A 143864-nucleotide genomic window follows, 5' to 3' on the forward strand; every position below is an offset into this window, starting at 1 on the left:
ATTTATGTGTACTAGTTCGGTAAAACTTTTTGCTATCAAGTAGATCTAGGCAATTTTTCCTAAAAATAAATACCCTTCAATATCAGGATTTAAACTAACAATGAAATAAAAATGAATAAATAAATAAATAAACACCTCCTTAATGGTATTAATAATGGAGTCAATGAGACCTTCTCGGCATAATTTTTTGATATTCTAGAGGCTCTAAAGGTTCTAGGGACTTCCAGGTTTTCTAGGGTTTCCAGACTTTCTGAGGTTTCCAAGGGCGTATAGGATTTTATTTTATTTTTTAGAATTCTTTGGGATTTTTGGGGTTGTAGGGTTTCCAAAGCTTTATGGTATTTTTAGGGCTTTCTCAGGGTTGGAGAAAGGGGTAAAATGAGAGGATTGACCCGTATTCTTAGGAAAGGTAGGATTTTTCTAATAGTTTTCATGCATGGGAGCTTTTTCTTTGAAGAACTGTGGTGGAATCACAAACTCAATGTCTTCAAATTCATGATCAACATTAAACATGAATGATACGTCCATGAAATCTTCCACCATTGTATCTTTCAACTTCATTTGTAGTCTCAACTCTCAACCTCTATTGCAGTACCAAGCTCCTTGGTTTCTTCATCATTATCCTCCTAATCACTTTCAACCAATGAAATCGAGCATATAACATTAATCTCCTTGGCTTCTTTGCTGTCCTCATTACTAGCATAGTCAGGTTGCTCAATTACTTGGATGGGGTGTGGGGTTGCATGCCCAAGCACTGTGGGCCATTGGATGTGCGCTACACTCCCTGTCGCATTACAAAGGAGCCCAATGCCAATTACCTACTCATGTGGGTGGGGATCATAAAACTTTGTCTCCTCATTGGCTTTAATTGCTACTATAATGGCATTTGTACTCTTTGACTATTGAGGCCAGAATTTGGCAAAGTGCTTATATTTGTTGAAGTATAGCACTTTGTTTCACCATTACTATCCATTGGAGCTTTGCCCTAGTCTCTGGTTGTAGGTGCGGTAATCGATCTACTCGTTAACCCCATAGGTCTAGTAGGTGTTAGTGGCCTTCTATTCTCCTCAACTTGAAAACCAACTCACCTCACAAGGGGCTTCAATAATTCCTAAACTCATAACGCCGTCTAGAAGTAATCTTGTAGGTCAAAGATATCGATCGCACCAATCTCCCTCTGAATCTCTTGTCATAATCCCCCCAACTTTAATCAAAATAGAAGTTGGAGATCATTCCTTTCGATTCTCATCCATGAAACTAAGAGAGTAAAACTGCTCCATGTACTCAATTATAGAAAGTGTGCCTTGCAGTAGTGGTGAATTTAGTTAGTCAAGTAACCGTGCTTGAAATGTCTAAGGAATATGCTCTTTAATTCCTCTTTCATTTCGTCCCAAGTAGTGGGTGTTGTACCATGTATCTACAACCTTCATTCTTGGTTGTTCCATACTCCCTTGCTGGGCCGATCAACTTGGCTTGAGCTAACTTTAGTTTTCGCCTCCACTCTGTCAGATCAAACTAATCAAAATAATCATCCTTGTGTGTCGACTTTCCTATGTATTCTTTCAACTTTAGCTTAACCTTTTGAAAATCATTAGTATGCCAATTAGGTACACAATTATTACCTTCAAAATATGCTTGCAAGCAATCCTTAAAAGGAAGTTGAGGGGTATGAACCCTTTGTGACACTCTACCCATAAATCTCATAGTATTAGTGGTAGAATGGGCTGGTAGTCTTTCATTAAGTCTGGGATGCTCAAAATTATCATATGCAAGGGAAGGATATGACTCAAATCTTTGTTCCATAATAGTCATGTGATCCGACAACTACTTGAACATATCAATGATTTGGTTGAGTGATTCTTGAAGATTTATTGAGTCAAAGTTTCTTAAGCTAGATTCAACCATAGCTCTGATACTAAATAATGGCTAACTAATTATCCAAAAGGTGGGGTTCGAAAACCAAATAACATACATAGAACCGTAAGGAATTAGGGACAAAATTGGAGTAAGAACAATACAACAAAGTCGGAGTGAGAGCACCATGGATGGGAACATATGAATTGTTGGTTGGTTTATTATGATCACACCTTATGTTGGATTGCTAATTTATAGACAATATTGTTTAGTGTTCTCTAATCTTGTACTTTTTTTTTTTTTTTTCTTTCTTGCTTATTTTTAGTGGTTGAGTTTGGGTCCTTCCGACGAAGTAAACAAAAGGGACCTATACAAGTTTGGTTTTTTCAAACAAAGGCAACTTGATCACCTTGTTTTTTCAATGGAAAAAGGCTCATTAAATGACGACAACTTTTCCATATTGCAAGTTTACAGAAAACGCAACAAAGTGGTAGTGCTCCGAATGGTATATTCAAAATATGTGATGGAAGTTTGCCATCAAAATGGATTCAATCTTTCTAGTCATCTATGTCTAGAATTCAGACCTAGACCGCATTGCTCATATTAAACTCTTTTCTCCTTCATTTTTTTTTATGTAAAAAATAAGAGGTTCCATTTGAATGTAAAGGGATAATAACAAGGCTGAACAGAATTAGCAAGTAATTCTGAATTTAGAAACTAGTAGAATGTAGAAAGTAATGGTAGGAGTAATGTTGCAACAACATCAAGGGATAGTCAGTAAACTGCCAATACAACTTGCTATTTATAGGAGAGGAAGGTGGCAATATCATCACTAGATCCTATTTAGAAAGCTGAGAAGAAGTCTAAGAGAAGTAGTTAACAACAAAGCAAGTAAGGTAGTAAATAGTTATAGGAAAATAGTATGTGTAGGAATGGAGAAAAAACAAAGAACTAACCTTGATTGAATGAAGGAGAAGATACAAGAAGAATACGAACTAGGCCTCCCACCTAGAACTTGACCAACATCTCACCAGTCTACTTGGTTTCCCATCTAGGTTGCTATTGCATCCTTCTCACAGAAAAATACATACATAATGTTGAATGTTTGTCAAAATCGTGGGTGGGCTTTAGACCCTTACTCCTTTATTTATAGTTTTAAGAAAATAAACACAAGAGTTAAGAAATCTAATGCTTGGGCTAGGGTATTCTTCACAACCTAAAATTCTTCCATAATAGAAAATCTCTAGCAACTTTAAGAAAATAGAAACAAACCGGCCCCCTAATCCCGTATAGGTCTTAAATCCCTCATATTGGACTTATAAAATTAGACAATTGCAATAGAAGGTTTTGGACTGTTGTATTATTATTTTATAGAAGCACTTTTTGAGTCAAAGCACTTGTTTCAAAAAGCACTTTTTCAATTGTGTCAAAGTTTCAAAATTGTGTTTTGTTTCATTCCCTCCTCTTTTGTTTCCCTCCTCTATTTTATTTGAAATTGGTTGTACTCTCTTGTGTGCAAGAGGCTAGAATTGAGCTCAAGAATAGTCCCACATTGGTTGTGGGAGAGTTATTTGAGGGGTATATATATAGGATTGTTTCCTTAAGGTGTGAGCCCTTTGGAGAGGAAGTCACCCTACTCTCTAATGTGTGGGGGGTCCTTGGGGTGCTTTTGAATTATGCGCGCGTGTGCCGAGCCGAGCCGGGTCGGGCCGGGGTCGGGGTGTGGGTGTGGGTGTGGGTGTGGATGTGGATGTGGGCAAAACCTTATAGGAGTGTTGCACTTTTGAGTTTTAATGTTTTATTTAAAAACTCGATTTGGTTCACCCATGGTTCATCTATACGGTTGAACCATACTTGTCTATTCGTACATATATATGAATAGTTACACCCTCTCCCTGTACTTGGAGGTATACATACGGTCACACCTCCCTTGTAAGAGTTACACCCCTGAACGTATATCACATGTATTCATATGGATGTATCCCTTCATGAAAGGGTACTCCAGCATTATATATACACCATGTCATGCCTGCATTTGATATACACAACAGAAACGTATTGTCTCTGCAACAGTCCGTTCCAGAGACAGATACTTACTGTATTTTTGTTTAAGTAATAAGAGGGTTGTATAGCCGTTTGGTATCCTTGATACTCGTATTAGGTTCTGCAACCTATACGTTTAGGAGTTGTATTTATCTTGGAGGGTAAGGTGCAAGGTCAACCCCGTTGCAGAAGAGGGGGCATCTAAATCCTTAAGGAAAGTATCTTTCAGATACGACTCAACTCGGTCGTCCGTGCTTCTTCCTTTCTGGTTCGTTTCACTCTGCAACTGTTGTGCGATAACAGGTATTTCTCTATTTTTGTATACCTGATTTGTCTTACAGTATATGCCTAGTATAACAATCTTAAGGATTTAGATCTTATTTGGCTTATTTTTTGTGTAAGACTATGGCTGGGAATAATACTGTGGATACTGCTGCTACTGTGGACCTTCCACCTACTGCTGCCGCTGCCCAAAGTACTGCTGCTACCATACAACCGGGTATGGAGAAACTGAGAATAGTCTCAGAGTTTGATAAGATAACACAGTTCACCGGACAGAATTTTAAACGGTGGAAGCAGATGATGCTATTTGCATTAATGCAAATAGGGGTAGCATTTGCATTGACTGATCCCAAGCCTCCGAACAATGAGGATATTGATCTCGATATGAAGAGGGTTGCTTGGATCGAAGCAAACTTTCAATGCAAAAACAGGATTCTGAATGCTCTATCGAATGAATTGTATAATGTTTACAATTCCTTTGATCATGCCTACATGATTTGGAATGCTTTGGTCAACAAATATACTCTGGAAGATGCTGGCTTAAAGAAGTATGTGGTGTCAAATTTTCTGAACTTCCAGATGACTGAAGGTGAAACCATCTCTTCTCAAGTAGACAGATTCCAGGTTATGGTTGGGAATTTGGCTAAAGAGAACATGATTTTACTGGATCTGTTTGTCACAAGTTCTTTAATTGATAAACTACCTGACTCTTGGAAGGATTTCAAAACTACTATGAAACACAAGAGGAAGGACTAGTCTTTTGATCAAGTGGTAGTTCGCATCAAAATAGAGGAACGGAACCGCATTAAAGACAAAGGTGAAAAGCCCATTGGATACATTCGATCCAATGCCAATCTGGTGAAAACAGAGAAGAAACCAAATCTCAAGAGGAAAGGTAATCCTGTTCAGAAAAATTCAAACTCAAAGAGGAAGAAAGGAAATTACTTCATATGCGGCAAGCCGGGTCACTTCAAGAAAGACTACAGGAACAAGAAGAAGGTTTTGCTAGATAAGGCAAAAGTCAATCTTGCTGAAGAGGAAGTCTTTGCAGCGATGATAACCGAAGTATTTTTAGTTGAAAAACCAAATGACTGGATAATAGACACATGTGCTACGAGGCACATCTGTGGGGACCGAAACTCTTTTTTGAGTTATTTTATTTTAGATGATAAGGTCTATATGGGCAACTCTCAGTCAACCAAGGTTATCGGCAAAGGAAAAATTACTTTGAAGCTCTCTTCAGGAAAGACACTTGTTTTGGACAATGTGCTGCATGTGCCAAAAATAAGACGCAATCTTATTTCAGGGCCGCTTCTCAATAAGGCAGGAATGAAGTTACTTTTTGAGTCTGACAAGCTTGTAGTTCTGAAAAATGATGTATTTGTGGGCAAGGGATATCTTAGCGATGGTTTATTTGTACTAAGTGTTTCTGAGATAATAAAAGAAAAGCTTAGTGCGTCTTCTGCTTACTTTATTGATTATTATGATTTATGGCATGGTAGATTAAGTCACTACAATGCATCTTATATTTCTTATATGCATAAGAAAGGCTTAATAGACAATCATATTAAGCAACCATTGACAAAGTGCCCCACATGTGTGGAGGCAAAATTCACTAAAAGACCACATAGGTCAATGGAACGACAAAGTGGCCTTCTTGATTTGGTGCATAGTGATCTTTGTGACTATAAGTCACTTAAATCTAGAGGAGGTAAAAAATATGCTATTACATTCATAGATGACCACTCTAGATTTACCATGGTTTATCTTCTTAAGTCCAAGGATGAAGTAAGTAATGCTTTTATATCCTATAAGGCAGAGGTGGAAAATCAATTAAGGAGGAAAGTGAAAAGGCTTAGAACTGATAGAGGTACTGAATACTCTAATCTTTCTCAATTTTGTGAGGATCATGGTATTATTCATGAGACCACCGCCCCTTATCAACCTGAGTCTAATGGGGTGGCATAAAGGAAAAATCGAACATTGAAGGAAATGATGAATTCAATGCTCATAAGCTCAGGGTTACCCTTAGACATGTGGGGGGATGCCATGTTATCGGCATGTTACATTTTAAATAGAGTTCCGCACAAGAAAACCGGATTGTTACCCTTTAAATTATGGTATGAAAGAAAACCTATCATAAAGCATTTAAGGGTATGGGGTTGTCTAGCCAAAGTGGCTATACCAGAACCAAAGAAAAGGAAACTAAGACCAAAGACATGTGATTGTATTTTTGTTGGATATGCAGCTCACAGTACTGCATATCGATTTATGGTTATTAAAACCATAGATGATGTGTTTGAAGAAAATGACATCGTTGAGTCAAGGGATGCAAAATTCTTTGAGAATGTATTTCCTCTTAAGTCTAACCTATTAGAAAGTAAGGTTGATAGTAGTGTATCATCTTTTGGACAAGAAGTGTCAAAGAATATTGAACCCATATCTAGTGATTCAAGTCAATTACGAAAAAGTAAAAGGCAAAAGAAAGCTACTTTTTCGGATGGTGATTGGGTTGTCTATCTTTTAGACAATGATCCTTTATCGTATAAAGAAGCGGTGACATCTTTAGATGCCATGTTTTGGAAAGATGCCATCAAAAGTGAACTAGATTCCATTCTAGCCAATCACACATGGATATTAGTTGACTTACCTAAAGGTTCCAAAGTGTTGGACACTAAGTGGATATTTCGAAAGAAATTGAAACCAAATAGATCACTAGATAAGTTTAAAGCCCGGTTAGTAGTAAAAGGCTTTAGACAAAAGAAGAATATAGATTACTTTGACACATTTGCTCCAGTAGCAAGAATAACTACTATACGAGTAATGATGGTTGTTGCGTCTATGTATAATTTGGTTATACACCAAATGGACGTGAAAACAATGTTTCTAAATGGCGACTTAGTAGAAGAAATATACATTAAGCAACCTGAAGGTTATGTTGTGCCTGGACAAGAACACAAGGTGTGTAAGTTGGTTAGATCACTTTATGGACTCAAACAAGCTCCAAAACAGTGGCATGAAAAACTTGATTCGGTACTTGTATCAAATGGTTTTCTCATAAATAATGCTGATAGGTGCTTGTATAGTAAGTTCTATAAAGGCAAAGGTGTGTTCATCGTACTTTATGTAGATGACATGTTGATAATGGGAACAAGTTTAGACATTGTAAAGCAAACTAAAGGCTTCTTAATGTCTAAGTTTGATACAAAGGACATGGGGGAGGCTGATGTAATTCTTGGAATTAAGATCATCAGAAAAGAAAAAGAGATTATATTATCCCAATCCCATTATGTTGAACTTATCATGATTTATCATCGGTTAAAACACCTTTGAACATTAATTGTTTTTTACAAAAGAATTTGGGGGAACCTGTCTCCCAAAAGAAATACTCACAAATCATAGGTTCAGTTACAAATCTAATGAACTGCATCAGACCAGATATCGCTTTAGCAGTTGGGAAATTGAGTCAATACACTCAAAATCCAAGTATAGATCATTGGCATGCCATGACAAGATTATTGCGATATTTAAAGGGAACGATAGCCTATGGCCTTCACTACAGTGGAAAACCAGCCGTGTTAGAGGGCTATTATGATGCTAACTGGATTTCAGATACCAAGAAAACATTAGCAACTAGTGGATATGTTTTCACACTAGGAGGTGGAGCGATTTCGTGGAAATTGATAAAGCAATCCTGTGGTACAGGATCCACCATGGAAGCTGAGTTTATAGCTTTGGAAAAGGCGAGAACTGAAGTAGAGTGGCTCAGAACTTTGATGGCAGATATTTCATTGTGGCCAAAACTATTGCCTTCGATATCACTTCATTGTGATAATCAAGCGACAATAGCTAAAGCTAAGAATAAAATGTACAATGGAAAGAAGCGCCACATCCGCCTAAGACATAATTTTGTACGGCAGAATATTAATGAAGGAACAATAGCTATTGATTTTGTGAAATCTGAAAGCAACTTAGCTGATGTTTTCACAAAACCATTGCCTACAAAAATAATTCATGATTCATCTAAGGGAATAAGCTTAAGGCCTGTGACATAGGCCATGTGATGGACACCCAACCTATGTGAAGAGGTACATTCCTGAATTAGGTTCAAAGGGTACAAACGAAGTCACTAGATGATCTGTCTAGTACTACTACATTTTTTGCTCATTCTAGGTAGATAGGAAAAGTAGTACCACCACAAAGGAAGGAGGATGAGTCTTATAGACTCTTAATCTAGTCGGATCTCATGTAAAGTGGGGGTGTGTTAACTGTGGTGCACACTATGGACTGACCTAAATAGATGTAGGAGGTGAGGCCGCCTACCGATGAGAATTTTAGAGGCGAATTCTCTAAACATCTATGAGACCAGGATAAGGGACAAGGCCAGTTAAAAAATGTCCATCTTTATAAAAGGGATATCACAAACGATCGACTAGTAGGATGTGGCTGGTGAACTAGTCGGCTACACCGATGAGGAAAGGTTCAAGAAGTTTGACTTCACCTATACTCTGTGGCGTAGTTCATCAGACCTAGTGTAGGTTCAAGTCCTGAAGACACCTGCAACGATGTGTCCTACTATATCTAATATACTTATCACTCGATATGTATCATTATTTTGAAACTTGTGGGGGAATTGTTGTATTATTATTTTATAGAAGCACTTTTTGAGTCAAAGCACTTGTTTCAAAAATCACTTTTTCAAGTGTGTCAAAGTTTCAAAATTGTGTTTTGTTTCATTCCCTCCTCTTTTGTTTCCCTCCTATATTTTGTTTGAAATTGGTTGTACTCTCTTGTGTGCAAGAGGCTAGAATTGAGCTCAAGAATAGTCCCACATTGGTTGTGGGAGAGTTACTTGAGGGGTATATATATAGGATTGTTTCCTTAAGGTGTGAGCCCTTTGGAGAGGAAGTCACCCTACTTTTTAGTGTGTGGGGGGTCCTTGGGGTGCTTTTGAATTGCACGCACGCCCTCCAAGCCGAACCGGGCTGGGCCATGGCCATGGCCAAGGCCGAGGCCGGGGTCGGGGTCGGGGTCGGGGTGTGGGTGTGGGTGTGGGTGTGGGCAAAACCTTATAGGAGTTTTGCACTTTTGAGTTTTAATGTTTTATTTAAAAACTCGGTTTGGTTCACCCGTGGTTCATCTATACGGTTGAACCATACTTATCTATTTGTACATATATATGAATAGTTACACCCCCTCCCTGTACGTGGAGGTATACATACGGTCACACCTCCCTTGTAAGAGTTACACCCCTGAACGTATATCACCTGTATTCATACAGATGTATCCCTTCATGAAAGGGTACTCCAGCATTATATATACACCATGTCCTGCCTGCATTTGATATACACAACAGAAACGTATTGTCTCTGCAACAGTTCATACCAGAGACAGATACTTACTGTATTTTCGTTTAAGTAATAAGAGGGTTGTATAGCCGTTTGGTATCCTTGGTACTTGTATTAGGTTCTGCAACCTATACGTTTAGGAGTTGTATTTATCTTGGAGGGTAAGGTACAAGGTCAACCCCGTTGCGTAAGAGGGGGCATCTAAATCCTTAAGGAAAGTATCTTTCAGAGATACGACTCAACTCGATCATCCGTGCTTTGTCTTTCGATTCGTTTCACTCTGCAATCAAGAGCGATAACATGTATTTCTCTATTTCTCGTATACCTGATTTGTCTTACAAGATATGCCTAGTATAACATGGACCCCATGGTGGAAATTGAAAAGGGGTCCTCTACCTCCAACCGCCTCCCCCCACCCTCCCCCCCAAAAAAAGGTGAAAAAGGACATACACTTTGGAATCTAGACTCTTGGAGAGCAGGGTTTTTAGTAATCGATATTGGGATTAGTCTTGGTTGATATTGATCAAGATCGACCTGTATTAGTTTGGATCAGACATATTTAATCCTATTTTTTTTAACATTTTTACCCTTGATGGGTACCAATCCATTGATATGGGATTGGCTAGGAATTAGCTGATCTGATACTGATTCCTCAAACCATGTTGGAGAGAGAATCGCTGAGGATCATAGTTACTCTACACGACCTAGTCTCGAGAGGAGACGAAGAGTAGCGATGGCGATCCACTCACCGTGGGAAGTTGGGGAAAACTATCCTCTCAGATTCCCTGACCGGTACAGTTCCCTAGTGCCTCTAATAAGAGGGGGCTGGACCCCATCCTGGCAGTGTGTTTGGGCAGGGGATAAGTTGGTCATTTTTGCCCCCTATGAGAGGAACCGTACAAACTGTACAGGGCAGGGAACCTAAGTGGATAAAGATCCGTGAAGTTAGTCAAATTAACGACACCCCATTTTCTCTTTCTCTTTTCAGTCTCTTCCAATCGACTTGTTAGCTAAGGGTGTCAATTTTGGACCATAATCAAGAATCAGACCGCTTGGAACCGGAACCGATCCACCCGATAGCTTATTGATCATGTTCTGGATCTACAAATTACATTATTGGTCTGGTTCTGGATCTACTGATTAAGTTATTGCTCTCCCAACAATTCTAGGATTGATTAGACCAACTAGGAACTGTTGGAACCGGCACAAATCCACATCCTAATCCTATATATTATATAATTTTTAAGTCTTAAGGTTATGATAGCTAAGGTCAAGCCCTTTATGTTTTTAGTCTTTCAATTTTGACTGGTACCTTGTGTCTCATATATTATTTTACTAAAGATTCGACATTTAAATTAAAGATCCATTGGGGAATGCAAACTTAAGAATAACATACTTTAAAATTATCTTAGTTTATGAGAGTGGGGGTGTTCCTACTTATTAATTGAATATAAAACAATAGGTAATATGTACTAGTTTTGTAATTTGAAAAAAAATTGATGGTGAGCTGCATATTTCATTTGATGGAAATTAGTCTTATAATAGTAGTATTGATGTAGTATGTGTTAGGAATTTTTTTTTTAAAATTTATTTTAGACTGTTTTGAAACCGATTAGGAACTAGAACCGGTCCATTCATTAGTTAATGGCCTTGGATCTGAGGCTTGGAACCGGTTAGCTTATTGGTTCGATTTAGGTCCCGATCTCTTAGGGTTGGAACCGTGAAAGAACCGGACCGATAGCCCAGAACTGGACCAATTGCACCTTTATTGTTAGCTTCTAGCCTTCTACTCCCCAAAAAAATAAGGGAAAAGGAACACCACCTGGTCGTGCGCCTGGGCATGTATCAGCGTCCAGACACAGCCGGCGCGTGAAATGACCGCCCCACCCCCATGGAAAGGCAGAGTGTGCTTGTCATTTTGAGCTCAATTGTGTCTGGGCACAACTGCGCAAGTACACACGCAGACGCATGACCGAGTAGCGTTCTTTGTCCCAAAAAAGAAAATAAAATAAGAGAGAAAGAATGCCACCCGGTCGCACCAGACACACCGCCCTTGTGGCCTGACATAGGGGTGTATGAAATGACCGCAGCACACCTGGTCATTTTTGCTTCTAGGGGGGTGCAACAGTCATTTCACGTGCCCCTATGTCAGGCGCAGGGGCAGCGTGCGCTACACAGGTGTCGTTCTCTTTCCCATAAAATACAATAAAAATGAAGGGAAATAGTTTTTTGTACGGAAGTGTGGGTTACACCAGCACTCCCATGTGTCTATTTCTCTCCTCCTCAAAACAAAGGGCAGAGATGTCTTTTCATATGGAGAGGAGAGAGATAGACTCATGGGAGTGCTGGCGTAGGCCACACTCCCGTACAGAGAACTTTCTCCCAAAAATGAATGTTAGCGCGGCGGCGCAATCTCGAAGATTTCTTTAAAGGCGTGATTTTTCTTGAAGCCGTCTGAAGACTCTGAACTCCACGACGAACCTAGCTTTGTGATTTCAATCTCGTTCCTCTATCTAGGGCTTTCCTCTTAATCTTTTATTGAACCTTTATCTGTTAATTTTTCTCTGATGGCGAGTTCGCAGAGAGGTGCGCTGTTTGGCGCTGCTCCTTACAGATCGAGGTAGGTATTCCAATCGTTCGAGGAGACAGGAATCTGGCGCATTGTCTGTTTGATCCGTTTCTCTGAAAATTTTATTTTGAATTGTTGCAGAGAAGGTCTTAACACAAGACCCGTGTCAAATTCAAATGAAGTGCAAGTGCAGATCGATCCTATGCACGCGGACTTGGACGAAGAGATCGTTGGTCTCCATAGAAAGGTTAAACAATTGAGAAATGTAAGTTATTTTTCTTCCCCTTTTCTGAAATCCTGCTGTTGTTGTTGTTGTTTTGCTGTAAGAAATTAAAGAATTTATGCAATCTCTAGAATGGAAATTTCCTTCAAATTACAGCCTTTCATTGATTTCTGCCTATTACCAATCCCTTAATCCAGTACTGGTTATTGGATGATTCTGATGAGTTTTAGAGTGCACTTCGCTGTGTTGTTCAATAAGTTGATTTATTATAACCACTGTCAGACGAGTAATGCTGGAATTGTAGGATATAACTGTTAAGACATTATCGCCAAGCCATGCACCCTTTTTTGGGGGTTGTTGGTTGGGGTGGGAGTTTGGTTCAAAACACAAGCATTAGTGTAGCTAAAAAAATTGTTCAAATTACTGGCCTTTTAAAGTAGTCATAGATAGGTAGGAGACCTACTAGGAGCCAGTTCAACCAGGATCTAATCGCAAAAGGGGTTGCTGGTTCGAATGGACAGCACTAGGATTTAGGTTAATTCTAGGGTTTAGGATGGGAATTTGGGAATGAGTCTTATATGGCTTTAATATGCAGGTCTAGGGGGTTATTATGGGATAAAAATAATTGGATTTGGGAAGGTTTTAAAATTCTGCAATTCTAGACAGAATTGAGTTGCAGGTTTTGGGTTTTAATGGAGTGGAGGAATGGAGGGGATAGAGTGGGAGTTATGAGCTGGGTTTAGGATCGAGTGTAGGTAGAAGTGCAGGGGTTGTATGCTGGAAGTTTGGTTTGAAACTGATGGACAGATTCGAAGTTATGTAGGTTTCCTTGTAGAAGTAGGAGAGAGGGGTAACACTGTAATTTCACACAATCGGCTGGGTGGATGGTGCTGAAATTTGAATTGAGTCTCTCTTAGGGTTTGAGGAAGACTCGATCAAATTTTTAGCAGATTCTAATGGTTAGATTTGGCTGGGCAGAATTCTCACGAAAATCACCTTGTATGTGACCTTCTAGAAGGAAGAAGAATAGTTGTAGAATTTCTTACTTGTTGCAGGTCTTCAATGGCAGCAGCTTTGAAGATGAATAATGGGGTCTCCCGATCTTCACGATGCAAGGAGATAAGTAGCAGCCCTCCCGATCTTCACGATGCAAGGAGTCAATTGGAGATCCACCAATCCCTTCCATCTTGAGATCCACAAGGATATACACTCAGAACGAGCAGCAGCAAGCATAAAGCTAATTTTTATTAATCAAATTCGTATCTAATGTTGGCCTCCCTTACAAACTTATATAGAAGACTCAAAAATAGACTTAGACACTAAAAAGAAATGGCCTAACCCTATCCCTAACCTATTAGCTAACTTAAACTGACTAGGAAACTAGAATACTAAAGGAAATATACTCAAAACATGGTTGGACTTATAGAGTCCTAATCCAGCCCAACTTACATCACATGACTACTTAAGTTGTCACATGACCACTTAACCAAGTCACATGATCCCTTAAATTGAACCAATTGGATGCAACCAATTTGAACCGTTCAATTAAAAAACATAAAAATAAACTAAGTATTGGGCTAATCCCGTATGCAACCTATGTATCCATATTTTAGGCCCATGAAAGTGGCCTATTACATTAGAAACCCATGGGGTCAAAGGCCCAACATGTATGTAACCCAACTCTAGACTTATTCCTAATAAAAGAAGCCCAGTTTGGTGATAAATCTGCATCACCTTGAAGGTAGCTACTCCCGCACAGTACAATAGGAAGAGTCAGGGAGGATCAGGGTTCAAGTAATAGTATTCGAGGATGGCCGATTTTAATTCGAATCAGCAATAATCGGTCCACAGATCCACTTTTTGGGATGGGACCTGGAGTAGGAATAATACATAAAAGAAAAAAGAAAAAAAAATCAATGATACTCTCTCTCTCTCTCTCTCTTCAGCTTTGGCACTCCCTTCCCCTCCCCCTCCCCCTCCCCTCTCCCCTCTGGCAAGCAGAACTCCACGCCCGCTGCAACTCTCTGCCCCACCCCACCTCTGCCCTCAGCCACGTCCCCAATCCTCCACCCTCTGCACTGCAAGTGGAGTCTGTATTGACACTGCCAAGGCTCCCAAGCAGCTGGTACGCACACGAACTCTTCCTTACTCTCCAAGATTTTTCAACTCTAAAAACTTTCTATAAACAGGGACAAAACATGGGAACGAAAAGGAGAAAAAGGCAAAGCCCTAGCTCATCCTCCACTAGAAAAAAGAAACTTCTCAAGTTCCAAGTTTCAACCATGCCCACCACCACCTCAACCCATGAACTGATAAATTTAAAAATCTTTCAAGACTAAAAGAGCCAAAGCTCAAAGTGGAAGGAAGGGAGGTGAATCAGTGATTTCAAATTCTTTTCTTTTAAAATGCTGGCCCCATTATACTGCTCAATATACACTGACAATGATTAGACACAGTTGTGTGCACATCCACACTGCAACCACTAGGTGGCCAGGCATACCAGATAGTGCACACCCATCCTGCAAGCAAGGCACTTCAATACATATATAGACATCTACAATAGCACCCACCACACAAGACATACGTGGTTCAGCAAGTTGCCTACATTCATAGAGCAATGCTTCTAAGGGCTTCATATTTGCTCAGCATTGAATTTTAGTTAGCTACAACTGACAAGGGCAACTTCCCTAGTTTACCCAGCATATAACCAGGAGGGTGCTACAATGCCAAAATATGGTAGTTACAACTACTGGGGAGCTACAACTCCCCTGTCTAGTACCCACTGAACACCCCAAGTACAATTACAAATTGGGCTTATAATTTTGCACTACTGTCCATGCACATATAGTCTAGGTATTCATCAATACACAACCTAGCTATTCAAATGGATACAAGAATATAAATAGTAGGGTAAGTGGTAGAGACCCTTACAACCCTTGTCTTCAAGTAGAATCTTGATATCCGGTGGACCCCTAGTCACTCAACAAAGCTCCCATGCTCACTGGAATCTTCAACAACCCCTCAATGATGGAGAACTTGAATCTTCAAGTATTCCTAGCATGTGGGACCAGCGAATGCCCTAACAACCCATTGGGGTGGGAAAATTTGTACACCAATTCCACCCCAATAATTCCACCCCATCAAACCCCATCAATCAAATGGGCCCTAATGGAAAATTCCAGATTGCTAATGGCGTGGGGTTTGAAGGGGGAAAAACTAGATGTATGACCCATCAAATTGATCATCAGATTCATGGTATTTGATGTATATTGGTAAGGTTACGGGTTAACATTTTTTGCATGTTAGGAAAACAAATGGATAGTAGAGTTTGAATATGAAAATCTAAGGTTGAAGGTGGTATTGACCTCTCAGCACCAATATAATATGAGAATGGGCTAAACCAAGGGCAGGGCTGGGTTGAATTGGGATTTCATGAAGGACTTGCAGGTTAGATATGCTTTCTTGTGGATGTGGGCTGAGAGAACATGCTCAGGTTTCCAATGTTTGCTTTAAGGCTAGATTTTAAAAGGAAGGTTATGGAATTTAAAATAGAAGGAAATAAAGAGAAGGAACAAATGTTTTTATTGGATATTAATGAACGAAAGAGTGTGAGAAAAGCAGAAACTTAGAATCAGGAAAGAAAATTATGCTGAGATGTGATCAATCTACTAAAATATATTTTGGATCCCGCTTGAATTCTACAAGTTCTAATGATTAATCCATCTATATGCATGCAGCCATGTTTCAGCAGAAAAAAACTATTTCTAATCTTCTTATAAAAAATGAATACTAATAGTAATGAGGTTATAATGGATTAATCCATCTATACACATCCAGCCATGTTTCAGCTGTAAAAAGTATTGTCTTCTTAAAAGAAATTATCTACGCGAGGAGAGTCCATCTTAATATCCTAGGATTTTGGAAGAAGTTTTTCTTGTGAGGGTCTTTGAACCAAGTTAATGTAGACAAGTATTTCAGCAAGGTCAAAAGAACCAGGCCCATACTTAGGCCCATGGTTCTTCAACTGGTCTTTTGGGCCATGCCACACCAAGCCATGGTCTGGGTGTTAGCTGGCTCACTAAAAAACAGAATTGTGGGGGTTATTGTAGTTTCTAATTTGAGTTGTTATTAATACTACTTAGGATCTTAAGTATCTTTCCCTTTTATTAAGACTTCTTACTGTACAAGGTTCCTATTATGCGTGGGCCCATACCCTACGATTTTAGTTGAATGAAGAAAGCATTTTAGCATGAATGCTGTGAGATGCAGTGAGAGGTGAGATGTCTATTAGGTTAGTGAGAGACTGACCAAGGCGTAGGTGAAAGGCCTTGGTCATATACCCCTTCTTGTTCCCTTTTCTCTTCTATCCTTCTGCATCATAGTTTGTTTCTTTGGTTAACCTGCAACAAGGATTCAACAGTAAGGCTCAAGTTATCCATCTGCCCTACTGTTGTTTCTCTTTCGATCACTAGTAGGCTGTTCCATAAATCCACCAACAGAAATGGATATTGGAGTCTCAATCCAACCCTGGGGCACCATCTGTTAGTCTTCTTCTTCAGCAAATTTCAGGCCATGATAACTCCTGTTTTGGCCACCAACTACATCCCAATTCCCAAGCTTTGGGAGTGTAATACCCTTCCTGGTCTTCCCCTTCAATTGTGGTTTCAGCCAAATCCTTTGGCTGGCAGCTGTAAGTTATTATTTTTCTCCTACAGTTTCTAATTTGTTTCATAAGCTACTGCACCACATCCAGCCGTTAGTCTTAGCTTATTTTCTGAGGTCATATAGAGCATGTCAGCCCTTCCCCTCGATAAGAAACTTTGGCACCAACTGAAGCTTCCATCGGCTGGTACTACAGAGTTCTGTTTTAGTGACTAGTTTCTAATTTTGGGTTTGAGTTTGTAACTAGTGATCTGTTCATCAGGTGGCTGAGATAATTTAAGGGTATCATATTGTGACTCAGAGCCTATTGTTGATATCAGTTTTGGTGTATTCTATCCTAGAGGTTGAAAGTTATACCTAGTTACTAAATATGACAGCAAGCTGCCACATACTGTAGGCCTGGTGTAGTTGTTAATCAAACCATTGGATTGTGTTCATTGTTTGGGGGTATAATACTGTTGTCATGCCCATGCTGTTGACCTAATTTTGGGTCTGATCTAACTACTAATATTGCTGCTATTGAGGTCCTTATGCTGCCGTATATCAGTACCTAGTAGTCCTACTTGTGGGTTCAGTGATTGTTTACTATTTAGTGAGCTTAGCCCTATGTAGCAAGTTCAAAATTTCAGTGGTATACTTGATTATCTAACTAGCTGCTGATGAAAATGTTACCTCATAATTTCCATCCTGACCAGATGAAATTATAAAACTCATCCGGTAGACCAAAAAAAAAAAAGAAAAATTTAAATAGAACTCTTGCAAGGTGCTACTTTAGTTAGACCAGGAGAATCGTTATATCTGTGTGCTTAAGATTTGCGAATAGAAATGTGCTAGTTGAATGTTTGTGAGGAAGGAGAAGCTCTATTTGAAGCCCAGGGAGAGAGCTGGTTACTAAAATTCTTCCAGGGCAAGCTTCAGAAGCTCTTCTCCAGATGTGTTTGGTGGTGCTCAAGAGTTATTGTCCTTTTAGGCGAGGACCCTCTTGTTTTTTAACCACCATTCAAGGACCATTAACTCTCGAGCCCGCTTAAGGGGATGAAATTGATGCCACTGATATTATCACATCAGGTGTTATTTCGATGTATTTTCCAAAAGGGCTTCCAACTCCAGTCGTTACTGGTGCAAACAGAGTTCCTTACCTGGGGAAATTGGGGGAAAAAATGGTAACTGCCAGTTCCATTCACGTGATGAAATGGTTAAAAACTTAAAATACCTTTTTTAGTTGCTGACCTTTGAGATTCTACATTTCTACACACTGCCTTAGTGAATCATCATCGTGAGGGGAAATAGAAACAAGGTGGTCAGCTTATCACTCAGGTGGACCCATAGCAACCCATATTCAGGGTTATTGAACCCGGGATCGCATCTGTTCTTTTTTCTGTGTTCGGCTTCCCCACACCACCCTACTAGGAGCTTTGCTCCTTCTTGTATATCCTCATGAATAACTTTGCTTGCTATTAAATTTGGTTGCTTGCACAGTGAAGGGGGAGGTGCAGGGGGGAGATTGAGTTGTCCCAATTATTGGTTCAAAGAATGTATTGAACCAGATCCAGATTAAGTATAGAATAGTTCCTATTGCAAAGTAGGAAAAACAAATAAAACCCAGACTAAACCAACTAGAGCAGCTGCACCCTATGATTGAGGCTGCTCTTTGATTTGAGAGGGTCCTGTAGCCCCACAGATGATCGTCTGTGAGACCAACAAGCATATGATTGTCTCATGTCTGGTCATGCTCATCAATCCCTCCTGCTTAAAAAACTCAACCTCAATGAGTGAAACTGGAGGAGCTGAACATGCAACATGAGATTAAAGTTCAGTGTAGAACTGTAGATTATTCCATGTTTATGCATGAGGTCATACATTAGTTGCCGGTTGAAAAAAAAGGTACAAATATGCATTCTCAGAGGGTATGAACTTTTCAAATGCTTCTGAGCGGAAGACTTGACTGCAAAAGATTGTGAAGTACCTTGTATCCAAGAAATTCTTACCTTTCCAGGCCAGTTTCACTAGCACATGAAGATTGTCTATTTGCCGAGTCTTATGATTTTTTTTCATTACTTTCATTGCTTCATCTTATTTTTTTGGTTGTTTCCTTATGCTGTTATGCATTCTGTTACCTGAGTTCTTATTCAACTATGGCTCTGCAGGTAGCTCAAGAGATTGAGTCAGAAGCAAAATATCAGAATGACTTTATTGCTCAGTTGGTATGCTTCAAACTTCAGATATATGTTGTTTTCTTTGTAGTAGTTGTTGTTCTATCCTTGATGGCTGGTCAGGACATCCATTGATTATGTCTTCTTATACCTGTTGTAGCTGAGTATAATTACACTTACTGTTGAGATATCAAAACTCTGGTTCAAAACAGTTACTAATTTGTGTCGCCATCAGTATTTGAATCACTATAATAGTCTGAACAAATTTTTTTCCAAGTTTGTAGTAAGTGTATTAAGGTATGAGGGGAGGCACATGTACCTTCAAAAGGATGGATTAGATGTTTTAAAGCATATTGCTTAGGTGAAGACCAGTTAGTTGACTTGACTAACCAGGACATCATTGACTTGTTAACATAATTTATTTTTTTTTATAGATAGATACCGATTCTATGGGAGAGGGTCGCTTGAACCCAAGACCTCCTGGTTGGGTGGGCTTTTACACTCCACACGTCTACCAACTGCATTAGGCGGTTGTTCTCAACATAAATCTGTTTACTGTACAATTGATGGTGAATTTGCCATTGCTTAGTTATAGTTGATAAGTATAGCATATTGGTATTTAACATAAACTACCTGGAAAATGTTGTGGTAGTATCTGTTTATAAGCAACTTCAGCCTCCCCAATTCTTAAAATTTTGAACAATCCCTTTATCCTGTGCTACTCACTGGAGATTTTTATACCTTTTTTTTTTGGTTGATTAGGGAACACCTAGTTCTCGTCCTAGATTTGATTAGCAGCACCAAAAAAGCTTCATTAATTGAAAAAAAGCATAAGGATTTACAAGATATACACTTGTTTGTATCGGTAGCTGTGCAAAATATACTAAAGAACTAACAAAGATGATAGAAATACATGTGAACAGAAAAATGTCAAAGATCCAAAACAGAACTCCATTCCAAGTCAAGATCTTGAGGTGAAAGGCCACAGAATTTCTCTGTATCCCATTACTACTCTGCTAGTCTCTGGATGGCTTCAAGCCTTCAAGTGACAATAGAAAATAATGAATTACAATTTTTTTATTTTTTTATTTTTTGGGGCAGGGGAGGGTGGGCGTTGAAGAGATAAAGAAGAAAAAATTTCAGGAGAGTCGATGCAGAGAGTCAATAAATATGAACAGCTGATGTTGATATGGTTATTCCTGTTGGGAAGAAAACCCAGGGTATATTTTCAATTTTCTTCTTCTATGACCTACTGCTTAGGATATATTTGGGTTGAGCATACCGCCTTCTACTTCTAGGATTCCAGAAGCTCAGCTTCCAAAGGAGTAGAAGGTGGAGGATCCAACAGGATGAGCCAGTTCGGAATCTTTACCGCCCAAAGCAAAAGAAGCCCATACACCTCCCCCACCCCCCAAATGTCCTGGTTTTTCATGCGGGTGACGTTAAATATTCCAAAATGACATTTGCCCTTGCACCAATTGTGCAATCGCGGGTTCGAAAACCCCATTTGGGGTTGCTATGGACCCACACTAGGAGTAGAAAACTCAAATCAACAGATTAGTGGCAAAACAGTAAATGCTTCTAATTTTATTAGATAGTGGCAACTTGGTAAATAAATGGAATCCTAAATGACTACCTAGGTAAAAATAAAGAAGAGGATAGAGTAGGGATTACAATTAAAGAGTTGGGTAGACTTGGAATAAACTCAAGGTAAGGGACAAGAAAGAATAAAGACAGAGGGGAGGTGTAATAAGGGAAATAAGGATAAGGGAGTTAATTAAATTGAAGAATGGGGTGGGGGAGAATAGGTTGTCTTTAACCTCTCTACTAAGAACAGAGGGCAGAAGTCCATGATGCAGCTCCAAGAAGGAAGAAGAAGAAGAAGCCCTAAACTTAGGGTTTGAATAGGGAGCCATAGATTAGGATTATTATTTTCCATACTTAGTTTATTTTCCTGTTTTTAGATTGAACCGGTTTAGAATTTTTTTTTGGGTGAATAAAGAATATAATTACTAAAGAAAAAGGAAAGGCCCCCAAAGGGGGAATACAAGAGCCCAAGGCTAGGAGAGCATTAGCTAACAGGAGCTAGAAGAGAAACATTAGAGAGACCCCAGGAGACAACAATAAGCCTGTTCCTAGGGGTGTCCTTACAAAAAGAGGGAGGGGCAGACAGCAGCTTTGAGGAGATTTCAAAGGAAATGGAATCCCTTATTTGCTGAAAGGTACGCGATTTGGAGGTCCATTTTCTAATATTCCTCTCCATCCAAATGTGACTAATAGCAGCACAAAAAGCCATCTTTCCCACTAAATCACACACAGAAGTTCCTCCATAGGTCATGTCAACCCAAATCCATTCTCTAGAGAAACTGAGAATCCTTCTTTGGGCAGGCCAGCATTTGGAGAGGATGCCTTTCCATATGGCCTTGGAGACTGGGCAATCAAAGAACAGATGAGCCGAGTCTTCCGAGTTGCTCCAACAAAGGCAGCAAGAACTGGACACCTGGATGTGCCTCCTGCGAAGGAAGGCTTGCGTAGGAAGACATTCAGTGAAGACCCTCCAAGCAGTGAAGCAGTGCCTAGGGATGTGATGCCTGAACCATAGAAGCTTCCTCCAAATAGCCATCGGACCTTTCTGCCGGATAAGGTTCCAAGCTCCTTTAGAGGAGAATGCAGGAGAGCTATTAGCATTCCAAGAGACACTATCTCCCCTAGTAGGCAACCTTCTGCTAATAGACTGAAGCTCACTCCAGATAAGAGATAACTGCGGAGAGGAGGTTGGGGGGGGGGAGCCCAGTCATCAAGATGGATAATATCAGCCACCCGAGCCTTCCTATGAAGACCCGATGCATAGATAACCCTAGGGGTGACAAGATGGAGTAATATTCCTTTAGGGTGCCAGTTGTCCAGCCACAGAGAGGTGGAGAGCCCATCTCCAATGTGATTGTGGATATGACTTTGAACAAGATGACGAGCTTCTAGGAACTTGCGCCAAACCCAAGAAGCCTCAGAGGAGACAGTAACAGTCCAAATAGAGTCTTGCCGGAGGAGTCTCGAGTAAACCCAGTCAACCCAAATGCTCTTTTTCTTAGAGGCTATCTTCCAAATGAGCTTGATAATACCAGCCCGGTTAGCTTCTTTGATCCTTCTGATACCCAGACCACCCTCCTTTTTTGGGAGGCAGACTGAAGCCCATTTGAGAGGGTGGAGAAACCTAGGCGTGTCAGAGCCTTTCCAGAGGTAAGCAGCTAACAAGGATTCCAGGGACTTGATGGATGCTTGCGGCAACCCATAGATGACGGACCAGTAGATGTAGGAAGCTTCTAGGACAGATCTGATGAGGACCAGTCTACGAGCATAGGAGAGGAGCTTGGCTTTCCATAACTGAAGCCTTTTCCTGATGAGATCCAACATGGGAGTGCAGTGATGAGCAGAGAGCCTGGCTGGGATCAAAGGGAGACCCAGATACTTGACTGGAAGATGGCCTTCAAGGAAACCAGAGCTGTCAAGAAACTCCCTTTTGTCCAATTCTGGAATACCAGCAAAGAAGATGAGGGATTTGTTAGGATTGATGCGGAGCCCTGAAGTGGCATGGAATTGACGAAGACAAAGCAATATACACTCGAGCGAGGCTATGGAGGCTTTGGAGAAAATCATCAAGTCATCTGCAAAAGCAAGGTGGGTAAGCTTTAAAGCTTTGCACTTGGGCATAGGAGTAATGAGCTGCTGATCAGTACAGGACTGCAAATGTCTAGAGAGGACTTCCAGAGCCAAGGTGAACAAGTAAGGAGATAAAGGGCACCCCTGCCGGATGCCTACAGTAGCACCAAAGTAACCTGCCGGGCTGCCATTGAGGAGAACAGAGAACTTGGGAAAGGAGATGCAGTGAGTAATCCAGTTGACAAAAGGCATAGGGAACCCCATCTTGAGCATAACTTGAGAAATGAAATCCCAACTGAGAGAGTCAAAAGCCTTGTGAATGTCAATCTTCAAGAGAATAGAGGGCGAATGATTTTTCCTGTCAAACCCTCTCACTAAGTCATTGCAAAGGAGGATGTTGTCAGAGATGTTCCTGCCTGGGATGAAAGCTGATTGGTTTGCACTGACCAGCAGATCAACAACACTCTTGAGTCTTCTGGCTAAGATCTTTGCAATAAACTTGTAGATGATATTGCAGAGAGCAATGGGCCTATAGTCATTCATCAAGGATGCACCCTCCTTCGGGATAAGACAAAGGAAAGTGTGATTGACCCCTTTAATTTGACTGGGGTTAAAGAAGAAGCTGACAATGGCTGCTATTAGATCTTCCTTTATGATATCCCAAGCAGCAAGAAAGAAGCCCATGCTGAACCCATCCGGCCCTGGAGCCCCCGAGACCTTGAGAGAGTGAATTGCATCTAAAATCTCCTGTTCTTTGGGGATAGAACTCAAAGCTTCCAAGTGGATGGCAGGAATAAACTTGTTTAGCGATTGACTTTGCGAGAGGAACATGATCCGGGAGAGGAGCATTGAAAATGTCATGAAGTGTTTAACGACCAGCTCCTTTATATCCTTGACGGTGGTAGCTATAGAGCCATCATGGGAAGTGAAATTTGGATGATGGAGTTAACATTGACATTTGCCTTGACAGACCGATGGAAGTAAGCATTGTTTGAGTCGCCTAAGTCAAGCCATTTGATTCTTGATTTCTGCTTTAAGAAGCTCTCTTCCCTAGAGAGCAAAGTATTGAGCTCCACAGTGAGATCTTTTTCAGATTTAGCCAGAGAAATATTCAGCATATCGGTTTGACTGCACTGACGATAGGAGCCTCTCCTTGCAATCAGCAACTTGAATTGAAATATCACCAAAAGTAGTCTTGTTCCAGCTCTTAAGGGACTCCTTTACAATGCGAAGCTTTCTAGCAAAAGCCACAAGAGGGGAGGAGAAGGCTGGAACAGGTTTTGCCCAGGCCTCAGTAACAGTGGGCAAGAAGGAAGGATGAGAGGACCACATATCAAAATACTTGAAGGGTTTTGGGCCGAAAGAAGTGTAAGGCTGAATGGTAAGAATTATAGGAGAGTGATCAGAGATGTCGGGGTTCTCAAAGGTAGCCAGAGAGGAAGGGAAAGAGGAGAGCCAAGCTTCATTGACCAAAATTCTGTCCAGCTTACAAGAGGTGCGGTGACTTCCTGCTCTCTTGTTGCACCAAGTTAGAGGGAAACCAGTCCACCGAAGGTCATTTGCCCCTATATCATCGAGACACTCATTGAAACTTTCCATAGCCTCCACATCAAGGTGCGAACCTCCTTGTTTCTCAGAGGACTACCTGATAATATTGAAATCTCCCCCCAAACCCCAAGGGAGAGTCCCTATACTGTTGGCGATGGAACGCAGATCAGTCCAAAGGAGAGACCTTTGAAAAGGGCAATTGTGAGCATAGATGACTGAAAAGAAATAGGTAGACTGGCCTAGGCAATCCGAAAAGTTGAGATGGATAAACTGATCGGAAGAGGAAAGCAGAGCAATGGATAGTTTTCGGGGGTCCCAGATGAACCAGATTCGGCCATTTGGGTGGGAGGAGTAGTTGGATAAAAAGGACCAGCCAGGTGCTAAGGACATGAGAATTTTTCCAGCATTAGGCTCCTTGATGTGAGTTTCAAGAAGACAACAAAAAGCAGCATGAGAGGCACGAATTTTGGATCTGACAGTAGGTTGCTTCGAGGCAGAATTGAGGCCTCGAGAATTCCACAGAAGGCCGCGAATCATTGAGGAAGGGGGAGGAGGGGCAACGAAGACTCCAAAAGGCGAGTCAAGACTGCTGGAGACCTGGTTTCACTTCGATGCCTTCGGTGGTAGGAACTGTGGCGAGAAGAGCTGAGGTTTGCATAGCAAAGGGGTCTCAGACGAGAGGCAGAGGGATCGGGCGGAGAAGAAGGCCCAACTTGAATATGGGTTTGGGTAAGCACCAGATGGGAACCCGACCCGGATGGAGATGGGTGAACCGCCTTAAGCGAAGGGCAAGGAGAACCAGCAATAAGTGAACCGGCAAATGGTTCATCTTGGCCTAAGCCAGTCGAAGAAGTGGAGTTTTCGACAGTATTGGAGTTATCTACAGAAGTGGGCCCCAGGCCTTTCTGCTTTAAGAACCCTGAGTTAGCGTTGATTTCCAGCAGACCTTGAAGGGAGGAGGCTCGAGACAAAGGCGTAGTAGCACCCGAAGGTGACATTGAGTAGCTTTCCAATGTTGCAGCGGCAACAGAGCTAGGAATAGAAACTTCCATCGCAGTATCCTCCGACATACGAGACCTGCTGCGAGGCATAACATCGAAGTGTAATTTCTCGGGGCAAGTGTCCAAAAGCTGGTTTTCTTCAGCATCACCTGCCGTGAAAGGACCTGCAGCGTCCCCATCAAGGTCTTCCAGAGGCGAGAAATTGTTCTGACACAAGGGTACAGGTCTCGCAGCCCACAGAGGGTTCCGGTTGCCTGCCACCGGAGGCTTAGAAGCCGGAGGAAGATTGCGGTAGCGAGATCTTTGTCTTCTCCGACCCCTGGAGCGTTGACGCCAGCCAGAAGAGTCACTCTGCACAGTACCTGAAGAGCTCTTGTTGCCTGCATTTGGAGGGAGGACCTCAGCCACTTCATCACCACAAGCAGGGGGGCGGTGGTCATCTGAGACATCCTTCGAAGTAGCGCAAAGACTGGAGTCATGGCCAAAGATGTTGCAGATAGTACATTGGGGAGGCTTCCAGTCGTAATGAATTTCCTGTTCGAAGGAGTAATCGTTATCTTCCACAACCTTGATGAAGGTAGGAAGGACCTCGTGCGCAGAAACTTCCACACAGATCCTTGCAAAGGCAAGTCGATCTTTGCGTCCGGTCCTTATGTCGGAGAGAGAGGTTTTCCCGGGACGAGCCCAGAGAACTAAGCCCATCCGTGCACCAGTAGTGTAGCGGAGCCCCGGCGGTAACCAGAGGGATCGAAGAGAGATCATTACGCCTGAGCTGCAGATGTCGATGCCACTGCCGGAGGAAAATAGGCTTTTTCCCAACAAGCCACGGACCTCCTTCTAAGACTCGGGTCTTGTCAGTGGCAGAGGAGAACTTGAAAAGGAAGAACCCATTATCCAGAAGGGAGACATCCAGTGAGGCCTGAGTTCTCCATTGCTTTGAAAGAGACGCTTTTACCACCGGGAAAGGAGGGCGAGAGCCCAGAAAATTGCCTACCAAGGAGTTCTCCCAGAGCTTTGCTTCAAATTCAAGCACTTCCGGAGGGCAGAGGGCCACCTTGGAGCTGCAATCCAAAGTCGGAGCGACAAAGTGAAGGGGCAAACCCTCAGACGAAGGAGAATTTGCAGAGTTTAAAAGAGATGCCCAGGTAGAAGCAGATGGGGGGGGGTGAGGCACGGTACCAGCAGAAGCAGGGGTGGAGGAAGGGACAAGCAAAGGAGGGGAGGGAGAAGGGGTAGGAGAAGTATCTGACATTTTCAAACCCCCAACCGGTTTAGAATTGGTTGCATCCAATTGGTTCAATTGGTCTAATTTAAGTGAAGTGTTCCTATTGGTTAATAGGTCCTTATATCCTATTGGCTAGTATGGAATCTTCTTTTAAATTAGTTATTGTAAGTTAGATTCTTTTATTTTTAGTAGGGGTATCTTAGTCAATTTACTGTTTTAAATTAGTTAAGTTAGATTAAATCTCTCCCTTCCACGATTTTAGAAGGAGGAGACTTTAATTTGTACTAGGATTTGGTCATTGGCCCTTTATTATAAAAGTAGAAATCGTGGGAGGCTCCCCCACATTGAAATTTGAATTAAAAGACTGTTTTCTGCTGCTGGCCGACTGCTGCTGCTGTTCTGCTCCTTTGAGTGTGCATCTTTGTGGATTTCAAGGTGGAAAGGGTGGGTAGATTCCTACAACTCCTTATGCCTTGACGGCTGGGAGGATCTCTCTCTAAAGGTGGTTTCATCCTTCATCCTTCAAGCTGCTGCTGGTGGATTTCTGTGGTAAGTTTGAGTTTTAATTCTGTTTTTCTTATTCCTTCTCCTTCCCCATTCGATCCCCCTTTATTTATTTGTTTTACTTTCATAAATCCTAGCCTGCTGAGTTCTGTCCAGATCTGTTTCTCCATCAGAAATCAATCAAACTTAGGCCATAGCCTCCCTACACCATTATCTACACTCGACCCTAACTGCTGCCCATAATCAACAGTCAAAACCCTAAATCCCTCTTCTCCATTAAAACCCAAAAAAACCCCTAATTTCTGTCTAGACTTATTCAGCCGACAGAATTCCTTCAAATCACAGCCGAACTTCCATTCCCTTGTCCCTCACACTCGACCTCAGGCCCTGGTCATAAATCCCACTTTAAACCCTAGTTTTGGTAGTTTCCCCAAGTTCTAAAACCCAAAACCCTAACCCTAAAATTCTGGAATCTGAATTTTGATTTAAATCTGTATCAATTCTGTTTTAAAAGCCTTCCCAAAACCTGCATATTAAAATCAGATATACAGTATCCTATTCCCCCATACCTAACCCTAGAATTTAGTTTAAAACCCTAATTCTGCCCAGCCAAATCAGCAGTCTTGTTTGGTGATCCTATTACCTTGGTTCCTAGTGGGAATACTCCTACCTAGGACTACATTAGTCCAGCAATCTGCATGAAGGAAAACTCGCTCCAAGATCCTTCAATGACCCTGAAATTTCAGGAGAGAGTCACAAACCACGGCTCCATCGACTCCAGATGGTATCTACCAGGAACAAAAAGTTAGAAGGCTAATTGGAGGACCTGCAACATAGCTTGGCGGTGGACTGCAGAACCAGCAACTACCTCTTGTTCGATCTGACAACAGAGAAGAGGTTTGGGTCTGAACTTGCAAGGGTCGAATCTCCCTAAAGTGAAGACTCTCAGCCCAGAACAGCAAGCATAAAACAAGTAGGTGAGAAGAAAAAACAGCCCTCGATATGAACCCTCAGTACTGCAACCACCGAAATAAAAATAAAAATAAAAATCAGCAAGCTTAACAATAATTAGGAAGAAGAAAGGGGAGAAGATGAAACAGAATAACAGCAAGAAAGAAAGTGAACTATGAAAGAAGATGGGGAAGGAGAAGAAAGAGCTGGTGCAATCAGACCATGCAACACTAAGCATACTCATAAAATTCAATATCATACTTTCTATCAATTCACCCCCTCAATCGTATTACATAGTAGTATACTAGTATTTATGAAAAAGAGATCCAGCCAATTAAAGAAACCTACTAAACTAGGAAATAACTCACATAAGAAAAGCTACCAAATGACTCCTACATAATCTTCCCTCCATGTTAAAATAAAATAAAAGATTTCAATTAAATATTGCTCCTATGTAAACTACCATCCCCCTTTGACCAAAAAACCGTGTTGGGCCAGTTGTGTCTCAGCTTGGGTCTCTATAGTGGGTCGTTCTGGTCCAACCATGCTAATGTAACAGCATCAACCGACCTTTTCCCACCCTTCACAAGCTGGATTCTCAAAGCCCTTCCAGAAGTTCACTTAGACATGTATTTAGTATACTCTGAATTCTTAGAAATATATTCTTTTTTAAATGCCACAGCCACCTCAACATTTTAAGATAAATTCTCTTGAGTTAGTTCCATATCTTACCCTGTTAAACCTAGTAAACATTGACTGGACCCTTCTTAAATTCTAGTTGTAATTGGCCCCAATCAATTTATGGGTCCCGGCCTTATTCACTTCTTTGTTGGAGAATTCCGATTCTATTGGCTCAATGGCTTTCACTTCTCGGTCTTACTTGTTCCCTTGATAATCCTGTAGTTTTGTTATTCTAAACTTTTGGATTCTTAGTGCCTAGTAACCCTAAATGGCTAAATCACATAAGCCTCTCACTGTAGCTTAAAAAAAATCTTGTAGTTTGAAGGACAATAAAGAATGTCAGATTTTCACATGTTTGTCAGGGTCTAACCGTCTAGTGCACTTGTTAATGCCATGCTTTTAGCTTGTAAGCTTGGCATGTCTAAATTGAACTTACAATTCAGAATTGGTTACCTACTCCATCTTAATATGAAGTTTGAATTCTGGGCAATTTTTACTTGCTCACAAATAGAAAACTCGATTGTTTGGATATCTGGATTCTGGAGACTATCTTTGTCAGTTTATTAGTACTTTTCCCTGTTAGTAGGATAATGATGTACTTCTTTCTGACCATTTTACTGCTGGTTCTTAACACAGCAAATGACATTAATAAAAGCTCAAGCAGGGGTAAAGAATAACGTGAGGAGGTTGAACATGAGCATTATCCAGCAGGGCTCAAACAATGTCTTACATGTGGTTTTGTTTTCTCTACTTCTTTTCTTCATATTGTACCTGTTGTCGAAATTTTTCAGAAGATGAGAACCAGCTGACTAGTCAGCGATGGCTATGTAGGACAGAGAATGTACAGATTTAAGTGAAATGATTTCAGAAACTAAAAGCTGTTCTAGTACATGTTCTGTTGTAAAGCCTTCTAACTTTTCCAGCTTTGATGCTGATCTTTGGATGGATTGCTCGTTAGTTTGTTCCATATACCAGATATACAGCTACTTTCTAAAAGATTGTAACCTAGAGATGCACATGTCTTACATGTAAATTGATCTTTAAACACGGAATGGAGTAAATATGTGTATTATTTATATCACACTCTTGTGCACGCTAACCTTAGTGAACAGGAGACAAACGGTTCAGTGTCTATGTAATGGCTGTTTGAACCGTATAACTAAAACACATGAATCAAATGATTGATAGGCTTCCATCCAAAGACCACCAAATGTTCAGTTTTATAGTGCCAATTATAATCTTTGACAAATTTGCAATTGGTTTTTTTTAGGCTGTGTTTGGTATGCATTCTTGGAATGCATTATAGATCAAGAATTGCGTTCTAGCTGGATTGTAAAAATCGCTGTTTGATAAGGCATTCCATTCTCAAATCCTTGTAATGTGGTCAAGAATGCAGTTCATATTGGAGTGCAACTTTTTCCCATTCTGTGTTTTCATTCTCCAGCTCGAGTCTTGAGTTACCCCTCCCGAGCCTTGACATCAAGCATCCTTTTCTTTTTCCTGAAAAAAATGGATGGGAATCACTGGGATTATCCGGTCACTGGGATTGAAGGATCAGTGATCACTGGATCGAGGGTTCATGAGAGAGAGAGAGAGAGAGAGAGAGAGGAACAGAGACAGATCACCGGGGAGAGAGGCAGAGAGAGCAAAAGAAGCAGAGACCCGAGCGGGGGAGAAGGGGGGTAACAGACGGGGAAGAGGAGATAGAGAGGAAACCTCTGGAAAGAGAAGAAAGGGCTGTGCCCTTCAATCTCAAGCCTCTACTTTGCCTGCTTCACGTGAACAACAACATCAGCAGAGAGTATCTTTTGTTTTGTTCCTCTCTTGGAAATTAGAAATCAAAAGAGTAAAAGGAAGGGGAGGATGAGTGGCAGAACTGAAAAATAAATGTGGGCTTTCAAATGTTGTTTAGAGGTTAAAAGGGAGAGTGAGAGATCCGTATGTAATATCGGTTTGGTGCTTTAGTGGGTGTATCAACAATCAACATCAACGATAGGTTGGATCTCCATCATCACAGGACGACCCCGATGCTTTGTTTATGCCATCGCATGGTTATAGTATCCTTGCTTGTCACGATGGAAATGGAGATTGAACTGGTCCATATGACTAGGAGACAGACGGAACATTGCATATAAGAATTTTAATTTTAAAAATTAAATGAGTGGTGTGGCTTACATCTCTGATTTTGGGTTGTCGCTGTTTCTATTTCTGAACTCAATGCATTCCGCATCAAGATTGGATGGGTACAGGGCTTCAGAGTTGACGGAGACAAAGAAGCTCTCGCTGCCCCTACCGTGAGCCTTCCAACACCCGGCTACTCCCGCATCTCCTCTACTCCTCCTGCTTTATCGGTGTTATGTATTTATGCAAGAGATGTTGCTCACTTGTTTGAAGAAAAACATGAGACTTCTAAAACCAAGAATGCTATTTTGTCAAACATATATCCAAACAATGTTTTCATTCTCAGTAAAAAAAAAAAAAAATGTATTTCTATCTTAGTATTTTTTTCATCATCGTAGAGGGTTTTGACATTGGTAACATGTACAGCTGGTTATAAAGATAAAGATTTCCCCTTGTGGCGGTGACTATTGCAAAGGGTGAAAATGTTGGACCGTGGCTGTCATTTGATGAGCAACACATTCACACAATGATGTGAGTAGAACTGAAAAAACTGATAGTATGGTCAGTATCAGCTAGTTGAGTCAGTACAGTTATACCAATAAGGTTTACAATGGTAGTACAAATATGATATTGCAAAAACTGTGATAGCAGTGGTCATGGTATGGGTGAAGCCAATGACAGCTTGTGAGCAGTTATATGAAAGCAGTGTCGGTGAGTGTACTGATAGCAGTGGCAGTGTCACTGATATGTACAGTTTGATATATGTACAATATAGTCTGTATGTATAAATGGCAATCGTGCATTCATGTATATAGTTAAGAGTATGCATGAGGTGGATAGTGCGCTCCGAGTCAAGTCGGGTTGGTGTGGGACGTGACAAAACGAGGCGTGGTGTGGTGGCCCACCCCATATTATCTTTTTGGTTCATTGTTTGACTAGTTTTGGGTTTGATCACATTAATTATTTTTTAAATTTAAATGGACTCGGACCAATAAGGCAAGAAATATAAAATACATCATACCTATATGTATAGATAGACATATATCTATACATATAGATATGTTCCTAGCATTCGGATTGAAATCTTCTAATTCAATTTGTAGGAACCAAGAGTCACACATATTCTATGGGGTACCTTCAAAGGACACTGATTTCCTAACTCTTGCATTAGAATCTTTTAATTCAATCGGTACAAATCAAGGGACACACCCCTTCCATGGGGTGCCGAGAAGCATCCACCTCTATAAATAAAGAAAGTGGGTGCCTTCAAAAGGTAATGCACAAAATCTCTCTCTCTCTCTCTCTCTCTCTCTCTTTTTGTTATGCTGCCAATTTACTTAAAAATCACTACATTGTTTTCGTGATTGCATTGCATACTTGTGTGGCCTGAGTACTACTCTAAAATTCTCAAAGGGGTTTGTAGTAGCGGAGTGCACTGTTATCGCCAGAAACCAACAAGGCTGTTGTATCTTGGAGGCCTACATGCATACACCCGGTTGAACCTATAGGGGCGATTAAGTTCTTAAGGAGAAAGCCCATTGATACACCTCAGCCTACTACACTTGAAGTTCTCTCCCGATCTTCTAAAAGATAAGTACATCTCTTTTGGTTGCCACTGTTACATCATTTGTTGATAAATACATCTCTCTTGATTGCCATTGTTACATCATTTGGTGCTGCAATAGAACTTCAATAGCATCTTTGGGTATTTATTTTGTATGGATATATATTCCATTATATGATGGTGTTGTTAGATTCCGGCAACCTTTGGTCGAGGAAATTAATGTTGCAGTTTACAAGTAATAACTACAGAGAATGAAGCATTCAAGTCCACAAATCAATCAGGAATATTAGAATTACTTTTGAAAGAAATATGCCTACTGCGGTAACAGCTTTGATTTAATTAATTAACTAATTAATCACAGGCACAGCCGGTGGTTCTCAAACGCTGTTTGCTCTGTAAATTTGAAACTTCTTCCATCTTGCTCTGCGTCACGTCCTGTAGAACCTCCCTCACCCACTCTCCAAAGAAGGTAGCATTATAGCCGATCTTGCCACCCTTGTAGATGGACATGCATCGGCGATCGTCTTCTGGGTAAGGACATTTGTCCCCGTTCGGGTCCCTCCATGCACCTCTATGTCTCATCCCTGACCAGCTCGCAATCCAATGGTACACAAACTGCCCCACTCCAGCTAGTTTCAGCCATCCTTTGGGGAAGAACTCCATTACACTGCTGTTCCTATCCATGAAGAACATGTTCGTTAATTGGGCCCCATGTGGAGACACCAATATGTCCGTAGAGCTCATCAATCTCACCTGAAAACAATATGAAATCAAATAGTATGTGTTATGACCCTAATGGGGTTAGATCTAGTGTATCTGTCAGAGCAGAGTGAAAATCGTGTGTTGCTTAGGGTGAGAGCAAAGACGATGGTTGCAGAAGTGTGGTGGTCTATTATGTGTCTAATGAAACTCGATCTAATGTATGAACGCTAAATTGGGCGGGCCGGACAAAAATTTATTATTGCCTGGGGAGTTTGGATCCTCTACTCCCACCTACCCAGTACTGACGTGCGACCTACACACAAGAAGGCGGTAAAGACCGCCTTACCTCCGCTCGGGCAAGGCACTCGAGCAGGGGTAAGGCGGTCTTTTCACCGCCCTGCTGTGTCTGGGGCGCACACGACAGTACCGGGCAGGTGGAAGTAAAGGATCCCAATTCTTGCCTGGGTTGCAGCTATATTCCTACTGGCTCAATTGTAGCTCCTATTTGGAATCCAACAGGATATTTTGGAAAATACCAAAACATAAGAGGGTATTTGTGAATCCAAAGGGGAGAGGGATTATTCCAAGTTTGCGCCTATGAATTGGGGTGATAGGAACGAGTTGGGCTCACGTTCACGTACGTGAGTGTACAAGAACGGCCCTCAGCTGTTCAGATGGAATCCATCCATGTGGGTCCCACAAAGTGGATTCCATCTGAATAGTTGGAAGCCGTTCTCGTACGCTCACGTGCGTCAACGTGAGCTGGACTTCAATAGGAACATGGGTTGCAACCAATTTTTTTCGGGACCAGCCTAGTATGGGTTAAGTTAAAGAGCTTGATTTACTCTGGAACTTTTGACTCATGGGTCAAGTACTCAACAGTATTGGTGTGGTTTGTGTGATTACACTTTCATCAAAAAAAAAAATACTCAACAGTTGGTAAATAAACAACAAACATTGAAGATCCGAACCTGATCACAGAAGCTGAGATTATTAGAGTAAGCAACACTGACCCTGCAACCTTCCACCTTGAGACATTCTCCCTGGAAGATCTCAATCACAGCAGAGTCATTCTTGAATGATCTCGCTCCGGTCCTCATGAACAGTGTCAGCCCAATAACCGGCACTCCCTTCTCGTTAACCTCCGCAATCCTACCCTCAAGACTCACATTACAAGACACCCGTGCCTTACACCTCAACAGATCATAAACCTCCATCCTCCTCTCCCTTGACATCCCACCCTCATTGTGCCTCATCACAACAGCCTCTTCAAAGCAAGCAGGCCCTTCAATCCCATCAAACCCTTCCATATTAAGGGCACCACCATAGGTGGCCTCCATGAGGTACCTCAACCAAGAACCCATCTTAGTCCTGAGCTCACCCCAATGGTACAGAATCCAACGGTTAGGGACTCTACAAGAACCAATCGTCCTGTGCCACGCCACGAACGGAACCATTGCTGATAAGCCATGCCATATGTTGTCATAATTGTAATGGTTATAGGAGACAAAGGTGAGACCCTTTAAGAGAGTGGCCTTGTGGGGTAGTGCTTCTGGCCATGCCAAGGCATAGGAATTCCATGAGCCATCGTGTGTGTCGTGACCCAATATGCAAAGTAATCTACCTTTTGAGGCCTCAGAAGGGAATTGCTGGTATTGTACCTCACCTTCCTCGTGAGTGTCATACATGGAACTCATGAACCATGTGTGGCCTTGTAAGGCTGTGTTTGTGTACCTTAAGTCCTTTAGAGGGAGGAATGTGACTGATTCGCGTAATTTGGTGGCCATGGCTTTGATCTCGATCGAGCAGTTGTTGAAGTTAATTGTGGTGTTGACGAAGTTCTCCCATTTGGGTAGGAAAGCCCATGATGCAGGGGAGGATGGGGAAGAGTGTATGGATTGTAATAAAGTATGGGTTTGGAGGAAAATAAAGATAATTACACAGGTGATAAGAATGAATAGAGAGAGTTTAGGTGAGTAGAGAGAAATTGAAGAGGAATTTCGTTGTTTGAAGGGCTTTCTGGGACTGTTCTCTGTTTCTGCAACTAAGTTCTTGGTCATGGCGGAAGACGAAGAAGAAGAAGACATGGGAAGGAAGACTGGTTTTGAGTGCGTGTGCATTACTGCCTAAAAAGAAATAAAGGAAAAAAGATAATAAGCCAAGTGAAGTAATTACGGAACCCTTCCCCCTTCCTTTCGCCTGAAGAAACGAAAGCTCCACCTCCTAAATTTATACTCTCGGGTGGATGGTATTGGTAGATCAGTAGATGGGTACATTGAAGTTTACGTTTACTGTGTACACGATTTGAGTGTTGAGAATTGAGAGGTATTATCTGGTTTTTCAAAGGACCAATGGACGCACGGGATGGGGTATCATATAGGAGGGGCAACGGGGTCATTTCAAAGGAGGGAAGAGAGAGATAGACACAATGATGGGTTCCATGCTCGGGAAAAAATTTGGCTGCACCTGCTGCCCCCAATAGTAGGCAGGAATCAATTTGGAATAATTCCCTTTCCCTTTGGGTTCATAAATATCCCTTTAGGTTTTGATAATTACCAAAATATCCTTCTGGATTCCAAATCTGCACCTATGATTGGGGCAGCAGCCAAGTTTTGTCCCCAGGCTTGGGCTGATAGCTACCTTCAAAGACCTCAATAAAATCTCTTCCGGGTTACCACCAAAAATGTCGGAACAGGGCAACCTTCAAAATGGATACCAAATTCGAGACACACATAACAATTATCTATAAGAAAAATAGACCTTGAATCCTATTAAAAAGGGGAGGGGAAGTAGAGATTCAAAAAGATGGAGATGCAGAGAGGGAATATGAGAGGGACAGAGGATATGCAAAAACGTCATTTACAGCAATGAGTGGGGCAAGAGAATAGGAGAGAAAGGGAGTACGTATAAAAATCCTCTGCCATACTATAGGGTGTGCGGTGCACATCCTGCGGATCCAGATCCTCTACTGTCGAGCTGTCCGATAGGACGGTACTGTCAAGACACAGCAAGGTGGGGAATGACCGCCTTACCCCTGCCCGAGCGCCTTGCCCAAGTAGGGGTAAGGTGGTTATTCACCGCCTTGCTATGTCTCGGCAGCACGGTCCTGCTGGTAAGCTCGGCAGTAGAGGATCCAAATTGACATCCTGCGGGACGGCAGAGATGAAGTGTCCAATGTGGCACACATCATTTTTGTTGTGCGGCTTGTGCTGCAGGATATGCGCTACACACCTTGCAATACAGCAAAGGATCCAAACTCAGGATAGTACAACAGCGATGGAGAGAGTGGGTTGTAGCAGTGAATACATTGAACAGTTGAGATGAGATGTAGAGAGGGATATCCAACGATCAATAAGATGGGGCGTGGGAGAGCATGGGAGATTCTATCCTACCACGCTTGCTCAAAGAAGTTTTTCCCATGTTTTATTTATTTTACTATAGGGCTCATGTTCTCTATGCCGCAGTGCAGGCAGCGTCCAGACACATGGGCCTACCACTCAGGGGGGCAGGGTGGTCATTGCGCCCACCCCCATGTGTTGCTGCGCCCCCGGCATAGAGAACATTCTCCCTTTACTATATTAATCATTGCCTTGTAGTTGAACGAATTGGGTATGTATTGTAACCCTAGTCTTGCTTTTAACTCGTTTTTTTCCCCTCATGTTCTATTTATTTATTATTTTATGTTATTTTCCTGTTTTGTGTTTATTTTATTTTGTCTAAGCAATAGGAAGACCAGTTTAACCAGATGGTCTGGGGTGCTTAACACCTTCCTAAGACGACAACTTGACTCATACCCTAATTCTTGGTTTGATTAATCCCCATTGGAACCGTTATAGAATCAAATTTGTTTTGTGTGGGCCTCAAACCATAATCTAGATGGCGACTTCCTATTCCCTCTTTCTCCAAAGAGGTGAAAATGAATTTAAGATTAGAGATTTCATTGGTCTCACAATGAAACTTGGTAGAGAGAGAGAAAGGGGTAAAAATTGACCAAACTCAGCTGTGTTTCATTTGATTCGGTAAAAACTGATCGAATCGTGTGTGACTCATACAAACTCAAGCCGAGTCTGATCATTTTTTGTTATATTGGACGAGTTTACATGACTTTTGACAAGCTTTTACTATTTTCCATCTTCCTTATCATGTTTGTCGCTAGAATGTAAATATCTTCCTTCGGTGGATCTTCCAAATATGTGACTAAGACTGATTCGAAACCGAATCCGCAAGAAAGATGCTCCTGACCGAGATGTATTGGCTTCTCCTTGTTCAATGTTTACTCGATTCGGGCTGGCTTGATTTTTCAATAATGTTTCCTTCACATGTTACTCCCTCGATTTTTTGGATCATAAATGGATATCATTAGCATAGTGGCATGTTTGCTCTAATACCACATTGAAATATTTAACCCAAAAGCTTAAGCTATTGGTGGATAGGTTCAACTAGTATATGAAGTTATCCTAGATTCGAGATATAATCGAAGTGAGATTATTCTCAAAAATGAATATATATATATATATATATATACTTATGTTTACAACAATTTAGATTCTTAATTTTTGTTTGAATGAGATGTATCTATCCAATAAGAATTGAAATTAAACGATGTAGGTCATGTAAAATGATGAATGAAGAACTGTCTAAATATGAAGACCATAGGACAGAGTCTGCAACTTGATTAGTTCTTACTTCTTACTTCTTACTGGCCATTAATGTATTTATATATATAAAAAAGAGGAAACCCATCCACCATTTTTTTCAGTGGCGCAAGATCGAACACATGACTTTTGAATTGAATGAATGAGAGCTTCAATCACAGTGGCATATTCGGTTGCTGAAAATTAAAATAAGACAAGATCCTACTATTTTGGGACGATACGGAAAAGAATTAAAGATCAATAATAGTTTAGTTTTGAAGTTTCAGCAATAAAATCTTGATCGTCTTCGTGAAAGAGAAGCAAAATGAATTTTTTCATCGATCCTTACAAATAATTTTGAACCCCTAAATCCCAGGTCAACGAATTCACCTGTGTGGCTAGAGAACTTACCACCTGATGCTGATCCCCTTGATTTAGGGAATTTCTTTCATTCATTTGTTCATTTTTCATGGGTGGGTTTGGATTTTGGGAATATAGCAAGCGCATACTAAAGGTTGTTGCTCTGGGTTCGACTTTCTTTGTAAGGTTGCGTACATTATGACCCTCATTAGACCCCACACTGGTTGGAGCCTTGTGCACTGATTACGCATTTTAGTAAGGATTGTCCATTCATGATTGACGGCTTTAATTACTGGTATTAATACTGTCCTAGATCATGGCCCAAGAACAAGAAAATAAAAAAGAAAGGCTAGTGGGTTGCGATGAAGATGGTAACCTGTATATAGAGATTATTAAGAGCATAGCTGTTATATGATTATTTAGGTTTGCTCTGGCCTGTGGCAGCATCCTCACGCTTGCAAACTACATTTTCATTTTTATATATATGCCACTCAAGTTATTCTCCCAAAACCAATGTGAGACTATTCTTGAGTTTCAAGTTACCTTTTGCACACAAAAGTACAAATAAAAAATTCAAATCAAATTTTGGAGAGAAAATTTAAGATCACTTTTTGGAACTTTGACTCTAAAAATAGTACTTTTAAATATAATATTACAACAAGCATTCTCACGCTTGCAATCTGCATTTTCATTTTTATTTCTAGTAGGAAGAAAATCAAGTTACAGAGAACTAGTGATTGTAAAATTTCTTTCACAAAAGTTCAAACTGCTAGGTGGAGGACACTCAGGTGTATAAGAGGGAGGAGGGAGGAGGGAGTTGTAGGCTCGTTAATAGCCGATGTGAGACTCATCTCCTAACCGTGATTAAGAAGAAAGAGGTTAAAACTATAAGAGTCACCGTTAGATGGTTTAAATTTTGCAACTTTTCAATAAGAAAATTTTGATGTAGAGAGAGAGATGTAAACTGCAAACATGGTTTTACATTTGTGAAAAAGATTCTTGGACCTACATGGTGTGGGGAACTGGGGGAATTGTAGCCATGAGAGATCCAAAAGCTTTAAGTGATTAGCCCTAATCTAAAACTTATTAGCATATTAGGCCTGATAACCACAAAGCGTGTTAGGTCCAATAACCATGTTGGTCACCTAAGGAAAATCCGATGGTCAACTCAAAAGAAAGAAATGGGTGGTCTCAGTGGTAGTCTCATGGTAGCTAATAGGTCTTGTGACAACTAATAGCTAATAGATTAGAAAGAATATCAAAAACTAAAGGTTGTAAATTGAAATGACAAGTTTTTTCAGGTCAAGGTCCCTAAGACCCCAAGAAGGAATGATTGTTAATAGTGAAGAAATTAATATAGTAAACATAGAGCAAAACATGCACACATTTGGAGTATTTTAAATATCTCAATCAAGTAGGACACAATTGAACAAATCCCCAATCCACAACTAGGAATTCTTACAATAGATTTTCAAATGGATAATAAGTTCCTTGAACAAGATTTCTACTCCAAAGAAATAAAATTAAAAGACAAATCTTTTTGCCAAATATAAAAAAGAAATATCAGTGTAGTAGACTTAAATATTTTAACTACCCAAAACAAAATTGTAGAAGCAAATCATCCATTTAATAAATTACATAATAAAAAACCAGAAGTTTTAGTTGCTTAGAAAAAATGATAAAGAAATTGGGAACATAATAGAACAAAACGCAAACCCTAATAGTGATTCTTCATTTGAAAACTCAAAAGGAATATATAAGTAAAGAAATCACCAAACAATTTAAAGTCTTAGATATTCAGAAAATAAACACATATGATATAAATACACCAAGAGTTGTCCAAACATTATCAAAGCAAGAAATTGAAGAAGAATAAGAAATAGAGAAAATTGAACAAAATTTTAAGGAATTAGAAATAAACAAACTAAATTACTCCAAACACAAATCTGTTCCAAGATTAAAAAGCTTTTATCCTTAACCAACTCCTTCAGATTTATAAATTGAAGAAATATACCAATATACACAAGCCAGTTAGGACCCAGACACTATTTATTATGAATCGAATATAGATAGTATGTTTGATATCAAATCCTTAATTTTCTCAATGAAATGATTATAGCTTCAACAGCTTACAAAATCAGAAATCAATCAAACTTTAACATTGCCAATATCCTTGTTCTTGGTTTCACCAACAACTCAAAGGATGGTGGGACAATTATTTCTCCACTAATAAATAAAAAGTTTACATATAGTCAAAAGAAACTTAAACAATAATCCAATCAATACTGAAATAGGTGAAGATATCCTTGATGCCGTCAACACCTAAGTCTATACTATATAATTAACAACCTTTTGTAGGCGAATCGTCTCACTTCAAAGATGGATCATCAAAATTGTTAACTAATTTGAAGTACCAAAATTATAAGATTTTAGGCTGTACAAAGATGTATTCTTATTCAAACTTATGCTTAGGTCTGATAGTCAACAATCATTTTGGAAGAAATTTTTTTTGTCAATGGCCTCTGTAATCTATTTTTTGAAAGAAAAAAAAAAATACAAATCATTTTACGGCAATACTTCTCAAAAAGTTATGAATTAACTTACGAAAGTTTAATTGATTTCATCTATATGGAAGCCTTATGAGTATATAATGATCTTAGGCTAAAAAAATCAACTTAAAAATGAACAAAAAATCAATCACAAAGAATTAAAAGGATTTTATGAACAATTTGGCCTACCTCCTATAATTTCTCCTTAAAAAATGTATAAAAAATCTAAACAATATTTTAGACCATATAAAAGGTATTATCCAAGCAAATATAAAAACAAATCACGAGTCAAAGAGCTTGACAAAGGAAACGACAAAAAGCCTTACAAGAAATACTATACAAAGCCACATGTCTGTTACAAATGTAGAGGAATGGGTCATTTCAAAAATCAATGTTATATGAAACAAAAGATCAGTAACCTTTTTTTTGTTTTGGTAAACAAAAGATCAATAACTTAGATTGTTACACCCGTACCCCAGATGTTCCCTTATACCCAGGGCTGTTTAGACTTTACCCAATGAGTAATGCCTTATGACCATAGTCAACCCTGATGACCTTGAACTGGAAATACCATAGAAAGATGCCCCTCGAAGTTTTGGAAGTGTGGGCCAAAGTCCCGTCAATTTCTTTGAAGTTTGGGCCATGACAGCAGCACCAGAGTCACGAACGGACTCACTCTTGTTGAATCCGCTCGAGGATCCGCCCGTGCTGTCATCAACATTTTTGGGTTATTTTCCTGTGGGACCCACACCCCCGTGTTTCAGACACCCTAATTGAACCTTTGGACCCTGTGGACCCCTACCCCTATCATTTATTGGTCAGGTGGGACCCACAAAGCCTAACTTAGGTAATTAATGGGTTTAAACTAGCCTAAACCAAATAAGACCTAAGGGCTAGTAAGTCCAATGACGCTTGGACCCAACCCAAACAGACCCTAACTACCTAAATGGACCTAATGGCCTATGGCTTGAGCCAAACATGGCCTAAAACCTAGCCCAAAACCCATTTTAAAACCTAAGGACCTAAACCACATCCTAAAGACCCCTAACCAAACACACCCTAAAGTCCCTTCTACCCCCTTAAAACTAAAAGAACCTCTTTTATTCTCTCATCTCTCCCCCTCCCCAAAACCGTGGAGGAGAAGAGACAAGAGAAGGAGAGGAAGGAGGAAGAAAGAGGGAAGAAGTAGGAGTGGAAGAGGAATGAGAGGGGAAGGGAAGAAGATGGGAGCTATGCCAAAATGGCTGGCTGCTCCACATCTCCTCCTCTTGCTGACCGGACCAAGAAGGAAGAAGAAGGTGAAGGAGAAGAGATGTAAAGGAAGGGAGGAGAGCATGAAGGCTCACCTAGCCTTGGACTCCACCCCTCCATGGGAGGATCTCACCAAGGTAAGCTCCTCAAACCTGGTTCTCCCCCTTTTTCCCTTTGATTTTGGTAGATTCCTTGAGCTTGGACTGACCTAAAGTTCCATTAGGACTCAAAGTAGAGCTCGGTCCCTAGTTGGAGCTCTAATAGAGCTGACCTAGGTCTGGTTTAACCCCCTTGGTGCTGCAATTGCAGCCATTGTTGGAGAACTTGGGTTTTAAACCTTAAAACCCATCTCTTTGGACCAAATTGAGACCCAACCTTGTAGGATCTTGGATCCAAGAGGTGAGCCAAGGATCTAGTGACTTTAGGAATGCCTAGACACCCCTCCCATATTCCTGAGATGCTAAGGAGCTCCAAGCTTCAAGCTAGAGCTAAAACTCCTTGAAATCTCGGAAGAGACTGCCGGCGAACAAACGACCGGATCCATCTATCGTGGTACCGCCCGTCAGTCCGCCCAGTATAAACCCTGTGTGTTGGTCTGAGCGGACGAAGGCACGGATTCACTCTGTTTGCCTCCGGCTGAAGCCTGTTGCTCTCGGGTCTGTCTCAGGAAATCGAACGGATGTAAGGGAGGACCCAAGAAGCACATCCGCCAGTGGATCCGCTCCCTTTTATAGTTGTCCCAGGTGTCGAACGGATCAACGATCGAATTCAACTAAGAAGATCAGCTCGTGGGTCCACTCGCTCTGATTTTACCCTTTGGCCTGAACGAAGTCAGGGGCGGATTCACCTCTGCCTGAAACCGCCCGTGAGTCCGCTCGTGCTGTCTTGGTTGAAACTTGATTTTAACCTTGGGGGCCTAGCATGGGACCCTTCTATACTTATTTTAATGCTTTCTTTTGTATGTTAGGTTGGTGTACTAGTGAGATTCATGTGAACCATGCCGGATGACACCCGATTCCCCGGGAGATTCATGCCAATCACGCCCGGTGACACCTATGCCTGGTGAGTGGGTTCTGGGTGACTTTGTTGGGTTTGAATATTATTTAATGGTTAATATTAAGCATGCTATAATATATTTATAAGCATGGTGCGCGTTGCATTTTATTCCATTGAGAACTGTGTGAATATGATAGTATGCTCACCAATGTATTGGGCTACGATGCCTGGTGTGCCGGTACCGGAACCCCAATTTATTTAATTATGAAAACTGTTATATGTCATCCTGATCTGTATGTGTCGTGCCGTGCTGGTATCCGGATACTAGATGGAATGGGACGTTGATGCACCCAGAATACCTCTCGGGACGATAGGCCCTGCATATAGTATATCTATGGCTAGGATTGCTTGTTCCCTTATGCTACGACCCTTGCCAACAGGGGTTTATGTGTTGGATAGTCTAAGCACCTGCGGTCTGTGGAGGTGGGAGAGGCCAAGGCAGGGGCAGTGATGGCTATCGAGGTTTGTCACTGGGTGATCATGATGGCTTCTACCGGCGCAGGTCCCTTCGTGATAATTGAGGTCTCACTGGGGCGATAGGATAAGTGACCCTCAGTATTTCCCGAGTTATCACAGTAGCATATACTTGACCGATAGAATTGTGTGCTAGGTGAAAAATGAATCTAACATTAGCATGCATCATTCTGTTTGATATTAATTATGTGATGTGTGCGCATTCCCCTTTACTCCCTCACTAGCTAGTGTAGCTAACTCCGTTGTACAACAACTTTTTAATTTATATGCAGATAGCCTCTTGACAAGCACCGTTGGATGCGGACCAAGTGGAGTTGGTGACTGTCACTTGGATGTAGATGTACACCCAAGCGTTTGTGCCCTTGGGGCAATGGTTTATTATTATTTAATTTTCTGTATTCATTCCACAATCATGTATAAACTGTATGTCTATTTATAAGGAGAGTAATGAATGGTTACTTATGTTAAAATTGCTATATATGTTATCATTAGAGAACCGATGCTCTATAATTTCACATAATTGAACTTAATTTCGCTTCCGCTAACTCTGAGATTGGAACGGTTTATTCTTTTTGTGCGTTCCTTTTTGTCATTATAATGTCATGACAGGGTGGACTGTGGCTCGGGACACTGCGTCTGTGATCCTGGTAGGTGTTGGGATGATGTGTGATTGTCCCAATCATACCCCTATGTGGCAAAATATCTTACATTGGGATAGGGGCGTGACATAGATACTCTAAAAAGCTGAAGAATCAATTACATAAAATTTTCCTCTCGAAATCTGACTCAAACAGTTAGGTTTTCAACAAATAATTTTATAAATAAGTGATGATGAAATTCCCTCTTCATCTCTTTCTTACAAAATAATTCTGAAGATGAACAAGTCAAATTATATTCCAGAAGAGTTTCATACTAGTGCAAAGCTCTAACCATTCTAAGTAAATTGAGAGATTTCTTAGTCTTATAGTAGAACAAGTTAGCAATCCAAAATTTTAAATTTTACAAGATTTTTCAAATCCTCCGAAAAATATGCTAAACAAACTATCACAACACATGATTTACAAAGAGAAATCAATGTTTTAAAAAGAAAAATCAATGAATTAAAACAAAAGGATAATCATCATGGACATAAACCTATTCAAGTTAAAACACAAATTCATCAACAAACTGAAAATTGTCATCAAGATCCTATCCTCAACACAATTAACAAAATCACTTTCACAAATTGTATACAAAAGTCACTATATCATTAAAACCTACTCAAAATAATTAGAAGCCCTTGTTAACTCTGGAGCAAATCTAAACAGCATGGTAGAAGGGATCATTCCAACCAAATATTTGAAAAAATAGCTAAAAGTATCAAATTAGCAAATGGATCAAGATTAATAAATAATTACAAATTACCTGATGCACGTATTTGTAACACAAGTTGTTGAATAGAGACATCCCACGTGAAATCCAAACCATACTTAGGTATTAGTAATCCTTAAGCATTCAAAATTATGGAAACAGATTGTCCTGTTTACTTATAGCATGTGGAACCAAGCCCAAACAAATTATTGTACCATCAAAAAAGAAGTTTTTCACGTGTCTGATCACATGGAATCATAAGAAAAGTGAACTTATTTGTCTTAGGATAAGGTTGTAAAGCTTAAAAGAAGATACCTTGAAATCATTTACTGATAGAATGGTCAAACAAGGAAAGTGGGACTTTGAGGGAGACACTAATATAATGTGGAATGAGATGACTACTTGTATTAAGTAGGTTGCTAAAAATGTCCGAGGCGAATCAAAAGGAAAACATTATTCCTCTAGGGAGACTTCGTGGTGGGATTGTGAGGTTCAAGCATCTATTAAGACTAAGAAAACTAGTATTGAGACATAGCAAAAGACTACGAATATAGATAATCTAAAATTGTATAAATTTGTTAGAAATAAAAATAAAAATATTGTGGAAAAATCAAGGGCGAAGAAATATAAAAATCTTTATAACAATCTGAGCACAAAGAAAGGGGAAAAGCTATTTATAAGATGGCTAAAATGAGGGAAATGAAGACTATAGACCTTAATCATGTTAGATGTATCAAAATAAAAATGGTAAAATAGTATTAAGGGACAAAGACGTATATTAAAGAGAAATCAAACGATTATTTCTACAGCCTACTAAATGAAGACAATTCAAGTAATAGTGTCATGGGATAAGATTGCATTACCCATCGAGACACCACATGTGGTAGACATATAAAAAAGATTAGGGTGTTTGAAGTAAAAAAAACTTCAAGGATAGTGAAAGTAGGCAAGGCACTAGGCCCAAATGAGGCCAATAGAAATGTGGAAGAGCTTAAAAATCTATGGTTTATTTTGGCTAACCAAGTTGTTTAATAATAGTATGAGCACAAGGAAAATATCAGATGAATGGAAGAGAAGTTTTATAATTTCAATTTATAAAATAAATATGATATTTAGAACCACAATAACTATAAAGGCATAAAACTAATGAGTCATGCCATAAAAATATGGAAGAGGATTATTGAAACCCACCTGAGACATGAAACTAATATTATAGAGAATCAATTGGTTTAACATAAGCTATTTATTTACTTGGAGACTTATAGAAAGATTAGAGATTGCAAGAAGGATCTTTATATGGTCGGAGTGTTTCAAGTAAATATGTGGATATAATTAAATATATTTATGATGGTGTTGTGATTAGTGTAAGAATTGTGGGGGGTCAAGGTAGTAAATTCTTAATTACAATTTGGTTACATAATGGATCAGCTTTAAGTCATTATTTGTTTACGGTTATCATGGATGATTTAACCAGAGACATTCAAGATGAGGTTCTTTGGTGTATATTTTTTGTTCATTAAGTTTTTTTAGTGGATGAGGCAAAAGTAGGGATTAATGTCTAGTTGGAATTATGGAGATCAACTTTGGAATAAAAAAGTTTTAAGATAAGTAGAACAAAGATGATGTATATGGTCTATAACTTTAGTTACACCAGGATGGATGATGAGGTGGTGAAAACTGATGAGACGGAGATTCCGCAAAGTGATTATTTTAGATATGTAGGCTCAATCATAAATAAAGAATGTGATATAAATGACAATGTTTCACAAAGAATTAAAATAGGATGAATGAAATAGAGAAGTGCGACTGAAGTGTTGTGTGATTGACGTATTCCTTTATAACTTAAAAAAAAATTGTATAGGACATTCATACGACCGATTATGATGTATGATGGAATGTTGAGCAGTTAAGAAGTATCATAAACATAAATTCAGTATAGCGGAGATGAGGATGTTGCGATGGATGTGTGGCAAAACTAAGAAGGATAAAGTAAAGAATAATCATATATTAGAGTTAATTTGGGAGTACCTTCAATACATGATAAGCTACGAGAAAGTCGCTTGAGGTGACATGACCATGTTTAACGGAGGCCTTTGGATGCTCCAATATGGAGTAGTGATTTATTCAGATTGAAGAAACTAAAAGTGTCAGGGGCAGGCCTAAAATGACCCTAGGAGAAGTGGCGATGAAAGACATACATAGCTTAGGCCTTGTATCAAGTATGACCTCAAATAGAGCTGATTGGAGAGCAAAGATCCATGTAACCGACCCCATTTAATTAGGATAACATTGAGTCGTTGTTGTTGTATCAATTGTCTTATGTATTTCAAAATTTCAAGATCTTCTAAACCAAATGTTTTTACTCAGAATAGATTGCAAAGCCAAAAAATCTGTCTTATAAAAGGATGTAAAATATATAGCTATTAAACAAATACTAGAGAGAGAGAGAGAGAGAGAGGGAAGCAGTTTTCTGTACGGGAGTGTGGCCTACGCCAGCACTCCCATGTGTCTATCTCTCTCCTCCTTAAAACATGGGGGCAGAGGTGTCTTTTCATATGGGGGAGGAGAGAGATAGACTCATGGGAGTGCTGGTGTAGGCCACACTCCCAGACAGAGATCTTTTTCCCATATATATATTTATATATCAAAGGTGAAAATAATATCTGTCCTAACTTTCTTACTTGAGAATATTTGCAGGAAAAACATGCAGAATAAGTTATGTCAAGTCAAGAAAGGACAAAGAATCCAATGCATAGTTCGTAATCTCGGATTGGATCGGCAGATTTTGGTCTGATCAGATCAGTATCGGCTGAGACCGATCCAAATATTGATCCGATCCACCTGTATGGACAAGGGTAAAAAGGTTAAAAAATCAGTTTTTTATTATCAAAAAAGAAAACAAGGGTAAAAGTGTCATATTTGTCCAAGTTTGGACGATCTCGATCCGATCTGATCCAACCCAACCGATACCAAGATTACGAACCATGATCCAATGTCTTGGATAAGCCGAGTCCAAGCAGTCTAACCCTGCTCCACTAGAATAATCATCAAAAAGTAACCAAAGGATGTTAGGCCATGAATCATCAATGTCTTGGATCTCCATTTGACAAAGTCATCATACCAAAGTCATATTCATGAAAATTCAAGTGGCAAGTTCTTGAGAGCAGTCCGAGAGATCACAAGTGTGAGAACAAAGAGTTGTGTGTGTACAAATCTTTCTTGTCTTACTATTGCATCTTGTATCTTAAACTTTCTTCAATGATGTCTTAAAACCACAAACATGTAATCAAACAAAGGAGTTGTTCAAAGTTGTTTCAAACCCTTCAAGATAATTCAAAATCGCATTTCTATCTCATTCACTTATTATGTCTCTGTCATTACATTCTCCAGAACACCATGTTGGTTCCAACCATGTGGATATGAGTTCTGGTCTCACTTTGCTTCTCTTTTCATTAACAAACTAGAACACCGTCATGATTGTGTCAGGTGGTTCTGAATTTTGGGACTCTATAACTCCTAAATAAAGTGAGACTAGTTAGAAGTTAAGAGGAGTTAAAGAGTCCCAAAATTTAGAACCACCTGACACAATCATGACGGTGTTCTGGTTTGTTAAAGTAAAGAAAAACAAAGTAAGACCATAACTGATCATATCCACTTGGTTGGAACCAACATAGTGTTCTGAAGATTGGAATGAGAGACACATAGTAGGTAAATGAGATAGAAATGTGACTTTGAAACAACTTTGAACAACTCCTATGTTTGATTTCAAGGTTGTGGTGTAAGACATCTTTAAAGGAAGCTAAGAAAATAAAAGATTGGAATACAAGAAAAGAAAGAAGATTTATAAACACTCAACTCTTTGTTCTCACACATTAAACTCATAAGAACTTGGTCCCTAGGATTGACTCGGTTTGCCATGGCCAGTTTCTGGTCCAGTGATGCCAACCCATTTCTTTCCAGAAGGGATAGAACAACAATGCTGATACATGGCTTAATTACAGAAGAAATTGAAACTATGTATACTGCAATAGTAGTTGCCCTCAAAATCATAGGTACTGAAGCTTTTTTTTTTTCTTAGAATGCCTAAACGTGCCCATGTTTAACCTCGATTGCAGCATCTGGTTGCTGTTGCCTCTTCTTAATTTATCTCTTTGCTAACTTTAGCTAGTCAGTTCTTATAATATCAAAACTATCCAAGACTTGTTACCCCGGGAAAAAAAATTCCAAGAATTGGTGGGCGTAGAGTTGATTTGATGACATGATCATGCATGATCAGATTTATTTAGGGGAAATTTCTTAGATCTATGAGATAAAAATAATAATTAAAAGATAAGTATATTTAAAATTTGTTTTACATCCCCAAATATAAATTTTGAAAAGATTTATCTTTTTTTTTGGTGGAATGAAAAGATTTATCTTATCCCCAAATTAGTTAGTTTTCATCCCGCCCAACAAGAACATAGAATCAAACTTCCTAAAATACCCTTTGATATTATTTTTTTCCCATAATTTAAGCCTAAAGATAAGGATTATTAACTTAACCGATAAACGTTTACCAAAAAAAAAAACTTAATCGATAAACGTATCTCACTTGCACAATTCCCCCTTGGTTCCTTCTTCTTTCCCTATTCGTTGGATTGGGTTCCCTCCTCTTCTTTCCCACCTTGTCGGGATCCCAACAAGTAGCTGTTCTAAGATCAATGAAACCTGAAACAGAAAGTCCACAGCAGCCCCGATCATCATTCATAATGGATTAAAACTTGTCTATAATCATTGTTTTAACTTGAATAAAAATGTATGACCAAAAAAACTTGAATTAAGATGTGAGAAGATTATATGGAAATTAATATTTTCTTCTATGATTAATGATTTTATAGACAAACAACACTGTTTCTAACTTTGAAAGTGACGCATGAACAGAGTGTCTTGCAACCTTTATGTTAGAGTTTATATTTTAAGGGATTTTCTAGAGTGATTTCAATAAAAATCTATTGTAGGTATCTAGTATTAATTGTTGTTGCTGCTTATCTTTAGGCTTAAATTATGAAAAAAAGTGATGTTAAAGGGTATTTTAGAAAATTTAATTCTATTTTCTTGTTGGACGAGACGAAAACTAACTAATTTGGAGATTAGGTAAATCTTTTCAAAATTTGTATTTGTGGATGTAAAACAAATTTTAAATATACTTATATTGTAATTTTTTTTTTTTAATCTCGTGGATCTAAGAAATTTCCCCATTTATTTAACCAAGCAGAGAACATTGTTGTTTTTAGAGTTGTTCATTACTCTTATGGACTTATCTAGGCTTCAAAGAAGAAGAAAACAAACAAGTCCCAATCACAACTTATCTGCTGCCTCCCTCCCCCAACCCTCTCTACCTAATGGTGCGTATCCACCAACTACACTTACAGAGGAAGCAAAGTTCTGCAAGACTTTATATTCTGAAAGATTTTCACCCCAAGGACCACATGTTTCCTTTAAGGCTTCGCTTGTTAACAAATAAAATCCCTGACAAAAGAAATTTTTAAGGGGAAATCTTGCTTTTGGTACCCATTTTGGATTTACCTTCACATGGTTTTTACTTGAAAACGAAACTAACCTTGCACAAATCTGTCAAATAAGTACCCACCATCATAGGAATTGAAACCAACAAATATGTTGATGTTTGGACTCGAATAATTAAAATCAAGGGAGCTGAGACTCCTATAATCCAAACTGAAATGAAGTAACAGTAAATGGTAGATGCTTTAAAAGTAAGTTCACCAAATGACTCGAAGCTAAGGGCATTGTTTCTGGTTATAGGTAACACTGCATGAATTAGTCCAATAAGTGGCAGGTGCACAAAACCAGAGGCTGCCTTTCTATTTACAAGTTCAATATTTACATCATCAGTTTGCTCAGCTCCTAATATTAGGCCGAAGCAATAAAAGGCGGGGGAAAATCAGACACAATTCATGCTTCTCATAGATTATTACTACCAAGCAAACAGACTACGTAAGAACTATTCACCCTCGATTCCAGTCAGAGTCAGATGATGATGAATTTATGGTGTAAGTGGCTGGATCAAGCTAGGTCATCTTCCAGTTCCCGTCAGAAATAGTAGTGGAGTTAGCTGTTATATAGCAGAATCAAAATGCTGTACACAGGTTGTTGGCCTTCATGTTAGAGGAACATTCTTGCTGAATCGGAAGGGCAGGGCCACATAATCTGCTTCGCTTTGGTTCAGATATCCTCACACGTGAAATTGCTGCCGCAAGTGCATCAATGAAACTGCAGTCATCCTGCTCTTCTGACTTCCGATCCATACCATCCAAGGATAAAACCAGACTTGAGTCAACATCGAAAGTGTCCCTGACAATCCTTAACCTCTCCGACTCATTTCTACGAACAACATTGAGTTGGAGAGACATAGCTCCTACATGATGTCTAACTTTTGACTTGATCGTTAGTGCCTTCAACGTACGGTCTGTGTGAAACAAAATCCATGGATGTCCTGAAACAACCACCACTTTGTGTTAAACACAATGAAGTAGAAAGAAATTTTACATCTGCCCTAAAAAGAAAATGAAAAAGATAGCAATAAGAATGCATGATGAAAGATAAAATAAAACTGAAAGGAAACATAACCCATTACTTACTTAGTACTTCATCCGCAGTTATCCTTGCGGATACATCCCTTGTCAGCATTCTTCCGATTAGATCCCTAGCAGGTTCAGATATTGCTTCCCATACCCCACCATGGAAGTCAAGTGTCACATTCTTGATTGCCTCGAAAATGGCTTCCTGAGAGTCTCCATGGAATGGGAGGGTGCTCACCAAGAGAGCATGTAGCAGAACACCAGCACCCCAGATATCCACTTTCTCTGAATAATCCCCCAGCAAAACTTCCGGGGCAACATAGGCTGGACTACCAGCTACACCAGACAATCTCTGACCTGTCGAAAACAAATTATTATGAACATAAGAATAAAATCGAATCCTACAAAGTTGACCTGGTTAAACATTTCATACAAATTTATGAAAGGAATCTTAAAAGCAAAAGATCAGAGAGAAAATAAAATTATGTGTCATGCAGATTATACAGTTCAATGTTAACCATACAAAAATCAGGTTTCCATCCAGCATTCTGCAAATAACCTCTCTTACCTCTACATTCTCATAAACTAAACAAAAAATCTAATATCCATTTCAGTAATTACCAAGAAGTTTGACAGTACATCTCGAATACATTCCCAAAACCATCAAAACACTCCGGAATGAAATGACTTTCTGCAAGTACTGTGGATTCAGTTCTGCTTTTCTGAGTGGATTCTCAACTTCAGCCACAGCAGGTGGGTCCCTGACCATTTTATCTCTTATACTTTCTATCTTAATCTCTTACCAAACTACAGGTCAGATTATCCATTCACTTTAAATAGTGACACCCTTGTTTTCCCATAAGTTTCGGGTTCCTTTCCTTTTTAATATCTCCATGCATATTGGTCTAAATAACTTCAAATTTCACATACTAATCTCTAAGGTTCTGATTCTGTTTCTTAAAGAATTATGGTCGACAAAACTGTTATAGTTATGTTACTTGCATTCCTAGTAGCAAGAGGACTTCACCTTAATTCTAGATTCTGTTATCAGAATTCCATCAAACCTTGAAGCTCTGTTCTGCAATTAGAATAGACTACTCTACTGGATTTATGAGCCAGTCTGAGTTTTCTGTCATGGGCTATAAACTTTCTCCCTCTGCTGTTCTAGTTTCTTCTGTTCTATGATCCTGTCTATACTGGTCTCTTGCTGGATTTTCTGGTTCGCAATTGGTTTACATTATGATCACACCACTATTTTGCATTGCGAATTGGCTACCACCATGTTTATGCCTTTGTACTGTGAAAACAACAGAATTCAAATGAAAGTCCATCTTTGAATGATGCAACCAAAAAACAACAATCCTGTACTATTTATAATAACAATTTCTAGTCTAAAACCAACACAGAACAGACCCTTCTGCAAAGAGATTTGTGTTAAAAGGATAAAAGAAGCACTAAGCTGAGATGTTTATCAAGTCAAAACTTATTAAATTCATCTCACTCAGTTAATATGTAAAGAAGAAACACAACTTAAATTTTTTTACTTTTTTGATAACCAGTGTACGATAAAAGAAGACATCATCCTCCACAATTGGGTGAACCACCTTCGTTATAGGAGGATAAAGCGACTCAGTTTCAGTATGTTCTAAGGAATTACTTGGGGCATCAAGTTACCAATCCCTCTATATCTTCTTTTGATTATGTTCAGGCTAGAACTTAGTTAGTATCCTGCACTAGTCCTACTACTTCACCTAAACCAAATAAGCCTGATCTGAATCATAGAATTAAATAATTTCTCCCCAAACAAGAAGACGTAGATGTATTGAAATTGAATTTACAATACCATTCTGCAAGCATCAACAAAAAACTAACCACACTGACCTATAGTACAAAAACACAACCACAAAAAGCATCATTGATTCTTATTTAAAAGACATCTACTTTGCAGAAGTAAAAAATTAAGCAAATAAGGAATAACAAGACAGCCACACTCATCATGCATTCCAGATATGATTACATAGTAATTAAGTATATTACCATTGCAAAACCTCATGGCTAACCCAAAGTCTGCAAGTTTCATCTTCCCTGCAGTCGTAAGCAGGATATTCTCAGGCTTGATGTCACGATGAACAACGCCCATTTCGTGACAATATTTGATGACTAAAATCAGTTCCTTGAGTATGTTAGCAGCATGGTGCTCTGAGTATCGACCCTCCCTAACCATTTGGTCTAGCAATCGTCCACCAGAGCACAATTCCATCACAAGATGGAAACAGTCAGAATCTTCATACACTGCCTTCAAGGCCACAACACCAGGATGACCAGAGAGGTGTTGCATGATCTCCACCTCCCGATGTACAGTCTCCTCCCCTTTAGGCAAAGTTTTGCAGGCGAATTCCGCTCCGCTTGCCTTACTCCGGCACAACCGAACAGACCCAAACTTACCTCGTCCAATTGCAGCACCTAAAATATACTCCTGCTCAATCTTCTTCTTCCTTCGTAACTTAGTAGCAGCATCAATGCAACCGATCTTCCTTTTGTGACCTCTTCCATGTGGATCTGAAGAAGAGCTACCGCAAGCAGGGGCAGTGACAATGCCAGTTAGTCTACTTTTACAAGAACCAACAGCTTCCGCGGCTACGTGTTCCTTGAACTTCTTCTTTCGCCGAGAGCAATCTTCCAGCGAAAAATGCGAGCCAATGATCGACAAAGAAGCCGGTGGTTTACGACTGAGTGGTAAGATTTCTGGTAGATCTGAGGATGCAAACTGCGTTTCACTTCCTTTCCTCTTTTTCCTTAACAACTCCATAGCACAATATCGCCAATACACGATGCAGATATTATCGAGTTGAAACAAAAATTATACCGGATTCCCCAAGAAACTGGCCGAATTAGCTTCTTATTGGGTCGAAAATAAACAAATCAATTAGCCTCTTCCCCTAATCTAGTTACTGCTCAGTACTACTACACTGAAACTAATGGAAACAATGGTCTCTCGAAACATTTGTTCCTCGAACAAATTCTGCAAGACAATCAATAAAAAAAATTTCAGTGAGAGATCTCCAAATGCACACTCATCTCCAGTCGCCAATCAAACCACCAACCCATAAAACATTAAAAAAAAGTGAATTAGTTAAAATAATTAGGGAATTTAAGAAACCTATAAGCAAGAGTCTCTTGTTCTTCTTCTTCCGACGCATCTGAAGCAACGATCCACTGTCTTCTAACATCAATCTACTATCACGCACCACAAAAGCCTAAACGGAAAATAACAGAATCCCAAATCGTCAGAGATCAATAGAACAAGAGACCAAGAAAAACCTAAACTCAAAGAAGAAACACAAACCCTAGAAATCTCTGAGAGGGAAAAAAAAAAGGAGATGGAAACACCAAATCCATAGACTGTAGACGGTAGACTGTAGAGAGCGAAATGGATTGGAAGTCTGCTTACCTTCATTTAAGGGGTTTCACTGTATCGTGAGATACTCGTGGCGGAGCGACGGTGTAGTTCTATTGGGAATCGAAAGTAAAAGAAAGAAAAGCAGCGGAGGCACCGTCGTGTAACGCATAAGAGAGTTGGAAAGTAGTATTGACAGGACGGAAGGGCGACCGACAGGACTAGTGCCTTTAGAAAGTAGAAACACCACACCACACCTTCTTGTACAAGAATTTTGTGATTCTAACAGGCTGTATTTGGCATTAGATGTAGCGATTTTGAACGTCTGATTGGAATTTGTATTAGGTAAGGATGTGTTCACCGTCTGATTGGATCTATGAAGTAACGTAACGTAAATTGATTCGGTGAGGGTGCGTGGTTACACCAATCTGACGGTTAAGGAATGATATTACGCGTGAATAGAACGCCATTGAATCGGGACCATTAAACATAATATCTTCTCTAGATGAATTAGAGTTTCAGTGAAGTTGGTAACGGTAGGTAATCTGAAGTTGGTTAATACTATTAAGGTGGTTTTTTTTTGTTTTTTTTTTTTAACAAACAAATTAATGGTTACCTGCTTTTATTATGGATAAGAGAGTTTGGCCCAATTCCGGTCCTTATTTATCTGAACATTTTGTTTCAGATTATATCAAAAAAAAAAAAAAGAAAAGACATAAGAAGGTAAATTAAAATTGAGTACCAATTATTACAAAACTATGTTTAGGGTACCTTATGTTTCCAATATATTCTACAAAAAAAAGTTATATTTACAATATTATACTCGGGCCTTCAAGGTTCTATATTAGTAGGTTTGTTTTAAAATTAATATATTTTCAATTTTGCCCTTCTTAAGCAATCAATTTGGGATACCTGCCCCCTTTCCTATTTAACCAACACATGGTAAGGGAACCACCATCTCTCCTCTCCTTGCAGGGATGAAGAAGCTTTAGATGTTTACCACGGAGGTTTTGAACTCGGTAATATCAATATCGTTTTTAGGTCATCAATAGAAGAATTTCCCCTTCTCGAATACAACATAAGTAACTCTGTTGTGCCCCGTATGTTCCTGCAGATGGGTTATTTTCACGGTATGAGCATGGGGAAGTGTCGGCAAGGGATTACCATCTTGTTAGTTTTTCTTGACAATACTCAAGATGTCACGTCCCCATTCCAGACAAGGAATATAATATAATACAAGGGGTGACTAGGATGACGCGTGTCATCCCATTAGGCTGTCAGAATCACTGACACAGTGTCTCAACGCACAGTCATAACTAATATTAAAACAATATAATATCAGAGTGCGGAAAGGGAATATTACCTTTCAAAGATCAGTAGTTTTGTGGAAGAGTATAAAATCAAATAGTTATAAGATGTTCAAAGGCTAGATGATAAATACTGTAATTAATATATTTTTCATGACCATCTAATAACTATCAACAAGGGTATAACAGTAAATATTTATACATGGGCCTAAGGCCTAAAATAAACAAAAGGGGAACAAGTCCCAAGTATTCTCACGGCCCGTAGACGCAATCGTCACAAGGACACCCGTCGTCATATTCCTCAAACACAGTTTTTGGCTCCTCCGTACCTGCACCATGATCTAAAGAATGTGTACACGAGGGGGTTAGCTCCACTGAGCCAGTGAGGGGATGGAGATGCACAAACACACAATTCACATAATCCAATGAAGCATGCACATGTTAATTCCATTTTTTCACCTATCACACAACTAAGTCAGAGGTATATGCTACTATGACAATTCGGGAAACACTGTAGGTCACTTCCATTCATCACCACAATGAATCCTCAATTGCCACCTGGGAGCCTACACCAGATAATGCCACCAAAACATCCCAGTGGCAAGCCCCAATATAACCATCACTACCATGACTAGCTCTCTCTCACACCACAGAATCCGGGCTCTGGTTATCCAACACCTAAACCCCTGTTTGCAAGGGTCATAGCATAAAGGTACAAAAGTCCTAGCCGCAAGTATACTACATGTAAATCCTATCGTCCAGAGAGGTAATCCGGGCGCATCAACTTTTCATCTGGTTTAATGCCCGATTACCAGCATGGCACGGCGCATACAGTTCAATATGACAATCAATAATGGTATTTCATAATTATAAATACTCGGGTTTTCGGCACCGGCACCGTAACCCATCAAAATAAAACATCTATCATCAATATCATAACAAACATAAATAAAAATATGCAATATGCACAAGCATGCTTAATAAATTATACTGATGACATAATATACAATGCAATAATAATATCAAGGCCAAACAACCAAACCCACTCACCCTATGTGTTATATCCCCGAGTAATGAGATGTCGTTGCGATTAAGTAGCATGTTGCAAAAAGGGAGATTAAACCTAGTGAAAGAGTGAGAATAGGGTTAATTATGTCAAAAGGAAGGGTTCCCAAAAGGTCCTCCCACAAATTATCTAAGTTGTAGATTTTAAAGGTAGGGTAGTTTTATTGGTGGATTCATGCCCAAACCTAAAATCACATGTAAAACCAACCTTAACAAGGGCTTAGGAAGGGTTCTGTTAGGTGCGATTTTACGTGTGATTTTACCTCAGATATGAAACCGCAGGTAAAATCGATTTTAATAGAGAGCTTCGTAAGATAATGGTCTCAGGGTGGTTGCAGGGTCGATTTCTCGTAGGTCTTGAAACCGCAAGTCTCCAAATTTCAAAATTAAAGAGTTATTCACTAAGGCTTCCATTCCCAAGTGGAATGAAGGAAAGGGAACACCAAGGGGCTTCCTCCTTGGTCCATTAAGATCCTAAGACCTCATTAGGTCTATGTATTCCAAGGATTCAAGAGGGAGAAAGCAAGAAAACTTCATTAAGAGCATAATAGGATAGAAACCCTAGGTCTTTCCATTGGGATGGGATTGGGAGCTTTGAGGTTAGCCAAAGGAGTAAGATAGCACTACCATGATTATGACCATGAGTTCACATCGATCCTTAGGTCTCAAAATAAGCCCTAGACCGATTCTCTTCCATCTCCCAACCCTAAAATAAAAAATAAGGAAGGAAGAATGCCTTAAAGGCTTACCTTCCTCAAGAAAGTGATACCCACGTTGAGGCTCCAAGAAGCAAGATCCTCAAACCCCCTATCAACCTCCTCCACACCTCTTCTCCCTTCTCTTCTTCCTCCACGTTTTAGGCTTGGTGAGAATAATAAAGAGAAGTATATGCTCTTAGTTCTATTTAAGGCAAGTGATACTTTAAGGTCCATTTGGTTAGGTACTAATAAAATAAAAATCCATTTTTAAGTTCAACTAGTCGAATGGGTCAAGTAGGTTAAATGGGTCGGTCCAAGTTAAATTGGTCATTAAACGATATAGGTACTTTAAGTTAAATGAGTCATCCAAGTTAAATGGGTACTTTAAGTTAAATGGGTCATCCAAGTTAAATGGATACTTTAAGTTAAATGGGTCACCCATTAGTTCTAAATAGGAAAGAAGTCTATCAAAGGGTCTATTAAAGGGTGGGATCCACGTAATAATGGAACACAAGTCCTTCACACGTTTCTCGAGGTAAGTGGGACCCATAAATAAAATATTTTCAACTCAACTAAAATAGCCCCGGCGGTCCAAATCTCGACCCGCACTTCGAGGGCTCCAAAGAAAAAGATAAATAAATAAGTCAAGGGCTAGAACTTACTTCTCCATTGCCATGGTGTGTCAATGGCAAGCCCATATCATGGTCAATAATTTTGTAGTCGGGTTCGACCATCATCAAGAACAGGTCACCAGCATATATGACAGCGGTATCTACACGTCATGAGGGAGGAATAATAATTAATTATGATCCGGGGTGCGGGTATAACACAAGATCATGGTTTGGGGTGTGCCTTAACCGAGGAGGATTTACAGTTCCTATCTGTTGGAATTTTTTCAAATAATAGATGTGGGATTTAGTCCCACATCGGTTACGAAGAAGTGTTTCCTTTGATTTATAAATGATTGTGTGCTATTATCACATGTTATGTTTGGAAAGGGTTATACGGTGCACTTGTTAGCGAGGACGGTGACCGTCCGAACGAGTACGCATGCGTCTACGTGAGGCGCAATGTGACGCTTTGATGGCCTATAAATGGGTCATAAATTCTCTCAGAGATAACAAAAACTTCTCTGATAGCTTCAAGAGGTTACTGATTTTGCAACCAGTAATCTGTTTTAGCCTGATTTATCTTGAGAGGCAGGTTTGCTGCAACCCTTTGCAGGAATAGAAGGGTGCAAATACTGTCTTAAGGACAAAACGACCTCGTTCGACTCAGGCCATCTTTTTGTCCTCTTCCTTTTGATTCCAGTTTTTCTAACACTATCCAAGAAGGAGAAAAGTAAACTTGAGAAGAATGAGTCTAAGAACAATTGTAAGAGGTTGATGCCAAGCCCTAGAACATATCAATTAGGAGCAAAAAGGCAAGGAAGGGTACGTCAACTCAGAGTTATCAAACTGATGAAGGAAGGAATCTTGAGGCTTTCTATATGGTCCTTACTTTTGTACAGTGAATGGTTACTTCTTCAGGGAAAAACGAAAATTTCTCGTACTGTGGTACCCTTGGGCTTTGGTGACGAGGCCTCCAAAAGAAGAATGTCAGGTTTCAAGATATTTTTCGATAGCAAGGTTGATTGGCTTGAGTTAAAGTGTAGTATTCACAAGCAAATTAGCCATGCCCGTCGAGGGAATGGGGAGATTCTAGACGCTGGCAATTTATTTGACACAAAAGAAATTTGTAATCGCTGAGGAAAACAACATTCCGGCTCCATAGCTAAATTACACACTTGAAGGGTTGGCTGTGGCTGGGCCTCAGTCCTTTAGAGTTTTTGCTATCTTATTGGATCTTCTTCCTTTTCTTCTTATCTTCTTGTTGAGATGTTATTTTCACTTAAGCCAAACCATTCTCCATCACCGGATCTTCCCCTTCATCCATTCTATCCTTTGATGATGAATCCTATGACGATCTATCACCTGGATTTTTTAAATCAATAAAATCCTTAAAGGAGAAGAAACGTCAACCTATCCCCGAGGATTTCAAGTTAGTTAATCTGGGGTCAGAAGAAGAATCCCAGGAGGTTAAGCTCAACATATCCCTCAATGAGTAACAGACTGCCAACCTATTGAACTTTTGAGATTCTTTAAATCTAGATCAATGACAATTTTCAAGCAAAGTGAATAAATATAATAGAGAATACCAAAATGAGAAAAATACCTTAGGTATCATTGGTATATACTTACTTAACATATACATATGCAACATTAAAACTTTATCAAACAAGCGTTATATGGAAATTCTGATGAATAATGCATGTTGAATGGACATAGATCGGTAGAGCTGTGTTTGACTTTGACTCTGAAATTTGATAGTGGCATGTTTAGAACATTTTTTCCACATTCAAGGTCAAACTAACCAAATCATCATTTCTAATTGTACAATAAGTATTCCACAAAAAAGAAAATTGTACAAGAAGGATGCAGACCCAAGCTTTTGTCTTAATTTTTCCCCTTCTTCCCAAATTCAGTCAAAAACTGCCCCAAACCCATTTTTTGGTTTGGTGTTCGTTTCAGTTTGAAAACATGGGTAAAATGAGCGTTTGTCTTAATTTTTCCCCTTCTTCCCAAATTCAGTCAAAAACTGCCCCAAACCCATTTTTTGGTCTGGTGTTCGTTTCAGTTTGAAAATATGGGTAAAATGAACATAAACTCACCGCCTTCAAATAACAGCCGTAGATCTTGTTATATCGAGTCTCAATTGTCCGTTCATTTTATTGTTAATTGTTAACTGGCTGTATCCATGTGTACTCTGTTGCGTAGCGTTTCTCGTGGCAGTGACTGCTGTGACTTACAGTCATGGTTTGAGGAATCGGTATCATTAGATCAGCTCGATTGGTCAATTTGTATCGGTATTGGTGGAGATCAATGCAAATTCTTGGTCGATCCCATATTAGTAGTTTGGTACGAACAGTGGTGAAAATGTAAAATAATTTCAAAATTTAAAAAATAACAGAGATCAATCTGCCTCATCAAGACCAATACAGCTTGATCTAGATTGATATCGGCCAAGACCGATACCGATATTACTAAAGCCATGCTTACAGTAATTCATTCATGTTGATGGTATGATCTCTCTTTATTAAAGAAAGAATAAAGCAAGCACACACCACCGACCGTTCCATTTTCTTCGTAAAATTGTTCAAAACAAACAGTGAAAAATATAATTTTATGGTGAAAATGGGATCGGGCTCCGAACAAACAGCGGAGCTCAAAATAAACAGTGGAAAATATAATTTTACATTGAAAATGGGACCGGGCTCAAAACAAACAATGGAAAATATACGATAAAATAGCTGAATCAGCAGTTGGAGTTTGTACATAGGCCTATAATAGGAGCAGTCATATTTTTAAAAATTGTACTTCATATTTTCTCTCTAAAAACAAACATTGGAAAATGTTCCATCATGTAAAATTTTTACATGTAAAGATGAGCGTGCGGAGATGAGGATGTTGAGAAGAATGTGTGTTAAGACCAGAAGAGATAGAATAAGTAATGATTATATTAGAATCGAATTGGGAATTGCACCAATCTAGGAGATGCTTTGTGAGAATCGTTTGAGGTAGTATGATCATGTACAACGACCTATGATGCACCGGTAAGGATGAGTGACTAGATTCAATTTGACTGAGTTAAAAGAGGTAAGGGTATGCCTAAATTAACTATTGAAGAAGTGATAAGAAAGGATATGCGTGTGGTAGGGCTTGATCCTAGTAATACCGCAGATAGAATTGTTTGAAAGACAAAGACCAGTGAGACAGACCTTTTGTAGGGGATTGTTCCTGAGACGATGTTTTGACTCAACTTCTTATTTTACTTATTATCTTTTTCACTTCTTTTTTACTCTTCTTATTTCTCTTATTCCTCTTACTTCTCTTACACTCATAGCTTCTATCGAATGAATGTAGTTGACTCCATTTAGGGATAAGGTTATGATTGTTGTTATTGTAAAATTTTCTCCATAAATTTTTAAAAATTTAAACCGAAACAAACGGAGCCCTGACAAAAAATAAAACAGCACTAACCGTTCCCATTTTCATTCATTATCTCTAGTGCTTACTACGAAACATTTCCGGTTCTTGCTCTGATATGTGTGGTTTTGCTTACCTGTGGGTGTGTCTAGAGTTGTTGTTTTGTTTTGTTCTGTTTTCGAATTGCAGGGGAGGACAAAGTATACAAAGCCAATATAATACCTCTCCATCAGCCATCATATGGATTAAAACAGGAAAAAAAAAAAAAAAAAAACTCAAATTTGTAGTGTCGGAGTCATTGCAACTTCGAGCTTCATTATCGAAATCGGCTGAGCAATCAACGCAGAAGTTAACTGCTTCGCCATTCCACCTTCAAGCAAAGGGCGACTTACCCATCTCCATTTCTTTTGCTTCTGAATCACTGAAGGAAGGTCACCACCGCAGTCACCGTAGTGTGGGAGAAACGCCAATTTGTAATACCACTTAGAGGATTAAATCCCTACGCCGGCGCCGGTGAGAAATCCATTCGCCTGGTTCTCTGCACCTTTTATTAGGTTTTCCCTCCCAAATTTTGGTAGACAATAGTAGACTTAAGCATAGTAAGTAGCAACCGAATCGGTAATAAACGGTTAGGATTGAACTTAAAAAATTTCAACGGTCTAGATTGGGGAAGTGGGTTTAAAGTTCGCAGAGCTAGGCGCTGCGACCAGTCAGACAGTCACCCAATGGAACGAACGAAACTTTTTTTTCTGGTATAACTTTTGGAATTTTTGGTATTTTAATGCAGGGTAGTGCATCTAACGCAACTGGGAGTAGCGTCGGAGACCCGAACACCGCAAAGCTTGCAGTGACGGGAGCGGGAGCAGATCAACAGACAGAGAAGAGAGATGTCTCAGTCAATTTTCGGCTTAAACCCTCCCAAAACCTTTAACAAGAGATCTTCACTCTTGCCTTCCTTCACTACACTCTCTTCTTATTCTTCTTCTTTTTCTTCTTCTGTGTCTACGAGACTGGGAAGGAAAAATCCTATGATTCAACTTGAAATGGCGTCGTGCCAAGCGCGACCGTCTCTCGAAATCCTCACCAGAGGTGGCTATCATGACGAGGTACTTAACGCCATTCGGAAAGCCTTGCCTAACTGTCTATCCGAAACGCATCTTCATGAAACCGTTCCTGGTCTCAAATCCAAGACCAGAGGCAAGGTATTTCTTCATTTATCACCGCTTTGTCTCATAAAAACTTATTTGAAACCCTTCTTCCTCTCCCAACCCTGAATCCTTTGAAAAATTAGGAAAAGCGAATACCTTTCCTTTTTTTTGTTTAAAATCTTTCTGATAAAATTTTGATAATTCGGATTGGTTTCCGTAGGTGAGGGATATCTACGATGCTGGGGATTATCTCGTACTGGTCACTACCGATCGCCAGAGTGCTTTTGACAGGGTTCTTGCTTCTATTCCCTTTAAAGGCGAGGTGTGCTATTAATTTGTGCTCTCATCACTGCTTTTTGTGTAGACATTTTTAGTTTGTCATTTACTGGAGTCAAAATGAGCCATTTGAAAAGGAAAAAGGCTGTACTTTAACTTATAATGAAAACTTCTAGGAACAGATTGTCCCTGTATTATGACAGGGCAATGGGTTTTGTTATCTTAATCCATTACTTCCTGTTGATGTGTCTGATTTTGGTTTTGTAATAACCAGGTTCTTAACTCCCCCTGGTATGACTTGCAGGTTCTCAATCAGACGAGTTTGTGGTGGTTTGGCAGGACGCAGCACATCACTCCAAATGCGGTGGTGTCTGCTCCCGATAAAAATGTTACAATTGCAAAGAAATGCTCAGTTTTTCCGGTTGAGTTTGTCGGTGAGTTATTATTGGATTAAGGACCCGGTTTTATTAGTAGGATTAAGTCTAGTAGGTAGTGGAGAGGTAACATTTTGGTAAGTGCTTGGAAGAAAGAGAGGTACTTCCCTCTAAGAGGTCATGTACTGCAGCATAGATATATAAGCAGCAAAGGAGTGTCATAGTAGTCTGAAATAAAATCACAGAATTTCATTCAATTATTTTAATTGGCCGTGCATTGTTTTTGCATCGATAAGCTAACATTAATATATGATTTCTGGGAAAGAAACTGACATTTTAACCTACCTTAATTGTTTATGAAATTTAGAAGTTTAGTGACTCAAATTTAGTTGTCTTTAGACCACCTGAGGTCTCTCAGGAAGGCATTACCTAGTCTCCAGTTTGAGTCAGATTGAAAGTACAGTAACAAAGAGAAAAAATATGCATTTTTTTTAGACCAAAGAATCAAATTTGGATGTCTCCGAGTGATACAGGTGGATTTTTTGCATTAGATTTTTAGAAACTCAATGTTGATCTTCTTAATGCATAAGGGAAATTTGCATTGAATGTCATCTACTGCTAATTTATTGGACATGAGTGTGCTTACTGTTATTTATTCTAAATTCATCAAACTATGATTCTCTCTGATATGTATTAGACTTGAATACTTATATAGTTATATGTAGTTAGAGGTTATATAACTGGAAGCACCGACACGTCATTATGGACTGTATACAAAAAGGGCGACAGAGAATATTGTGGCAATGTACTCCCTAATGGTACGTTTCTGGGACTTAGATTGTTCTATCTTTTGTTTTACCCATTTCTTGCTCATTTGGTTTTTAAATATATAACAGGGATGGTGAAAAACCAAAAGCTACCTGCAACTATACTCACACCAACAACTAAGGCTTCTTCTCATGATATTCCTGTAACTCCCAGTGAGGTTTGTTTACATTGTATCTTTCTTATACTTTGTAACATTTGGTTGTTTGAATTGAATTATGGGACTGCAAGTGTTAATAACCTTTTAAATATAATTTGTTTGCCAAAGAAGCCGTTCTCCTTTGGTCTTTTCCTGATTATTGATCTAGCCAATCTTTGTCAAGGTTTTTATACTGGTGGAGCATCATTTTTTTTTTCTTCCGTATAGCCTGTATAAAATGTTCTTGTTTTTGATGCTTTGATTTTAGGCTCTGTTACTTGCGCAATATCTAATCCATATGGCATTTAATTGTTCTCTATTTAATTTGACTTTGAAAACGATGTTTGATGGACACTGAAGGTTGATTCGTTGAATTCCAATTGGCTTACAGATTCACACATCTGTCTTGATAATGGAAATAACATAATATGATGTTTTCTTTGTCAAGGTTTTTATACTGGTGGAGCATCATTTTTTTTTCTTTCCGTATAGCCTGTATTAAATGTTCTTGTTTTCGATGCTTTGATTTTAGGCTCTGTTACTTGCGCAACATCTAATCCATGTGGCATTTAATTGTTCTCTATTTAATTTGACTTTGAAAACGATGTTTGATGGACACTGAAGGTTGATTTGTTGAATTCCAAATGGCTTACAGATTCACACATCTGTCTTGATAATGGAAATAACATAATATGATGTTCTCTTATGCCCCTCCCTCCCCCCCCCCCCCCCGACAAAAGGGAAAAAGAAAAAGAAAAAGAAATGTTTATCATTTAGGTTTTTGGTTATGCTTTTGATAGCACTTATATGCTAGCAAATAAAAGATCCAAGAGATTTGTGAAAAGTGAGAAAGGTTGGAACATTTTTTCTGCTTCTTTTGGTTTGTACTGGCTTTGTCAAGATTATAATTCTCCTATGGTGAGTGATTAAATTTGTTGCTTTCATCTAATGTGGATGGCTGAGTTGGTTTGCTTAAAGTTAATGCCTTTCTTGTGTCCAGATAGTTGAACTAGGTCTCATGACGCAAGCTGAATATGATGAAGCAAGCAGGAAAGCGTTCAGCTTATTTGAATATGGACAGGTGATTGTTCTTTACTCTTCTCACACTGATGTTGTAATGTGAACTAATCTTTGTGACTGTGTTAATCAAGAAACAGAAAAAATCAATTGAGTACCTATTCCCTGTAGACATCTAACCACAGTAATAGCTGTATGTTTGTCTTCTACTATTGAAAAAGAAAAATTACATGCATAATGCATATTATCAGCATTTGTAATTTTTTTTTTGGGGAGAGGGGGTGGGTGGGGGAGCTTTCTCTTTCTTCCTTTCTGTACTCCAGGTCCATTAGAGTTCTTTATGTCATGGATAAAAATAGCCGACCCCATATAGTTGGGATAAGGCTGAGTAGTTTTGAATTCTTTGAAAGAACATAGAAATAAAAAAGATGGAAAGGATTAGAAGTTCTCATAGTATGAAATTCTATTGCTACCCCCATCTTTTGCTTTCATATGGACCATCTATTGTTGTCAATGAATATTTGAGACATTGGTCTCTGGCATGTGATTGGGAATGCATGTTCTGAAGCATTGATGTTTATCAATCTCATGATTATATATGATGCATTATGCCTTCTCTTGGTTGTTGGCTACTGTATGCATAGTTTGTCTCATTTCATATCTGAATGTCGTTGTTGCAAGGAATATTTCCATATGTGGTTCTTCTATCTGCCAGCATTGAATCATCTATGCATGGTCATTGCAGTGTAAAAATTCTTAAATTCAGTTTAAGTTGCACGATGACATTTATATTTCTCTGATCAAATTTATTAGTTGTTTTCTTTCTTTTTAAATACAGCGTGTAGCTATGGAACATGGCCTGATCTTAGTAGACACAAAGTATGAATTTGGAAAGGCACCTGATGGTACAATTCTTTTAATCGATGAGGTGAACCATCATTTTCTCAGAAATGTTATGGTTGTTCTTGTAATTAAGAATCTTAGGTTAGACAGATAAAATATTTCTTGTTAGTTATTTTATCCATTTTTTTAATAAAATTTTTAGGTGCATACCCCTGATTCAAGCAGATATTGGATTGCACAATCGTATGAGGAGCGCTTTCAAAATGGGCTTGAACCACAAAATGTTGACAAGGTACACTATCTGACTTGTCTTTCCTGTGAATTATAGTTTTTACCAATCTTCCTCTGTATACTGTTGGGGAATATATAAAGCTTTTGCATTCTTGATGAGTTGATGATTGCAATTACATGAAAATTTTGGTATATTGTCTCCTCCGTATTTCTGTCTTTTGTTTTCTTGGTGATATGTCCTCAATGGACTAGCAATAGATCCTGACGTTCAGAACAATGATCTGTTACTAGGAATTCTTAAGGTTGTGGTTTAAAGAACATTGCAATCCATATGAAGACGAGGTGAGTTACACAAATAATTTTCAATATGCTCCCCCGAATTTTGCATGTGATGCCATACATCAAATCTCATCCTGGTGGGCTAAAATGTGTAGGTTCTCCCTGATGCCCCTGAAGAACTTGTTTGCGAACTTGCTTGGCGGTACGTCACTTCCCTCTTATTTATTCCCTCCAATTAGGTCATACTTGGAGAAAATGAAACAAGGACACCCAGTAAATGTTATTTTATTTATAAGTGGTATTTGATAACCTAGAAATCTTTCTTGAGAATTGATAATTGATCACATATATTTGTGACTGAGACCTGTGAATATTATGTTGTTGAATAATGTAAACCAGAATACCCCCACGGTATTCTGGTCTTTTTGGTGTTTATTTTTATGTTTTTTAGTGTTTTATGTACTGCCTAGCTATGTTGGCTATGGCAGGGGTATTTTTGTCATGTGGATGTAATTTTTAAAGTTATAAATAATAGGCTTGACTGATCACAATCGATCATTCAAGCATTCTCCAATTTCTGGTTTTGATAACATGGTATCAGAGCAGTCTTCTTTGATCTAGGGTTTTTCAAAACCTTCCCCCCCCCCCCCATTGTTCTTCTCTTACTTCTTCTCCATCGATTTCTTCTCTTTCTCTTCTTTCCCTTTCCTGGTTCTCTCCATCCTTCAGGGGCAGCACTAATGAGGTGATCCTATTATGGTCTTAGTGCTGCCCTCCATCACACCTCAAATTTAATGCCCTAAATACAAGATCACGATAGCTGCTGTGTTTTCTCTCTGCGATTTTTGGACTGCTCCTATTTTTTGGAGATCGACCCTTTTGACTTGGAAGGTTGATTGTTCACCTTGGAGCACCACTGGCTGGCCTCTGGACAGCATCTATCACACCTAAATTATCACAAACTGAAGCCCTCAAGTTACAGCCCCTCTTTTCCCTTTATCGATCTCAACTGTCAGGGTTTTGAAAAACCCTGACACCTTATCGATCTTGGCTTTCTGGGCTGCTGTTTGAGGAGATTTTTTGAGGGTTAATTCCATGATTATACTGCTGCACTTGACCTTTCTTTCAGCCCCAACTGCTGCGGTTTTTTGAAGATCTGATTTTTTCCAATTTCGAGGATCGATTTCTGCCTGGCTCAAATATGGGTGACTCAGAGATAACTTCGGCTACTTCTGGAGGAGATCAGACTAGGACTGATTTTCTTCCCTATGCTGCTGCCATTAAGCTTGATGGCACAAACTATTTAATTTGGGCCAGATCATTATCCTTAACCGTGGCTGGTAGGGGATTCACTGGCCATCTTACTGGCACCACCAAACAGCCTACTGAAGATGGTGCTGCTCGTACTAAATGGGCTGTCAATGATGCAATGGTGATGTCCTTTCTTCTGAACTCCATGACCACTGACCTCTCTAGTCAGTATCTTCTCTTTGACACAGCTACTCAGATATGGACTGCTGTCAAGGGTACTTATGGTCGTTCAGGAAGTGGTGCTCAGGTTTATGAGATCAGGAAAACACTTCAAAATACTACTCAGAAGGAGATGACTGTCACTAAATATTATGCTGCCCTCAAGTGTTTATGGCAGCAATTGGATCACTATGCTCGGTTTCGGCCTACTACTACTGCTGATGTTGCTGCCTACCACACCTATGTAGATCAGTTTCGGGTCTATGATTTTCTGGCTGGCCTCAATGATGAGTATGATCCTATTCGGGTGCAGGTTCTTGGTCGGGTTCCTTTCCCCACTTTAGAGGAAACCTTTTCTTATGTGCACAGTGAAGAGATAAGGAGGGCTGCTATGATGATTACTCCTAAAGTTGAAAGATCAGCCTTACAGACTGTTGGCTCCACCCCTGATAATTCTTCTGACAGTGTTGCTGCTACTGCTACAACTAAAGAGCCTGTGAAGTGTGATCATATGCCATAAACCATATCACACTAAGGCTCAGTGTTGGAAACTACATAGGAAGCCTGCTGATTTTGAAGCCAAACGTGGTCGTGCTTAGCCTAAAAACAAAGTCATTCACACTGAAAGTGTAGCTCCAGCTCCCATTACTGACATTGGTTTCTCCTAGGAAGAACTTCAAGCTCTCTGGCGTCTGTTGAACACATCCGCTGCCCCTACTACATTTGTTGCCAATTCAGGTTCCTTCTATGCCCGTATAGGTATTTCCTTTGTTGGTCATTGTGCATCATTAGTTTCCACTCCTTGGATTATAGATTCTGGTGCTACTGATCACATGACAGGTTCCTCCAGTCTTTTTAACATATATTTTCCTGCTTCTAGTAAGGACAAAGTTAAAATTGCTGATGGGTCCCTCTCCTCCATATTCGGGAAAGGTTCCATTGGCTGTTCCCCTTCTCTTACATTGTCATCTGTGTTGTATATTTTCAAATTTACCACTAATCTTCTCTCCATTAGTAGTATCACCAAATCTCTAAATTGTAAAGTGATTTTTTTTCCCACTCATTGTGTTTTTTAGGATCTGGACTCGGGGAAGACGATTGGATCGGGTAAAGTGCATGGCGGATTGTACCTGCTTGATGGAGACCCTGCATCTACCCAGGCTTTACCTTCTAGGCTCTATTCCCCAGCATCCTTCTCTTCTGAACTACACATATGGGCATATGACACTCTAGACTAGGACATCCACCTTTAGATACTTTATCTACTTTATTTCCAGCATTAAGTAATAATTGTAATAAGGAAGAATTTTTTTGTGAGCCTTGTGTCTTGGCTAAACAGACACGTTCCAATTATCCAATTTCTAATAAAAGGTCATCTTCCTTATTTCATGTTCATACTGATGTGTGGGGTCCTAATAGAAAAGTTTCTCTTTCGGGTCATCGGTGGTATGTAACCTTTATTGACTGCTATTCTAGGTTCACTTGGGTCTACCTTATGCACACCAAAAATGAAGTATTTTCCTGTTTTCAGCACTTTCACCAGCTGGTTAAAACTCAATTTAATGCCACTATTCAGATTTTGAGGAGTGATAATGAGACAGAGTATATGGAAGGTCAGTTCCAAAAATATCTGGTTGCCCATGGAATCCTCCATCAGACCAGCTGTGTTGATATTCCAGCCCAAAATGGTGTGGCTGAGAGAAAAAACCGCCACCTCTTGGAGGTAGCTAGAGCTCTTCTGTTTGCTCGCAATGTCCCTTCCGTTTATTGGGGGGATGCTGTCCTTACTGCAGCCTATTTAATTAATAGGTTGTCCAGTCGGGTCCTTAACTCTAGATCCCCTGTTGAACTATTACTTGGCTCTTCCTCTTTTATAGTTCCCCCTAAGGTTTTTGGCTGCGTTTGTTATGCCAGGGATATAAGGTCCCTTGGTAAACTTGACCCACGTAGTCTCTGTTGCATTTTCTTAGGATACTCTGCTACACAAAAGGGGTATAAGTGCTATTACCCTCCATCCCGCCGGACTTTTATCAGCATGGATGTCGTGTTTCATGAGAGTGTTTCATATTATGTGTCCCCACCTCTTCAGGGGGAGAGTGTTAGTGAAGATGTGCTGACTATAGACTCTCCACCTCCACTCCAGTCTGTTTACCATGAGTCTGGACCAGTTCGGCCTGCTCCTAGTACTTCCCCTGAGACTGCTTCTAGTACCCCCCTTGAGTCAGGGGGAGAGATTCCTATGCAGGGGAAGCAAACTACTCCTGTCCAGAGGACTATTAGGGAATTTCAGAGGAGGATTGATGCTAGTAACATGAAGACCTATGTAAGGAAACATAAGCAGGTTCAATCAACTGTTGCTCCAGTACCCATCCAATTGCCGAACCTGGATCCAGAACCTGCCTCTCCACCTGGTAATGTTCCTTCTCTTGAGTTACCTATTGCTCTTCGCAAAGGTGTCAGGACTTGCACTCAGCATCCCATATTTCATGTTGTTTCTTATGACTCCCTTTCCCCATCCTTTCGTGCTTTTGTTTCTTCTCTTTCTTCTGTTCGTATTCCCAGGAAGCTCTATCAAATGGAAAGTGGAAGGCAGCCATGATGGAAGAAACGGAGGCTTTGAAGAAAAATAACACATGGGAGCTTGTGGTTCTTCCACCTAGGAAGAAAACCGTTGGATGTAGATGGGTGTTTGTGGTGAAACAGAAGGTGGATGGCACTGTGGATAGGTATAAGGCATGGCTCGTGACCAAGGGGTTTACTTAGACATACGGCATTGATTACCAGGAAACCTTTGCACTTGTTGCGAAGTTAAATACTGTTCGTGTGTTGTTATCATGTGCAGTCAACCTTGGATGGGATTTGCAGCAACTAGATGTAAAAAATGCCTTCCTAAATGGAGCACTGGAGGAGGAGGTGTATATGGACATTCCACCAGGGTTCTCTTGTGACAGGAATAAAGGAAAAGTGTGTAGGCTGAAGCGTGCACTGTATGGGCTGAAGCAGTCACTTCGAGCTTGGTTTGGTCGATTTCACAAGGCCATGATTTCTGTGGGCTATAAGCAGAGTAATGCTGATCACACACTCTTTATCAAGACGATTGGTGAAAAACTCACTGTTCTTATAGTCTACTTTGATGACATAGTAGTTACTGGCAATGATGGTGATGAGATCAGACGGTTGAAGACCTTCCTTGGCCAAGAATTTGAGATTAAGGATCTAGGGAAATTAAGATACTTTCTTGGGATTGAAGTGGCCAGATCTTCTAAAGGCATATTTCTCTCCTAAAGAAAGTATGTCCTAGACTTGTTGGCTGAAACAGGGTTGTTAGGTTGCCTTCCTTCAGATACTTCTATGGATCCTACTGTTCGGCTCAAGGAAAATGAGGGTGAGCCTATTGATAAAGGCCGGTACCAAAGACTTGTAGGGAAGCTGATTTATCTTTCACACGCTCGTCCTGACATTGCTGTCTCGGTGAGTGCTGTGAGTCAGTTTATGCATGATCCCTACACTTCTCATATGGAGGCTGTTCTTCGTATTTTGCACTATTTGAAGTCAGCTCCTGGAAAAGGCATTCTTTTGTCTGCACATGGTCACCTACGGATAGAGGCATACACCGATGCTGATTGGGCTGGTTCTGCAGATCGCAAGTCGATTTCTAGGTATTGCTCCTTTGTAGGTGGAAATCTTGTCACATGGCGTAGCAAGAAGCAAAATGTAGTTGCTCGTTCTAGTGCCGAAGCTGAGTTTCGAGCTATGGCACAAGGTATTTGTGAGTTATTTTGGCTTAAATATTTGCTACAAGATCTTGGTATTCTTATTCGCCTTCCTATGATGTTGTACTGTGACAACAAGGCTGCGATCAGCATAGCACACAACCCAGTACGGCATGATCGTACCAAGCATGTTGAGGTGGATAGGCATTTCATCAAGGAGAAGTTAGAAGATGGGTAGATCTGTATTCCCTTTATGACCTCTGCTGATCAGCTTGATGATGTCTTCACCAAGGGGCTGCCTGGAAAGTTATTTCATCCTAATCTAGTCATGTTGGGCATGATCGACATCTTTGCTCAAACTTGAGGGGGAGTGTTGAATAATGTAAACCAGAATACCGTGGCGTATTCTGGTCTTTTTGGTGTTTATTTTTATGTTTTTAAGTGTTTTATGTACTTCCTAGCTATGTCGGCTATGGCAAGGGTATTTTTGTCATGTGGATGTAATTTTTAAAGTTATAAATAATAGGCTTGGCTGATCACAATCGATCATTCAAGCATTCTCCAATTTCTGGTTTTGATAACATATGTAAATGGGGAGATTGGCAGTCTTTTAAGTGGTTTTTGTTTTTTAACTAAATCAGCTGGGTAATAGCTTTTACTAATGAAGAAAAAAGTACTAGTAAGTAAGGTTTTAATTATAAATTCAAAAGTAATAGGTGTGGTATAAAAAGATAGAGCTTTTATAGGAAATACTAACAGGTTGAGATATAATGCGAATATACTATACTGCTATATAAAGATATTAACCACTCTTAGTTTCTTTGGTATACCTTTTTTCTTCCTAAGATACCCTAGTCTAATGCCTACTTGTGAAGTCTGAACTGTGAACAAAACATCCTCACATACTTGTTCGATCTAGTTAGACAGTGAATGAAGAAGAAGAAGACACACAGTCTGCACTAATCAAGTTGGACCTTATTTTTTTATGTAGTTCCATGTTCTCAGAAATAATTAGTCAAAATCTGTAGCCATCCCAGCTTGATTGCTAAATGCTAACGGACATTGCAAATCACTTGTCAATCTTCTCTTTCAGTTCTTCCCATTTCCTGATCACTGCCTCCTGTCTCATTTTCAGTTCTGGAATTTGGTACTTCATAATTTGTCAACGCTCTTATATTCCCAGAATTCGAGCCATAATTTGTGTTCTTTAATCCGGTTTTTAATAACTAAGCTGGATTTTACATAGTTTGACAATGCATGGCATGCATGTTGCATCTTAAGAATAAGTGCACACTAACTCTTTGACTTAAAACTGTGGTGGGAAGAAAACCAGTCAATAATCTGAGTCACTGCATTCAGGCAAGGGTGGCACAAATTGGGCTTCATGTAAAACTGATGCGGTTTCTAGTCACCTAAGGGATTAGGATTAGGAAACCTCAAATAAATTCATAACTGCAGGGATAGGAACCAAACCAGATTCAGGGAATACCAAATAACCCAGTCAAACGAGATCTCATTGGGCAGAAATTCTGGTCGGTTGCTTAGATTAACTAGTGGAACAAAGCTGTAAAATTTGATGCAGATCTGAAAGTTGGATTATGAGATATGGTGAAATCCTACTGTGAGAAGGAATCTGAATACCCAGATACGGTAGCAGAATCGATGGAGGAATTGCATTATTGATCTAAACTGATAAGCATGCAGTAAACAATATTCATAATCAGAATTTTTTTTTCGGGAAATCAAGTACTGAAGAAGTTGAGTGCAGGCAAGAGACCTGAAATTGACTAAAATTTTAGGGTTTTGGAAAACCATGAACTGAACTGTAACTAGATACACACTCAAAACAGAAAAGAGCGGAAACCCAATGACAGAACAGTGTATTGATTAGCAACACATAATTGAAGAAATGTAAGAAACATGTAATCACAGGTATGAGGTTAAGAGAGATCTGACCTGAAATTGGTGGAGAAAGGGATAATGGAGAATAGGAGAGATAAATCAATCAGGAATCCACCTGATTTACCTGCTGAATCTGATGCAAATCCAAGATACAAGATGCACTATAGCTGCAGGAAGAATTCCAGGTCCAAAACTGACCTGCGCTTCATTGTTGAACCATTGGGATTTTCTGGTTATCTCAAAACTAGGTCGTGGGGTTGTTTTAGGACTTCTATTTTCCTATTTTTATTCCTGATTCAGTTGTTTAATCAAGATGGAATACCAGTTATAAATTCCACTCCCACTGGTTGTCAGTTTCCTTTTGTTTCTTAGAGTCCTAGACAGTGAAGGATTCCTCTCTCACAGCTTGCGAATGGGAGTTTCCTTATATGTTTCTGCTTTGATTTTGCTTTCCTTTTTGGAGTCTTAGATCACTAAATTCAGCTTTTATTTAATAGTTTTCTGGGCATAGCCCTCCCCATGATTTTATAGTTGAATGAAATTGGCTCTTTCCTTTGTTCTGTGAGATTAAGAATGCTTGCTGCTGTGGTGATTCAGTAGCACCCTAGTGGTGATTCCAGGAGGGCTTGATGTGATTTCAAGGTAGTAATTCAGGTGGTGATCTTTAAATTACACATCTTTTCTTCTTCTTATCTTATTATTCCAATTGATTCTATAGTCAGTTCTGAAGTTTTTTCATCTTGCACATCCTTTGTTCTTCAGTTTTCTAGTTCCGGTTATACTTTAATCAATTGCTATTCTGTTTTTTGTTATCTTGCTACATTCTTCTTCTATTTTCTGTCTTAATTAATAGCTCTTAGGCTCTCTTTGGTATCATTTTTACTTTTGATTTTTGCCTATTTAACAAAAATCATTAATGAAAACCATTTTTTATCAAAAACTAAAAACCGTTTGGTAAACATTAGACAAAAACGAGTAGAGAATGAGAAATGGTTTGGTATGCCCATGTGTAGAGTAGTTTTTTGAAGAAATGATCCCAAAGTATCAAATCTTATCTAGTGTAACTAGTGGGTGAAGAGATTCCCTCTTCACCCATCTTCCTTCCTGGGAATGGATCCCACTTGGAATCACGATTCGGAATTCGGATAAGCATCGATCGGTCACAGCCTTTCAGGTGGTTCTTCCTAATTCCGATTGGAATTGGATAAGATCAGACATGCGCAAAGGAACCTGTTTGTGCAGAGAATCGACAAGTTCATCAAACTTCAGATACTTTTAGAAATGCCTGACAAAATGATGAGAGGATCCAGTGATTCACATCAGATGTTCTAATCTTTAGTTCAAATCATGCTATTGATAACCAATTACCAAGAATATAATAAAAAAGACAAAAACAAAACATCAGGGTCGCGATTGCAGAAAAGCCAATGTCAGAACCCACAACCTTTCACATAATCTAGTAGAACCCCATTAAACCTCCACGAAATTATGAAATCAAAATGAAAGCAAGCAAAATTTGAAGTCGGGGATACCCAAGAAGCGGATTGGCCAAGAGCCGCAAAGGTGAAATGGTGCTCAGGATTGATGGCAAGTTTGGCATGGACGAAAAGGAGGACTGCCTTTTTTATTGAATCCAATCTCATGATGGGTTGACCTTTTGGGCCCAAAGCTTTCATCTCCACCAGAGATTCATGGTCGACATCGATGCAGAACAGTATATTCTCATTGCAGAAAGGGATCCATTGCAGTGTGTAAGGGGCGGATATGGTGGGTTAGGTTGCAGCAGGGTGTAGGGGCGGGAGGGGTCGCATGAAGAAGAAGATGAGGAGGGTGGATGGAGTTGCAGGAAAAATAAAAGGGGAAGTCGTGGATGGTGTTGCAGGCTTGCAGCAGGAGGAAGGAGGAGGACGAGGAGGGCCGATCTTCTAATTAAACCAGAAATGACACTCCTACCCTTCAATTTTGAGACTTATGAGCACGTGCTCATTAAAGTCCTGCATAAATGACCAAAACTGATTTTTGGCTAAAACACAAAAATAGGTCAGGACCTATTTGTGGTTTTTGTGTTTTTTCAACCTTTTTTAAATAGAAACAGGTTCCATAAACAATACCAAATGCAACCATAAACCTTTTTTTGGCCAAAAATCAAAAATAAAAATGATACCAAAGAGGCCCTTAGTTCAGATTATATTTCAGTTTCACAAACCTTACTTTTTTTGGTTGATTTCTAATCACTAGATGGTTAGATCCCCATTAAAATCTGCTTGGCTATTTCTGAACCGCAGTACTTCTCTTTTATGGTCATTGCACGAAATCATGGGTGTGTTGACCCTCTTCTTGTCCTCGCTTATAGGTCTACAACAAATGAAGTAAATTCCTCATTCAATATCATGAAAAACTACTCAAATTGTTGGAAATTTAAAAAACAGGATGACCCTAACCTGCAACGGACTAGAACCAGGACATTTACCCCTTGTATCTTTTCATGCTTATGACTGGAACTCCTATCCAATTGCAGATTTCTTGCAGACTTGTCACTTAATCGTGGAGTCTGAGAGAGAGAAAGGGTGTCCAATCCCCCTCTCCTCAATTGCTGCGACTGTGCAAAGTCCATAGCTAAACTCCTCAGACAAATCTGGAAGTGTCCTGCAACAGGAACCGATGGAGGAGATGCACAAAGAAGTCGCATTGAATTTCAAATCAAATACTCCGAAATGTAGAACAATCAGAAGAATGAACTCGTTTTTTCTCAAAATCTGAACATTGAAAGCCCTACCAATAAATCCTAATGTGGCTCAAGCAATCAAGGAATTATTTCCAACATCTCGAAATCGAGGTTTGCGAGATTGAAAAACACAGTTCGGATCAACCAAAGGCCAATGATTTTCCTTTTTTAAAGGAAAGAAAAATCAAGCTGAGAAGTTAATCGAGGAGCTAATGTAGTTGTAGATTGGTAGAGGACCAACTAGGAGCCAATCAACCAGGATCTGTTATGAACAGGTGAATCAGCTAGGTCAAAATAGGGTTTGTGGAGAAATTAGAGTTAGGGTTAGGGTTTCGGGTTTCGGAAAAGAGGAAAAGATGGATTTCTAGGGTTTGGCTGGACAGAAGTTAACCAAACTTGAATGGTTTTCTTAGGAGGGTATGAGGGATAATCGGTCAGATTTGTAGACTATTCTGATAGTTGGTTTGGGCTGGGCAGAAATTAGGGCTTTTGGGTTTTGATTTGAGAAGGTGGGATGTTAGGGTTTTAATGGGAGATGTTGGCTGGGCTTAGGATTGAGTGGAGCTTGATGGTGGATGAGTATGTGGTCTGAATTTGGGGTTTCATGGATGAGTAGACAGGTCTAGTTCGATGGTTGGTGTTGTAAAAGTGAAAAATTAAAAAAGGGGATAGCTAGGGTTGGGGTTGTAGAGGATTAGGAGAAGAAGGATGGGGATGGGGATGCTTCCAACTTACTTGTAGTTGCAGAATTGTCCAAGCAGCAACCAAACTTGAATACAAATTGAATTTTGAACTGAAACTTGAAGAAAAATCAGATCTGGGACAGAAAACTTGAATAGAGCTTCAATAGTACCACCCAGGCTTCATACTGCAAGGTGTCGATTGGATCAAACACCAAAACCACCAGATTTGATCAAACACAAAGCAATTCTTCAAAGAAGAAACATAGTTGCAGAGCAGCAATAACAGATTTTCAAAAATTCAGAGGTGAGAAACCTCTCCACCAAATTCCCTTTATTTATAGTGGCGAGAGGGCATATTCCTAATCAGCCTAGGAGTGTAAAAGCTCCTAGCCGACTCTAATTACACTTCACAACCTCTCTCAAATTCGTGGAGAGGTGTGGACCCAACTTATAATGAAAGCAAATAAAAGAAAGGTGACTCAAGTCACTTAAATTGAACCATTTGTTCAAATTAGTTTTGGACTGGTTCAGTTTAAAACATTAAAACATGAAAATAGACTTAGTATAGAAGCTAATCCCGTATGCAACCTATATACCCCTACTTTAGGTCCATAAAAGTGACCTATTACATTGAAAACCCATCAGACCAAAGGCCCAACATGTATAGAACCCAACCCTAGACTTATTCCTAATAATGCAAGCCTGTTTTGGTGATGAATCTGCATCAGGAGCGATTCAGTAGATGTAATGAAGAGCCAAAGAAAGAGTAATAGTACAGCAAAATGCAATAAAGTAGTACAGCTTAACAATTAATAGAACTCAAATTCATCAATTCCGGAGTGGAAAGACCCAATGGAAGGGGTGGGGGGGCACAAAATCAAAAACAATAAAATGCAGTTAAGTCGCGGATCTGATGGAAAACGACTAATCTGAAAGCTTTGAATCGACGACGCAAGAATGACAAATGAGACTTGAGAAATTGAGAGCTAAAAAACTTACAATAAATCTCTAAGGCTGGCTGATCGAAGAAATCTCCAAAATGTTGAAGAAAGTTCCAAGAAGAGTATAAATCTGTGGAGTAAAAGATACCAGAACCAATGGTGATGGTTCCGAGCTGAGAACCCATTTTGATGGGGGTGGGATGGAGTGGGGCAGAGGATTTGTAGAGGGGGGTGGCTTACAGTAGAGGGGAAGGCGGGGGTGAGAGGTGGTGGCAGAGCGGAGGGTTTTTGGGAGGTGCTGGAGAGAGGCTGCGGGAGTGGGATGCCACTGGAGGGCAGAAGGGAGGGGAGCAGGGGGAATTTAGGAATTTAGAATAAGTGAGAAAGCGAGCTGAAACTTTGCTTTTCTGGGGGACTGAGAAAACAAATTTTGAGTAGGGGAGTTTGAGTAAAAATGGGGCAAGTATAGGGGAGTGATAGAAATTTACCCTTCATTTAATAATGCTGTAAACCATCAAAGAAACAAACCCAAATTGACTGTTAACACCTCCCCATTGGCCAGCTGCTTTGGAGGAGTTATATTCCGACCAAACAAATTTAAATAGTAAAGAAGGGAAAATGATGTACACACTAGTGGGGTGTAATAGAATCTTTTACACTAGCACCTTATTGACTGTCTGATAAAGTGAAAGGCATCTTAACCATTGGTTGCCATTGTCCTACATTACACGCAATCTATTGCCACTACACTGTCTGTCTCACCACTCTTCATCATTCTCCCCCACAACCATCACTTGATGCCTCTTCGGCTGACAACTGGTCAACAACCCTGTCTGTGATCAGTGTTATCATGGAGTTGTGGAGGTTGCGGGTCTCATTCCACTACCTCCTTGCCCATCTCCATAAACTAAACTTATTTCTAGCATTGAAGCTCTGCTGGTTACACAGTCTTTTCTTTGAAACTGAATCCAGTTAAATTCAAGGCGATTGCTCTGAGATGGAGGCATGGAGCAGATTTTAGCTCTGGCGAAGGGAGCAGAATCTTTGTGGACGTTGTTGAGAGGCAGTTTTGTGGTAGCCGGTGCTTAGGGTTTGAGACATACAATGCTTTCTGAGAACCTAATTGAATGATCAATCAGTCAAGTAAAAACCATGCCTGGCTGCTTTGTAGCTCATGATGGATGAATGCTGCTGAAATTGCAAAGAATTGAACTTACCCAGAGGAATCTTTGGTTATATGCATCCATTCCCAGCTTTACCCTCGCACAAGGACCCATCACAATTTAGATTTTACACTGATGAAGTCCCTTGATATGGTGTTGGACCCAATGTGTCACTGACCCGATGCACCCTATGTGTGTGTGTATTGATGTGGTGTGGTCAGTTTATTCAACATTAGTTAATTAGTGCAATGAAAGCTAATTATTTTGAACATTTTGGTCTTTCTGTGTACTACTTAGAAGAGTGGCGAGATGTAGCATAGCATGCACCTTGGAGCCAGGGTAACTGATCCTTCCAAGGGTCCTGACTCTTAATGTCACATTTTGTTTCTGACTTGCTGATATTAATTTTATCTTTCTATAGCACACTGTATGTTTTACATATTTGTCTGTATTGGTGCTAACTACTTATTTGTTTATGGCAGATATCTTATGTTGTATGAGACCATCACAAACTCAATTTTTGAGCCACCACAAGAAGAGGTAGTGTACACTTGGCATGCTGATATGGTGATATTTCTTAATGTCTGATGGGTCATTTGGGATCCTCTGTGCAGGAGCCAATACATGACCGGATATCTCGGAATGTCTCACTGGCACTGTCATCACTACAGCAATGAACATGTAAGCCATGAACAGTTCTACCAGATTCCCTTGTAGAGCTTCTCAGTTTTGCCTGAGCTCCAATCTGGAATTGCCGTAACCAATTTTCTCTGTGTCAGTCAGTAACTTCAAGTGCAAGTTATGATATTGGATAGGTGAAACAACCAATCGCCCATCTGCACTTAAGTAGACAGACTTCATTTTAGTTTCATAGACAAGCAGTTATAGAATTTTTAAGCCTCAGCCTTAACAACAGTAATCTCCATGGATGGGCCACTATGATCTGTAGTTGGTGCCTGAAGGGATAATTCAATACACCAACAGTGGCTCTCTGATTGACATGTCTGTATGATTGTTTCAAGTGTAGATCATCCTATCATAGTCTGGTGCTGATATAGAAAAATAAATGCAATTTCTTCCTGGTGTACATACTTATATGCGACCAATGAAAAGGAAAGCACACAATGATGGATACTTCTTTGTTCATTGCAACTTCACCAAGGACTTCATATTGATTCCAGGGAAGAAATCCCTCCCTATGCTTTACCCCACAATTGTGTCGAACACAAGATCCCAGTCGAAAGATCTTAGACAGTTTAGTCTCCTTTCAGGAACACCTTCTTACTAGGGAATAAGCCTGATGGAAGTACAATGAAAAAACAAAATATCTACGGTGGATTCTACCAAGAGCAGATTGGGCCTTAACTCGTCTTGTGCTTAGTCACTAACATGATTCATTAGGGAGCAGCAAGTCTTTTTGAGGAGGAACATGCCCCCTTATGGCCTTATCTTAAAACAAAAAAGGAAAAAGAACACTGCCTAGAAGAGTAGCCCCTGCTCCTAGACACATGAATGCAAGAAATTACAACCACAACCCCTGTGAAATAAAAAATTCATCCATGTATATGCCCGTGAGCACTTTCTTTGGCCCTTGTGTAGGTGCAGGGGCTATGCGACCAAAAATTGATCTCTTGCCCAAACAAAAAAAAAAATTTATGTGATTGATTTCTTGCCCAGCTGCATAGCATACGTTAGCATCTGCCTGTCTTTTTTTTTTTTTTTTTTTTAATGAGAAATAAAATTAATTCAACAGAGAGTCCAGATTATCAGTTACAACCATTCTAAGGTTCTCAGTCCACTATTTGCCAAATCATGAGCTAAACTATATAATCCCTATCCTGTTTCAAAATATTATTTTTAGAGAATTGCTTTAGCATAGAATTGATGTTAAAACTATGTGAAATAATTCCTAAGGTCATTTGGAAATGGAGTCATCTTGCATCCAGTTGTGTAATTCCAAACAATCATTACAAACTTTTACAATTTTTGCTCCTAATGATCTTGCCTGTTGCAGTCCTTGAAACATTCTTCTTGCCTCTGCTTCGTGAGCATTCCTTGCATAGCCATAATCCATAGAAACAAATATAAATTGATTTTAAGAGATAATTACGGTTGCCCATTCAGCTTGACAAGAGTCACGATTGAAGCTCCCATCACAAGTCAATAAGAAAGCCCCTTGTCGATTATAGCTAAGGAAATCCTTACTAGATAAAAATCAGGGATAGATTCGGCAATGAGGTATTCAGTTCTCATTCCCAAAAGACCCGTTGCCCAAATTCCTTTTGAAAATGAAGACGAGATAAAAATGTGCCATTTCTTTTCTAAAGAACAAAAAGCACAACAGTCATTAATATTTATAAACCGATTCAATCGGTCCCTGGTGAGAATACCTCCTGCTTAATTTTTCACAATAATAAACAGAACTTTGGATGTATTTTTTAGTTTCCAAATCAAACGCCAAACTTGAGAGAAATGAGAGCGAGATGATGCCATTGATGAAGTGACAGGAGAATTACATGACATTAAATATTTAACGATTCTTGTTATAGGGATTCCAATCCCTATCAATCATCAAATCAGAAACACATTCAAAAGCTGGGATCAAAGTCATCATTGAGGCTAAGTAAGCATGAGGCAATGAGGAATCCAAGCATCATTCCATAAATTAACAAGTCTATCATTACCAATTTTCCAGCATACAAGATTTTTTTAGACTAGACAGGATATGGACAATGCTATTCCGAAATATAAGAACCAAACTTTGGAACAAAGTTAAAATCAAGAATATTCAAGTGACGAAAATACTTACCTTTAAGGACTTAATTTGCACCAAAGGGCTAAGGGATTCTCGTGAAGTTTCCATCCCAGTCTAATAACATGTATTTCATTGTGGACATCCCGATGTCTATGTCTCTCCTCCCACAATATGGACATGCATATCATTCCATAGGAAGGGAGAAGAGAGAGAGAGAGACATAGGGAGACGCTAGTGTATGCTACACAACTTGGCAACATCATTCTTTCTCCCATATTATATATACAATACTAACTCTTTGGTTGGATTGGACAACGACTTTTGTAAGGATTTTTACACTCATTCATCAAACTATAAGTTGAAGTCACGCCATGATGGGCTCTGAATAAGGATGAGAATCAGAGTCATGGTGGCGCTACGAGATGGAGATTTATCGTATAGAAGAATAGATCCATATACCTATTGATTGACCATAGATATGAACCGTTTGACCATTATCTAAGAGAAGACAAGTAGTTCTCTATTGTTCAAGGGCAAGGGGAGAACATGTGGCGATTTGCCTAGATCTCGTATAACCTAAGTACCCTACGATTCTCTTCTCAAAATAAGTAAAAAAGAGCATCATTTTATTTTTTCTGGTATGCAACTCCGTGAGCTAGGAGCGAAAACATAGGATCATCATCATGGTTCTGTTTTTGTTTAGGAAAATTTACATGATTAGCTACTTTTGGGTTTTCATTTACAAAACTGTCCACCCTATGTTTGACTTAACAGAAATAGACAAAAACAAGTTTAGTTTTACAAAACTAGACAAAAGAGTGACTCTCCTTCATCCTTTGTCTTCCTTGGCAGTTCCCCTCTGAAAAATCTCTTTTTTTTTTTTTCCTCTGTTACTTGGGGTAGAAGGCAGTGGCACGGGTAAAAATGTCTAAAAAAGTAAGTGTGGGAGGGAAAGACACTATTTTGTCCAGTTTTGCAAACCTTTGTTTTTGTCTATTTTTGTTAATTCACACATAAGATGGACAGTTTTGTAAATAAAAACCCAAAAGTAGCTAATCATGTAATTTTCCTTTTTATTTATTTTGTTGGATGGGGCTCCTCTCCTACAACCTGCCCCACTTCCCTCCCTCCTACCAGACACAAACAAGGGTGGACCCCATCTGAAAAGGGGGTAGAGCGGTCATTTTGCCCATATTTGTCTCTAGTAGGATGGAGGGTGGTGGGTCAGGTCGTAGGAGAGGAACCAGACGCTATTTGAACACCACATTTCGAATTGTGAAGTGGGAAAAATTCAGATTTCACCAAGGGGTTTTGAATAAGATGACTTTTACAATTTATTAAAATTTTTAATAAGTAATAATTAATAAGTATAAGAGATGTTAAGCTTTTTTATCACCTTGGCATGAAGCTAATTTTTCTATAGTACCTTCCCACACTATTGTCATTGCAGCAAAGTTTAACCATCAAGCTTGGGATGGATTAGCGTGGTTCCTCCATGCCTAAGACACTAGAATATCAAACCATGAACGAAGAAAAATATATCTGCTAATGATTGTGAGGCCCCAATTTTGGATTTGAGGAGATACCAAAGGTCTCTATTCTTCCATCCCTCCGACAGAAAGATAGGGAGGGCAGAGTTTTTGGTTTTTTTTTTTTTAAAATGTCATGTTGTGAAAGAGTTGAACAATGAAAATTATGACGAATGATTGATTGAATTGACCGAGCCATGCATAAACAAGCAGTGTAAGAGTTCATAAAGCAATCAAACCTTCTGGTAAGACACATTGCTAAGGTATTGCTCAGATATCCTCCAATCCAACCTTCTCAATTGAGAATATACAAATGTTCCAAGTTTCTTCAATTAAATTCCAACAAAATATCTTTTCGTGTTAAAACAGTGTATGAACTTTTGCTTCTATCTTCTGGTATTAGTAATTAACATCATCCTCAATTCTCTCACTAGCGTTACTCCACATCGTACAATCTACCCAGGGACGTCTGTAAGTCCCCTGTTAGTTTCAGTGCAACACCACTAAGGTTAATCTTCGATAGGGATCTTATTGACACATCTAATAAGTTCAGAAGCCTCCCCATCTGTTTCAATTTTATTCTTTTCCATCATCACAAGGATTTTTGGAGCTGGTTTCCCAGTTCGAATATGCACTCTGAGCAACGACTTGTACAATGGCAAAGTAACAAGACCCAACTTCTGGAGAACCTTCACATACCTCTTTGCATCCTCTAGATTCCCATGTTCCTCAAAGTAATCTGCAATAGACATTATGATTGCAGGTGATGGACGCCAATGACAATGCTTCAACATAGCAAACCCTTTCTTCATGGCAGTAATGGCTTGATCCATTTGTTGGTTTTTCACCCATCCCTCCATGAGAATCTCCCATGTCTTATAATTTGGAGAACCACCTTTCTCCAAAGTGTGCTGATGCAGTGATTCAGCTTTTTCCATCCAGCCTTTCCTCATGTAGGCACCAAGAAGGACATTGGAAACTCTGATGTCATACTTCCCGCACTCCGACTCCCATGACCTGAAGACTCTCTCAGCTTCTTGAATATCATTAACCTTCACCAAACACAGAATTATGCACATGTAGTTGGCACAAGTCATTTTCCCCCCTACAGCTTTACTGGCTTCCCAGAGCCGGAGAACTCCTTCCTTGTTGTTTAAAGCAGCATAAAGTGTAATGAGGAAGAAATAACCAAGACGGTTACATGTTGATAACTTCTGTTCTGCAGTCCTGAGGGCCAGAATGGCATTATCAACCAGGCCAAATTTTATATAGATGTTGGCCAAGGTAGAGTAAGTGCTCCAACCCACTTTCACATTCTTGTCATTCATCATTTCCTTGAACACCATCTCCGCTGATGCAACACCTGACATTTCACTGCATGAATTCATCCAGAGGTTGTAAGAGAGAATATTAAGTGGTATCCTGTTCTGCTTCATCTGTTGGATCACGTTTGCTACTTTTTCAAACTGACATGTAGCCATATACAGCTTCATCATCTCGGTGTATGGCTGAGGGCTCACAGTCAAACCCAAGTCATGAATCTTTAACATGAGAGCCTCAGCTTTATCAGTGGCCCTTTCTTTCACATAAGAATGAAGGATTGGGAGACATGCTGCTCTCTGTGCAGTCCTGTTGGGGATATTCTTAAAATACTCTTCAGCCTCTGATAAACCATACACTTTGATTGTCAACTCCAATCTGATGGCATACTCAGTTGCTGACATTTGCATTCGGAAGCTTTTTTGAGCTTCCATCCATGTCAGAATCTGCATAGTAAGGGGATACCATGTTTAACACTAACAGAATGAATGGACCATGACAATTAGCTTCACCAAAATGCATCCAATAAGCCACTCCTGAACACTGATCTGAACTTGTGAACTAAGTTCCATTTCAGATAGTTCTAGCCAAACAGGGTTAACCCTCAGTGCAAAATTTGTTCACAATATTTCAATAAGTAAACAGGTCAAACAGAGAATGGAAAAAGATAACAGAAAGGACAACAACAGGACAACTGAAAGTCATATTTAGAAATAAACCAAATTTTTTTCTAATCCACACCTCCTGTTTCTAGAATTAGAATGGACAAAAACTTTAAATACAGTAAATGAAAACAAAATTTATTCCATCACAAACACAAGTACATAAACATAACACATCAGCAGGAGAAGAAAGCAAGTAAAGTTCAAAATTAGATAAGAAATGATAATTTCCGCATTGTAAGAAGATAGAAACATAAAGACAACAATGGCACTAAAGATTTGCATTCCTATTTTCCGCAGTACTTGAACCATAAAAAACTCCCCAGTATTCAATTCCTGGTCATAATTTGCTGTTATTTTGATCCATCTATTTAGCAATTCTTATCAATAAGCAAACGGAGTAATTTGGCTTCTTCCATCAACTCAGCCTCTGTAAATGCATCCAAAAGCCTGTGGCATGTTGAGATATCAAAATCTGTGGCAGTGGACTGTTTCCATTCTCCAAGAATTTCTTCTGCTTCTTTCAGCTGCCGAAGCATCAAATAAGAAGAAAGAATACATATATAATTTCTGCTTGTCATTTTCTGCGAAGTCATTCTCACAGACTTCCAAATTTCATCAATTCTTTGTTTGTTTCTCAGACCAGTATAAAGAATGATAAGGAAGTCATATGTTATCTGTTCTCTCTGAGTAATCCTTTTATCTGCCTCAACTAGAGAGTTTGATTCCGAGTTCATAAGATGTCCTGTAGTAACATATATATTGGTCAGTTTCATATATGTCACCCAACCTTCATTAAAGTTAGAATCATGACTCATTTCATCCAGAATCTGTCTTACTCCATCAATGTCAAAAGTGGCCGCACATGCACTAATCCAAAGATTGTAAGTGAAGAGATCTGGTAGGACCTCCTGTCTTTTCAGCTCTTCAACAACTGAAGAGATCTTCTCCAACTGCCCAACCGACATGTACAATGTCATCATCTCATTATAGATAAGGGCACTCAAGGTAAGGCCCGATTCCTTAATCCTTTCAAAAAGCTTTTCTGCTCTTTCAGTAAGTTTTGCACTTGCATAGGAGTGAAGAAGTGCGGCATAGGTTTCACCAGTTTTCATATTCAGAGGTAGCCCTTCAAAGTAGCGCTCAGCAGCATCAATACCAAAAACTTTGTTCATCAAGTCAATTCGGACTGCATAGTCAGAGTCCAATAACTCAAACTCCAGATGAGCAACCATCCACTCTGATATCTGCACGCTTATGTCAGTTCAAAACAGGTTTCAATAACTTCCACTACAATCATGTGTACAAAGAAAAGTTACTGATGTCTGAAAGTCAAGTAGTGCAGAACTCTATGTTCAATTGAAAAGCGGATCCATAAACCAAAATTAGATAGCAGTTAGTAATTGACCATTAATAGAATCACAAGAAGCCTTCAAAATTCTTGGGTCTTGCCATCTGATCTTAAGTTTTTTGAAAATTGAATAATACCAACTAAAAATGGTTGAGAAAAGCATATACATTGGACAGTTTCTAGAGTAAATATCATCCCCCTCGGCCCTCCCCTCTAAGTATCCATAATATCAAACCCTTCCCCCAGGTTTTGAATAATGATAATGCCCTCCCCTCCTTTTGAAAGATTCTATCAACCGTTTGACGTGGCATTTACAGATTTTGTAAAACCCCATAATACCCTTAAACCCTTTTTGCCACCACTCACCCATAATTATTTTTATTTCTCAAAATATAAAACCTAGGGGGACCCACATCACCGTAACCTCTTCTTCTTCCTCTGCAACCCCACCGGCCTCCAGCACCCCCCGCCCCCCCTTGTCTTCTTCCTCTCACGCTTGTGTACTCTGTTCATTCTTCAACCCACAATGTAGATTTTTTTTTTTGGGGGACAAAGGAATTAATACTCTTACCTCAGCAATACCATTGTTCAAAATTTATTACATTCTCAGCACAAGTCATTGTGTAAGACACTATAGAGGGGAGGAGGATGATATTATGTCATTCACTAAAGACATAAAAGAACATCTTGGGGAACCAAAAGAATGCTTCCATCAATGAAGTTGATGAGGTGATCCATAACAGACTTGGTGGAGACTAATTGATCACTGCGATTGAGGTTACTTCTGCTTCATCTTAACTTGGCCATTATAGTTAAAATTGCTTTTGCTTTAGTTGGGTCTCAATGCCATATAACTTGGCTTCTGATCCAGGATCACAAGCCACGATTACTCTTGAAATTTTATTTGGCAGGAGATACAAGCCAAAACTCTTCAATAAACTTTAATTCAGCAGTAGTCAGCAACCAAGATAATATGTTTTGGTATATGAACTTATCAATTAATCATCAAGTTGGTCCATGAGAACCTTTATACTTGAGGCTTTCAAAAAGAATCATATTTTTTAAGAATCTTCTAGCCATGTTTCCAGTTATTATTTTGTGTTTTGTTTTTTTTGTTAAAATTGAAAAATCTTTTTCTCATTGGTTGGAATTGGAATTGACTGGGTTTTTGGGTTGATAGGTCATGGGTCACAACTTACTGATATAGTTCAGAAGAACAAGAAAGCCAGCAACAAACCAGACCATCAAACTGGACCAAGAATGGACTAATATGTGTAATTTTGAGTGTCCAATGGGTTGTATGGCCATGGGCTTTATATTTTTGGGTTTACTTTTGTAACAGGCCAATTTTATAAGCCCAAATATTAGAGATTTAAGTCCTATACGGGATTAAGTAGTTAGTTTCTATTTTATGTTGCTTAGTCATTGACAATGTTGGGCTTTATTCAGTTTCTATTTTGAGTTTTATTTAGTTGCTATTTTGTAAATCTCTCCATTAGTTAAGGAGAGTTTCCATTTTTTTGTAACAAGACTGTTTATTAATAAAGGAGGAGGTAGTCCCTAGCCTCCTACGATTTTGACAGCCCCATGTGTACTTTGTGCATGTGTGTGAGTGTGAGAGACAGCAAACCTTGGTGAGATTCCAAGGTGGAGATTGGTGAGAGGCCATCTTCTAGTTGGTGGGAGACCAACATATCCCTTTATTTCTTTCTATCTTCTTCCACTTAATCCCTTGATCCTTATAACTCTTTTCTGAACCTGTCCGAGCTTCCCTTCTGAAGTTATGTTTCTCATCTATTGGAGAACTAACTGCTGGTTACAACTAAGGTTGATTGAAGCCCAATCTCAGTGTTCCTACACCCTATGGCTAGCTACTGTAGTTCTATTGCAGTGACTGTTTTCCCCTATTATTATTCAATCTGTCCAGCAGATCCTTGTGATATTTGGGGAGTCTCATCTACTGTACCCTTCATTTGACCAGAAGCTGAGCCCCATCCACCGGTTAGATCTGTAGGAATCAGTAAGTTTCTAATTCTGATCATACTTGCCAATTTCAGAACTGAGTCAATAATTTTTAATCTAACCATTAGATTTCAGCCACACTGTGAGGTGTTGTTTTTCCATCTTAGAGGTCTGTTCAACCTAGATTTCAACCCCATCTAAGTTCTGGTTTTGGTATACTGTTACATAACTTCCAATTTAGCGTTGGATCTATAACAGATTTTGGTATTTTGTTCAGCACCCAAGTAGGTAATCTTGACCAGAGGTCTGTCCCCATCTGACTACTCTACTGTGAGTTATAGAACTCTCTCTGTTTCTGATTTTATGTCCCGCCTTGCGATTCTGGTTATTTTGGTTATCTGGTCATTAATAGTTTGATAATTAGGAACCCATTGCTTACTGAATGGAAAAGTGAGCATGGCACTTTGCTTTTCTCCCCCATACTGAAAATTTTGGATCCTTTTTAACATTTCAGGAACGAATGACTAGCTGTTTTCTTAACTGAACCCTCTTTTTAGTAATTCTGGTGAAATTCCAGAAAATTTGGTTGTTGATGTGTATGGCTATTGGCTTTGGAGCTAGTTATAATGGAGAAGGAAGAAATCCTCAGAGTAATTCTGGTGAAATTCCAGCAATCTAGTTACGTCCATCTTCTTTTCTCTGTCTGGAAGTTGATGATGACACAATATGGTTTTCTTTACCCCATCCCTCTTTTCGATGAATAAGCCAAATGCAAATGTGCAAGTTACATACAACAAATTCTGGTGCGCATTTCAGTTGTTCTAGAACCAGTTAATTTCAGATTTGCAAAAAAAATCATATCTGGGAGCTTAACTGATGAGCCCTAATTATGAAAAGTTAATAAACAATATAATAACGCAAAGTTCATTAAGATGGCAGCTTATCAAGGTCGCTCACTAATTTTTAGCCACATGGCGGAACAAGTATGGCTATTTGACCATTGGATAGATTGGTCTAGGATCGGATTAGCCACGTCATATTTCAGGACCTATTTCAATCAAATATCCTCCCAAGTATTGGCATGCATCCCTTTATTTTTCATCCGTCCGTGAATGCTCATGCAGCCTCTTGTAGTACGTAGATTTTTAGAGCTTGATTTTGCCACTTGAGGAATTCTGTTAGGGCTGAAACTTGACTCATATGTTGGAGACCTTGAGTTCTACCTATCCACAAAATTTGGCCCCATCCGATCTATCACATGTTAGAAACTTGGGCCATCCTGAGTTGATTTGTTAAATGCTCATTTGAATGATAGATGATCTCATAATGAGATGATGAAAACCCAAAAAGCTATTAAAAGAGCTGAAGGATTGTGATGATTTTAGATCTGAGCATAGGAGCACTATGGTGGGATCTTATCCATGACAGTTTGTGCATTTGAAGAAATATTCTCAAGGGATTGCACATGCATGGTGGGACATATAATGGAGGTATGTTACTGAAAATCTAGAATGAGTCACCTTGGATTGACCAGAGGCCTCTTTCATCAAGCGAGAGCAAAATAATGCAGAGCATTAGGTCTTAAAACAATGATTATAGTAAAGGCATTTTCATACTTTGTAAAAAAGGCTTAGATAAGGTAAAAGTATCTAATGGACAGGAATTTTATTGTGGTTGGCCAGTTGTTTCTTTAGCATAGAAGGGCTTATGCTATGGGAGCTAGTAGAAATTTGTAGAGAAACTAATTTGTTAAGAGAGTTTGATCACTCCTCCCTTGAGGATGTTCACCCCCTTGCCATTTCTTTCTATTTTCACCTGCCTTATCATCTTAAAATTGTAGCTAACATATAGGAAAACATATCCCTTGATGGCATCACTTTCTAAATTTCTATAGATGGTGGTTCTTTTGAAAGCATTGGGACCAATTCCAGATTTGTCTTATGAGGTATCATATGTACCAAGCATATCAATTCAACTAAATAGGAAGAATTAGCTACTGATAAACAAGAAACCCGAGGAACTTAATTAGTTAAAAGTTAAAACTGCGGCAGAATTTTCAGGATGAGAACTAATAACATTCAGGGGTGATCCTTATAGAATGATATCATGTGAAATCAACGGGATTTCCCATTTTCCTCTCTCAAATATTTGTCTTTAATACAAGATTAAGAACGATAACAGCTTAAGAACTCCCCTCCCAACCCAAAAAAAAAATAAAAATTCAATGGTTACGATGAAAGTGGAACAGAAAAGAGAATGAAACATTGGGGCCACTGGTTTTGCAACAGAAAACAGTACTAACCTCGAGGGCGTGCTTGTAACGTTGAGATTTCCTGAGGTCTTTGGAGATTTGTCTAAGCTCAGAAAGGGTGACTTTATTCCCTTCGCCAATCCATTTCTGAATAGCAGCCGTGGCGCTTCTCTTGGGAAATCTGAGCTTGAAGATCCAACTCTTCAGATCTCCCGTAGGAGATGGAGATTCTTCGAACTCTTCGCTGGTCAAGGCGCCCGAAGAGAGCGATCTCCATAGTCCTTTCTCCTCTAAATAAAGAGGCCGAAATGGAGGGTTTTGACTGCATTTTCTAGGGGTTTACAGAGGTGTTCCGAGTTAGCAAAAACCAAAAAATATATATAGAGAGAGGAGCAGAGAGCAGAGAGCAGAGCTAATTACCGTCTGAGGCTGCCGAAGAGCGATCGAAGAGCCATTGCCGCTGTTCAATTACCCCTCCCCAGTCTACTCTCACTCGCAGCCTAAGCAGGTGATGTGCAAAATCAAAAGGCCATGTTTGGAATTCGACAATACAGTGTAAATACCTTTTTTTTCTGATTTTTCGTGTATAACCAAACGAAGCCTAAACTGAAATGATTTTGAGCTAACGTTGCTATACACTGCTATAAACCGTAAGATTGGAATCCATTCCCAAGTTCTAAGTTCCACCCACACGAATTTACATAAAGACCCTTCGACTGGCAGCATTAGCTCAACGCTTCAGCTGGAATCTATAACTTCCATGCTATAATCCAACCCTGGACATTTTTGTCATCGAGCAAAAATACCCTCCTCTTTCATTGACATTTTATGGTTTTACAAAAACCGTCATCCTTCACATGAGCGGAAGGATGGCGAATATGGATTGCAGGTCATCTGGGATTGAGAATCGAGTTTCTCTCTCATCTATTGCTGAACGCTGCTGAACGCAACATTTCATTCCTTTTTTATACTTCCTTTGATAAGTCTTTTATCCATTGGTTTATGGTTGTTTTTACATGTTATTTTATTTGGAACTTATGTAACAGAGTTCTCAAAGCGTGGCCTTGCTAGTACCTCATTTACTCAAGATAACCTCTTTTTTGAATGATAAATTATTTTGTATCAAGGAAGATTCTCAATCAGTGTTATCTGTTAAGCATTTAGCTAGTAAAGCTATGAGAGGTAATTTGAACTTTGTTTTAGCTTGGAATAATGTAAACATTTGGAAAATTTACACGTACAGCCCTGAGGTAAGGCCTAATTATAGTTCCTCTCATGAGTTTTGGATATTTACACATATCAGGTTACAACCCCTGTTTTTCAAAATAATTAATAAGTAAACTCACTCTCTTAGTTGTTCCCGTTAGTTGCAAATGGTAAGAGTGTTTGACATTTTATGACCAATATACCTTTGATAGGATAGAATGACATTAATGTCTTCTTCTTCATCGAACCTTTTTCTTCCATTACTTGGTTTGTGGAGCAAGAACATCCCTGCCACGGATGAGCTTTTTGGTGAGCACAAGGTTGATAAGAATTAAATCATTCTCTCTCTCTCTCTTCTCTCTCTCTCTCTATTCATTCTCTGTATAAAGATCCAACATTTGACGGTGGAAAAAAAGTTGAATTTGACCACGAGGCAGAAATTCAATAATGGGCAGCGGTAGAACAAGATTAGTTTTGGTTTTGAATCTCATCCGGCCCAAATGGGCTCAGATTTAGTCGAAATTTGTGGGGAAGGTAGCTGATACCACGGCCTGTTGATTCCAATCAGACAAAATGAACCTATAATATAAGTGAATGAGCTGCTACTAATGGTATAAGTTAGCATCCAAGATACTACTTTATTAAGAAGATAGGAGATAATCCTCATTGGTTGTCCTTTTGTGATTTTGTCTCCCTCATTTTATTAGATTTAAAAAAAAAAAAAAGAGGGATAGACACACTGCCTGTGTGCAGTAAGCAAGTGGAGTTATTTCAAAGCGGAGAAGAGAGAGATAAACGCAATGGGTGCTAGCTTAAGATACAATGGTGGTGTGCCCAAAGTTTCCCTCCAAAAAATATCATGATATGCTAATGTTGACAATTAAATATTCAAAAGCCTTCTTCATGTTATCTCCCATTCACATCCTTTAAGAAGACCTATGGAACGATGAACAATAGGTGCACCCCACCTGCATCTTCTCCTCTAAACCCTCCCCTTCAAACAATGAAGGACAAAATAATTTTGATTGCATGATGCATAAAGATGAAGCTATTCGGTGATGATAGTATTTTGATAAATGAGATAGTGGAAGGGATTAATGCGAAGTTAGAGTTATGGAGATAAAGTTTGGAATCAAGAGGTTTTAAGTTAAGCAGAACAAAGACAGAATATATGATGTATAACTTCAATCAAACCAGGAGAGGTGACGAAGTTGTGAAACTTGAAGAGCGAGAGCTACCACAAAGTGAATGCTTTAGATACATGGGGTTAACCATTAACAAAGAGGGTGATATAGAGGATACTGTTTCCGACACAATTAAAGTAGGATAGATGAAGTGGAGATGTGACTCGGGAGTGTTGTGTGACAAACGCATGCTTGTTAAGCTTAAGAGGAAATTTTACAAGACAGTAATAAGACTAGCTATGACATATGAGCCGGAATATTGGATAGTTAAAAAGAGTAATATAGATAAGATGAGTATAACGAAGATGAGGATGTTGAGGAGAATGTACGACAAGACCAAGAGAAATAGAGTAAGGAATGATTGTATTAGAGCCGAATTGGGAGTTGCACCAATCCAGGATAAGGTCCGTGAGAACCACTTGAGGTGGTATGGTCATGTACAAAGGAGACCCATGGATGCGACAGTAAGGAAAAGTGACTAGATTCAGTTTGACAGACCTAAAAGAGGTAGGGACAAGCCTAAAATGACTACTGGAGAAGCCTAAAATGACTACTGGAGAAGTGGTAAGAAAGGATATGCAAGTGGTAGGGCTTGATCCTAGTATGACCGCGAATAGAGTTGTTTGGAGGAGAAAGACCCATGTAGCCGATCCCCACATCATTAGTGATGTGATCACCATGTGATGATACTCTTATCACATCATAAACTCCTACCCCTATTGTTTAGGGTCGAAACTATCCCTCTTCTTGGGCATCTGACGATATCGATGCCCATATCGAATGAATGGGTGAAGAGAAACTCGGACCTAAAAAAAATGGATTCTTAAAACTATATGATTTTATGGCATTTAAAAAGCACAATTGCATCATTTTTATATTGTCATTTCAAATTCAACATTACACAAAAATAAAAATAATTTAGTTAATTATCATAAGTTTATATCTACAATGGAAACAATGCATATGTCTTCTTATATTCACATTTGTACTAAAGTCCATGATCTCATTTTAAATAAATATGAAGAATAAAATTGGAGGAATTGTACCAAGAAAAAAAAAAAAAAAGGAAAAGGAGAGGATGATTTGTGTTTCTAGGGCTATGAATAATGTTTCGGATGCCCTAGCTAGGAAGGCACTGTCTCTTGGGTACATCTCTTGGGTACATGACAGATTGGCCTAACTCCATTCGGTGGCTTCAGGAGCTTTGTGATTCTGAGGTGACTGGTTGTACTCACCCCTCTCATCAATAAATTCCCCGTTTACCAAAAAAAAAAAAAAAAAAAAATTCTTCCTCTTTGTTTGGTTATAGTTGAATTGATGAAATGAATGTCTTAAAAAAACGAAGCGTTTGTTTCAATGAAATTTTCCTTTTAGATAAAAATGATACTTTGGCCATTTTGTTTTCAACATTTTTGTGAACCTTTTTGGCTTTGAGTTGTTTAAAGCATAGTTGGAAAACCAGGTTCTGACTCGGCCGAGTCACCCAAGTCGAGTAAAAAAATCACAAAGCCTGGTCAAGAGTTGTGTAGACTCAGCCAATGTAAAAAATGACCTGACTCGGTCAGATTCAATCCGAGTCAAAGGAGAATCGATGTTTTTTAATTGAGTCTCGTTAAACTAGGCGAGTCCCGTCACGTTCCTTCTTTCCCATATCCGACGCCCTTGTTCAAGAGTCTAATCTCTAAAACTCTAACTCCGTGATGAAGCTTTTTCCATGGCTTGTTTTCTTGACAGAAAAAGCCATTAGTAAAGTTTTTGAATGAGAGGTCCAATCGTGCTAGTCAATTGGGTCAGAGGGAACTTCTCGGAGAAGAGTTAGTTCTGGAGAAAGACTACCATGAATAAGATATGTTTATGAATAGTTTGTAATGAGGAAAGATTCGATAAAAACACTTTAATTCACCTTTTCCCAAATAAACAACCATGAATAAGATATGTTCATGTTGTAATCCGAACAAAGATGAATAAATTGTAAGGGGAAGAATGGAAGATAACTAATATTTAAATCAATGGATAAATAGAGTTCGTAGCGAAATCATTGTTAAAAATCATATAATTATTTATCATTAGCTGTGAAGGGAAGATAATTAATATTGAAATCAATGAATACTTATTGAGAAGATAACTAATATTGAAATCACAAAATGAACCCTACTATCAAATCATTTAGAGTAAATTATAGATCACCCCCTGATTTTCAATCGAAACTCAGATCACCCCCTGGTTTTTGAAAAAACTCAAATCACCCCCTAGTTTAGATCCCAAAATGACAAAGTAGTCCGTAACGTTAGTTTTATGCTATTAAGTGATGATGTCAGCCAGTTAAATAAATTTAAGTCCCTAAACTACCCTTGACCAATGTTGATTTACGATTTTACACTTGTAACTAAAAACCCAAATTCATCATCTTCCTCACACCTGCAACTTACCTGGAACGTTGCCGGAAATCTACCAGAGCTCGAAGAGATTGTTATTGAGAATGAGAGATGGGTTGGAGAGGCTCGAACGCTTGGAATTCTCGTCATCATCGAATGGCCTTGATTCTCCGGAACTCTCTTTCTCTGTCAAGAAAGACATCGCTCGGATCCAATCTCTCTGTGTCGAGATGGATCGCCTCTGGAGATCCATCGCTTCCAAACCCCAACGTGATCTTTGGAAGCGGTAACAATTCCTATAACCCTAATTTCTCTTTTACCTTCGTTACCTGATCGATTTGATCCCTTATTTTGAGTACCAAACAGACAAATATGTAAACCCTAATTTCTCTTTTACCTTCATTACCCAATCGATTTGATCCCTTATTTTGAGTACCAAACAGACAAATATGTGATTCGATCTCAACTTGGGGCATCTCGATCTCATTTGTATGAAAGAAATGATTCCTTTAGATGGGTTTTTGAATGAAAACTAGTGAAATTGCGATGGGTTGTTTTAATGGAAACTCATGATTGGATGATTCAGTCTTTCTATCCAAGCAGAACAATTTGACGATGAAAATCATAATTAATTAAGTTTCATTTCATTTGGTAGTTTGCAATCTCATGGATTTTTGAATAGTTGGTATTAAGTGCTTGGTCATTCGAGCAGATTGGGGTAGACCTCTACACAATTTTCTGGTGGTTTAGTTTATATGAATGTTGAGAAGTGGCATAACTATAGAATCTGTCATGAGTCTTTAACTTCCTATTTTACATTACAAGATAATGTCAAAGCGCCGATAATGTAGCGGATAACAAGCAGAGGCAGCGGCGGCGATGGTGGTGGCGGTGCTGCCAGCGGTTGCAGGAAAGGAGTAGGGTATTTTAGGTTGAAGATGAAGGAAGGGTAGTATTGTAAATTTAATTCTAATGTTTTAGTACAAGGGTAAAATAGTCCTTTCACACCAATAACTAACTGCAGACTAATACCGTTACTATAGAGGGACTGATTTGAGTTTTTTCAAAAACCAGGAGGTGATCTGAGTTTCGATTGAAAACCAAGGGGTGATCTGTAATTTACCCAATCAATTATATGACAACCAACTAATTTTGTATAGTGAACAAAGAGATCAATGGAAGAAGCATTGCTACAAATCAATTTCCCTATTTCTATAACCTCATAGTCATTGATTTTTAACAGTTCCCCTTACAACCAGAAATTTGCTCACTAATATTGAAATCAATGGATAATCAATTCACCAATTCATAGTCTTATATTCAATGATTTTTGTTATTGGTTTCATTTGGTCGATTTTCGGTTTGTAATCGGTTGGTCCGGTGCTGTCCGGTTTTCAGCCGGTCCCGTCATACCCCAGTTCAAAACCAATCCAATAAGAATCGACTCGGTTCGGTTTGGATTTTTTTGATCGGTTTCGGTCGGTCTTAATGGTTTGGGCTAGGTTTTGACACCCTTATATTGATGCCCACTTCTATCCTTCTTTCGTGTGGGATATGGGAATCGGGAATCGGATTGGAGCTAACCCGTTAGGAATCGAAATTGACTCGCTAGGAATCGGAACTGATTCACCTAATAGCTTATTTGTGCGGTTCTGAATTTACCTCTTAAGTTCTTGGTCCGATTATGGATCTACCAATTAAGTTATTGGTCTCCCAACGGTTCTAGAATTGATAAACCAACTAAGAACCATTAGAATCGGAATTGGTAGAACTGATTCACATCCACATCCTAACCCTATATATTATATAATTATTAAGACTTAAGGTTATGACAGCTAAGGTCAATCCCTTTATTTTGTTTATTCTTTCAATTTTGACTGGTACCTCTTGTCCCATATAGTATTTTATTAAAGATCCAATTGTTAATTTATAGTTCCATTTAGGAATGCTAACCTAAGAACATACCTTAAAATAATATTAGTTTATGAGGGTGATGGTGTTCCTACTTATATTGAATATAAAATAAGAAATAATATGGACTAGTTTCGTGATTTGAGAAAAAAATATGATGGTGGATTGTATATCTCGTGTGATTGATATTAGTCTTATTATAGTATTATTGAATATATGTAGTATGTGTTAGTGATTTTTTCTATTTTTAATTTTAAACTACTTGAAACCGATTAGGAACCGGAATTGGAACCAGACTAGTACATCCATTAATTAATGGTATTGAATCTCAGATTTGAAACCGATTAACTTATTGGTAAGGTTCTGGTATTAATCTCCTAGAGTTAGAACCTTTAAAGAACTAGACCGATAGCTCCTAACCAGACCAATTGACACCCTTAACTGCGGCTGAGTAATGCCAGTGGACTAGAGTCAGCCATGCCGATAGGAGCATTACGTACAATATTTTGTTAAGGGCCATGATGAGTTGTGGTAGTTGTAGTATAGCTGTAGTATCGTAGAATACGATAGAATCCACCATTCTTCTTGCTATTTATAATAAGACCGTACCCCTTTTTAGTACTCTTTAGCAGACTATAATATCTTCCTGAATTAGAGTACATTATGCTTTGAACACAAAAGCTTTTTGCCTCCACAGCATATAGAGCATGTATGAGGAAGATGATACTAAAACATTAGGGCTTCAATAACTTTTATCACTTGGTGATTCAATCATGTTCAACCCTCTAAAAAATAAAAGGAAAAAGTTCATTGTGTGGGCCTCTAGAGCCTGCATGCGTGCCGGGCAATGGGAGTGCATGCGCAAACATTGTCTAGGACAAGATTTCCACCTTTTCATGAGGGTAACATGATACTTTCACATGCTTCGGTGTCTAGGCACAAGAACCAAGCAGACCACACAACCAGATAGCCTTTTTTTCCCCAAAAATAAATTGTAACTTATAGTACTGGGAGTTTAATAGACCCTTCATCCTGACACTACATGAAATAAATGTCTAAGTCTTCTCTGTGGCATGGTTGGACCAAAATACTACACATGTGTTAATATTATACATTACAGGATGAATGATATGAGTGGGTCCATAGACTTCAGAAGTTCAGAGCTTATGTTCCCCTTTCCCTCTACCATAGGATTCTAAACTTATAAACTGATTTGAACAAAAAGAACGTTAATGTATACGCAGATCAATTGTTAAGGTTTCATATTCAAGACCAATGACTCATCAATTATGTCTACGTGGACATTGGACTTTGGATATCTAATTATGTATCAGGGATGTATGGTGATCATAGTTAGCAAAAATGTGTTTAAAACATCATCTCAAACATATTTCAGTATTTTTTTAAAAATTTTTTTTTTTAAATTGTTTTAAATGTGTTTTATCGTTTGTTTTCCTAATATATGGGAAAAAAGACAAACAACAAGTATTCCCATTTTAAACGCGTTTAAAACACATTTCCATTTTTTTGGCATAACATTCGCAAATAGTTTTTCTTACACTTGTAATGATGGAGGATTGAGTCAAGGATTTTCAGGTTCTAGAATTTCATTGCTTTTCTTGTTTGCTTTGAGCTCACCATAGAGATAGGAGGCAAAACCCCAAAATGACAGTGCGAGAGAAACCCCCTTCTCAGCTGTGAATGACTCTTGGAAGATGAAAACGGCTATGACCTCTGTGATTGGTAGTACACTGCAAATTATGACAGCAGCGAATAATGAGGAGCCATAAAAAATGACACCAATTGCTCCCAAGAAGAAGAACTGATAAATAATTGCAGTGAATGCCACCACCAAGTAGTACTTGGCTTCCCCAAGTTCATACTCTCTTGCCTCTCTTGGAATTACCTAACATTTAAATAAAATAACATTAGTGACGAAAAAGCTGCTAGTGATTAACTCAAATTGGATCCCATAGTTCTATTTTTTTTTAAAAAGTTTTAATTTTTATATTAATCAAATTTTTTTTTTGGTAAACAAAGCTTCACTAATAAAACATGTAGAACACATGGATTTTGAATTACAAGTTTCTAGAAACCATGAAGTGAAAATAAGCCAGACAGTCCTACATGAAATAGACCGAACCTTCCTTGCAAGGGATGCATCACAATTAGGCTTAAGAGATCCTCTTGCTGGTAGATGCCATAAACATTGAGCCAACCAACTTGTATATCTATCAATCAACGAGAATGGTTCAGGTTCTCATACGAGAAATTCTCATATGCTAGATGACACACATATGGAAATCCAAGAAAGTACATGGATTCCATATGTGTGTCAATTGGCGTATGAGAGAACCTGATCCAGACCCCCCAACCAACAACCTTGCCTAGCAAAGTTTGGCAAGAAAACAACATGCAAAAGGAGATTAAAAAACTCCTAAAGAATGAGACACGTGTCTATCTTTCATAGACGGCAAAAATTAAAGACATTAAAATCCAACCCAACCTAACTCTGACCATGATTTTCAAACTGATGATATCCTAATGTGATTCGTTTGAAGTTTTAACCAATAAAAAACGCTAGTCTAAAGTGGTAGTGCAAATATCTAGAGTCCAGACAAACCATGGGACTCTGTCAGGGGCCAACTACTACTGCTTGGGGCCTTGGGGGAATTGGATCTTATCCAGCTGTGGATAGAAAAAACAGGGGTAAGGTAGTCATTTCACAGGTGGGTCTCACCTAGGCCTCACATGTGAAATGACCACCCTCCCCCTGTATTTAGGGTGGTTTTTGGTGTTGCACAGTGCAGCTCCCGCCACAGCTGCACAAGATCCAAGTCCGGCCTTGGGGGTAAGCTTACCGTAAGTACCCTAGCTATCATTTGATTATGACTCACTTAATTAATTGGCCTTTTCCATTGGCATCATGATAAAGTGACACCTTGATCAAGTGGGTGTCCTGTTCACATAGACTTACTAGTAGATAGAATCTCAACATGAGAGAATGAGAGAGTGAGAGAGAGAACCTGGAAGTCTTTGTTGACGAGCATCCCTATTGTGCAGAAAAGAGTTGCAAAGATGGAAATGACCAATTGCATCTCAATAACGAGAGAGAAGGTAATGGTCTGTTTGGCTTTCTTGTAAGTCAGCTCCACCAAGGGAAGAACCAGCCCATACAATGCTGCCGCCGCGATGGTCATGAAAAAACCAATCAGATACTGCTTGTTGGACTCATTAGCCGGGCGGTCGACGCTTGTATTGAGGCCAAGCACCACGCCCGCCACGGTTAACAACGCGATCGAATTGATGGAGAAAGGGGTGAAGCTTTGCCTAACTAGAAGAAAAGCAAAGACTGCAGTGAAGGCCAGATGACTTGCAATTATAATGGAAACAGTCGAAACAGGTAAAAGGGACACGCCGTAGGCGTAGATGTAGTCGTCCAGTCCGGTGAGGATGCCGATAATAGCACAGGCGATGAAGACGAAGGGCTTCATTAAGAAGAGTCTCGTGGCATCATGTGAATCTCCTCTTCCCTTGCTACGGCGGCGCTTCAAGTAAGAAGCTGCAAAAGGGAATAGAATGACGGGCCAACCACCCGTCTCCAACCAGCTTGAGAACCAAATTCGTTTGCCACCGTGGACGAAGTAGAGCCGTAGTAGAAGGGGTCCGGCACAGTTGCCGATGCCCAACATGGCACAGTTTAGCAGGAGGAGGCTTCTTTTGAGGGCTTTCTTTATCTTTGCATCCTCTTTCTTCACCACCTCTTGGTGGCTAACCTCCATACCAGGCTCCATCTCCATGGCAATGGCTAGCGAGAGAGAGAGAGAGAGAGAGAGAGAGAGAGCAAGTTGAAAGAGCAAGTAAACTAGAATTTATTTGTGGACAACGCAGCTAAATTACAACAGATACCACTCGGTCAAAATGTCAACTGCTGCCCTTGGACTTATGCTGGTCTTCCCAAGCTAGCAGCCAACTGCTGCGCCAAAGTGCAAGCCCCTAACATGGAAAGAGGTATCGATATCAGATCAATGATATCAGCTAAATTGTATCGGTATCGGCCAAGGCTGATCCAGATCTCTGGCCAATCCTAGGTCAGGAATTGGTATCGAATCAAGGTAATATCATAAAAATCCGATTTTTAATGAAAGCTGAGGTAAAACTGTTTCGCAAGTTGACACGGGGCCAGAAGAATGGAGGGAGAAGTCCCGCAAGTCGCTGAAACTGTTTCGCCCCAGTCTCTTTAGTCGGAAAATTATCCTCTCCAATTCTCTATAGGTCGGCAGTGTGGCAGTGCTAGTGTGGATGTCCGACACGTGGTAGCTCAGATATCCAATAGTTCGAACTCATTGACTATGTTGAGCTCAAACCGTTGGATGTCCGAGATGCCACGTGTCAGACATCCACACTAGTCTCCATCACCTTTAAATATTCATCCAGAGAGAAAGAAAATGACACCCAATTAACATTAAGAGTTCCATGGTAGCTGTAAGATATGGGATCTGAAGATATACCTTCGGGGAGATGCGTGGCGCCCGTGGGTAGTACCTATGAGGCACCACTTAAATATCGCGAGAGGGTGTCTATCAAACAATGGGAAAGTGCATTGTCCAAACCCGATGACATTGAAATCTAATCACATAACGAAGTGTTTTTGTCCAAAACTGATTAAAACTAATGACATTGACCAAATCAAGACAAAATAACCCTACTAAATCAAAATGAAATCTAATCACATAATGAAATGCATTGTCCAAACCCGAATCAAGCTGTATAAACATTGTACCAAGCATAGGGAAAATTGAAATTTTTTTTTTTGGAGGGGGGGGGGGGGGTGGAACTGGAGACACGAACCAAGAGATACTGGGGCCCCCATGTTCATCAGGGAGTTTCTTCTCAGGTGGGTGGCCCCAAGGGGGGAGGCGGAGTCAAACTCAGGACCTTCAGCTTCCTTAGGACAAGGCCCCTTGCCAACTGCGCTGCCCCTTGGGGTTGCAAAAATTGAATGTTCTATTCTTGGTTGATTAAATGGCCTATCGATCAAATTGGAATTGGATAGCTTATTTTGGAAGGGGACTATTTATAAAATATGCAAAATCTGCAGACTTATTTCATTAATAAAAGAGACGATCAAAGAGAATTATAGAGAGAATTTATAGATTTACAAATACAAATCCAAAGCATGCGGGAATAGATAGAATATACATAGAAAGTGTAGTTTTTTTTTGGTAATTGGGAGCTTTACATATATATTTGATAGAAAGGGGGGGGGGGGATCGAACCGGGGAGGGGACAAGATACCAGCCAAGAGACTCGAACTCGAGACCTCTTGGTGAGCATGGGCATGAAGTGCACCACGGCTCACCAACTGAGCTAAGCAGTTGTTGGTGAAAGTGTAGTTTCTATAGGAAACCTATTACCGCATGCAAGAGTTTGAATGAGGAAATGAAGCTAAAAAAACCAAACACTGCAAGCGTGGAATGGAAGGCAACGATCTCCTCCACTAGATCTGATCCGCTAATACTCCCCCTCAAAGGTGGAGCGTGAAGATTACGAACGGTCAACTTGGAGAGGAGAAAAAGGAATTGGTCACGCCCAAGAGCTTTGGTGAATATATCTGCAAGTTGCATGCTGGAAGAGACCTTAGAAGTAGCGATGCACCCAGATTGAATGCGTTCCCGAACAACATGGCAATCAATCTCGATGTGCTTGGTTCGTTCACGAAACACTAGATTGGAAATAATATGGAGAGAGGCTTGATTATCGCAATAGAGACGCATGTGCCTAGTGTGATTAACGTTAAAATCACGTAACAAAGTGCGTAACCAGACAAGCTCACAGGTTGCCGAAGCTATAAACCGGTACTCGGCTTCAGCTGAGGAACGAGAAATGGTTTGCTGCTTCTTAGATTTCCAGGACAACGGGCTGCTACCCAGGAATGTGATATACCCTGTGACAGATCGACGTGTGGATGGGCAGGCAGCCCAATTAGAATCTAAAAAGGCTGAAAGCTAAAGAGAACTAGTCGTCGAAAAAAATATCCCCGTGCCAGGGGAAGATTTTAGGTAGCGCAGGAGGCGAAGGGCGGCATCCCAATTGGGCTATCGGGGTTGATGCATGAATTGGCTTAATGTGTTGACGACGTAGGTGATATCAGGTCTAGTAATGGTCAAGTAAATGAGACGACCAACGAGATGATAGTATGGTGATGGATCTATAAGGATGGGGCCAATATCAACAGCCAGATGATGTTGTTGCGCCATAGGAAAGAAACGGGCTTGTTGGCCAGTAAACCAGCTTCGACTAGGATATCAAGAGTGTATTTCCACTGATTGATAAATAAACCAGCTGCACTGCAAGCAACTTCGATGCCAAGAAAATATTTCAACGCGCCCAAGTCTTTAAGATGAAAGCGAACATGGAGGAAGGAAATCAACACCTGAATGGCAACAAGATCATCCCCTGCAACTATTATGTCATCCACGTAAATAAGAACTGCAGTGTAGGTGGACTTGGTGGTCTTAACAAATAGAGAATAATCGGCCAAGGACTGCCGGAAACCTACAGATAATAGGGCACTGGTCAAGGTAGCGAACTAATTCCGAGAAGCTTGTTTAAGGCCATAAAGGGACTTGTTAAGCTTGCAATAGCGAGTCTCCCCCTGTTTGCCATAACCGGGAGGCTGACGTATGTAAACGTCCTCATGAAGTGCACCATGGAGAAATGCATTATTAACATCGAGTTGGCGGAGATGCCAACCACGAATAGCAGCAATGGCTAGAAGATTGCGAACAGTAACGAGCTTAGCGACCGGTGCAAAGGTGTCCGTATAGTCCAACCCTTCCTATTGAGTGTATCCCTTAGCAATGAGAAGTGCTTTGTAGCGCTCAATTGTACCATCAACTTCGTGTTTAACCTTGTAGATCCATTTGCAACCGATTAGAGATTTACCTATAGGAAGAGGCTGCAAAGACCAAATGTTATTCTACTCAAGAGCGGAAATTTCCGCCTCCATATAGCCGTTTGCCAGTGGGGATATTGTTTGGCATCATGGTAGGAGGTGGGTTCATGAGTGGAAGAGATGGCACTAAGGAAAGCAAAATGGTTAGACGAAAAATTTGAATAGGATAATGTAGCAGTGATAGGGTAAGGGACAATACCTGTCACTAATGGGATGAGAGAGCGGGAACCTTGTGAAGAACCTACAGCAAAACAGATGTAGTCATTTAAACGTAAAGGACGTGTGTGTTCTCTAACCGAACGCCAAGGAGAACTAGGGGAGCATAGTCGGCAGGAATGGGCTCGGGAGGTGAGGAGGGGTTAGAAGGAGTGACGGGAGGAGGGGAGGTTGGAGGGGTGGGGGGAAGGGGAGATGGTGGGGCGGCGGCCGGCGATGGAGGAAAAGGGAGAGGGATATCGGGGGTGGGGAGGGGAATAACAGAAGGAGTGGTAGTGGAGAGGGGTGTGGGTTGATAAGGAAAAATAGATTCATGGAAAACTGCATTACGAGAGACAAATTGTTTCTGAGTGGTAAGGTAAAAAACACGGTACCCTTTTTGACCGTAGGGATAGCCCACAAAAACACATCGGATGGCACGAGGATCAAACTTGGTTTGGCCAGGTGCATGGTTATGGGCGTAATAGAGACAACAAAAAAAATGCAAAGGTGATCATAATGGGGAGGGGAACCAAAAAGGAGTTCATGAGGGGATTTGCCATGAAGAGTGGGGGTGGGAATGCGGTTGATGAGGTAGGCGGCGGTAAGAATATAGTCACCCTAAAAACGTAATAGGAGATGGGCTTGGAAACGTAATGCACGGGCAACTTCTAGAAGATGGTGGTGCTTGCATTTGGCAACTCCATTCTGTTGGGGAGTGCCAACACAAGAATGTTGGTGAATGGTACCATTGGTAGAGAAGAAAAGTTGCATGGTTGAGAGAAAAATTCCAGCCCGTTATCAGTCCGGATACATTTTATTTTGATGTTGAATTGAGTGTGCACCATAGAGAAAAAATTAATGAGAATGGTATATGTTTTAGATTTGTGGCGCATCAAATAAGTCCAAACACAACGCAAAAAATCATCAACAATGGTGAGGAAAATATGCAGACTTATTTTATTAATGTAAGAGACGATTACAGAGAGAATTACAAAGAGAATTTATAGATTTACAAATACAAATCTAGAGCATGCGGGAATAAATAGAATATAGAAAGAGTAGTTTCAATAGGAAACCTATTACCGCATGCAAGAGTTTGAATGAGGAAAGGAAGCTAAAAAAAATAAACACTAAAAGTGTGAAATGGAAGGCAACGATCTCCTCCACTAGATTTGATCTGCTAATACTATTAAAGCCTAAAGATATTGCAATACGTGACGAATCCTCGATTACGACTTTATACACTCATAGACTTAAAAATGGGCTAAGCTCTCCACACACGCCTAAAATCATGCCATACATAAGAAAATATGCCAAAGAACTAAAGCTAGCTTGTTTCTTTATAAGATTGATGATAAACTGATCCATTATCTAGGTTAAAACTAAGATTGTATCAATAGATTACAACATAAAAATACATCAATCTGAAAATTCAGCAATACTTACGTACTAACTAACATTGGGAAATAGTTTTTCTTACACTTGTGATGATGGAGGATGGAGTCTAGGATTTTCTGATTCTGGAGTTTGATTGCTTTTCTTGTTTGCTTTGAGCTCACCATAGAAATAGGAAGCGAAACCCCATAATGACAGGGCGAGAGAAATTCCCTTCTCAGCTTTGAACGACTCTTGGAAAAAGAAAACGGCTAAGACCTCTGTGATTGGTAGTAGAGTGGTAATTATGATAGCAGCAAGTAATGAAGAACCATAAAAAATGACACCAATTGCTCCTAAGAAGAAGAACTGCCAAATGATTGCACTAAATACCACCACCAAATAGTACTTGGCTTCCCCAAGTTCATACTCTCTTGCCTCTCTTGGAATAACCTGACAATTAGACAATGTAACATTAGCCACAAAAAAGAGTTAAAAAAATATATTACGAGTGATTAACCCTTTAATTCAATTGTTTTTTGACGGGTCCCACCCCCCTTGAGGGGAGGGAAACTTAATCCTAATGAGATTGTAACCTTACTCCTTTTTTGTCTATTTTTATTTTCAAAATTCATTTTAGCTTTTTTTTTTGTCCATTTTTATTATTAAAAATCATTTTAGCTTAGAAATAAGATTGTAACCTTACCCATATATCCGGTTTAAGTTGAAAGTCACTTATCATTAGGTCATTTTAAAAAGTTGTTGTTGTCCATATGTAATGACAAGATTATCCCTACATTAAATAACTTTTGGGAATTAAACATGGGCAAAAAAGTAAGATGACAACTTCTTAGTTCACATACTTCTTAGAACGTTGCCTGGTCGAGTAGCACAATCCCTGAAACACAATTCGTAGTCTCAGATCGAATCACTCGATTTTGGTTGGCTAGGATCGGTATTGGCCGAGACCAATCCCGGTATTGATCTGATCCACTTGTACAGACAGGTAAAAAGGTAAAACAAAAAATTGGGCTTTTACAAGAAAACATAGGTAAAAGTATCATATTTGTCCGAGTTTGGCCGATCCCAATCCAATCCAACCGATACGAGATTACGAACCTTGCCATTAAATAATCACCCCATCCCCACTCGTACAAAATGAAAAATTCTCCTAATCGATAGCCCTGCATGTGCATTCTTTCATTGGACCCCACGCTAGTGCAAGGCCACACACATATGTGTAGAGAGAGAAAGAGAGAGAGGGAGAGAGAGAGAGAGAGAGAGAGAGAGAGATCTTCTAGATTTATGTAATTGGGTCAGATTCAGAACTTGAATTGGTGGTTAAACGTCAGGTTTAGTTTAGTTTTTAGCTGAACTTCTGCATCCACAAAACCACAAGAATCTACCAAAAAACGAACCTCGATCATGGCCTTTGGGATTTGAGCAGGGTGTTTGATTCTTTATGAAGGTGATTGGTAAAAAATCTTAGAATATACAACTTTTGTGCGAACTCAAGAGACAACTGCGAATTTAGCCAAAAGAAAGGGAAAAAAAAAAGAGAAAAAAAAGAGAAGAGAACTACGAATTTGATTGAGTTTCCTTGAAAGCGTAGCTAATGAAATGGAATCTTTCAATTGTAATTTTAGCAAAACGAGGGAGGATAAAATAAGGAATGATCATATCAGAGCGGGTTTGAGAGTAGCTAAATCTGATACATGATAAGCTGTGAGAACGTTAATTGATATAGCATAGTCATGTGCAACAGAGGCCTTGGGATACGTCAATACGGAGGAGTGACTTAATTCAAATTGAAGGATTTAAAAGAAGCAAAGGCAAGCTTAATCATAAGATAATTAGTGAGTAAAGAAGCAAGGGCAGGTTTAGATAACTTAGGCCTAGCTTGTATCACGTATGACTTCAAATAAAGTTGATTGGAGAACAAGGATTTATGTAGCAAACCTCATTTAGTTGGGATAAGACTATTATGTTGCTATTGTTGTATTAAACTCTAGCTCAGTTGGCTGGAGGCATTGCTAGTTGAGTGCATGCTCCCCAGATGATCAAGGGATCGAATCTGCTGAATTGCATATTGTGCCAAAAAAGGCACCTCCTCCCCCTCCCCTTCCCATAGAACCTTTGTGTTGACACATGATCATGAAATCTAATAAATTGAATTTCATGATCAATGGTCAAGAATATATAAAAAGTTCAAGAAATAAAAAAGGAAAATTTTTTTTTTTTGAGACCCAATCAAACCGTAACATGGAGAATATTACAGTCAACAAAGGCTAAGTTTTGGGTGGCAAAGGTATAGGGTAGTCAGGTAGGGTGGATATTACAGGGTTTCCACTTCATTTGTCATTCAATTATTATTAGGACAAAAGATCTCTACTTGGTGGTGTTTTCTATTATTATTTTTTTAAATCTTCCTCCTAGTCCAATAATCTAACATAAACTTGATCTCATAGTTCTACTTTTTTTTTAAAAAGACAAAAAAAAAGGTTCTATACCAATGAACATTCTTGTTGGCCATCAAAATTTGGCAAGAAAGAAACATATAAAAGGAGAAAAAAGACGTCGGTAGAGATGAACTTAGGATATTCTTAGATACGGTTGGTTTGAAGTTTTAAATAGTAATCAAACAAGAGGCAAGTAGTCTAAAGTGGTAGTGACAATATCTAGAATTCAGACGAACCATGGGATTTTATTGGGGGTGATATGATTAAGCTTAATATATCTACCGTATCATTTGATTATGACTTGCTTAATTGGCCTTTTCCGTTGGAATCATGACACAGTGACACCATGATGATCACGTGGGTTTCGATCCTTTCTGTCTATCAGATTCACTTTCATATCTCCCCCACCTCAGAATATGAAAAACTTACTACCACTTGAACATATGATCGATTTAGGTATTTGGCGGGTCTGGAAGGGGGTAGGACATGCATTTTATGGCCGGTAATGCCTTTGATCGAATGACCGGTAATAGAGTTGTAATGCACATTGGAAGAGAGAGAGTTAAATGGGATTTTCGTCTTTTCAAGTGCAGCAATGGAATTTTTTTCCTCTCAGGTTTCTGTCCGGTCAGGTTTGTAGGTTTCTCTCATAGAGAGGGCAAAAGTGACAACCTCACCCCACCTGGGTAGTGTGTTCGGGCAGGGGGTGAGGTAGTCATTTCCGGCCTCCTATGAGAGGAACCTATGAACCTGGCCGGGTAGGACACCTGAGAGGAGTTAGATTCGCAGTAATGCACCACACTTAAGAATTCAACCGTAAAAACATGGCAGTTGCATCTTTTTATCCTTTTAAGTGTTGAGTAGACGGTTGGATTCTCAAATGAGGTGCACTGGACAGTGCGATCAGTCTATCACACTTGAGAAGATAAAATCCTAAATTTCCTAGGTGGAGGGACATCCAGGTGTATAAGGGGGGCCATAGAATAGTTAGTAGCTAGTATGGGACTAAATTCCCAACACTCTTGCACATGTAGCAATACGTACTACAACATGTGAATACGGTGAAAATCCGCTCTGATACCATGTAAAGGGAAGGACAACGTCGATGTATACACAGAGAGAGAGAGAGAGAGAGAGAGAGTACCTCGAAGTCTTTGGTGACGAGCATCCCTATTGTGCAGAAAAGAGTTGCAAAGATGGAAATAACTAACTGCATCTCCATAACGAGAGAGAAGGTAATGGTCGGTCTGGCTTTCTTGTAAGTGAGCTCCACCATGGGCAGAACCAGCCCATACAACGCTGCCGCCGAGATGGTCATGAGAAAACCTATCAGATACTGCTTATTGGACTCATTAGCCGGGCGGTCACCGCTCGTATGGAGAGCGAGTACCACCGCGGCCACCGTTAATAAAGCAATGGAGTTGATAGAGTAAGGGGTGAACCTTTGCCTAACCAGAAGAAAAGCAAAGAATGCAGTGAAGGCCAGCTGAGTTGCAATTATAAGGGAAGCAGTGGAAACAGGTAAACAGGACACGCCGTAGGAATAGAAGTAGTCATCCAATCCAGTGAGGACGCCGATGACGGCGCAGGCTATGAAGATGAAGGGCTTCATGAAGAAGAGTCTCGTGGCATCAGGTGAATCTCCTCTTCCCTTGCTACGGCGGCGATACAAGTAAGAAGCCGCCAAAGGGAATAGAAGGACAGGCCAACCACCCGTCTCCAACCAGCTTGAGAACCAAATTCGTTTGCCACCGCGCACGAAGTAGAGCCGTAGTAGAAGGGGTCCGCCACAGTTGCCGATGCCCAACATGGCACAGTTTAGCAGGAGGAGGCTTCTTTTGAGGGCTTTCTTTATCTTTGCATCCTCTTTCTTGACCATCTCTTGGTGGCTAATAACCTCCATACCAGGCTCCATCTCCATGGCAATGGCTAGCCGGGGGAGAGAGAGAGAGAGAGAGAGAGAATTAATTGAGAGAGCACAAGTTGAAATTGCAACTAAAATATAATTTATTTGAGGAAAACGCAACTAAACTTTTGGGAATAGAGACCACTCACTAAAATGCCAAATTAAGGTGGCTTGGATCATGGATGGTGCTTGGGGGAATCTCGATTTTGATATAATTAAGAGGTAATGTGATGAGATTGAGTTGAAAGATTGATGCCCTTTTTTTCTTTTTTCTTTTTTTTTAAATGTTTCTTGGGTAATCAAAATGAGAATTGAGACTTGAGATTTTGTTTGATTGTAGAACCGTTTCTATCACACTTAATCCATTGACGCCCACTTGCTGTCTTTCTTTCGTATGGGATATGGTACGGTTGCCTTCTCTTGCCGTGGCTGGTTAAAACTTGTGGACCAGAGTTAGTATTCATGTTCTTTATAAAAACACCACCATAGAAGAAGGCACAGTTTTGGTACTCTTTAGCAGACTAACGCAGTGTTGTTCGGTACGCATTCTTGGGTGATAAAAATAGTTGTTTATATCTTCTGAGAATGTGAAATTGGCTTAGAATACATTCCAAGAATGCATACTAGGAGTCAAACATGGCCGGGTTGGGCCTGGTTTTTTAATACCCTATCCAAACCCTGAGTCTCTTAGCTCAACCCAAGCCCAACTCGGCCCTAAGTCGGGTTAAGATATCTCAGCCCAGGCCCAATCCTGTCCGACTCAGCCCAGCCCAACCCGACCCTGATTGACCCTGATCAAGTCTGGTTTGGCCGGGTTGGCCCTAATTGATCCTGATTTTTTTGTCATTTACTTCGTCCTAACGTTAAAAAAATGAGACACATGTGAATGGGTATTGGTTTGTTTCATACTTCATTGGCTATTAGACTTTTCTTTGGATTAAAAAACATAGCCCTCTCTTAAAATTGTAAATATTTTTGTTCAATAGATAATTAGCTTTTTTAATGGTAAACAAATAGATAATTAAATACTAGACAAAAATTACAAAATGTAAACAATAAATTGTAAAGCATAACGTAACCCAAGGCCGGGCCAAGCTGGGTTGGGCTTAGCCCGAGGCCTCAACCCTGGCCCAACCTGATTCTGACCCAGGGCCTGAAAATTTCAACCCTAATCCGCCCTCAAGGTTGAAAAATCTAGCACAAACCCTGTTTGGGCTCAGGGCAAGCTCAAGCCGACAGGGCCAAATTTATATCCCTAATGCATACCAAACACCTCCTATTGCAGTAGTCTCGTTCTATTAATCTATTCTACCAATTTGAGGAAGATGATTCTAAAATGCTTGGGTTTCTATAAGTTTTATCACCAGGTGATTCAATCATTCAATCTTTAAAAAATAAATTATCATTAATACTAGGAGTGTGTGTTTATCTCTCTCCTCCTCAAAATAAGGGGCATATGTGTCTTTTCATATGGGGAGGAGAAATATAAACTCAGGGAATGCTGGCCTAGGCCACACTCTCGGACAAAGTTCATTTTCCCTATTTTCTCATACATTTCAGGAAGTATAATATGAGGGAGCCCATAGACTTCATAGACCATACCTTCCCCTTTGCCTCTACCATAGGCTCTAAACTTGTAAACTGATCTCTTAGCAAAAAACTTGTAAACTGATCTGAACAAAAAGAACGCTAACAGGGATCATGTCATAGATCAATTATTAAGGTTTCATATTCAAGTTCAAGTGACTCATCATTAATGTCTCTGTGGGTATTGGACTATGGTTATCTAATTATGGAACAGGATTGTGTGGTGACCCAAATAAGGTTTAATCATATTTTTTTGTTTTTGTTTTTGGATGCAAAGTACAAGACCCACTAGGGGTCAGACAAAGACACGAGGGGCCTAGACAAAGACCCACACAAGGGGCCCAATAAGCCTACTTATTCAAACTACAACTACTACAACTATATAGAAGGATGCGGTGTAGGAGGGTACGAACGAATCCAGATCCTCTCCAATGACATTTAACTAGGAGAGTCGATCTAACACCATCCATAGGTGTTAAATCGACTCTGATGGTTAAATGTCATTGGAGAGGATCCGGGCTCGGTCGAACATCTGTCTTTGGATTTACTGTTAGACAAATAATAAGATGGGCAAAAATATAAGACTCATCTGTTTTGTATGGCAGTTTGTATGTCACTGACATATCCTCGTATAAGTTGGAGAAGGGATTGATAGCACCAATATCATCCTTTTGTATGATTTGAATCAATAAATTTATACTTGAGTTGAGTCGTACTAATCTACTGTCCAAGATAAAAACAACTCCAATCACAAATAGTAGCATTCCAAGTCTGATTACAAATAGGAAATATTTTAAGGTAATATTCACTAATTCATTGACAAAGATACACTACTGTTGCATCAAGAAATCCTTCGATGGTCCCTCGAGTGTCGTAACCTGTAAAAGGACCAGGGTGACAAAGGAGAACCGGTGTGGTTCCGGCCTAGGACTCTCCGATGTCTAAGTTAGATATCTCTGAGCAAACAGACGAATGAATAGAATTCAAGATGCCTCGATGGGCTAGCGTACCTTCCCTTTTATAGTGGAGTGTGGCGGTGTGGAGAGTCCTTGGGTAGCAGGGCTCTTCCTTGGTTGGTGGTCTCCCTAAGGGAGGTAGTGTTCCAGTAGCGTTGATGTCCTTAGTAGATAGACGCTTGTGCGTGGTGATAAGATCTTTAATGTTTGAGTACGTCAGGATGATGTGACTCGTAGGCGGTGGCCTATAGTCCTTGAGACGGTGCGTGTCTTGTTGATGGCCGCGGTAGTGGTCTAGTTTTAGATCAGGTCTACATCCGAGTCCGCTCTGTACCCGAGGTCCACACCCGCAGGGCCGCTCCTGGTGAGGCCGCTCCTGATGAGGCCGCTCCTGATGAGGCCGCGCCTGCGAGGCCGCTCCTGGTGAGGCCACGCCTGGTGAGGTCGCCCCTGGAGACTGCGCCTGTGAGGCCGCGCCTGTGAGGTTGCGCCTGGAGGCTGCGCATGTGAGGCCGCGCCTGTGAGGTAGCACCTGTGTGGTCACGCCTGGTGAGGCCGCGCCTGTGAGGTTGGGCCTAGTGAGGCCACGCCTGTGAGGCCGCGCCCGTGAGGTCGATCCTATGAGTGTGTTTACGGTTCATGTCTGAGCTGGTCCTCCTCCGGGCCTGGGACGGCCCACCCCTTAGACCTAGACACGTGGCGGCTCCCGATTGATCAGTACAATTTTGAGTTTATCATTTGCCCCTTACTCTCTTGGAACGGAGTGTTCAAGAGAGTAAAGTTTTCATATGGTGAGGGGCTTGTCACGAATAAGCTTCTCTTGAAGGGTGTACCTGTGAGTCCTCTGGTGAAGTGGGAGAGGTCATGGGTTCCAACCCCTCTCTTTACACCTTTTTGTTTATTTTTTGGTAGGTATATATCTCCTTTCCTCTCTCTTCCTATTTCACTTTTCACTTCTTACTTTCTCTCATCATCTCTTTCTTGTCTTTTGCTTTTCACCTTTTCTGCTTTTCTGAAACCTTTTCTCTTCCTTGCATTTAGCCTTGGTTTTTTGTGCCCCCCCAAGTGTTTGCTTTTGAGTGGCTAAGGATGGTGTGACCTCTTGTTGGTCTTCTTGTTCTCTCTTGGCCATTGGCTTTTGCTTGGCTTGGTAGCTTACCTACTATTGCCTTTGGTGCATGTCATTGCTTGTGTCTTGACGTCACGCTTGTCGTGGCCACGCTCAAAGCCTGTGCCTGTTCGAGGTCTCACCTGAGGTTGTGCCCCGTCCGAGTCCGTGCTTGAGGTAGCGCCCGTCCGAGACCGCGCCTAGTTGAGGTGTGGAAGCCTTCTTCTCTGTCATAATTTTTTTTTTTAATCCCTCTCATGGATTTGCTGGTTGATTGTTGCAGCTTGTCTTTTCCCTTCCAGCGCTAGCCACTTGCCTTTGGGAGATTACTCTCTCAGTAAGTAATATACTCCATTATTGTCATGTCGTCTTCTAGTGATTCTGATCTTGCCACGGTCGTGGTTGGGTCCTCTGAGGAGCCTTCCTCGGGGTCGCCTTGCTCTGTGGGTACCCCGCCCTTACTGCCTTCCCCTACTGCTAGTGATGGGGAAGAGGGACCTTCCAGCGACCCTAGACTTAGCAGAGGTCCTAGTACTTCTGGGGCGACGCCTTCTACCGTTGACCTTGCTAGTAGGTCGGGTCATATCCCCAGTGTCATGACCCCCTCAAATTTGGCCTCCCTTCTCGAGGAGTTCCATATTCCTTCTAAGATCGTACTTCGTATCCCCGGGCCCAATGATCGTGCCTTCTCTCATTGAGCGGAGGAGATCTATCTTTATCGCATTTTCTTCTCCAATGGCCTTCGCTTTCCTGTTTTCCGTTTTGTCGAGTTGGTGTTAGACCATTGGCATCTCACCCCCGGGTAGATATTGCCCAACTCCTTAAGGGTTATTTTGGGCTTTTATGTGTTCTTTGCTCGGATGGGGCGTGCCGCCACTGTTCCCCTGTTCTCGCACTTTTACATGTTGAAGAAGGGGGATGATGGATGTTACCACTTTGCTCGTCATGTCCTCAAGGGACCCTATGCCAATTTTGAGCTCTTTGAGGGGATCACTAGTTCAGTGAAGTGTTGGAGGGATCGCTTCTTTTTTGCTACGATCCCCCGATGTTCGCTGCGGACTACCTGGGAGGTTATTGACCTCAAGAGGGTCAATCTTGGTCTTGAGTTGAGTGATTTCGAGGGCGACTCCCTCAAGTGATGTCTGGGACATGATCCATTCAACGTCTAGGAGCTGGACTCGGAGGCCTTCCTGTACCTTTGGAAGCTGAGTCCTGGTAAGATTATTGACCTCTGTACTCGATCTTTATGCTTGTATCTTTCTCTTGGTGTATTCGTCGTTGACCTTGTCTGTTGTCTTTGTCTGGTGTGGCTATGCAGTGGACCTGCGACCAGATATTGGCGTCTTCCATGCCAACCTATTGAGGAGAGCTGCTCAGGGTGGTTCGTCTACTGGTGCCGCAGGTGCAGGTGCTCCCGCGATCCCTAGACCTTCTTCTGTTGTAGCTGTCGGTGCCAAGCGCAAGGGGTGTCCCGACACATCTAGTACTACGAGGACCTCTGTACGGGTTAGGCTCCTGCGATCGAGTCCTGTTGCTGCTGCACCAAGGCCTTCTACTCCCCCAGTCGCCGCAGTGCAGGGGGTGGCTTCTTCTTCCAGTGTGACTGCCGATCTACCGCCTCCATCTCCTTTGGTACTTCCCTGGGAGCTCTAGGAGGGCGCGGTCTTGACTTATTGTGGTGTATCTCGAGAGTGGCTGGACCTAGGGAGGCTTCCCGTCGAGCGTACGGCCTTACAGAGGATGAGTTATTCGGTTTTGGTGCAGTCCCTTTATCAGGACATGGCTTTGGTGAGTCATACCTTTCAATCCGTTACTTCTCATGTTATTGTGTGTCAGAGGGATTCTAATGATCTTGATGTTGGTAGGATCAGCATCATACTACGGAGGCGGTACTCTGTCTCGAGCTTTTTGCCTTTCAGGAGATCCAGTAGACTTAGAGGCTGCGTAGCATGGAGAGGGAGCTCCAGGAGCACAAGGTCACCCTCGAGGAGGCCGCCATTCATGAGAGGAGGGCAGTCGATGAGCTCAGGATCACATCTTCTCAGAGCGCGACTAGGGAGGCCGAGAGTTTCGCTAGGATCTGCGCTTTGGAGGAGGAGCTCCGAGGTTTAAGGCAGAGTCAGGAGGCAGAGTTGGTCGAGGTTGGTAGGTGAGCCGTGGCGGAGTATCAGAAGCCTTCGGAGCTCATGGATCTGTTCTATGAGGAGAACCAGGGGATATATGATGCGGGGATCCAGGACTTGGCCTCCTACGTTCTTGAGGAGACCCCTGGTTATGGCTTCTCTTGATTCATAGGAGCTGCGGCATTGACCTCAGTTGTTGTTGCGGCCATCGATGTCCCCACGGGGGAGAGCACTGTGGTGCCTGAGGAGGGCGTTACCCGGCCTGATGATGGTAGTGTTCCTGCCGAGGAGGGGGTGGCACGGCCGCCTGAGGTTGAGATGGCATCTCCTCCCGAGGAGGATGTGACTCCCCCAACGGAGGCTTCTTGACTTTTTGGATACCTGTTATGTCGAACATGTAGATTTTAAATCTTTGAGTTGTAATTACTGTGACCTTCTTCACTTATTATGTGTAGTTACATTCTTATCTTCTTCGAGTATTGTTCCTTGTGATTGATGTGTATGGTCTATCATCTTCATATTGCTTTGATGGTTCTAGGACCTTGGACCTTGATGGTCTACAGACCTTGGTGGTCTGCGGACCCTGGTGGTCTATGGACTTTGGTGGCATTGTGCCTTGGTGGTCTACGGACCTTGGTGATGCACGGACCTTGGTGGCATTACGCCTTGGTGGTCTACGGACCTTGGTGTGGTGGAAGTGATTTGATTGATGTGTAGTAGGAGTAGACGAGTATATCCCAAATCAACTATTTACTTCAAATCATCTTGAAAAAAATTTCAAATTATCCTTGAAAACTGTACTGTATTGTACCATGGTTGACGTCCGTCTATGTTACTGCTACTGCTACTACTACTACTGCTACTGCTACTGTTATACCCGTACCCCGGGATATAATTAAATATCATTTCTTCTCGTGACGTGTAGATACCGCTGCCATGTATCTTTGGTGACTGTTCTCCATGATGGTCAAACCTAGCTACAAAATCGTTGACCACAAGACGGGTTTGCCTGTGGAGGAAAGATTCCTCAACCGCCGATGGGGAAAGTTCGTTGACGGCGACTTCGTCGACTACCCTCCAAGTACCAGCCGGAAGCGAGGAGTTGGAGAGAGCATCCTGGACCGTCACCTCGGTTGGATAATTCTTTCGGTGATGAGCTTAGCATTGCCGTGGCGAAGCTGTTCGGGTCATGGGTAATAAACCATGACAGGGGAAAAGTAAGTTCTAGCCTCAAGACTTATTAATTATTCTTCCCTTGGTAACCTCGAAGTGCGGGTCCGGGCTTGAACCGCTCGAGCTATTTCATGAGAGAAGGGAATAATTTAAGTTCGGGTCCCACGTACCTTTAGGAAGTACATTGGGGACTTATACCCATCTCATATGAACCCATCTAAGAATGGGCTTTTCCTAATTAAAGTTGTGGGCAGGCCCATTTAACCTATTGACCCAATGATGGGTTATTCCATCCACTTACCCACATAGAACTAATGGGTTGGCCCCATTAAGCCTCATGACCCATTTGTCTAGAGGTACCCAAATACCCATTTATTATAAATGAGTCCATGAGGGAGAGAGAGAACATTACTTCTCCTTCATCATTCTCTTCTACCCTAAATCGTGGAGGAGAGAAAGAGGAGAGAAAGAGGAAGAGGAAGGTGAAGAGGCTTGGAGGAAGGTGGAGACCCCATCTCTTGGGCCATAAATCGTGGAGCTCTCTCATCTTGGGGGTAGGTAAGCTATTGAAGCTTCTTCCTTCTTCTATTTTGGATTTTAAAAGGGGTTGGGTAATGGGAGAGATTGACCTAGATCTCTCTTGGAACCTAGGGAGTCGATGGAGCATTAAAGCCCAAGCTATGGTGGAGTTATTTCACTCCATTATGAGCTCTAATGTAAGGGTTCTCATTGCCATTTGAGAGATTTAAGGTTGGACCCTAATGAGCTTAGGATGGAGTTTCCTAGAAGTTCTTGTGCTTTAAAACCACTTGAAAATGGGGTCTTTGGAGGGAATCCTTCGGATTTTGGACCTGAAGGTGTGAGGGTTTACATGTGGTTTCGGACTGCAAGAAACCACCCCAAATTACCTTCCCGAGAAGGCCCTGTGAAGCTCGGATTTACACTCGGTTTCAGTTTTTGAAACCACATCCGCATCCGACCTTGACTAAAATTGTCACGAGCCCTGTGAAGCTCGGATTTACACTCGGTTTTGATTTTGAAACCACACATGCATCCGACCTTGACTAAAACGCTCCGAACCCCGGTTTCCTAGGATTTACATGTGGTTGGAATTTGGGCATGAAACCACTCCCGCAACCACTTTGTTTCGAAACCTTATACTTAAGTGATTATGGGAGACCTTTTGGGGATCCTTTCCCTTCGCTCATTTAACCTTATTTCACTCTTTGTTTAGGTTAATATATTCATCTTGTGGCTTATTGCTTGATCGAGGCGACAAGCGATAATCTTGGTGCTTGGCGTATACGTAGTGAGTGGGTTTGGTTGTTTGGGCTTGTTATTATTATTGCACTATATATTATGTACTCATTATAATTAATAACCATGTTTGCGCATATTGCATAATTTTATATCTATTTGTTATAATGATGATTGGTAATGTTGTACCTTGATGGGTCTCGTGCGGTGGGTACGGTGCAGAACCCCGAACACTATATACATTTATGAAGAAATTATGTTGAATGTCATGTTGAATCTGTATGCGCCGTGCCGTCTTGGTAACCGGGCACTAAACCGGATGAAAAGTTGATGCGCCCGGATTACCTCTCGGGACGATAGGACTTGCATGTAGTATATTGTGGCTAGGATTTCACACCCTTATGCTACGACCCTTACCAACAGGGGTTTAGGTGTTGGGTAATCGATTACACCGGATTTCGTGGAGGTGGGAGAGGCCGATCATGGTAGTATTGGTTATCGGGGTGCCTGCCACGAGTGGTCTTGGAGGCTTCGATCGGCGTAGGTCCCACGTGACAATTGAGGTTTCATTGTGGCGATAAGTTAAGTGACCCCACAGTGTCTCCCGAGTTGTCACATGAGCATATGCCATTGACTTAGTTGTTTGTTAGGTGGAAAAATGGACTTAACATGTGCATGCATCATTGGACTATGTGAATTGCGTGTTTGTGCATCCCCATCCCCTCACGGCTCAGTGGAGCTAACCCCTCGTGCGCACACTTTTTAGATTATGATGCGGTGACGGATATCTCGCGGGACTTGGAGTGCAGCCCTCGGGTACGATGAGATTGGTGAGGAGGAACCGGTGGCGTGTTTGAGGAACATGGCGACGGTGTCCTTGCGATGATTGTGCCTACGGGCCGTGAGGATATTCGGGACTCGATCCCTTTTGATTTACTTTTGAGGCTAAGGCCTATGTTGAAATACTTCTGTTATACCATTTTGATAGTTATTAGATGGTCATTGGAAATGTAACTAATTCTTGTATTTATCATCTAGCCTTTGAACATCTTGTAACTATTCGATTTATACGCTTCCTAATACTACGATCCTTGGAATGTAATATTCCTCTTTTCGCATTCTAATATTATATTGTGTTAATATTGGTTATGGTATCATGCGTTGGGACATGTGTCGTGATCCGGGCGGTTTAGTAGGATGACACGCGTCGTCCTAGTCACCCTTTATATGATATTATATTCCTTGTGCGGAATAGGGGCGTGCATCTGCTGGTGACACTACTGCTACTACTCTTACTGATAGTACTTCTTTAGGTGTTCTGAGTTCCAGGTAGGTCTACCTTCTTGCCCCCTGGAGTTTTCAAGCGGCAGGTCCCTGGACGTATCTACTTGGAAACTATGTAAGGTCCTTCCCAGTTGGTAGACAGCTTCCCTTCCTTTCGTGGCTGCGATGCACTTGCTCTCCTTAGGACTAGGTCTCCCTGGTGGAATAGCCTTTCTCTTACTTCTCCATTTCATTCTCTGTTATTTTGGCTAATGGTTTAGCCTCGACCCATTTGGTGAAGTAGTCTATGGCGACCACCAAGTACTTACGGTTCCCTGATGCTGTCGTGAAATTACCTAAGATGTCGACCCCCCACATGGCAAAGGGAATGGGGTTGAGGATCGATGTCAATTTGGTGGCGGGTAGATGGGGTACTGGGGCGAATAATTGACATTGCTCGCAAGCCTTGACATACTGTATTGCTTCATCTTGCATCCGTGGCTAGTAGAACCCCTGACGGAGGACTTTGTAGGTTAGAGCTCGTCTTCCCATGTGGCTTCCGTATATCCCCTCATGAACCTCTGCCAGGGCATACTCGGCTCCCTTGGGTCCTAGGCAACGAAGTAGTGATGCTGTGACCCCCCTCTTATATAGTACTCCTTCCAGGATGGTGTACTTTGCAGTTCTCATCCTTATCTTCCTTACTTCGACCTTGTCTTCTGGTAAAACGTCATTCGATAGGTAGTTGAGTATAGGGTCCATCCAACTAGGCCCCTCCTCAATCTCATTGAACTGCTTCTCCTGATATGTTAGCTCATGTTGTACTTCAACGTAGATGGCATTGGCCAGGTTTTGGAGCTCGTCATTGGCTAGCTTGGATCCGGCATCGACGGTGGCATTCTCAATCCTGGGAACCCAAACCATCTCGAACTTCATGAACTCCCTGATCAATGCTCAAGCACGTTAGATATGACGCCATTCGTTCGACCTTCGCTTCATACTCTCCATTCACCTGGTTCACTACAAGCTGGGAGTCACTCTGGATGGATAGGTGTGTGACTTGGATTGCCCTGACCACCCGGAGTCCCGCCAGTAATGCCTCGTACTCTGCTTCATTATTGGATACTGGGAAGGTGAATCAGAGAGCATACTAGATTCGAAATCCTTCAGGGCTAGTGAGTATGAAGCCAACCCCACTTCCTGCTGCGTTACTCGAACCATCCACGTACATCTCCCACGATCCTCGATCATGCTCCTCTGGTTCTTCTACTTCTGACTCGATCTCAGATAGGTGCATTTGACAACGAAGTTCGCCAGAGCTTGGCCTTTGATGGCAGTTCATGGTTGGAACCTGATGTCATGCTCACTCAACTCTACAGCTCAGGCAATCAATCGTCCAAAGATATCTAGTTTGTGCAGTACCTTCTTTAGGTGTAGGTCGATGAGTACTATGACAGTGTGGGCTTGGAAGTAAGGTTATAGCTTCCTAGCCGCAATCACCAATACGTATGCTACCTTCTCGATCCTTGTGTACCTGGTCTCTACGTTAATTAGGACATGATTGACATAGTAAATGGGTCTCTGTATCTTTGCTTCTTCCTTCAACAGCACTGTGCTCATTGCGACTGGGGTGGCAGCTAAGTAGATCTGCAACTCTCCATTGGGTTCTGGCCGCCCAAGCAGTGGTGGATTCTCCAGGTACTCTTTCAGCTCCTCGAATGCTTTCTGGCACTCCTCTGTGCATGCAAAATTTTTTGGACTTCGAAGGTTTTTCAGTGTCTTAAAGAATGGTAGACACTTGTCTCCTGATCGTGACACGAACCTTGAAAGGGTTGCGATCCTTCCATTCAACCTTTGTACTTCTCTGACCGTCTGAGGTGGTGCCATCTCTTGGATGACCTTGATCTTAGATGGGTTGGTTTCTATTCCATATACTGAGACCATGAACCCTAGGAACTTCCCTGACATTACTCCGAAGGTGCACTTTGCAGGGTTTAGCTTCATATGGTTCCTTCTCAGCACCGTGAACGCTTTCTCTAGGTCCGTCAAGTGTTGGTGGGCTTGGACGCTTTTCACGAGCATGTCATCCATGTACACCTCCATGTTGCATCCAATTTGGTCCTTGAACATCTTGTTGACCATCCTCTAATAGGTGGCTCCTGCATCCTTCAGTCTGAAGGGCATAACACGATAGTAGTAGTTCTCCTTGTCAGTCCGGAATGCGGTATAGGACTCATCATCCTCATGTATGAGGATTTGGTAATACCCAGAGTAAGCGTCCATGAAGCACAGCATTTCATGACCGACGGTTGCATCGATCAACAAGTCAATCCTGGGCAATGGGTACTCATCCTTTGGGCATGTCTTCTTCAAGTCGGTGTAATCGACGCACATTCTCCACTTTCCGTTGGGCTTCGATACCATGACTACATTCATGAGCCAAGTAGGGAACTTCTCTTCTCTGATGAACCCCGATCGACTCAACTTCTCGACTTCTTCCTTGATGGCTGCCTGACGGTCGAGGGTAAAATTCTATCGCTTTTGTTAGACGGACTTCCTGATTGGGTCGATGTGTAGCCGATGCTCTACTATGGATCTAGGTATGCCTGGCCTGTCGGAGGTCGACCATGCAAAGACATCCATGTTGGCTTAGAGGAGGTGTCCCACTTCTTCTTTCTGTTCCTCGTTTAACAACAAGCCAACCTGTACGACCTTGAAAGGGTCATCCTTGCTAAGCGGCCATGGGATGAGGTCCTCCACCGGCCTTCCTCTCTTCTCTATCAGTTGATCTCTCTGGTTGCTGACCAGGTTCTCCATGCACAGTACCATTCCTCGGGTTTTGCCATTATTTTTCTTGACAAAGGTGGCATAGCATTCTCTGGCCTTTTTCTGATCGCCTCGGACCTCGCCCACTCCGTTGTCAGTAGGGAACTTCATCTTTAAGTGGAGTGGTGATACGACCCCTCTAAGGGCTATCAGAGATGGTCGTCCTAAGAGGCCGTTGAATGACACCACGGACCTGATGACCATGATGGTCACCTGTCGTGGATGCTCTCCAAAGGTGACGGGTAGCTCTATAGTACCTCTAATGGAGGCGGTGGCGATTGAGAACCCATGGAGGTAAGTCGGCTCTGGTTTGAGTTGATCGCCCCCAAACCCAAATTTACGATAGGCTTCCAATGAGAGCACATCCACAGATGCCCCTCTATCGATCAGTACCCTGTGCACTAGTCGATTGGCTATCTCCACCTACACTACTAGGGCGTCTTCATGTGGAAAGCTCACACCTTCTAAGTCTGCATCCAAGAAGGAGATGACCGTCTCGGTCTTTCCTACCTTGCTTGGCTTCTCTGCTACTCCTACGAACCTGGCGTGGGCTTTGGCCTTTCTAGTAGACTCTTGTCTTGGTCCTCCAAGTATGGTGAGGATGGGGGTCTCCCTTGGTGCCGCTTGGTTCTGGTACATCTCTCCTCTCTTCTGTGCAGTCTCTCTCCCTATCTCGATCCGCCTTCCTTTCTTCCCTTCTTGGTTCTTCTCTTTCTCGATCACAACCTCGGTCTCCTCGGCCGTCATGTCTTCCTTTTATGTATTTGTTCAAGCTCTCTGCCCTTACAAGGTTCTCTATCTCCCTCTTCAATTGGTAAGACTCTTCTGTGCCATGCTCCTTATCCTTGTGGAAGAGACAGTACTTGTTGGGGTTTCGCTTATCAAGTCTGGCTAGCATGGGTCGCGGCCAACGGATTAGGTCACGATCTTGGATTTATATAAGGATCTGGGACTTGGTGGTGTTTAGAGGTGTGAACGAGAGGCTGCTTGCTCTCTCACTTCTCTTTGGGTGATGATCGGTCCTCCCTGACGGACAATCACCCTTTTCCTGTCGACGTTCGGTCCTCGACCTCTTACTTTCTTTACGGTCATCTGGCGCTGATCTTTTGTTGTCTTGGGGCTTGGCCTCGATCATTTTCTTCCTAGCCTGCAGTACCTCAACCATGTTGGCGAACTCATTATACCATTCCAGAAGCTCCTTCATGGTCCTGGTCTTATAACGTGCCAGATCTTTGATCAAGTCTAGGTCCCTGATACCCCCAGCCAAGGCTGCATGCTGGGTCTGGTCGTCTAAGTCTCGGACCTCCAGGGACTCCTTGGTGAACCTACTGACGTACTCCCTGAGGGACTCCCCAGGGTTCTGTATCACATTCAGTAGATTGATCGTGGTCTTCTTCTGCTTGACACTGCTCTGGAAGCGGGTGACGAACTGCTCGTATAATTCTACGACCGAACCTATCTACCTCGGTCATAGTCTGGAGAACCATGATGTAGCTGCACCCTTGAGGGATGCAGGGAACGCTCGGCAGGAGACCACGTTCGATCCCCCATATAACGTCATCATCCCATTGAAGTAATTGATGTGATCATTAGGGTCCGTGGCTCCACTGTAGAGTTCGAAGGTGGGTAACCTGAACCTGGATGGGAGTGAGGCTGACATGATCTCTTCTGAGAAGGGATGTTGTCCTGGTATCGAGTGTGTCTCACCCTTAGTCTGTTTCTTTAATCCTTCCAGCTTCTCATCCAAATCTTGGAGTCTCTTGTCTAGCTCCTAATCCCGTGACTGTCCCTCACGTCTGGCTGGTCGTTCACTGCGACCTCATTCTCGTCCTCTCCTTGAAGTCCCCTCCCTCCTTGAATGTTGGCGCGATGGTGAAGGGTCACGTAGCGATGAACCTTGACGTGAACGTGAGGGGCTTTCTTCTAGGTAGGTCTGGCTTCACCCTGGTGTATGACTCCCTCCTAGTCGACCTTGGAACATCGACCTCCTGATGGAACCTTCCGGGTTGGGTACCCCGGTCGATATGATGGTGTTCTCCCACGGTCTATTCGTACTGGAAGGTCCGCTGTTCTCCTGGGAGGTTGGGAAGGCTCCCCCTGCTACCTGGTGTTCCTCTCGGACCTATCACCACTGGGAGGTGACCTCCTAGGGCTCTGCTCCTGTCGAGGATCTGTCCTACGACAGTGTGATGTTGCACGCTGCCTCAGGTAGTAGCAAAAGAGTTGTTGGTTATGGAGGATCTGCCGCTACAAGTCATTGATCTGACCCACAGTCACTGGTGCATTAGGATCACGTAATGCCGTACTGGCTCCACAATGACTTCCACGGCTGCTTCGGGGTTGAGGTTGACTACCTCAACCTGTTGGTTATCTGGGACCTCTCGCTCCTGAGAGACATGGTCAGTGGCTCTGCGACGCGAGCTCTCTGGAGGAGGTAATCCGTTCCCCTCCCTCGCAGCATTGTTGGTGGAGGGAGGGATCTTCTTGTCTCGTGGTGCCATTGAGTAATTAGGGAAACAAGCTAGTAGGTACGATGGCTAGCATCGTTCCCACAGACGACGTCAATCTGTTGCTTCAAGAAATCCTTCGATGGTCCCTCGAGTGCCGTGACCTGCAAAAAGACCAGGGTGACAAAGGAGAACCGGTGTGGTTACGGCCTAGGACTCTCCGATGCCTAAGTTAGATCTCTCTGAGCAAACAGACGAATGAATAGAATTCAAGATGCCTCGATGGGCTAGAGTACCATCCCTTTTATAGTGGAGTGTGGTGGTGTGGAGAGTGCTAGTTGATGGCGAATAGTCTTCGCAGTTGATAGAGTCTCTGGGTAGCAGGGCTCTTCCTTGGTTGGTGGTCTCCTTAAGGGAGGTAGTGTTCCAGTAGCGTTGATGTCCTTAGTAGATAGACGTTTGCACGTGGTGATAAGATCTTTGATGTTTGAGTCTGCAGGATGACGTGACTCGTAGGCGGTGGCCTAGAGTCCTTGAGACGGTGCGTGTCTTGTTGATGGTCGAGGTAGTGGTCTAGTTTTAGATTAGGTCTACATCCGAGTCTGCTCCGTACCCGAGGTCCAGACCGACAGGGCCGCTCCTGGTGAGGTCGCGCGTGATGAGGCCACGCCCGTGAGGCCGCGCTTGGTGAGGCCACGCTTAGTGAGGCCGCACCTGGTGAGGCCGTGCCTAGTGAGGCCGCGCCTGTGAGGTCGCGAATGTGTGGTCGCGCCTGGTGAGGCCGCGCCTGGTGAGGCTGCACCTGTGAGGCTGCGCCCGTGAGGCCGATACTGTGAGTGTGTTTGCGGTTCATGTCTGAGCTGGTCCTCCTCCTGGCGTGGGATGGCCCACCCCTTGGACCGGGACACGTGGTGGCTCCCGATTGGACAATACGATTTTGGGTGTATCAACTACGATAGAGAGAAAAATAAAATTTAAGATTGTTTCAAAACAATGTTAGAGAAATATGCAAGATCTCTTCTCTTTATATAAGAGAGAAAGAGACGTTACTAAGAGATGTCTCCAAAAGATGTCTTTTTGCATAAGGCTTGTTTATTAGCCATTCAAACAAGTCTTCCAATAGGCATACTCATTAGCTATTTAGGTGTCTATTAGAAAAAAGACTCAATCTTCTACCATTTATTTTATAAAATAAAATAATATTTTGAATCATTAATTTTAAAATCATTTAAAATTCCAATACTTACGCAGGTCTTCGCAAGCCGGCAGCCGATTGTTGCACCAAAGCACAGGCCCCCAACATGCAATGAAATATCGGTATCAGATCAGTAGTATCGACCATATTGTATTGGTATCGGCCAAGGCTAGTCTGGATGCCTGACCGATCTTGGATCGAAAATTGGTATCAAATCAAGGGTAAAATCATTAAAAAAAGAAAGAAGCTGATTTTTAATGAAAGATAGGGATAAAACCAACCAATCCAGGCTGATATGGGGCCAATCTGGATTGATATCAGCGGAGACCGATACCATCCCAATACCGATATCTCAGTCCCTGGTCCCCTGGTTTGATCAGATATATGTGCTTTACTTCAGATATCCAAGAGAAAATTACATGCTTACCCTCTATTAGGTCCACACTATCTTTACTTCAATGAATTTGTTAAAAGAAGTACGCGCGACAGTAGAGGATCAGGGTCCATTACAAATCTAACAAGAACAGTGGTTGCGGTACTTATGCCCAAGGACAGCCACCGCGTTGTAGAAGACTGGTGTCCGTACTGTGGTACCACCCATACTGTACATCCATATTTCAGCAAGAGTAGGCTTGAGGATTCTACGTACTTCTACTCATACCTGTTCCTCTACGTCGCAAACCCAAATATGCATGCTTCTTACCATCATGGACTTGCATACTTAGAAGTTAGAACCCATTATCCCTTATAACCCAAAGCCCAAAGCCAATCCTCGCTGGCCCTTTCACCCAGCTTTGCTTCCAGTCTGATTTGGGTGAGGATTATTTTCCTCATTGTGATTTTTGCTTTCACTCTCCTTTTTATTTTTTAGTTAAAGCTTCCTCTCTCTCAATTAAAAAAAAAAACACCCACAACGACAAGACTTGCTTCTCTAGGCACAAACAGAAGGTGAAGAACATAGAGGAAGGGAATCTGATTTGACTTCCGCTTATAATGCTCAACGGTACTTGTCCTGTTCATGCAATTTGGAGAACATAGAGGAGCATTTCTAAAAGCAAAAGTGCAAAGGTGTTCCGACAATGAGACAATCTCACCGAAGGTTAGCATTATAAAATTTGAAAGCAACCCCACGGGGCAGTGCAGATGGCAATGGATGACGCCTAAGGAAGCTGAAGGTCTTGAGTTCGATTCCGCCTCCTCCTTTGGGGTCACCCATCTAAGTGAAAATTTCCTGATGAACATGGGGACCTCAGTATCTTCTGGTTCGTGTGTGTTGCAGGGTTGTGCATGAGCCTTGGGAGAATTAGTCAGCCAAAGGCCGAACACCTCCAATTCCCAAAAAAGAAAAAAAATAAAATTGAAAGTAAAATCTTCAAAGCTTTTGTTCTTCTTTTATTTCGTGAGGAAAAAATAAGGTATGCATTTATTTATTTCATTTCGGATTTACCTATTTTAGATTTTCCTGTTTTGTTATGCGCAGGGGCTGATTCCAAAGACTTAAACTCTTCTAGTTGGGCCTTTGGCATTTTGTTAGATGACAAATTTATTTTGGTCAGTGCAGGTTTCATTAAGAATCATGTTTTAGAACCGGAGTAGGTGAGGATAATTAATGGGTTTACTTTTGCTACTAAGAGAGGTGTGAAGCTGAAAGAAGTTTGGGGTGCAGATAACTTTTTGAATGGCCTTCTTCCAACTCCATCCCATTCTCCTTGGCCATACGACCTTCTAACATATTTTTTGCAGATTTCGAAATTGTGTAAATGTACCATTTTTTGAAATATAACAGATGATAGAATATTAACCTGGTTAAAAAACAAAGCTAGACTAGTTGGTACCCAGAAACTTGCTTGTATAGATGAACTATGTACCAATTTGCCATCTATTTAATAATAGAATCTTTTCCTTCTTCATCAAAAATGTTTTTACTATTCACATGTTTAAGTTATTTCTTATTGTTTTGTATATATATATATGGCAAAACGTTTCATCCACAGACGTGTCTGATGCTGTTAGATGGGAATGAGAGACTGTGTATTGTAATTGATCATATCCATCCAACGATCGAAAGCACAATTGTGCATCATGCATGACTCTTATATATACTTGACACTTGCCAATCTTTTGTTAGGAACCTAAAGGAGCAAAAGTGATTACCAAAAAGGTATCTTTAGAATGGAATTGAGTTATGGCACATGAAAAGGTGATATCATAATTTCAATCATATTAATATTTAAAAAATAGTCTGACTGGTTACATGTTAAATGCCAGACTTAGTTTTTTTTTTAAGTGCGATCCCCTTATGGGGAAAAATCTATTAATCCACTCTGGGCAAAACCCTGTTTATAAAGGGAAGCAAATCCTTAGCAAATGAAGATTTTCACGTTCCATTCGTAGGGTAACAAAGAGTCCATTTGGCAATATTAAAGGCATACAAATTCTCGATTCTACCATACTTAAGTTGAACTATAAGTACTTTCGAATGTAATTGTATATTTTCTTGTATTTTCAACAATCCATTTCTTCTTATAAAAGTTTCAATTTTCTTTATATTTTCAAAGCTTTATTTTGTCATTCAGTCAACTTAGTTTTAACTAACACTCGATACATGAGTGACGGACCTTGGTGTCTACCTATTCACAAAATTTCATCTCTAGAGATAGCCTCTAAACTTGATAGACTAAAAAGTTTCTCCTTAATTTTTAATCAAATTAACTTTACCTTATCCTAGATAAAGCATAAAAAAAGAGCAGGACGGGTAGAAAATCTTCAATCCTTAGTTGTTTGAACCTATTTTGGAGCTTAAGGTCAAATCTAATTTAAGATTGGACCTATAGATTTGGGTTGATCAGGTCTACTCTTGGGTTCACGCACACCCTAACTTGAATCTTAGATCAATGAAAGGCTTTTGTATCTTCTAGATAAGGAGAAATTAAACTTGAACTTTTTATTTTTTGGTAAACTAAATTAAACTTGAACTTAAATATATAGATTTAACTCATGTCTGAGTTGGACCCATATTGGGATCCATAATTGGGTGGGCTACTGATCCAATGAAAATATTATTCTTTACATGTGGATCCAATCCATGTTCAACTATTTTACAACGCCAGTTTGGGTGGGCCCATAAATAGTTATATGTATAAAATGACTTGGTAATTCACATATGTACAATGTCATATATAAACTTACCTAAATATACAAATGGATATCCCAAAATATATATGTTTTTTAAGGAAGTAGTTTTCTGTCCTGGAGTGTGGCCTACGCTAGCACTCCCATATATCTATCTCTCTCCTCCTCAAAACAAAGGGGCAGATGTGTCTTTTCGTATGGGGAGGAGAGAGATAGACTCATGGGAGTGCTGGTGTAGGCCACACTCCCGGACAGAGAGTTTGATCCCAAAATTTTAGGATGGACTAAGGCACTCCCCAAAGCCCGTCCCTGCCACCTAACCACCTTTGACTTGGTAATTTTTATTTTTTGGGGGAGGGGGAGGACTGTCTAGGAGCATGGTTCCTACGTCCAAAGACATGATGAGGTGCAATGACTGTCCCACCCGCATGAAACACAAAAATTCCATCCCTATTGATGCTTATAGGAGTTCCCATTGGCCTTAACGTTTGCACAGGGGTCATGTTCCCGAACAGAAAACTCTTCCACCCCCCTCCCCCCCTTTTTTGTTTTTTGGTAGAATAAATGCAACTATATCAGCTCACTTTTGTACATGGGAAACTTTGCTTTGCTCACCAAATTTGCTTGGCTACATCTAATGATCCTGTCCACATGATAAAGGTTCAAATTAATCATTTAGATGGTTGAAATAATCGTTACGAAAGGAAAGTTTTCTTAACTAGCTGTCCAGATCCATGTTGAGATGATAGAATAATTACAACAAGCAGAGAGTTAATCAATTACAACAAGCAGAGATAGATGAACTCATCTGAGATGCAATGAGTTGAAAATTAAGAAAATTCAATCCTACCAAAACCTTACGAGGGAGTTATTGGCTATGACATCAAAACTTGGAATTTTTCTCCTCTCAGGTTCCCTGTTCGGTCAAGTTCGTAGGTTCCTCTCATAGGGAGGTTAGAAATGATGACCTCACCCCACCCGATTAATGTGTTTGGGCAGGGGGTGAGATTGTCATTTTCGACCCCCAATGAGAGGAACCTACAAACCTGACCGGATAGGGAACCTGAGAGGAGTTAAAACAATTTATAAATTTAATATTAATTCAAACAATCTCTTACGGGCTAAATGATCTCTGCCTCGCCGTGTGGCCCCTGCACTAACGTGGGGCTAATGAAATCAATTAAATAGAACGTTACATGATCACGTAGCTTCTGTGCCCAGGCATAGGAGTCCCAAAATATTGTCCTGACCGTTATAAAATTTAAAATTGCAACTACATATGCTCCTACATGTGTTCTCTCTCATTGGCCCCCATGCTACATATATAACCAAACAATGATCTATTAGATAATAAAATATTACATTTTCTCATCTAATCATCATAAGATATTGAGATCATCCATTAGTCGGTGCCAGCTTAAACGTGTTTCGAGTCTAGAGAAAAACAGAAAGGATCGTACTATGTACTAACCACACCCAAACTTTCAAATTTCAGACCTCCGATCGCTACAGGAATTTTTAGGGGTAAGCTAAGCCTCTCACTTTAACAATGATTAAAATTTATAATTTATAATATAACTTATATAATTTAATAATTTTTATGTTATTTAATTGAAGGTATTATTTGTATGGTTCAACGCTCACATGGGCAGATAGAAGAACCAAACAAAACACCTGTCCACGTTTGTTGTTTCTCCATTTTCCCTATTTTTCTAAGATAATATTCCTCCCAACCAATTAGACTTTCGGTTCCCAATTCTTAAGTCTTAACATGCCTAATAAATTAAGCCCTTATATTATTTTTTTTTTAAATTAAAAAAAAAAAAAAAAAAAAAAAAAAACAAAACATCTATTATTATTTAAGAACTAAAAAATTATTTTATCTTACTAATACTAAATCTTGTCGGCTTGTAACATCGGAGACGTTAACGCGGAGATCAGAGTTGGAAAACAGAGGAGTCATAGTAATAATGGAGAAAGTTTCCTTCCTTTAGTCATATTAATCGAGCAATTCCACCTAACCCCCTCCCTGCCACTACAAACACATACCACATCCATTTCCATGTCATAATCAACCTTCAGGAACTTGGGGTCAAGAGATCAGTGTATTCTTATTTCAGATGGGAGTTTCTGGACTTCTACAGCATATGGGGAAAAGGGTTTTTTAATTTATTATAACAATATTTTTTATGCTTTCTGCCATGAATTTTGGTATTGTAGGGTCCCTACAAGAAGCGAAACTGTGAGAATTATACGCAGGGCTCTAAAAGTCATTTCCATTGGACTGCAAGGAAGTAGTGATCTGGACAGATTCCCAAGAGATGGTCGATTGGTTGGGAAAGCCACGTAAAGCTGTATGGCCATATGATCTTTTGACTATTTGGTTTGACATCTCCTACCTTATTTCATCCCTCAGGTATGTAAGATTTATAAAACAACATAGGACTTTAATAACTCCAGTTGATAAACTTCTTAAATTTACTAGACTAAACAAGTGCTCCTCAGAGGAGATGCACAAGACTGTAGATATTATGTTTAATTAGTAAAGTCTTTCTTTTCCACCCAAAAATAAAAAATAAAAAATTTTCCTTCTTTTAATAATAAGAAGAAATGATCAAGTTGTAAAACCTGGTTCCTGGAAGCTTGAAATTTTCAAGCAAAAGTTGAAGAAGTACCTGAGCTGACAGAGTCACACAGCACAACTTCACCGACTTCTTTGTTCTCTTCTTGCGTTGTAATTATTATTATAATATAAACAACAGAGAAATCACTTTAATAATCCTATCTGCCTTCCACCATTCATCATTGGCAAGCATTGCTGTGAATAACTCAGCGCTGTCCTCTCGCCGGCCATCTCCTCTATATCTCTTCCTTTCTCTGTTTCCTCTTCACTACCTTTCTTCTGAACTTTCACTGCACATTACATCTCTTTCTCTCTCTTGACTTTTCCTTCTCCACATTTCTCTCTATCTTTCACTCAGAAAGTTGGGCTTCAGGAGTTCTCACCTTCGACTTCGAAATGATGAAGATGGGTCTCTCTAGTTTCATGGCTGTAGTTCTGACGTTGGGTTTGTTGACCGGAACATCTATTGCCCAGGCTCCAGGAGCCGCGCCCAAAGCCGCTCCCGTATCCGCTCCACCAACTCCCGCTCCCGCATCACCGAGTCCAGCACCAGCAGTTTCACCCCGTGCACCGACGCCTGCACCTTCCGTGGCTACCCCAGCTCCCGCTCCCACATCAACTCCAACTACCGCTCCCGTTCCCGCTCCAGTCTCTACTCCTGAGATGGCTCCATCTCCGTCTCCAAGCATTGCCTCACCTCCCGCATCACCTCTTGCACCTGCTGATAGTCCAGCTGTGACGACTCCTTCTTCAGGCACTCACGGTTCACTCAACAGAGTTGCAGTCTTGGGTTCTGCCATTTTCGGCACCGTTGCTGTTGCCTTGTTGATCTAAAATCCATCATTCGATCATTTCCTCTTAGCTTAGGATTTCATTTGTTTCCTCTTTTCTTTTTTCTTTTTTTTCTTTTAATATTCATTGTATTTTATTTCACGGTTGATCTAGTTGTGTTTACTCACGGACATGAGATCTGAATATTTTTTACTTGTGGCCTTGCTTTGAACGTGAGAGATCTGAATATTTGATAGTGGATGGTTGTGGATTGATCGCATGTACACTAAAATCATATGAATAAAGCAATTTTTTTTTGAACTTGGCTTTTGAGTTATGCGAATTCTTCTATATTTCCTCCCTTTTCTTGTGCAATTCAATTCACTGGGATTCATTACGCTCTACTCCACCTACCCGTCAACAAATGTTTCATTTTCCACTCCAAAAAATGTTTGCTTTACATTATGTAATTTATACTACAGAACCTTTACCTTAATAACGAGAGGCCCAAGTAGGTGAAGAGGGAACCATCTCCCCTTTTTCCACTGTGAGAGAGAGAGAGAGAGAGAGAGAGAGAGAGGGTGGGGCGTGACATGGGAGCAAGGTTCGTAATTTCGGTAGGTTGGATCGTATCGGCCGAATTGGATCAGGATCGCTCAAACTTGGACAAATATGACACTTTAGCCCTTTTTTTGAAAAAACAATCTGATTTTTTTTACCTTTTTACCCTTGTCCACATAGATGGATCGGATTGGTATCGGGATCAGTCTCGATTGATACTGATCCGATCTGGCCAAAATCATCTGATCCGATCCAAGATTACGAACTGTGCATGTGAGTGATGAGCGGTAGCCACGGGCCACGGTACAAGCATGGTTTTAAAAATCCAGAATTCGAGTGGTGAATTGGCCAATTCGGATTGGAATCGGCTAACATCGATCCCAGTTTCCACCATTCTTAATCGTTGCTTTCTGAATCTGAAATATATAAAAAAAAAAATTACAAAAAGATATATTAAAAAAAAAAAAATAGGTGCAACAAAATTATCAAAAAATCAGATAATGTTCCTTACATTGTGCTTGAATTTTTAGGTTTAGTAGCCATCATCATACATGCATGTATCATGTTGTACATGCTCCCCATCCCCTTGAGGAAAAAATATGTACATTCTGTTCTTATGGTTTGTGATCACGTAGTTTAACATAATATACTGTTTTACATGCATTGGTACATAGGGATAATATTTTGTGAATTTTAATATATTTATTTAATATATTTCTTGATTTTCATAAATAGGTTTAAAATGTATCCTAAAATTACCATGGCATGTCCATGGTAATGTTTGGTCATCCTTGTGAATGTACACTGCATATCAATATGTAGGAGCATCAAGCATAATTTTATTCCTTTTAAGAAAAATGCTTATGTTATTTTGTATAATTGCATTTCCAGTTTTGCCCTTAATGCACTTTTTCATTGGAAAAACACAAAAAATGTTTTCTAAGTTCTCTCAGTCCAATAAGGTTATGAGATGTCCTATATAATGTTTCACATGACAGATGACAATCCCATCCATGGGTGATATCAACTTGTATGTCATCCATGCATTTTTTTCATTCTAGGGGCATAATGGTAATTTCATATAAGAAAACCCCAAATAATTAAGAAAAATACTTTTCATGCATTCCATGATGTATTAAATGATTTTTGAAAATCTACATGTGCATACATGCCCATCACATGTAACAACCATCCGTACAAAGGCACTCTTGCCCTTGGGGACATTTTTGTAATTTACCAAGTACAAGCCCAAGATGACCTTCCAGCAACAAAACTTGGCAAATTTGGTCATTTTAGGATGTTTAATATCGTTCACAATGCATGTAATTATTTCAAAGTGCATGTTCTAATATTTTTACTAGTTTGCCCTTAGGGTCATTTTGGTCATTTTTGCGACAAAATCTTGTTTAGTGCTCCGGAAAGGCTCCTGTTACTAACTTTACATGTTTTAACTTCATAAACATGTGTTAAGCGTAAGTTTACACTTTCATAAGGTTTTCATGTATAGTTACATTTTTGTCCTAACTTGGGCATTTTGGTAATTGTCACCACTTTCAACTTCTTAGTCTTGTAAATAGGTCTGGGGAGGGTCAAATGTACATAGCCTTACCCCTGTTTCTAGAGAGGTTGTTTCCAGGACTTGAACCCGTGAGTCTGTGACCAAGCGTTGTGAGCACTTTACCAACGCACCAAGCATGACCTTCTAGTTTTTTAGTCTTGTAAATATTTTTAATAATTCACATGCATGTTTTTATGTTACTTAGTCATGTTTCAACCTTTTGTGACATTAAAATGTGATTTCATACACTAGTACATATTTTGGCTCTCCAATAGCAATTTCATAATTTTGACCATTTTGGCTCTTAGCTAACATTGTCATTCAAATAATTTTCCTCAATTATATCACAATTGTCCCAAGGTCTTAATCATTTTTATAACCGTTGATTTTGTTTTTTACCATATAGTTAGGTTTTCTAATTTAGGTAAAATAAGTCAATTAAATCAATTAGGATGCATAATGTACATAATCAATTAATTTAGTGTTAATAATTAGGATTAAAAAAATAATATTAATTATTCTAATTAGGTCCATAAATCTCAACCAATATAATTCAAATCCTTCAAAAAAAGTTAGTTTAACTAAGTACATAACGTATAACCAACAAATGTATAGTAAATAGTGTGGTCTAGGAAGACCAATCGTCGGTCGGATGATTGTTGGGTGCCTAACATCTTCCTAGCCCATAACCTAACATTTACCTAGAGATTTGGGAAAAACCAGTTATTGAGTATTGGAGTTAATTTATCACCCCTTTTGCAAAGGAAGGGTACCATTCATGGGTCTTAGACCTTGATCTATGTGACGATTCCCTATCACATCAAAACATCTCCGCTGCACCCCCTCTTGTTTAGGTGCACTAGGTTGGATTTTCGCCCGTTGTACCTACATTCCCTAATTTGGGCTCCATTTTTAAAACCTCACTCTCCACCTGCGGATTTAAACTTTCGTCGATACTAAGGGAGGTAACCTTTCTTCTTCTTCTTCTTCTTCTCTCTCTCTCTCTCTCTCTCACACACACACACTATCTTTAGAGAAATTCCTATTGTTGTTGCAGTTAGTGGCTTAGCGATTCCAGCAGGAAAGTGACTTCTAGGCTCAGTTTACTTCGTGTTTCATGCTCTACGGCTGCCCTTGTCTGTGGTGAGAACCAGAGTACTCGAACCAAGGGCAAAAATCTTTTTCATCCATGTCACAATGCGTTGGATCAAGTTCTCTCTCACTGATTATTGTTGATGGAGATCCATTTGTTTTTGTTTAATAGTTGCTGCATAGGGATGTTGAGGACCTTTTTGCCCTAGATCTATTCTCTATGCCGAACGAAATCTCCGCTCAAGAAGTAGCTTTTGCACCAGTGATCCAATTCTTACGTACTCTCGATTCCGCTCAACATCAGCACTTGCTTTCCTCTCTTTCTTTCTTTCTTTCTGTAACTCACTCTTGTATTCTTTGATAGGAGTATCGTCGTGTAGGTTGGGTTAGCAACGGAAGAAGGTGGGGGTTGGGGCAAGTTCGGGGAAGAAGGTGGGGAGGTGCGGCCGAAGGGCTAGGTCTGGTGCAGGTTTTGTAGAAGAGGGGGCATGGTTGTGTGCAGTGTGAGGGTGGTGTTGCAGGGTTGGTGGGAATTGAAGGATAGTGGGGTTGGGGCTGATGCGGGGCGAAGTTGCAAGGTGGTGGCGGGGTTGTAGAGTGGGAGGGTTGTAGGGTGGGAATGGAGTGGGATGGGTGTAGAAAGGGGGAGGGGACGCGGTGGCAAGGTACGGGTTAGGGTTTTGAAGAGGAGGTTCGTAGAGGGGAGGGAATGGGGTTGTAGCAGGGTCAAGAAGTAGGGGCAGAAGGGGAAAGAAGGTGGAGGTCGAGCATGGTGGGTGGGGGCGGGAATTTGTAGGGGGAGGGTGAGAGCATGGGTGGTGACGGGGGAGGTGGCCGTAGTTTTTTCTTAATAATTACGTTTAATGGTAGTAAACCATCGCTACTAATTCTGTCTTTTCTATGTTTCATAAAGAAATAATTACACCCTTGTTACATGAATAACAACCTTTACATTTACTGATGGTAAATACCGTCACAAAAGCCATTCTAAAATTATTGCTACCACAAATTGTCAAGAAAATAAATTTTAGATAATGGACTCCTTTGATTTTAGATATGCATAGTTGTAATTTCAAGTTAGGAAACATTCCCAGATAAAAAGGTTCAGGGCAGCCATGACCGTCCATTGGGTGGTTAAGAAAATAAATTTTCTTTCCATTTTTCCCACCCACAATTTTATTGGGATTTCATGTGGTGCCATAATGTAGGGATAGTTCTATCAAGCTAGTTAAAAACACTTACATAAAGATATGATGCTTTTGTCTTGGGTTAAAATTCTCTTCAATTCTTGACGTGTGCAGTTTTTGTTCTTTCTTTTTTCTCGAACAGATGACGACATTCCGAACTGTATCGCATCGCATCACACTGCATTTTAAGGAATTGGAGAGGATTTTTTTTTCCTTCTGCCTTCAAGGGATTATTAAATTAAACCTTTATATTATTCTTTAATAAGAAAAAAATCCATCTATTATTATCTAAGAAATAAAAAATCATTTTTCTTACTAACAGTAAACCTTGTCGGCTTGTAACATCGGAGAGGGTATCGTGGATGCCAGAGTGGGAAAACAGAGGAGTCATACAGATTCATACTCCATAATTTAATTGCAAGGGGAGAACGAAAGAAAGGGTCAAAGGAGACGATAGCAAATCCAAAAGGCCAAAAACCCATATTTAATAATGGAGAAAATTTTCCTTTCTTTAATAATAACAAGAAGAAATGGTCAAATGAAAGGACCTGGTTCCTGGAAGCCTGAAACTTTCAAGCAAAAGTTGAAGAAGCCGCTGAGCTGACAGAGTCACACAGCACAGCTTCACCGACTTATATTTGTTCTCTTCTTGTGCTGTGATTATTATTATATAAAGAACAGAGAAATCACTTTTAAGAATTCCAGGAATCTTCTATCTGCCTCCCACTATTCATCATTGGCAAGCATTGCTGTGAATAACTCTGCGCTGTCTGCCTCAAAAGACTTGAATCCACCTAATTTCCCTCTCGCCGGCCATCTCCTTTATATCTCTCCCCTTTCTCTGTTTTTCCCTTCACTACCTTTCTTCTGAACTTTCAGAGCACATTACAATTCTTTCTCTCTCTCTCTCTTGAGTTTTCCTTTTCCACATTTCTCTCTATCTTTCACTCAGAAATTTGGGCTTCAGGAGTTCTCACCTTCGACTTCGAAATGATGAAGATGGGTCTCTCTAGTTTCATGGCTGTTGTTCTGACGTTGGGTTTGTTGACCGGAACATCTATTGCCCAGGCTCCAGGAGCCGCGCCCAAAGCCGCTCCCGTATCAGCACCCGTATCCGCTCCACCAACTCCCGCTCCTGCATCGCCAAGTCTAGCACCGGCAGTTTCACCCCCTGCACCGACGCCTGCACCTTCCGTGGCTACCCCCGCTCCTGCTCCCTCTCCCACATCGACTCCAACTACCGCTCCCGTTCCCGCTCCGGTATCGACTCCTGAGTTGGCTCCATCTCCATCTCCAAGCATTGCCTCACCTCCCGCTCCACGTCTTGCACCTGCGGATAGCCCAGCTGTGACGACTCCTTCTTCAGGTGGTCACGGTTCAATCAACAGAGTTGCAGTCTTGGGTTCTGCCCTTTTTAGCACCGTCGCTGTTGCCTTGTTCATCTAAAATCTATCATTCGATCATTTACTCTTAGAGATTTCATTTGTTCCCTTTATTTATATGTTAATTGTATTTTATTTTCTCCTGTTTATTTATTTCGAGGTTGATCTTGTTGTGCTTACACACGGACATGAGATCTTTTTGACTTTGGCCTCGCATCAAACGTGGGAGATTGGAATATTTGATGGTGGATGACTATGGATTAATCGAATGTACACTAAAATCATTTGAATAAAGCAAATTTTTTTTTGGTAAGACTCTCTTCCCTTACATTTTTGGCTTTTGAGTTCTGAGAATTCTTCTATATTTCCTCCCTTTCTTTGTCCAATTCACTCATAAATAGTTGATTTGGATAAAATTTGGTTTTCGTAATCAACTGAAATTCGAGAGACGGGGGATACGCTCAGACTAAATTTACAGTTGAATCCTCAGTCATCGAAATTACTCCGGATTCTGGAGCTCCTTGGCGTTCCCTTTGAGGAAGGTAGAGGGAAGCAATCAAGAGACCCACTACGATTCTTTACCCTCTACTCCACCTAATTGTCAACAAATGTTTCATTTTTCACTCCAAAAATTGTTTGATTTACATAATGTAGATTAGTATAGAAACTTACACGAGAGGCTGAAGCAGGTGAAGAGGGAACCATCAGCCCTTCCATCGAGAGAGGTGGCGACTTCAATGCTTCAAGGCCCTATTGGGCATTTCCTCGAACATGTCTTGGCCTATAAATAGGCATTCGTTTGAAGCACTTTTTTTTCTTTTTTCCCTGGTAGTGGTTTGAACTTTGAAGCACTTTATTAGACACACTCAAAATTTATGAAAAAATAACAATTGTGAAGCCCTTCATGGCCTCTTCCTAATTCCCTTGGTGAAGACTCCCTATCACATCAAAACATTCCCGCTGCACCCCCCCCCCCTCTTCATGTGCACTAGGTTGGATTTCAATCCATCCGTTGAACCTACATTCCCTAATTTGGGCTCCGTTTAAAACCTCTCTCTCCATCTATGGGTTTAAGCTCTCGTCGACAGTAAGGGAGGTAACCCTTCTTTTCTCTTTCTCACAGTATTCTAGCTTTCCTCTCTTTCTCTCTTTCTGTTGCTCACTCTTGTTTTCTTTGATAGGAGCATCATCTTGTAGGTTGGGTTAGCAGAGGAAGAAGGTCGGGAAAGAAGGTGGGGCCAGAGGGCTAGGTCCGATGAAGGTTTTGTAGAAGAGGGGCACGGTTGGGGAGTGCGGGGGGAGGGGGTTGCAGTGATGAATGTGGATTAAGGGATAGATTAGGATTATTAGTTAGCAGTGGTTAGTTAGTTAGTTAGTTTAGTTGTTACTAAGGGTTGGATTGGATTGTATTGCCCTATAAATAGGGATTGTACTGAATGCATTAGATATGGAATATGAAACAAGAAATAAAATAGTTTAGTCTCTCCTCTGTGTTCCCCCTTTCTTAGGAGTGCCTCACTTACTTGAAATAGTGAGAAAATCCCCTTGCTCTGGTTCTTGAATCTCATCCCAGATTCTTGAATCATAACACAGTGTGAGGGTGGTGTTGCAGGATAGTGGGATTGAAGGATAATGGGGTTGGGGCTGATGCAAGGCGGAGTTGCAAGGTGGTGGCGGGGTTGCAGAGTGGGAGGGTTGTAGGGTGAGAGTGGTGGGGTGTAGAAAGGGCGGGGGACAGAGTGGCAAGGTAGGGGTTAGGGTTGCAAAGAGGGGGGTTTGCAGAGGGGAGGGGATGGGGTTGTAGTGGGTCGGGAAGTAGGGGCAAAAGGGCGTAGAAGGTGGAGGTCGAGCATAGGGATGGGGATGGGATTTGCAGGGGGAGGGTGAGAGCATGAGTGGTGATGGAGGGAGGTGGCCGTGGTTTTTTCTTAATAATTACATTTGGTGGCAGTAAACCATCCTAACTAGTTACATTTAATGATGTTAAATACTGTCACAAGGGGCATTGTAAAATTAGTTCCAGTAAAATAGTCAAGAAAATAAAATTTTGATTATGGAGACCTTTTGATTTTAGATATGGTTGCAATTTGAAGTTAAGAAACGTTCTCAGACGAAAAGCTTTATAGGGCAGCCATGACCGTCCATTGGGTGCTCAAGAAAATAAATTTTCTTTTCATTTTTCCCACCCACAATTTTATTGGGATTTCATGTGGTGTCATATGTAGGGATACTTCCATCAAGCTAGTAAAACACTTTCAAAAAGATAGAATCCTTTCCAATTCCAAACATGTGCAGTTCGGGGGTGGGATGTGGCCCGTGGCAGGCGCGACATCCAGCAGTCTGAGCTCAATTCAGCATGTTTTTTTTTTTTTTTTGGTTCTGAAGCTCAGACCATTGGATGTCGTGCTTGCAAGGTTGCGACATCCCACCCCCGAATGCACCGCACTGTAGTTTAGGGAATTGAAGAGGATTTTTTTTTTCCGCAAAAAGATAATAGGTAAGTGTTGTAGTAATTAATTAAGAACTAGACACGTAAAAACCCATCTAGACACTTAAAAGTTTTGAAGTTTATGAATTTGATTTTCACTATGTTCTCTCAACAGAATACGACTTGGAGAATGAAGACATACATTTAACAAAATTAGAGTCTAATTAAACATACTACACAACACTATATGCTCAAGAAGGCCTTCTTACTAATTAAAAAGCCTCTGATTCGGAAAAAAAAAAAAGGCTAGGACCGTTTTTACATTGTTTAACCATATATACAATACTATAACACAATAATTGAAGAAAAGTTACAGAAGAAAGCCGATGGAGCTGTAAATTGTGTGATTATCGCAAATGGTCATGAGAAACCAATTGTATAATCGCTTGACCCCTGGAACTATCATAACCAATACTGTTGTGACTACCCAAGTCTAGTGGTTCACCAAGCAGCAGGCATTCCACCTCTTCAGAATTTTGGGAAGCCCAAGGATGTTTCTTATACCTCCTTAAGCTCTCAAGCTCCATTGCCACTTCCTTCATCTTTGGCCTTTCTTCCCCCTTCAATCTTAAGCATCTCCTTGCAAGCTCCATGACTTCCTGGATTTGCTCTTTCATACCCTCTTGCACCACTCGATGTTCCAAAATCTCCCAAACACTGTTTTCCTCCATTGAAGTAACAAAATGCATTGCTAGATTCCTCTCATTTTCAGGTCTATCAAAAGAAAGTGCTATCTTTCCAGTCAATAGCTCCACAAGAACCACACCAAAGCTATATACATCACTCTTGTCTGTCAATTGACTTGAATGAAAGTACTCAGGATCCAAATAACCCAAAGTTCCTTGCACTAATGTACTTAACTGAGTTTTGTCCACCGGAATTAGCCTTGAAGCTCCAAAGTCTGAGACTTTTGCAGTAAAATTATCATCCAAGAGAATGTTAGCAGACTTAATATCTCTATGGATAATAGGTGGTAAAGCTGCCGAGTGCAAATATGCAAGCGCCTCTGCTGTTTCAGTAGCCATCCTCAATCGATTTTCCCATGAAATCGAAGACTTGGATCCTTCACCATGTATATGATGGAATAAGGTTTGGTTGGTAACAAATTCATATACTAATAATGGTACCTCTGTCTCCAAGCAACAACCCAATAGCTTTACAACATTTCTATGGTTAGTTTGAGAGAGAATAACCACCTCATTTATAAATTGATCGATCTGACTTTCATCTACTACTTTTGATTTCTTAATGGCAACTGTTCTTTGATCAAGTAGAATTCCTTTGTACACAGTACCATAGCCTCCTCGACCAAGGATCTGGCTCTCAGCATAATTGTTAGTTGCCTTCTTTAGTTCTTCTGCAGTAAAGATTTTGGCACTTTCAGTGGATCCTTGATATGAGGATAGTTGTTGCTTCAATAGTAGACCCCCATTTTGCTTGAAGTAACTCTCTCTGAGTTTGCTAATCCTTCTCTGGTGATGTGCCCAGAGCACCAATAAACTGCCAATAAGTAGAAACACGAAGCCTGATCCAGTACCTACAAGGAGAAAAAAAAACACTTATTAAAGATTCAAACTAAGGGTGCAAATGGAGCCTAGATCCTACACTATGTGAGTAGCTAGGGACTAGGGAAAACTCGTTTTTACGATGAGAGTTGTCTTATTGTTATACTCCAAATTCAAGTCTAGGGGTGACAGCACAAGAGGGCAGCCAGGGTGGTGTCCTAGCTCCAAGAGGAGAGGGCGGCAAAGGGGAGATGGGGGAAGGGGAAATAAGTATGTCTAACATCCGATGGGGAAGAGTCGAACTAGCGACCTCTCCCTTGGACTCGGGCCAACACCCTACTGCACTAGCTACCACCACACCAAGAGGTACTTCCTAAAATCCCATAACTTGATTGACGGCTTCATCAACTATTTTGCCACATCAACAAGCACTTAACTTTAATAAATACGTTGGGGGTAAAAATAAAAGTACCAATAGGGGTTCTTACAAACTACTATATATTATGTGATCTGCAATATTTACTGTGTGGGGCTCAAACTCTGTGAAGAACTGGGATTCGACTCCTCTCCTTGGAGGGCATCCCCCAATGAGTGCTCAATGAGTTGGGTTGTGCCACACACATCCCGATGGCTGACTGGGCTCACACCGAGATGTGTGCAGCACAGCC

General features: G+C 40.5%; 8 protein-coding genes across 9 annotated transcripts in view; 2 read left to right on the plus strand and 6 right to left on the minus strand.

Annotated features, from left to right (window-relative positions):
* The first annotated feature begins 11926 nt into the window (after positions 1 to 11926).
* LOC122657724 (bet1-like protein At4g14600) lies at positions 11927 to 29658 on the plus strand. Its single transcript, XM_043852519.1, has 4 exons — positions 11927 to 12147; positions 12238 to 12361; positions 19129 to 19185; positions 29338 to 29658. The coding sequence occupies exons 1-4, from the start codon at positions 12095 to 12097 to the stop codon at positions 29497 to 29499; spliced, it is 396 nt and encodes a 131-aa protein (XP_043708454.1). The 5' UTR covers positions 11927 to 12094; the 3' UTR covers positions 29500 to 29658.
* Positions 29659 to 32652: 2994 nt separating this feature from the next.
* On the minus strand, positions 32653 to 35109 carry LOC122659996. Its single transcript, XM_043855170.1, has 3 exons — positions 34937 to 35109; positions 34060 to 34906; positions 32653 to 33139 (listed from the first exon to the last, which is right to left on the minus strand). Exons 2-3 carry the CDS (start codon positions 34873 to 34875, stop codon positions 32738 to 32740), a joined length of 1218 nt encoding a protein of 405 aa, XP_043711105.1. The 5' UTR covers positions 34876 to 34906; positions 34937 to 35109; the 3' UTR covers positions 32653 to 32737.
* Positions 35110 to 50592: 15483 nt separating this feature from the next.
* On the minus strand, positions 50593 to 71347 carry LOC122660038 (serine/threonine-protein kinase PEPKR2). Its single transcript, XM_043855212.1, has 8 exons — positions 71337 to 71347; positions 61679 to 61685; positions 60156 to 60160; positions 54792 to 54825; positions 54501 to 54597; positions 53378 to 54362; positions 51401 to 51697; positions 50593 to 51255 (listed from the first exon to the last, which is right to left on the minus strand). Exons 6-8 carry the CDS (start codon positions 54147 to 54149, stop codon positions 50891 to 50893), a joined length of 1434 nt encoding a protein of 477 aa, XP_043711147.1. The 5' UTR covers positions 54150 to 54362; positions 54501 to 54597; positions 54792 to 54825; positions 60156 to 60160; positions 61679 to 61685; positions 71337 to 71347; the 3' UTR covers positions 50593 to 50890.
* LOC122660039 (phosphoribosylaminoimidazole-succinocarboxamide synthase, chloroplastic) lies at positions 62779 to 80476 on the plus strand. Its single transcript, XM_043855213.1, has 13 exons — positions 62779 to 63034; positions 63201 to 63302; positions 63561 to 63690; positions 64356 to 64448; positions 64527 to 64615; positions 65595 to 65675; positions 66450 to 66539; positions 66657 to 66746; positions 66977 to 67027; positions 67120 to 67166; positions 71138 to 71140; positions 80044 to 80101; positions 80176 to 80476. The coding sequence occupies exons 1-13, from the start codon at positions 62861 to 62863 to the stop codon at positions 80236 to 80238; spliced, it is 1071 nt and encodes a 356-aa protein (XP_043711148.1). The 5' UTR covers positions 62779 to 62860; the 3' UTR covers positions 80239 to 80476.
* A 3586-nt stretch (positions 80477 to 84062) lies between these two features.
* LOC122660037 (pentatricopeptide repeat-containing protein At5g27460) lies at positions 84063 to 91895 on the minus strand. Of its 2 annotated transcripts, none has more exons than XM_043855211.1 (3): positions 91812 to 91895; positions 91443 to 91713; positions 84063 to 85611 (listed from the first exon to the last, which is right to left on the minus strand). In XM_043855211.1, exons 1-3 carry the CDS (start codon positions 91844 to 91846, stop codon positions 84355 to 84357), a joined length of 1563 nt encoding a protein of 520 aa, XP_043711146.1. In that variant the 5' UTR covers positions 91847 to 91895; the 3' UTR covers positions 84063 to 84354. The 2 variants fall into 2 exon arrangements, with proteins under 2 accessions (XP_043711146.1, XP_043711145.1); XM_043855210.1 differs by having other exon boundaries at positions 91443 to 91722.
* A 7711-nt stretch (positions 91896 to 99606) lies between these two features.
* On the minus strand, positions 99607 to 101921 carry LOC122657628 (purine permease 3-like). The gene is made up of 2 exons (XM_043852389.1): positions 101094 to 101921; positions 99607 to 99973 (listed from the first exon to the last, which is right to left on the minus strand). The coding sequence occupies exons 1-2, from the start codon at positions 101865 to 101867 to the stop codon at positions 99650 to 99652; spliced, it is 1098 nt and encodes a 365-aa protein (XP_043708324.1). The 5' UTR covers positions 101868 to 101921; the 3' UTR covers positions 99607 to 99649.
* A 4756-nt stretch (positions 101922 to 106677) lies between these two features.
* Positions 106678 to 110958, minus strand: LOC122657629 (purine permease 3-like). The gene is made up of 2 exons (XM_043852390.1): positions 110201 to 110958; positions 106678 to 107050 (listed from the first exon to the last, which is right to left on the minus strand). Exons 1-2 carry the CDS (start codon positions 110933 to 110935, stop codon positions 106700 to 106702), a joined length of 1086 nt encoding a protein of 361 aa, XP_043708325.1. The 5' UTR covers positions 110936 to 110958; the 3' UTR covers positions 106678 to 106699.
* Positions 110959 to 142017: 31059 nt separating this feature from the next.
* LOC122657661 (wall-associated receptor kinase 2-like) overlaps positions 142018 to 143864 on the minus strand; it is a 3262-nt gene continuing 1415 nt past the window's right edge. The window contains exon 3 of the mRNA XM_043852434.1: positions 142018 to 143228. Coding sequence (XP_043708369.1) covers positions 142039 to 143228 — 1190 coding nt within the window. The 3' untranslated portion in view covers positions 142018 to 142038. The remainder of the gene's footprint in view (positions 143229 to 143864) is intronic.

The sequence above is a fragment of the Telopea speciosissima genome, chromosome 4 (genome assembly GCF_018873765.1).
Source record: "Telopea speciosissima isolate NSW1024214 ecotype Mountain lineage chromosome 4, Tspe_v1, whole genome shotgun sequence".
In the NCBI taxonomy this organism is placed as follows: domain Eukaryota; kingdom Viridiplantae; phylum Streptophyta; class Magnoliopsida; order Proteales; family Proteaceae; genus Telopea; species Telopea speciosissima.

Excerpts from the sequence above, each read along its gene's own strand:
- LOC122657724 (XM_043852519.1), top strand. The coding sequence starts at position 12,095 with ATGGCGAGTTCGCAGAGAGGTGCGCTGTTTGGCGCTGCTCCTTACAGA. Across the intron at positions 12,362-19,128 it reads AGGTTAAACAATTGAGAAAT|GTAGCTCAAGAGATTGAGTC; the intron begins GTAAGTTATTTT and ends ATGGCTCTGCAG. Across the intron at positions 19,186-29,337 it reads ATGACTTTATTGCTCAGTTG|CAAATGACATTAATAAAAGC; the intron begins GTATGCTTCAAA and ends TTCTTAACACAG.
- LOC122659996 (XM_043855170.1), bottom strand. The coding sequence starts at position 34,875 with ATGGCCACCAAATTACGCGAATCAGTCACATTCCTCCCTCTAAAGGAC. Across the intron at positions 33,140-34,059 it reads ATCTCAGCTTCTGTGATCAG|GTGAGATTGATGAGCTCTAC; the intron begins GTTCGGATCTTC and ends TATTGTTTTCAG.
- LOC122660038 (XM_043855212.1), bottom strand. The coding sequence starts at position 54,149 with ATGGAGTTGTTAAGGAAAAAGAGGAAAGGAAGTGAAACGCAGTTTGCA. Across the intron at positions 51,698-53,377 it reads AGCCATGAGGTTTTGCAATG|GTCAGAGATTGTCTGGTGTA; the intron begins GTAATATACTTA and ends TGTTTTCGACAG. Across the intron at positions 51,256-51,400 it reads AACTGCGGATGAAGTACTAA|GACATCCATGGATTTTGTTT; the intron begins GTAAGTAATGGG and ends TGGTTGTTTCAG.
- LOC122660039 (XM_043855213.1), top strand. The coding sequence starts at position 62,861 with ATGATTCAACTTGAAATGGCGTCGTGCCAAGCGCGACCGTCTCTCGAA. Across the intron at positions 63,035-63,200 it reads AATCCAAGACCAGAGGCAAG|GTGAGGGATATCTACGATGC; the intron begins GTATTTCTTCAT and ends TGGTTTCCGTAG. Across the intron at positions 64,449-64,526 it reads TGGCAATGTACTCCCTAATG|GGATGGTGAAAAACCAAAAG; the intron begins GTACGTTTCTGG and ends AATATATAACAG.
- LOC122660037 (XM_043855210.1), bottom strand. The coding sequence starts at position 91,846 with ATGGCTCTTCGATCGCTCTTCGGCAGCCTCAGACG. Across the intron at positions 91,723-91,811 it reads CTCTTCGGCAGCCTCAGACG|AAAATGCAGTCAAAACCCTC; the intron begins GTAATTAGCTCT and ends GTAAACCCCTAG. Across the intron at positions 85,612-91,442 it reads GTTACAAGCACGCCCTCGAG|ATTCTGACATGGATGGAAGC; the intron begins GTTAGTACTGTT and ends CTTACTATGCAG.
- LOC122657628 (XM_043852389.1), bottom strand. The coding sequence starts at position 101,867 with ATGGAGATGGAGCCTGGTATGGAGGTTAGCCACCAAGAGGTGGTGAAG. Across the intron at positions 99,974-101,093 it reads TCGTCAACAAAGACTTCCAG|GTAATTCCAAGAGAGGCAAG; the intron begins GTTCTCTCTCTC and ends TTTAAATGTTAG.
- LOC122657629 (XM_043852390.1), bottom strand. The coding sequence starts at position 110,935 with ATGGTCAAGAAAGAGGATGCAAAGATAAAGAAAGCCCTCAAAAGAAGC. Across the intron at positions 107,051-110,200 it reads TCGTCACCAAAGACTTCGAG|GTTATTCCAAGAGAGGCAAG; the intron begins GTACTCTCTCTC and ends TCTAATTGTCAG.